This window comes from Erithacus rubecula, assembly GCF_903797595.1.
Source record: "Erithacus rubecula genome assembly, chromosome: 21".
Classification (NCBI taxonomy): domain Eukaryota; kingdom Metazoa; phylum Chordata; class Aves; order Passeriformes; family Muscicapidae; genus Erithacus; species Erithacus rubecula.
The window spans coordinates 10162249-10299356 of NC_136673.1; the positions used below are offsets into that span (position 1 = coordinate 10162249).

General features: G+C 56.4%; 9 protein-coding genes across 44 annotated transcripts in view; 4 read left to right on the forward strand and 5 right to left on the reverse strand.

Moving 5' to 3' along the window:
* The window catches only part of ZNF618 (zinc finger protein 618), a 152240-nt gene extending 129697 nt beyond the window's left edge, over positions 1-22543 (forward strand). For 14 of the 27 annotated variants that reach the window (XM_079324059.1, XM_079324039.1, XM_079324064.1 and 11 more), the window contains 4 exons: positions 2705-2749; positions 7370-7447; positions 12657-12758; positions 14117-22543. In XM_079324059.1, the coding sequence (XP_079180185.1) occupies positions 2705-2749; positions 7370-7447; positions 12657-12758; positions 14117-15630 (1739 nt within the window). In that variant the 3' untranslated portion in view covers positions 15631-22543. The remainder of the gene's footprint in view (positions 1-2704; positions 2750-7369; positions 7448-12656; positions 12759-14116) is intronic. The other 13 variants (XM_079324042.1, XM_079324043.1, XM_079324062.1 and 10 more) reach the window with 2 other exon arrangements.
* A 17979-nt stretch (positions 22544-40522) lies between these two features.
* On the forward strand, positions 40523-79735 carry GRIN1 (glutamate ionotropic receptor NMDA type subunit 1; the record flags this gene model as incomplete). Of its 8 annotated transcripts, none has more annotated exons than XM_079324031.1 (22): positions 40523-40780; positions 44739-44873; positions 52035-52211; positions 56537-56599; positions 57382-57482; positions 58083-58204; positions 58960-59134; positions 60505-60649; positions 60734-60817; positions 62063-62198; positions 63028-63155; positions 63336-63500; positions 63738-63856; positions 64604-64716; positions 65182-65330; positions 66067-66224; positions 66588-66749; positions 68358-68467; positions 69467-69612; positions 71229-71480; positions 72219-72329; positions 78191-78617. In XM_079324031.1, the coding sequence occupies 22 exons, from the start codon at positions 40523-40525 to the stop codon at positions 78257-78259; spliced, it is 3078 nt and encodes a 1025-aa protein (XP_079180157.1). In that variant the 3' UTR covers positions 78260-78617. The 8 variants fall into 8 exon arrangements, with proteins under 8 accessions (XP_079180157.1, XP_079180156.1, XP_079180158.1 ...); XM_079324030.1 differs by lacking the exon at positions 78191-78617 and adding an exon at positions 75124-75441; XM_079324032.1 differs by lacking the exon at positions 72219-72329 and having other exon boundaries at positions 78191-79735.
* A 2423-nt stretch (positions 79736-82158) lies between these two features.
* LRRC26 (leucine rich repeat containing 26) lies at positions 82159-83928 on the reverse strand (the record flags this gene model as incomplete). Its single annotated transcript, XM_079324572.1, has 2 exons — positions 82159-82418; positions 83385-83928. 2 exons carry the CDS (start codon positions 83926-83928, stop codon positions 82159-82161), a joined length of 804 nt encoding a protein of 267 aa, XP_079180698.1.
* Positions 83929-87694: 3766 nt separating this feature from the next.
* On the reverse strand, positions 87695-89033 carry RNF224 (ring finger protein 224; the record flags this gene model as incomplete). The annotated part of the gene is made up of 3 exons (XM_079324567.1): positions 88994-89033; positions 88839-88913; positions 87695-88217 (listed from the first exon to the last, which is right to left on the reverse strand). Exon 3 carries the CDS (start codon positions 88214-88216, stop codon positions 87695-87697), a length of 522 nt encoding a protein of 173 aa, XP_079180693.1. The 5' UTR covers position 88217; positions 88839-88913; positions 88994-89033.
* A 4971-nt stretch (positions 89034-94004) lies between these two features.
* Positions 94005-95262, reverse strand: LOC306810941 (uncharacterized protein). 2 transcript variants are annotated; one of them, XM_079324105.1, is made up of 2 exons: positions 94957-95262; positions 94005-94448 (listed from the first exon to the last, which is right to left on the reverse strand). In XM_079324105.1, the coding sequence occupies exon 2, from the start codon at positions 94418-94420 to the stop codon at positions 94016-94018; it is 405 nt and encodes a 134-aa protein (XP_079180231.1). In that variant the 5' UTR covers positions 94421-94448; positions 94957-95262; the 3' UTR covers positions 94005-94015. The 2 variants fall into 2 exon arrangements, with proteins under 2 accessions (XP_079180231.1, XP_079180230.1); XM_079324104.1 differs by having other exon boundaries at positions 94005-94427; positions 94953-95262.
* A 15204-nt stretch (positions 95263-110466) lies between these two features.
* Positions 110467-114288, forward strand: RNF208 (ring finger protein 208). The gene is given in 5 exon segments (XM_079324184.1): positions 110467-110524; positions 111507-112237; positions 112240-112315; positions 112318-112352; positions 112357-114288. Coding segments are annotated over 4 exon segments (789 nt in total). The 5' UTR covers positions 110467-110524; positions 111507-112195; the 3' UTR covers positions 112993-114288.
* Positions 114289-118964: 4676 nt separating this feature from the next.
* LOC306811154 (ring finger protein-like) lies at positions 118965-120114 on the reverse strand. The gene is given in 6 exon segments (XM_079324576.1): positions 118965-119490; positions 119494-119524; positions 119526-119553; positions 119556-119608; positions 119610-120042; positions 120087-120114. Coding segments are annotated over 5 exon segments (684 nt in total). The 5' UTR covers positions 119945-120042; positions 120087-120114; the 3' UTR covers positions 118965-119253.
* Positions 120115-122347: 2233 nt separating this feature from the next.
* The window catches only part of NDOR1 (NADPH dependent diflavin oxidoreductase 1), a 145681-nt gene continuing 130920 nt past the window's right edge, over positions 122348-137108 (reverse strand). The window contains exons 1-15 of one of the 2 annotated variants that reach the window (XM_079324087.1): positions 136330-136525; positions 135162-135296; positions 134477-134554; positions 134083-134180; positions 133275-133373; positions 132672-132773; positions 131973-132179; positions 131547-131668; positions 130402-130622; positions 129952-130059; positions 129171-129285; positions 128174-128320; positions 127586-127704; positions 125225-125319; positions 122348-122546 (exon numbers count right to left, since the gene is read on the reverse strand). In XM_079324087.1, coding sequence (XP_079180213.1) covers positions 122402-122546; positions 125225-125319; positions 127586-127704; positions 128174-128320; positions 129171-129285; positions 129952-130059; positions 130402-130622; positions 131547-131668; positions 131973-132179; positions 132672-132773; positions 133275-133373; positions 134083-134180; positions 134477-134554; positions 135162-135296 — 1791 coding nt within the window. In that variant the 5' untranslated portion in view covers positions 136330-136525 and the 3' untranslated portion in view covers positions 122348-122401. Of the gene's footprint in view, positions 122547-125224; positions 125320-127585; positions 127705-128173; positions 128321-129170; positions 129286-129951; positions 130060-130401; positions 130623-131546; positions 131669-131972; positions 132180-132671; positions 132774-133274; positions 133374-134082; positions 134181-134476; positions 134555-135161; positions 135297-136329; positions 136526-137108 lie in introns of those variants that run through there. The other variant, XM_079324088.1, reaches the window with a different exon arrangement.
* TMEM203 (transmembrane protein 203) lies at positions 136497-137077 on the forward strand. Its single transcript, XM_079324106.1, has 2 exons — positions 136497-136525; positions 136635-137077. The coding sequence occupies exon 2, from the start codon at positions 136658-136660 to the stop codon at positions 137066-137068; it is 411 nt and encodes a 136-aa protein (XP_079180232.1). The 5' UTR covers positions 136497-136525; positions 136635-136657; the 3' UTR covers positions 137069-137077.

Sequence of the window (137108 nt, forward strand, 5' to 3'; positions counted from 1 at the left end):
CCCCTATAGTGCAGCCATCACACAGCCCATCTCAGGGGGTTTCTGCTGGAAAGACTGCACTTTTAGGATAGCATTTTGGGTGGGTGAGTGCAGCTTTAGTGTTTGGGACATAATAATTCTTGATTACTGATTGCAGTGTGACATTAGCACAGCCAGCTCCCTGTGCCTCTGCCTCCTGAGGTGCACCCAGATGCCTCTCAGGATCTGTCAGCACAAGCACAACTTCCACTAACTTTCATCTGGTAATTCTCTTCCTCATCTGTGGTTGGTTTGGGACAGCTACAAGTCTCCATGGAGTTGGGAGAGCCAATGGCCAAATTTGAGGAGTGAGGGAAAGGGGAAGGGGAGTTGTTCTCTGAGCTCCCACTCTGTACACAGCACAGGGAGTGCTGATAATGGGGCAACACAATTGCACAAATACACTGAGCTGCATTTTCAAAGCAGCCTGAAGTGCTGTGCCCAGGAGGAAAGTAAGCAGCTGAGTGCAGTTCCCACCAGAGTCACACAGGGAGACATTCAGTTAAGAAAGTGTCACTTTACTTGGTTGCATAAATAAGTCACTGTGTCCACTGGGCATATGTGTGGAATTGAGGTTTCTAGGAATGAACTGTTTATTTCTGGTGCCATGTTAATTTAAGCTGTTCAACAGGCAGCTTGCAGACAGGAAGAAATATTTCTGGGTTAAAATAACCACTCAGCCTCCAGTCTCTGTGGGTGATGTCCTGCCAATTGCTCCAGAGCCTTGAGACACCAGGGAAGAATTGAGGCAATCCATATGAAAGCAGTGAGGCAAGGAGCACTCAGAAGAACTGGGGCATGCAGGGCTGAGGATTGCAGTCTGCAAGCACACATACTGGGCTGGGGCTGGCAGGGCATGGCCAGAAGAATCCCTGAGAGAACAAAGTGTGCAGAAAAACCTGAACTCTCATTTTGCCTGGAGAATCTGTGGAGGGGAGGATTACAAAGCCCCAGTGCAAGGTGATTTATCATTAACTATTCAAACTCTGGCATTTCTGTGATTGTTGCTTTAGCAGAAGTGACTGTGCAGTAACGGATGTGACAATGCATGGATAAAAACTTGTCCAGTTATAAATCTGAAGACCAGAAAAATCCTAAGAGTCTTCCTTCACATAAAGGAGTGTTGCACTGAGTACCTGAACTGCTGTTTCATACTGACAGTGGTTTCCATGTGAATAGCAAGCCAAGCATAACGAGGGCACTGTGTCAGCACTTCTGGCTGGAGAGCAGCCAGAGGTGATGCTGGGAATTCCTTGGATTGCTTTAAGTGTTCTGTGCCACTGCTGGGCTTTGTGCCTGCTCCAGATCAGATTCTCTTCTGGGGGGACAGTGAAGTTGGGGTTTGCCCCTCAAAAGCTGAGGGGCTGAGCTGCTACAAGAGCCCTGGAGTGCTTGGAGCCACAGATGGTGCCCTGGCCATCGTGTGTTTCCTGAGTGGGCACAGCACTGCCCACAGTGGGACCAGGCACACACAGAGAAGGGGCCTGGAGGAGCCTGCCCTGCTCAGCTGCTCAGCAGGGCCAGCTTAGGGACTTGTTTCAGTCAAGGTCTTGCCCCAGGTACAGAGCTCAGCAGCTGCAGGAGCATTTGGAGCACTGCTGCCTGATGACAATGTGTGAAGTGATCAGCAGCATTCTGTAGGAGCTGGTGTCTGCCATGCATCCCCTTTCCACAGCTCTGTCCAGTCATGTCTTTGCCAAGCATCATCCATGCCTTCATCTCCATTCCTTACAGGCTGGCCCTGCCATGTGGAGCCCTCTTCAGCAGCTCAGGTCCTCAGCACATTGGGATGTTTAGCAGGAAGGCTCACTGTGCTTGTCCCATGCAGTTCATGAGGGCAGTTTTCCTTCCAAGGAAACCAGGCCATGTCAGAGAGCCCTGAGAGCCTCAGTCATGGATGTGCCAGCTCACCTTGGACCAGGGACCCTTCTGGAAATGTTCTGAGTTCATGACTGAATATTTAGCATTAATAATTAATGATTTCTGCCCCTCTGCAGGATCTAACCCTAAAGGACTTCACCTGGGAACTGTAGGAAACCACACCTGTTCTGAGGTGCTGGGATCACTGCTCCTGCTCCAGGGCACTGGGGGCTGGATGCTGACAGCTCCTGGTTGCCCAAGGGGCAGCCAGCACCCAGTTTTCAGTCACACCTTACAGGAAGGCAACCTGCAAGGTGTGCTGCATAGGAAATGTGCATTCTCAGCCTGAAGTAACTGCTCTGCTTAGGAACTCTCCTTTGGCATCCAGGGAGAGTGAAATACCCTGGCTTTCCCTCCCAGCTTTAGTTTAAAGAAGCTGCATGGTGAAACTGGGAATTTGCATCTGGAGTAACAAAGAAAACTGTTGTAAAGGGTTTCTGCCCCGTGGCTTTTTTTTTTTTTGCTAGGCTTCTTTGATTTGCTTTTCTTGCCCCTTGTTTCCATTGCTGTAGCATTGGGTGTGTGTTAAAAATCTCTGTACATTTTAAAATGGACAGGAAAGAACTCTGGCCATAAGAAACTGAGCAAGAGAAAGAAAATGGACATGTTGGATTTTGTGGTAGATGGAGCTGCCATCCTGCCCTGCCTTGGATAACTCTAGAAGTGCAGAGGAGGGATAAGGAGCAGGGAGCAGATAGGCAGAGCTGTGTAGAATGCAGCAAGGTCTCTGCCAGTCTCAATATTTAAATCTCTTTCTTTTTTGCAGAAACCGCAAGTCCCCTGATTTCAAATCCTTTCCCGCTTTTCCAAAGTAAGTGTGATGGATGTCTGTGGTGCAAAAGGCAGGGACTGCCCTCCTGCAGCCCTGCTGCCCTGCCCTCTGAGCAATTTTCATCAATAAATGCTCTTTTATTACAAGTCCAGGTGTCAAACAATAAAATGCCTCATTTCTGTGGCTCTGGTGTCAGATTTAAATGCAACAGAAATCCTCCAGGGTGTTTCTGTGCAGTATGGGGCTGCCAAATCACTTCATATTCAGTCTTCAGGGAGTTTTTTGTGAGCATGTTCCGAGACCAAGATTTGAAAATGAACCTGTATTTAAGTTATATTTACACACAGGAAAACTTGTCCTCAGGGCTCAGCTGAGTGCACACCTGCACAGAGCCAGTTCCCTGTGCCTGGGAGCATGGACTGGAGACAGGGAGCTGGCAGGAGGGGAGAGAGCAGGACATGGCTCTCTGCTGGACATTCTGCCCTGTGGACTTGGTGCTTTCAGCAGGTGGAGCTTCTTCCTTTGCCTTGCAGTGTGTTTGGTTCCTGGCACTGGGATTTTGGGGTGATCCCATCTGTGCCAGCCTGCTGATGCAGGCCAGCCCTGAGCATGGCCATAGGGGCAGGACAGGTGTTCTTCCTCCTCCTACAAACCTGAGAGAGAAACAAGGGCTTTATTCAGAGCACGAGTTTATAGGGGAAGAGAAATCCAGTTAATGCCAAGACATTGACAAGGGTGGTGAATTTGGGACTCCTGTTTTCCAAACCTGCTCCAGAGCACCTTGTTACCTCTTGCAGTCTGACCTGGCTGGAAGTGACAGAAGTTTTCAAGAAACTTCCACTGCTTTTGGGGTATGCTGGTGTTTTTGTAGCTTCCTGCTGCTGGTTCTCCTGCCTTGTCTCGTGGGTTTGTGTCAAAGGGAAGGTGCAATTTAGTAAAGCTAAAGCCAGTGGAAACATTGGGTAGAAATACTGAGAACTTTTCCTCACAGTTGTTCTGCATTTGTTTTTCACCCAGATGTGGACAGAAGTGTTGAAATGTGGGTCTTTTCTGCAGAGGAAGGAGCAGCCTGGGGGCTGTTCCTGATGAGCCATGGTGACATCCTGCTGGTGTCTGTCACTGCACAGGCACCTCAGGGTGCTGACTGGTGAAACATTCTCTAAAGCTCTCAACTGTTGGCTTCAGACCAGGCTCTGCTACTTTCCCTGGCTTAGATGTGGCAATAAGAGTTAACATGGGAATTAGAGTGATTTATTTAACCTAAGCACAGGCAGTGGTTTTCCCTTGACTTGGCTCACACAGATGCTGCCTTGCTCTGGGGCCTTGCTCACTGGGTAAAGAACTAATAAAAGTGTCTAATTATAGCCTTGGGGAAAGATGCTTTAAATTGTGCAACCAGATGTGAGTGTTAGTTCTGTGTGGCTCAGGACACTGAAGAGGTTTCACCAGCTGCTGGTTGAAACCTGCTCTCAGAAAACTCCTTCATGAGCACAGGAGGCTCCTGAGGGCAGCACAGAAGGGTCCAGCTTCCCTTGTACCACCAGCAGCTGGGAGCAGAGAGCAAGAGGGGAGACCTGGGGCCCTTTGCTGAGTTCAGCCCACCTGAAGGAGAGCAGATCCCTGTGGATGCATAAACCTGAGCCTGAGTAAGGAAGAGCTGAAGTTCCCAGGGTGAAGGACAAGCAAAGGTTCTACAGTGGTGGGGGGCTGTGCTCCCAGGAAGGAGAATGGGGCACAGGTGTGGCTCAGGTGGGTGTGCAGAGCAGTTTTGACAACTTTTTCAGTTTAAATTGCAAGAGAAATCAAAGGGAGGAGGATTTACTGGATTCCAAGCCCAGGTGAACAGTTCTTGTCCAGCAGTGATTTTTCCCTGGTTTGGGATACAGATTGCCTCTTTCTTTTCTCCACCTTTCAGATCCCTCTTCCTCTTCTAGCCCTGGCACATCCCATCTTCCTTCCACTCAGCCTGATTGTTCCCAGCTCTGCACTCTGGAACATCAGGGGCTCAGGAGCTGAAAGCTCAGAAGGATGAGGGTTGAGAGAGCTCAGGGAAATGAATTGAGTTCATTCATTCCCATGAGGATTTCTGCACATCCTCCCAAGCATCCCTTCCTCTGGTTCTGGGACTGACTTTGGAATTGTTGGGTGAATTTAAATTTTTTGCTTATTTTACCACATTTTTATTTGTGGTAAACTTAGACTTTTGTATGTTCTTTGCCATTTTCAGAATGTGAGATTAGCTTTTGAAAGCAGGTGGTGATTTTGTTTCCAAAATTGGACATTTCTGGGATAGAACAGAAGGGGCATCTTTTGGAATTGAGATGAAAATCAACACAATTTTTTTCTGAGGGGAGAGCTAGAAAAATAGCACAGGTTTGTGCTGATAGAATAGCTGAGAATACAGCAGGAGGGAGATGAAGCAGCTCGGGGACACAAAGTGAGCTGAGAAGGAAATGTGAGTGAAACAGGAGAGCAAAGTGAGTGTGGGGAGTGTGCAGCTTGGAGAGTGCTGGCTGATGGGAGGGTTTGCTGCTGCTGGGGCTGTAGCTGAGCTGAGGGAAGGGCTGTGCTGGAAACCTGCTCCAGGGCAGCTGTGGGGCAGAGAAGGGGCTGGGACTGCAGTGCTGAGCAGGGTTCCCTCCCTGTCCTTCCTCTGCATGCAGGGAGGGGTGGCAGAAGGGAATGCAGCTGTCTGTCTGTCTGTCTGCTGAGGTGTGAGTGGCACAGGAGGGCTGCCAGTGTCCAGGGGACTGGGGGTGGCATCTGCAGCAGTGGGAGGTACAGCAGGGTCTGTTCTCTGGTGGAGGGGCAGGGCTCCAGCAGAGCAGAGGGGCAGAGAGAGGGGCTCACAGCTCCTCTGGGCTGCCAGGAGCCTGTCAGCAGCACTCAGGCTCTCAGAAGTGTGACTGCTGTCATTAGGTTCTTCACACGTTAATTTTGGTGCTTGAAGGGGCAGTCAGGCCCCCTCAGTTTGAGAGTTTCCATCAGAGCAGACTGCTCCATGAGCAGCAGAGCAGGGTGCATATGTAACACGGGCCATTGGCATTGAAAGGCAAGCCCAAGAGGGATGGTTTGCACCCACAGGAGCCTTCTCCTCTCTGACAATTAAAAATAAGTCTAAACAATTAGATTGCATTGTGGCATTGTACCATAACTTCCTCATTACTGATGATTTCAGCACACACAGCCCCTATTAATTCCCAAGGACTAAAATCCCTTTGTACCACTCAGCTGTCCAAGTCTTCTCTTTTTTCCACAAGCAGTTACTTAAGTGATTTTCTACTTTTAAGTACTCAAATTTCCAAACTTCTGTGCTGCAGCAGAGCCCTAGAGCAGACACTGAGTTAAAACATTGAGCACAACTCCAAACAGAGCTGTCTCCATAAATTCAGAGGCTGTAGGTTCTGTGGGAAAGGTTTAACCTCACAGCATAAAAGTACAGTTTATACAGAACTTGCTCATGCTCTCTTTTATGTTTTTCCTCAAGGATTCCAGTAGCCTTGATGTGGATTCTGGGGTTTGCTCCCTGAGACAGACTTCTCACAGAGTATAGGTAGCCTTGTGCTTCTCTGGGTTTTGGTTCTTCTATCCTGGGTGCTGGTGCTTCTGCTTATTCATTGGTACAGAATGTGTTTTTCCCTTTGAACTTAGATCTGGACATCTGAAATATTGTAGCAATAGACCCTGCTCCGTGTGTGTGCCAGGCATTTGTATCCAAAATTGCTCATATGCCAGATGTGTTTGTCCACTCTGCTGCTCCAGGAGCAAATGCCCCAGTGAGAGGTGGCAGTGCTGGTGTGGCTGCAGGGACAGAGGCAAACTGCAGAGTTCCAGATTTCAGCACTGTAGTTCGAGATCACATCTGTCAACCAGTGCACTCTGCTGATACTGTTTAAACAGTCAGCTGCAAACATTTGCTTTTAGGTTAATTCAGTGGAAGAAAATGCACTTTCAACACAGAACAGGGCTAAATGTATCTTTCAGCTCCCAAGGGAGCTCTGCACCCAGCTCTTTCCTCACTCCAGCTCATCCATATTGCTCTGGCACATGGCTCTCCTGCTCTGCTCTCAGCCTTCAGGCACAGCCCTGGTTCCTGTGCTTCCTGCCCTCCACCTCTGCTTCCCTGGCATCCTGCTGCCACCCAGCCCTGTGGCACTCACCAGTCCCTGGTTTCACTGCATTTGGTGACAGCCACAAGGCCCCAGCTGAGTTCCCCCATGGCACTGCTCCACCCCCAGCCTCCAGCTGCAGCATTTGTCACAAGCCAGTGCTCCTTGTCTCACTCAGGAAAGGCAGCAGACACTGCAGTGTGACAGAACTGGATGGAAGATGAATCCAGCAGGCTTTACTCACAGGCACAGCAATGGCAGGGATAGGCTCAAGGCAGGCTGCAGCAGCCTGGGCCAGCAGACCCTGGCCAGTGGGCAGCCTCCCAAAGAGACCCTTGTGCAGGTCCCTGAGATGCCCACACACTCCAGGACAGCAGGTGCTTCCCTTAGTGCTCTGCCTGTGCCCTGGCCATGAGGGCAGCAGGAGGAGGTGCCCAGCCCCAGCCCAGGAGGCAGAGCCCTGCCCACAGCTGGACACACTGAGGTATGCACCTGTGCTGCTTCCCTGCAGACTCTGTGTAATTCTTCTGAACTGATTTCTCCCAAACAGAGCCTTACACCTGTGGAGCTTGTGGAATCCAGTTCCAGTTTTATAACAATCTCCTGGAGCACATGCAGTCCCATGCAGGTAAGCTGGGCACTTCGACTCACTGCAAGCAGAGAATTAAATTCTGTGCTGCTGCCTGGTGCTGACCCCAATGTGTGTCCATGGGGTTCTCAGTGCTCCCCATTCCCACAGCCCCAGTCATTTCACCTGCAACAAACACACTCATCCCTCCAAGGCTGGAGCACACAGGCTTAGGGTGTACTGTAAATATTGCTCCTTTCCATAGACAGAGAAGGAATGTGCCATGCTGGCTCAGAGTCCATCACTGCTCATTGCCTTTATCTGGAGCTATTCAGAGAATCCTCATTGCATAAGCTCCTACAGCAGTTCAATTCCCCCCTTGTGCCAAAGGGGTGGCTCTCATGGAAGCAACCAAACCAAAAACATTTGCAGGGCAGCAGAGCCTTTGCCCACACAAGTCCTGTCTGTGGTTGTGTCTCCTGGAGTTCTGCAAAGGACTGAAAAGTGTTCTCAGAAGAAGAATTTGCCATTTCAGCAGCTATGTTCAGTTCCCTCTCAGCTACCTACAAAGGAGAACTCTTAGGAGTCTTTCCAGTGCTTTGTTTCTAAGTTACTGTTTTCATTTCCTGTCTTGATGCATAAGAGATGATTTTAAAATTTCAAAGCCAAATCTGTTTCAAAGACAGCATTCAATATATTCAGAAATGTACAAACAGAATTCATTTTATATTGGTAGATCTTTTTTTTCTTTTTTTTTCTTCCTCTTGAATAAATATTCAAGTGGACTAATACAGTTCTAAGAACAATTAAATCCCCTTTGATAGACATGTGTTCTCCAACAGACAGCTGCTCTGTTGAGATGCAGATGCAGTGCAGGCCCTAAGGAAAGTGGCACGGAGGACAAGAGGCTTGAAGAAAAGCATATTTTCCTTTCTGTAACAGTAATGTTAATCAAAGTACTTATCTTGCTTTCTATTTTAGTATTAGTCTTACTTATAATAGTGTCACTTGAGTTCTTCATCCATGAGGTTCCTCTATTCCATTTCAGTTCCTGCTGGCAAATCTTAGTGCAGGCTTTGTGTATTGTTCAGCAGCTACTTTACTGATTATCTGTGTAATGTTACAAAGAGACTGTGAGAGCACTTTGTTAGCAGAAGGTGTGAGTTTGTGTTTCTCTTGGAGCTCTGGGCTTCCTGTGGAGTAATGGGACTCTGTGTTGCCATGAGGGGCAGTGGAGCTCTGCTCAGGGCAGGGCTGCCCTCACTCCCTGGCCTTGGGTCTGTCCTTGCTGCTTGTCCATGGCCGTTTCTGCTGCCTCCACACCGTGTCCTGAGCATCCTGTTCTTGCTCTGGTACTGAAATGCAGCATTTTGAGTTACAGCTCTGGCTGACACAGCACAGGAGCTGAGGGGACAAGGGCAGCTCACTGGCAGGGTTGAGCTGTTTCAAGTTCTAAGCCAGTGCAACCTGCAGCTTCCTCCTTGGTTCTCTTTACAAATGACCCATGAAGGTGGTGCTGAGGGCTCCTTGTGAGGCTGGGGAGGCCCTGGCAGAGATGCCCAGAGCAGCTGTGGCTGCCCATCCCTGGAAGTGTTCCAGGCCAGGTTGGACAGGGCTTGGAGCAGCCTGGGACAGTGGAAGGTGTCCCTGCCCAAGGCAAGTGTGGGACTGGATGAGCCTTAAGGTCCCTTCCAGCCCAAACCAATCTGTGGTCCTGTGGTTGTTCACCTGGGTAACTTTGGTCACAGAACAGGGCTGGAGGGAGCAGTACCTGTGATTGGGTTCCTGTCACATCAGAACTCTGTGAATGAGTAAATCCCCTCTGCCCAGCTCAGGATGACTCTTGGTAAACTCTATTTTCTCATTGCTCCCTGCTCAGTTTGCCAGTCCCTTCCTCTGCCTGGCTGCCTCCTCCTGAAGTCTCACTGGTGCAGTGACAGCGAGGGTGTCAGTGTTTTCTTTAACTGTTTTCTGCTGCTGCACCAAGGCTGTGCCCTGTGAAAGCCACTGTCCCCTGCTGTGGCCTCTCTGGGTGTGGTGCTTGGCAGCCCTGTGCTCACAGCTCTCCCCTTCCCCACAGTGTGCAGCTGGGGCAGGTGGGCAGTGTTTGCTGCTGTGGGATGGGGCAAAACCAAAACAGAGGCAGGAAGACTGTGGCCAGCGTTGGGGGGTGCTCAGCTCTGGGTGTTCTGTGTCAGCAGACAGCACTGAAAGCACACAGGGCCTGCAGTTGCCCTGGCAGCTCTCTGGTGCATTCAGGCTGACAGGAGGTGGCAGTGAGCTGAGGGTCAGTCTCTCTTCCCAGGGAACAACTGACAAGGACAAGAGGAAATGGCTTCGGTTGTTCCAGGGGAGGTTTAGATTTGAAGGCTTCTCAAGCACCCTGAGCCCAGGGCAGGGTTGGAGTCACCATCCCTGGAAGTGCTCAAAGAAACACATGGATGTGGCACTTGGGGACATGGCTTAGTGGTGAATGTGGTGCTGGGCTGGGCTGATGGTTGGACTGGATGATATTACAGGTCTTTTCCAACCTAAACAAGTCTGCTATTCTGAGATTTCTATATCCAAGAAACAGCATTGCCCCAACATCTCTGAAGTCTAGGAGTGCAGGGACCTTGCAGTGGTCACAGAGCTGGTGGCAGAGGATGCACAGACTGGGGACAGGCAGGGCAGTGGCTTGTCCCTGGCCAGGGAATGTTTCATTATGGAGATGCAAAGAGCCTGTATGGTCAAATGCTCCCTCAGTTCATGTGTTCAGCAGCCCAGTTTGGTTTGTCCTGTCTAATGCAAAGGGCTGATCTCTTCCAGTGGCTGTGCTGCCTCCCCTGGACCCTTCTCACGAGGGACAGAAGCCAGGGAACATGCTGCTGGCCTCCAGAAGCAAAATCAGGGACATACTGGCTCTTGAGTCATTCAGAGTGCTGAGCCCCGAGGCTGGAAGGTAATAAGGAGAGATTATAGCTTCATAAAGCAGCTACACAGTGAGAAGAAGCAATTAGAATGTAAATTTGGTGCTGAAAGGCAGAACACCAGGCAGAGGAATTTGTTCTGTAATTACACTGAACAATATACAGCTTTGACTCCCTTTAGAGTACTTTGTTCAGGTCGAGTGCTACCATATAATGCCCTTCCTAGAATCTAGGCCTAAAAAAACAAAAGGAAAAGTAGGCTGAACCTGGATTAAAGGATTGAAGGCATGAAGAAAAATTAAGAACCATGATCTGTGTAGTTCACAGACTCTCTGATAAGGAAGATGAGGCTGAAATGTACAAATCTCATTAATGCCACACTGAATGCCAGCAGATATTTGTATATAATAAATCCCCTATTATCAGGAAAAAGATAAAAGAGTTATGGTGAGGAAATACAGAGAGTTTCTCCCCCTACTCATCCCTCATCAGGACAAGGAGGCCCTGAACCATAAGGAAAGTTAGTAGGTAACATCCAGCATTTTCCTTTGCCCACCCACAGATGTTTGGAGTTGGGGACACTGGTGACACTGGCTCAAGAGCAATTAGTCTGGCAGATGCCAGGGGAAAGGTGATGTGTCACACCTGGTCACTGATGCTCTTCACATCTCTGCACCCCTGCAAGGTCCAACCTGTGGCTGCAGCCTGAGTATGGCAGCACTCCCCAGCATGGCCAGGGGCTCCCAGGCACACACAGACCCCAGGCAGTGCCAGAGGCTCTCCTGGGTTGTGTCCTGTTGTGTCTTGGATTGCTCTGAGGTATTGCCCCAGCCTGTGCCAGTGCAGTGCCCACAGGTGACTGAGCAGCCTGTGCCTGTTGATGGGCAGGTCTGGAGTGCCAGCAGTAAAGGGCAGAGCTGCTCACACAGGAGAGGACTTGTAAGGAGGAGAGCACTGAAGCTCCACCACAGCCCTGCTGGTCTCCCATCTGCTGGCAGATGTGGAGGAGAGCAGCTCTGCCCTGCCCTGTGTGTCCTGCTGGCACCCCAGAGCAGCCTGGCAGAGCTGGGGGTGCCTCAAGGTACAGATCCAACTCGTGCTCCTCTGCCCAGAGCACAGGGCAGGGTCACTGCACTCTGTGCTGGTGTCTCTGGGCTGCAGGGGCTGCCACCTGAGCTGGCCAGCCTGCACTCCCTGTAAAATCACTGCAGAGTCTGTGTCTCCAGGTGGTTCTTACTGTAGGAGAGGGTCCAGTTCTGCCTGGGTGAATGAGTGGCACCCCTGAGTGTAAAAGGAGCTCTGACAGGCCACCTCAGAGGGGTGGCTGACAGCTGTCCAGGATTAGGTGTGATGAGTCCAGCTGTGATGAGCAAGTGGCCTGTTGTTTTCTTTGGTTTTATTTCCATCCTTCTGCTCAGCCTGGTCATCTGTCTCTCCATCTTTCTTCTTCCTCCTCCAGCCCATTTCATTGTGCACTGTTCCTTCACAGCCTGTTTCACAGCACCCTTTCATACTGAAGCATGCTAAGAACTGGAAAATTTACTTTGGAGGGAGGGGAGAAATTTTTGGGGCACAGGAGAGGAAAACATGGATACAATACAGACTTTATTGATTTCTTGCTTTTCCTTGTAAGATCCCATCAGACTGGCAGCCAAAATCTTTAGCCCAGTTACATAATGCAGAAATGGGAGCATGAACACAAAGACTTTGGGGGCACTTGGTGCTGCAGCCTCTGGGTGGATGGTCTTTGGTCCACACTCCAGCAATTTTGGCTTTGTGTTTGCAGTCTGAGGCATCAACCCCAGAGGAGATGGGCCCTTGCTGTTTACAGGGAAGAAACCAGACCTTGATTGCAATGAGACCTTTAGATCCAGAGGAGCTGAGCACAGCTTAAAAACCAAAGTGCTTCCTCGAGAGAGCAGAGCAGCCACCTGCAGTGCAGGAAGAGACAGGGAGGGACAGAAGGATCAGTGTCTGTTCCCCATCATTTCAGAAGCAAATGAATGGCCCAAGTCAGGGTGAGTTTCCATCCCTCCTGGTGTGCAGCTTCAGCTCCTCAGGAGATCCTCAGGGTGCACTGATGGCATCAACCTCCCGAGCACACAGAAAGACATGTGGCACATGTCAGCCACATTTTGGGAAGTGATAGGTTGTGGCTCCAAAGACAGTTTCAAGGTGCCCTGAGGGTGCTGTGCCAGCTCACTGAAAGCTGCCTAAAAGCCACACAGAGTGTGGTAGGTTGTTGTCCCCTTTGTTAAAGGAACCCTACATCAATGCTGACCTTTTGGGTAGTTTCCACTTCTTTGTGCTTTAAGCATTGTTTTGTGCTTTTAACCCCCTCCCTGTCTCTTGCCTCACAGCTGACAATGAGAACAACATTGCCTCCAGCCAGCCCAGGTCACCTCTCCCTGTGGTTGAAGAAAAGTGGAAACCACAGCTCCAAAGAAATAACGCCAACAACAGTACGTAGCAGCTTCTCACTTTGGCCCTGTCCAACAGGTGTCTCAGGGGTGCAGCAGTGATGGACACTGCACAAGGCACAAGGCCCTTGTCCTCACCAAACTGTGTCTGATTTCATCCTTCATTCATGTCCTACCTGGCAGAGCAGAGCACCCCTTCACACTACAGGAGTGCCACAAAGAGCCCTGGGGTGCTTGGAAAGGTTTGTGAGGAAGATGCATTTGGTAACTCCTGGAAAAAGGTAACTTCTGATCCAAAGTCTGACTTCCTGGGCTGGAGGAAAAAAACTAAGCCAGTTATTGTGGTGTGACATAGGCACAGAGTGCCCAGAGTAGCTGTAGCTGCCCCTGGGTCCCTGGCAGTGCCCAAGGCCAGGCTGGACACTGTGGCTGGAGCAGCCTGGGACAGTGGAAGGTGTCCCTGCCCATGGCAGTGATGGGATGGGCTTTAATGTCCCTTCCAACCCAAACCTGTCTGAGATTCTATGATTTGATGTCCATCTTTCCATCTGGGCTGAGTTGTTACTATCCCCCCAACAGAGACAAGATGCAGATCTGCTCCCTGCTGCTCTGAGCAAGGGCAGGGCCTGTCTCTGGAAGTTCCTCTGTCCAGAAACCTTGGGGGTACTAATCCAGGGTTGGAGTTGTCTCTTCCATCATCTGGGCATGTTCCACCTCTTCAAGAGTCTCAGAATTGTTTTGTGCCTTGCCCCCTGCTCTCTCTGATTTACTAAAGAGTATTGGTCCAATACTGATACGCAACTGTGATGGGCAAAAGACTCTCTAACAATTTAAAGTTAGAAAGTGTATGTTTATTCAGTGCTGGGCAGCAGCATGAGGTAATCCTCTAATACACACTGCAAAATCACAGATGATCACAGAGTCTATTTATTGACAAAGAATACAAACAAATACATGTTCATAATAACAGCTCCTCCCATCCTCCCCTTCCTATGGTAATTAGCTTGAATAGCTATTAAGCATGCGTGATTGACTTCTTAAATTAAATCTGGGGTTGTTTTTTGTGGGGAGGGGTCTTAAAAGGAGGAAGAAAGGCAAGTCTTCCTCACCCTGAACTCTCGACCTTTTGACAATACAAATTATTTCTGGGGACAGTCTAATCCGCTCACTAGTTTTGTCTTTTCCCATTGTAAGCACAGTTGAGCAAACATCAAATGACAGACAATCAATTATTTAAGTTTCAGCTAACTACCTCAAGCCCGGTTTTCTGGGCTTTTTACCTTCTAGCTTTTCATTATTTTCAGCAAGGTAGCTAAAATGCTAATTTCTAAGATGAGTGTTTCACCTGGTGCTGCGGTGATGCTGACCTGCTCCTTCTGTGCCCTTGTGTTTCCGTGCAGCGTCGGCGAGCGGCTCCCTGGGGAACAGCGCCATCCCCGAGAAGGAGCGGCAGAACATCGCCGAGCGGCTGCTGCGGGTCATGTGCACCGACCTGGGCGCGCTCAGCGTGGTCAGCAGCAAGGAGTTCATCAAGCTGGCGCAGACCCTGGTGGACAGCGGGGCGCGCTACGGCGCCTTCTCTGTCACCGAGATCCTGGGCAACTTCAACACGCTGGCCCTGAAGCACCTGCCTCGGATGTACAACCAGGTGAAGGTGAAAGTCACCTGCGCCCTGGGCAGCAACGCCTGCCTCGGCATCGGGGTCACCTGCCACTCGCAGAGCGTCGGCCCCGACTCCTGCTACATCCTCACCGCCTACCAGGTGGAGGGCAATCACATCAAGAGCTACGTCCTGGGCATTAAGGGCGTAGACATTCGAGACAGTGGTGATTTTATCCACCACTGGGTGCAGAACGTGCTGTCGGAGTTTGTGATGTCGGAGATCAGGACGGTGTACGTGACGGACTGCAAGGTCAACTCCTCGGCGTTCTCCAAGGCGGGCATGTGCCTGCGCTGCTCGGCCTGCGCCTTGAACTCAGTGGTGCAGAGCGTGCTCAACAAGAGAACGCTGCAGGCTCGCAACATGCACGAGGTGATCGAGCTCCTCAACGTCTGCGAAGACCTGGCAGGGTCCACGGGCCTCTCCAAGGAGACCTTTGGCTCCCTGGAAGAGACCTCCCCGCCGCCCTGCTGGAACTCGGTCACCGACTCCCTGCTGCTCGTCCACGAGCGCTATGAGCAGATCTGCGAGTTCTACAGCAGGGCCAAGAAGATGAACCTCATCCAAAACCTGAACAAACACCTGCTCAGCAACCTGGCGGCCATCCTGGCTCCGGTGAAACAGGCCGTGATTGAGCTGAGCAACGAGAGCCGGCCCACGCTGCAGCTGGTGCTGCCCACCTACGTCAAACTGGAGAAACTCTTCACTTCCAAAGCCAACGATGCTGGCGTGGTCAGCAAGCTCTGCCACCTCTTCTTGGAGGCGCTGAAGGAGAACTTCAAAGTTCACTCGGCACACAAGGTAGCCATGATTTTGGACCCTCAGCAGAAGCTGCGACCCGTCCCGCCCTACCAGCATGAAGAGATCATTGGCAAGGTCTGTGAGCTGATCAATGAGGTGAAAGAGTCCTGGGCAGAAGAAACAGAATTTGAACCTTCAACCAAGAAGCCTCGTGCAGCAGGGGAGGCCACAGCAGCTCAGGAAGAAGATTGGTTCGGGAAAAGTGAAGTCTATGATTATTTGCAAGAACCTCTCTTCCAGGCCACCCCTGACCTGTTTCAGTACTGGTCGTGTGTTACCCAAAAGCATATGAAACTAGCCAAGCTGGCCTTTTGGCTCTTAGCAGTGCCTGCTGTGGGTGCCAGGAGCGAATGTGTAAATATGTGTGAGCAGGCGCTCTTGATCAAAAGGAGGCGGCTACTCAGTCCAGAAGACATGAACAAACTCATGTTTTTGAAGTCCAACATGCTTTAAGACTGTCTTTTAATTAAAACTTTAAAACACTGTTCCAAACAAAGAAAAAGAAATTTAAGTTCTAAACACTGTGGACCTCATTATGAATGCCCCTGGAAACCAAGTGCTTTTTTATATATATATAAAAATATAAATATATATAAAATTAAGTTTGAAAGGAAAGCTGAGCACGGGAGAGAGACAGCCCTCTGCCAGGAACGTGCTCCTTTCCATAGATAGTGTGTGGACTTGACAGACTTTCTAATGTTTTCAAGTGGGCAGACGAATGGGAGGCTGATGTTCTAAAGTCTTCAGGCAGCTGAGATCTAAAGTGACTTGAAGTTTCTTTTGTTTCTCCTCCACCCCACCTTTCCTCTTGTCCCCTGGGCCATCTTGCCATGGATAATCAGACTCCATTGACCAGACCAGTTCTGCACTGGACTTTGCTCCTTTGAATAACTGTACACCTTGAGGGCACTTGGCTGCAGCCTTCTTGGCACAGTGCACAAATCAGAGCAGCTGTGTTCCACCAACACCCGTGTCTTTAGAAATCAGGAAGGGAGGCTTTAAGGTTTCTAATTGTTAATTTTATTTTTAAACCTTCCATATCCTTTTTTTTTCCAAAAACCAAAAGTTGCTTCTCTGTCTCTACTCTCAGTTTTGAGTTTAACATGGCATCGAGTGATTATAAGTTTGATTTCAAACTAAGAGAAATGGTTCATGGCAGAAACTGTCAGTAGTTGTTACATTTCTTGGCTTTACATTTTTTTACAGCAGAACTTCTTCTCTGAACTCCCGGTGTTAATTAGCTTTTCTGTGAATTGTGTACATCAGGTGTTCTCAAACTTGTTCTAGAGTAGCCCACTTGCAATTAAATCATATTCTTATGGGAACCATGGCAGTTGTTTATGTGGCAAAGCCTAGAAACCAGGAAAAGCAAATGGTGACAGCACAGGTGGCTGTGGGCCACCAGTGAGCTTGCCAGGTCTGCCAGAGAACCCTTGTACCTAAAGTTTTTTGTTGAGAAGTGTCTCAGTGGCACACAAACCACCCTTCCCAAGGCCAAGGACAAACCAAGGTGTATGATTTTTCAGGGGAACAAAGCTCACCTGTTTTGTCAAACTGGGGTTTGAAGGAAGCTTAGAGAAGTGCATGGGCTCAAAGATCCTTCTGAATGTAAGTGCTCCTGATTGAGTGCAAAGAATATCTTCCCATTTTTGTTTGGAATGGTTTCCTCTAGTGGCACGAATGTCTTTTTGATACCTACAGTGCATTACACTACTTGTTCTATTGCTGACCTGTTCTGGCCAGGAGGGCCAGGGCCCCAAAATGTTCACACAGAACTGGCTCACCCCAAATGCAATTAGAGATCCCCTTAACCCAAACCACCTCAGTCACTCTGCTGTCCCCAAGGCCAGAGCTCCTGCAGACACAGCTCCTGGGCTGCTGGACAGGCTCTGTCAGGTTTGGTGCCTCTTGGACAGTTCCCAACCTCTGGTGCCAAACTGAGCATTTTTCACTGCTGGAACTTGTCTCTCAGAGGAAAACTGAAGCAAGTTCTTGTTTTTTCAGCAGTCTCTCCTGCTTCCGGCAGCTCTGGAGCTGCAGTCCCAATGGCATGGGAGGGTCAGGAGGAGGGACTGGCCCTGCTGGAGCCCTCCAGCAGCACGGGGAGTTTGCTGCTGGCTGACAGTGCAGGGGGAGACTGGAGGCCCTCTCTGAAGTGCTGCTGTTGACCAGATGTTAAACCAGGATCCCACCTGCCCAGCTCTGGCTGTAAGAGAAGTTGCAAGCTCCAAGACATGAGAAATAGCAAACCCAATCTCTCAGGCTTTGTGTGCAGATGCCTTGAACCTCACGGGCACTCCCTGACACCTGCACTGCCACAGGACTCAGGGGCACAGTTTGCATGCTGGACCCTTCCCCATGCCAGGTTCACAAGGACAGACCTGGGCACCAGCTGTCTTGCCCTTTCCAGCCCTTTCAGCCTTCCATTGCCTTGAGGCTGGTATTTGGGTTGACCTCTCAGCACTGTTACTGCCATCAGGCCAAAACCATTGTCTCCCAAAATGTTAAGCTTTTGCCTAAAGCACACAGCCTGCCATGTGAACAGGAGCTGCCAAGGCAGAGGCTCTTGGATTCCTGATTTCCCTGGCCCTGGCTGATGGAGGTGTTGCCTGTAGAGCCAGCTTTCCTTCTTGCTGGTTTTGTTTTCTCCTGTACAAATCCTGCATGGCTGTGGTAGCACTGCAGTTTGCAGGTCAGGAAAAACCTGTGACAGACAAAAATGAGTGAGTGAGATGTGTGCTGGGCCCACTGGTACCTGATAGCACAAAAACTTGGCTGGTGCATGTTCCCCAGACAGAGGGGCACAGAGGGTACCACACAGCTCAGCTGATGGCACAGGGATCAGGATTGGCAGCTCCTTCTCCTAATGGCACATGACACCTTTCTGTGTGGTTCACCTGAGACCCTGAGAGCTCTCTGTGCTCAGGGGAGCATGCAAAGCCCTTGCATTCCTTTGGAAAGAGAGCTCCAACCCCCAGCCCTCCTTTGCTAAGGGACAGGTAGTTGATTTCTGTGGAATTTGCAAACTCAGGCTTGTGTTGTCTGTGTGAGGCATTGAGGGTGGGAAGTGGGCAAGACAGAGTGAGCACAGCTGTAAATGCCTGGAACTGAGCATGGGGCAGACTGCAGGGATTTGTGCCCAGCACTGAGCAGGACTGTGGTGTGGACTGAGGGCATGCAGGCAGGAAGGCCACAGCCACCTCTACCTCCCATCCCACCTCCCCTTTCCCTTCTCACACTGTGGGTTTGGCACCAGAGCTGGGCTTTAGTTGTGGTGCTGACCAAAGGGAGGGATGGACTGGCCCTCTCCCCATCCCAAAAACTGCCCCTCTCAGGCAGCTTCGCTTGTAGTTGCACCAATGGTGGGTGTTAAGCAGTGATGTTGGGTCGATGAGATTTTCCCAAAGACTTAAAAACTCAACAGCTGGAAAAGCAAGAGAAAAGCTGGACACCTGAAATGGAGCATTCTCAGAGGTGGTGAGGAGAAGGCAGCCCCTTCTCCAGAGACTCACTGGAGGAAGGTGCAGCTTTTCCTGACTCTTGCAGGGTGCTCTGCTCAGAGGAGCTGTTTGTGCTCCAGGCTCTCTCTGGGTCACTCAGGCCTCAGTAAAAGCAGAGAAGCACATCTGTAGCACATGCATTTACCTTAAATGTCAAGCTTTTGCTCCTCTTCCTACTTTCTTCTTCAAGGCTTGAATTCACATTCTAGGGAGCACAAATACTTTACCAAGGTCTGAAATTTGGAAGCTCTTGCTTGCCAGGTTGCTCCAAGCCAAGCTGCTCTGTTCCTGCTCTCTGGTGCCTCAGAGGTGTGGAGCAGCCAGGGTGCTGCAGGGAGCACTGCTGGCCCTGGGCTGGGAGAGGCACAGGAGAGGCTCTGAGTTTGGCCAGGGCTGTCGTGAGCTTCTGCTCCCTTGAGCTGAGAGAAGTCCTCAGAACTGGGATCATCCTCTGGTGGGTCATGTTGGGAATTTGCCTTCTGCTTCTCAGTTTCTTTTAATCTCCCATGTGAAATGTGTCAGGATGCAGGAATGGTGTGTGGCCTCCAGGCATCCACCTGTTCCTGCTGTTGACTGTGCCTGACCTTGCAGATTCTCTTCCTGGCTTCACAGTTTGCTTTAGGAGCATTCTGACCTTCAGGTGGGGAACAAGCTCCACCAGGAGAGCTCCAAGAGGGAGGGGCCTGTCTGAGCATCCTTGTTACTGCAGAGAGTGGGATAGAGGCAGAGCTCTCCAGGAGGTGGTTTCTGTGTGGTGCAGCAGCCAGAAGGTCAGGAGGGATTTGTCTCCTGTGGCTCTCAGTGGGCAGTGGTTGTGTTTGGCCTGCAGGATGGACTTGGTGTCTTGCAGCTGGGTTGAGTTGAGATGGGGGTGAGCTTCCCTTTCTGTCCTTCTCTGCTGTGCTAAGGAAACTGCTTTGGGTGGATTTGAACTGGTGCAATCTGCAAAACTTTCTGTGAAAGCCAACTGTGGGTTCAGGTTTTGTCTGACTCAGTTGTTCGCTCATTGCTGGTTAAGCCAGTTTAACTTTGAGCTGAACTGGTTTAAGCATCCACACAAACCACCTGCACTGGTTTATCTGTGCTTGCTGGGCAGACATGATGTCCAGCAGCAGCTCAGGGAGTCATGACCCTTATGTGAATTTTGCAAATTATTTTGCAGCAGATGCTCTCAAAACTTGGGAATGACTGAAACTAGAGGGAGACACTTCTGGAAAATGACTCGAGCTCTGAATGGTGGCATTGGAGTGTTCAGTGAGGTGGCTCAGGTGGGTTGGGTGGTTTTTCTCCAACTGCAATAACCCAGAAGGTTTGGCATGAATTACCAAAAATGTTTGTGTTGGTGGCTGAGTGTGCTCAGAGGGCCCAGTTCCACTCTGGCCATGGTGAGCACAGGACAGGAGACTGGAGCCTCCTGCTTGGTCCCACAGTGCCCTGGGCAATTCTAGGCAGCACCATATTACTGATGCATTAAAAGGCATTAAAAGAGCAGCCAGGAAGGTGCTCCATGGCTGGCAGTGCTGCTTTGTGCTGAAGAAAGGCTTGGATCTCTGCTGGCACTCTCAACTAAGGGAGAGGCAGGAGCTCCTGTGAGCATTCACACAGGAAGGGACAAGCTGTTCCCTATGGAGTAATTAGGAGTAATGGGACAAAAATAAAAAAGATACTAAAGGCAGATTCTGGGAAACCTCTTCAGGGGGGAGAACTCTGTTCCTCTGGGAGGAGTCTGTGAGGGGAGTCTGTTTTGAACCCTGTCATTGAGGACCCTGAGGACAAGGCTGCAGAGTGGAGTTCACTCCATGAGACACAAGGCCTGCCCTTGCCAAGAGAAAAGGAACTGGCTGTAGGGGTGGCAAGTGCCAGGTTCCTGCCCAGACCCCTCCAGGAGGGTTCACAGAGCCTTTTCCTGCCCATCCTCCCACTCATCACCAGCACCAAGCCCTTGCCAGCTCTCAGTACATCCATCAGCCAGGTTCCATCAAGGAGGAGGCAGCAGAGGGGAAGGCACCAGTCACAGAGTAAATGTCCTGTCCCAGTGATGTGGGGGAGAGTGTTCGATGTCCTGCTGCTCCTGCTGAGCTTTTTCTGTGCTACACAGTGCCCTGGGATGGATGAGATCCTGGGGAGTGCCCAAGGCCACTGGCTGAGCCCCCTGCCTGTGTCAGACCTGACTGTGGCTCTGTAGCAATAAGAACTCCGTGTTCCCGTGGGTGGGACCTGTCCCCTCATGGCTCTGTCACCTCCCTGGGGTTCTGGAAGTGTCCCTGAGCAAACCTGGGGCCAGCTGAGCTCCGTGTGGGACAGCCTGGGGACAGTCTGCTTACGCTAGGCCAGAAATGGTGAACCAATGACAGTGGGTTGCCCTGAAATTTAATTTTATCTAATGAATGTTTGTGGGATTTCTATTTAATTTCAGGTCTAGTTTGGCTGCTTAGTTGAGGTTTTTTTCCTGTTATGAGTCCTTTGTTTGTAACTCCACGGAGAGTTTTGCTCACAATAGGCAACAGTATATCCTTAGACCCTGAGGGGTTCCTCATCCACAGGCAGCTGAGGTGGAATTTTTGACTCCTGAAACAAGGAAAGATGACTGGCAGCATTTTGTGTAGCATCCCTGGCAGTGGGACCCAGATGAGCAGCTCAGCCTTAATGATGGGAATGTTGTAGGGTGGAGTTGGTGAGCACAGACACGTCCAACACTTGCTTTTTACAGCCAAAGTTCCTTACAAAGACACTTCAGCCTCACTGGCCTTGAATCCTGGTTCTCACCTCCTGGGGGTTCTCGTGGCATCTCTGCAGTGTCTGTGGATAGGCTGGGATGGTTTTTTAAGTGGGCTGGGGGGTGGGAGAAGGGATGACTTTTCCCCTTGCTGTGTAGAAGGACCTTCCCCCCTGAAGGAAGGTGACATGTTCTGGAAGGAGTGACAGTTTTAGGAGCTGTTTTCCATGGTCCCCTGTGCTGGTTTGGCACTAAAGACAACCTATGGAAGTGATTTTTTCTGAGAGGAGCAGCTAGTCTTCCTCTGTGTCTGGCAATTAGCCTTTTTCCACCTCTCCAGCCATCCCCACAGAGCATTAGCTACCATCCATGAATCAGTATAGAGACAGAGCTTTGGCCACTTCTCTCTTTCAGCCTTGGGCAGGGCCAGTACTGGTACTTTAATCCTCCTTTTTTGGGACTCTTTGAAGGCGAGCTGGTAGTGGATGACCTGCACAGTGGTGACAGTGACAGCCCAGGCTGTCAGGGGGGCAACACCCTGCCCAGGCTGTGAGGACTGTGGTCCCTGCTGTAGCCAGACAGTGCCATCAAAACACCAAACATCAGGAGATGCTTGTTTGCAGCCAGTCTGAAAGGAGAAGCTGCTCCTCGCTCGTTAGTTCCATTTCCCAAACCTCCTCCTGGGAGCTGAATTCTTGTTTCATCAAGCTAGGGATTTAATGTTCTCCTGGCCCTGCTGGCCCTCCCTGCCCTCAGTAACTCGTGTGCATTTCCTTCCTTTCTGTAGATGCAGATGTTCTAGGCAATACCACAGAGCACCCGCGCTGCGAGTGCAACCATGTCATCTTAAAAAATACAAAAAAAAAATACAAAAAATATACAAAAAATATCTTTTTTAGGCCAGAGTTTTCTACAGGTATTAATGAATATTTTTCTTAATCCTTATAAGTTTTATGTGTTTAATATTTCTTAATACCGGTAGCATTAATTTATACTTTTGTAGCAACACAATATTTTTATAAACCGCCACCGCTGGCTTTGTCTTCATAACGGGAAACGCGCGGGCAGCTGGCCCCGCGCTCTACCATGTACTGTATTTAAAAGGTTATCTAATGTCACACTTGCTGTGTTAATAAACAAAACAAAACCTGTTTGAAGTCTCATGTATTGTTGGTGTGGATCAAATGACTCACTAGAGAGCAATATTGCACGGGGTTGAGTTGCTGATTTTCATTGTGATATGCGAATGCTTGAGGCCAACTCAAGTTCTGAGGGTTTTTTTTTTTTCTTCTTAGGATTTTGTTTTGTTTTTGTTTTGTTTTGGGTTTTTTCAGCTGAATAAATTCAGTGCTGTTTGAAACTTAGACTGACGTCAAATGAAAAGGATTATTAAAGAGAAAAAAAAAAAAATCAAGGTGTTTAAATGTTGCTGTTTTTACAAGTCTGTTGCTGTCTGAATGGAAATATTCCACAAGAGAGGAGGAATAGTTCCACTTAGCTTCCAATGGGGCCGAGCACTCCAGGCCAGAGCTCGGTTATTTGGAAATACTTTAGAGACGTGTTTCTGCAACATTCTTTTCAGAATTGATGCCAAGGCAGAAGACAAACTGTAACTGTAAGAAAGCATCCGTTGCTTGAGGATTTTCATGTCAGTGTTGTATTTATGGTTTTACAATAAAACAACCGTTAGGGAAAAAAAGAGTGTCTGGGGTTTTCTGTATTTTCTGTGTTTCAAGCTTGTTTCTAGGACATCCCCAGGGCTGATGTGCTGTTGTGAGGAGGGGAAACATCCATGGACATCACCTGGATGCCAGCAGTGGTGTCTGATGGATCCCACAAAATCATGGAATGGTTTGGGTGGGAAGAGCCATCCAGTGTCACCCCTGCCATGGCAGGGACCCCTCCCACTGTCCCAGGTGCTCCAGCCCCAGTGTCCAGCCTGGCCTTGGGCACTGCCAGGGATCCAGGGGCAGCCACAGCTGCTCTGGGCACCCTGTGCCAGCCCTGCCCACCCTGCCAGGGAACAATTCCTGCCCAATATCCCATCCAGCCCTGCCCTCTGGCAGTTCACAGCCACATGAACTCAGCAGCAGGACTCCACATCCCATATCCCTGCAGCACTCAGAGCCCCCCAGAGCATTTCCCAGAGCATCCTGTGTCCCACACTCAGCTGCCAGGGCCATGAACTGCTCCTGTCTCTCTGGAGATCTTTTTGTGCAGCAAAAAGACCCTGAGCCCCTCAGTTTGGGGCAGTCCCTTGGGGTTGTGGTTTCCTCACCAGGTTCAGCCCAGCTCAGGGGTTTGTGCTGGGCAGCCTCAAGGTCGGTGCCAGGCTGTGCTCGGGGGCTCCTCCTGTAGCAGCAGGTCCAGCTGGGGGTGGTTTCCCAGGGGAACAGGGGATTTGGGGCTGGGGGGTGGCCTGGGCTCCTCCAAGCCTTTGGCAGCTGCTCCTGGTGAGTCCAAAGGGGCACTGAGAGCTGGGCTCAGGGCTGACTGCCCCAGGGCCAGGGAGCAGTGACAGCTGGCACAGGCACTGGCACTGCTGCTGCTTCCTGGAACCACAGGACCCTCCTCCAAACAAACCAGAGACCACCAGGAATTGCCCCAAGGGAAACAAGTGCAGAGACCAGGGTGCTCAGGATAAGGGCAGCCTTATGCTGGAAAATTCTTGTCCATCACCCTCCATGTATCCTTTTCTTTGACCTGCTTTGAGGTCCTTTGGGGTTTTCTGACCTTACACCCACCATTCACTCACCAAAAAACCAAGCAAAAAATCTTTGCTGGGGAATTAGTGAATTTGTGACTTGGCAAAAAGCAAAAGCCAAATACATGGAATGACAATAGATCTGGCCATTGGATTAACTCCTGGCTAGTGGTTAAGTGTGAAGATAAACCAAACTAATAAACACAGCTATCAGTATGTAGTGGTAAGAATGGCTGAGACTTTGCAGGAGATTTGCTGTAGAAGAGGCTTCAGTAAGCAGATCAGATGCCCTCAGGTGCTATCAGATAAGAGCTGGGATTTGGTTGAAAATCCAAATGTGTGAAGTGGATAATTCAAAGCCAACAGGCCCAGAAGCTCAGGGGATGGCATCTCTGGCATGCCAGCATCTCACTTGTGTCTTTTGCTGGATCAATTTAAAAGGATAAATAAGATTGCTAATGGGAATGGAAGAGGCTTAAACTAATCCTGTTGTGTTTCCCCGATTCTGATTTCTGCCCTAACTCCTTTAGCTTTAGCAATAAAGGAACTGGTAGCTCCAAATTCAGGTTCTGCTGAAGGTATCCAGAGTTTTCTCTCATCTCAGAGGGACTGATGTTTGCTCATCCCGAGTGGGGAGCAGCAGCCCCGGTGTGTGGCAAGGCTCCTGTGTGTGTTTGTGGGGTGAATTTGGGTAAGCAGTGCCCTGTGACCCCCCCCAGCAGGTAATAGCCCCGCCCTGGAGCTGCCTCTTGCTGTTTGTCCATCCCCCATAGCTGGCAGCCCTGCTGCTCCCTGGGGAATGTGCTGGGATGGGCAGGGCAGGCTCAACCAGGGCTCAGAACCCTGGGCAAGCTCCTGGAGATGGGCTGAGGTTCTGAGAGAATCAAGCTGCAGCCCAGAGCCCAGATTTGGAGAGGGTGCCCAGGGTCAGCTCAGTGGGGATGGGGCAGGGGGGTGAGCAGAGCCCAGAGCAGCACCCAGGGCAGGGCAGGGCAGAGGGGCCAGAGCTGAGCTGAAACGGGGCTGTGGGAGTGGGGGGTGCCCCAGGGGAGGCTGCCCAGGGCCATTCACCCCTGGCACAGTTCCCAGGTCCAGAGAGGCTCAGCTCTGGAGTTGGGCACTGCTCCTGCTCCCTCCTGAAGTTCCTCTCTGGAGGTTCCCCGTGGCTCCTGAGGCAGGACAGCATGGACCAGTTCCAGAGTCCCTTCTTCTGGCAAGAACACCCCACAAAACAGTGAAGAACAATCAGTGTACAAGATCAGCTTTTAAAGACATTTAATAGTGAAATACTAACAGTATGAACCAATGTGAAATGGTTTGCACTGGAAAACAGGAAACAAAAATTACTAACTCATCAATGCCCCGAATTCTCACAGCTCCTCTGCACACTGCCAGAGCTGCCTCTCCTATGCTTTTGTGTCTTTTAATGATTCCATTCCTCACTCTCCCCCTCTCCTCTGCTAGGATGCACTCAGGCAGGTGGAGCCTTTGGATTTGGATTGGATTTTTCAGGGAATTTTGCAACCAGAAGCTGCTCAGCACCAAGGACATACAGATCCCCAAAGAACCTCCAGGATCACCCACCCAACCTGCTGCTGCCTCCCATCACCCTCCTGCCTCCCCAGGGCCACTGCCACTGTCCCTCCTGTCTCATGCCACAAAACAGGTCCCAGATAAATTTCCAAGGAGGTGATGGAGGCAGCAGCTGCTCACTCTCCGTGGCACATTTGTCAGCCTGTGATGGTGATTATGAAGATTAACAGCAAAATAACTGCACGTTTCCACTTGGGTGATCGATGAGCTGAGTGCTGCAGTTCTCAGGGAATCTTTTTTTAAATTACACAGGTTGTAAGTCACAGAAAATTAACAGATTCTTTTTAAGTACCCAGAACATCTGTTCTCCACTCGAGGAGCTGATGCTCTGTGGTGGGGGAACAAGTGCTGTGGGCTCAGTGTTCACACAGGGAGAGTTCCTGGGTCAGAGCTGTGCCAGCAGCACTGAGGACACTGCCCTGGACTTGGTGAGCTGGGGGAAATGGCCCTGGATGGGTTAACTGGGGGAAATGGCCCTGGATGTGTTAACTGGGGGAAATGGCCCTGGGTGGGTTAACTGGGGAAAATGGCCCTGGATGGGTTAACTGGGGGAAATGGCCCTGAACTGGGCTGCAGGAGAGCACCCTGACATGGATGTGCCCCAGCAGGGAGGAAGCTCCTAATTTGCTCGTTCAGAGCACTGTTTGCCCACGGGACACCCACTCCTGGTGGCCTGGCACTGTCTGGGCACTGCCCATGTGGGGAGGAACCCACCCCCGTGCAGTGGGACCAGAGCAGAGCATCCTGTGCACCTGGACCCTGAGGGCAGGAGGGAGCTGGTTAAAAGAGGGAGCTGCAAGGCTGACACTGCTACAAAGAGTCACCTCACCTGAACCATCTTTGTGGGAGAGAATCCTGTGGCACTGACCTGTGGTGCCACTTTTCCAGTTTTCAGAGTGCTGCAGGACAGCAGCTACACAGGGCACAGCAGAGTGTGTGTTCCAATCAGATTTATTTCAATCAGTGTTCTGCATGAGTTTTGTGTGGTTTGGCTGCTCTGCTGCCTCTTTAGCCCTCAAACTGAACAGCTGCTGCATCAGGGGATCCTGCTCTATGTTTGATGAGCTGAAAGGAGCTGTTTTCAGTTCTAGAGCTATCACTGCCTCTCAAGTTCAAGTGATTCTCTGTTGTAACATTGTAGGATCATGTGTTGCTCATTCTTTCTAGAGAAATTAATTTTGGTGCTTGTATTTACCCAGTGTCAGAAAACGCAGCTCCTCCAAGATTGGAAGATTGTTGCCTTCATTCCATTTTTTTTTTTTTTTTTTTTCTGATGTGGAAAGGAGCAGCAAGGAGAGCCATTGGTTCTTGCTCAGCCTCAGGCTGACACGTGGAGGGTGGAAGAAGGGAGAAGTTTCTCCTTCAGTCAGTGAATATCAGAGGGGGCAGGAGGAGCCATCACTGCAATCCCTGACTGACAGAACCTGGACCTCAGGTGGGATGAATCTCACTGAATCTTAAAGATCCCTGTGCCCCCACACAGCCAGGGAGTGTCAGGATCACCCAGGCAGGAACAGACCTTTAATGCCATCAGTACAGCCAGCACTGCCAGGCCACACTGCCCCTGCCCCAGGTGCACATCTTCCTCACATTCCCCAGGGGACAGATCCACCCTGCCCTGGGCAGCTGGGCCAGGCCCTGAGACCCTCCCCGTGAAGAAATTTCCCCCCATGTCCACTCTGAGCCTCCCTGCCCACCCTGAGCCATTCCCTCTCCTCCTGTCCCTGTCCCTGTTCCCACAGCCCGACCCCCCCAGTGTCCCCTCAGTGTCCCCCAGTGTCAGGGAGTTGTGCAAAGCCACAAGGGCCCCCTGAGCCTCCTTTTCTCCAGCTGAGCCCCTTTCCAGCTCCCTCAGCCTCTCCTGGGGCTCCAGCCCCTTCCCCAGTGCCCCCCAGCCCCACTCTGGGCTCTGGGTCCCTGCAAACCCTGTGCTGGAGGTGCTGCTCATCCAAACTGCCCAAAAATCCCTCTCCAGCAAAGAGCATGGAGAGCTTTTAAATCACCCTGACCCCTTTGGGTGGGTGGGAGCAGGGCAGGTGGCTGCAGTTCCATTCTTTTAATACCTGTGGATAACAAGGACTCAACTCAGCCATTTCAGATGAAATCACGTCTTGGCAAGGCCTTGCATATGTCCAGAATATTCTCTCTCATTTTCTGGTGAAACACATCATTGCCCAGTGCTTGGAACCAAATTTTTTTTTAATGCAGCTCCTGACTATGGGGAAAAAATACAGTGATGATTTTTTTTCTGAAAATAACACAGAGAGAGAAAAAGAAATTGCTGTTTGGTGAGATCTATAAATTGGTTTTCTTACCCATAAAGATGGAATGTTACTTTCACTTTGGGAGAAATAGATTGTTCAGTACAAAGACTGACTTGTGCTGCCAATCAATGAATGTTTCATTGCTGTCCCATCCATCCAAATCCACTGAAGTTGAACTTCCCAGGACAATAACTAAGAAACACAAGCCAAAGCAAAACTCAAGGTAAATGGGTTGGTGATTTGAGCTGATTAGTGCAGCCAGATCAAGCAACTGCTGCGTGTGAACTGTAGAATGTTCTTCCTACACAATGCAAATCCTCTCTAAACAGTGGGGAGGTGTGAGGAGCTTTCCTGAATTCCAACCAGAAGTTCCCTTCCAGCCTTAAAAGGAGAATAAAATTCCCATTGAGGAACTGTTCAGTTCATGAGTCACATTTCAGCAGGGATGGTGTCAGCTGTCACTGCAGAACACAGAATCCTTTCTGGAGCCCAACAGCTCCTTGGGATGCAAAGGATGGCTCAGAGTTAAAAATCTGCTTTTGGAACCCTGCCTGCAGAGTGCAGGAGGTGTGGGACTGTCAGGATTGAGGGGAAATTAACACAATGGAACAGGTTCACAGCCGGAATTTTTTCCTCCTTTAAAGCTTGAAGGGAACTTTTGGTTGGGATTCAGGAAAGCTCCCCACATGCACCCCCTGTTTAGGTAACTACAGTCCCAGTTACCATCTGACACAGCAAAGGACATTGGAACCCTGGGGCCTGGACAACCCAGGAGGAAAATCAGGGTTCTGCATGAAACACGGGAGGGGCTGGAGGGGGAATTATTATAGGGCAACTTCCCCTTAATGAAGTCCTTTTACTGGGGACACATTTCTGGGGATGCTCTAGGTGGGTTTGAGGGATGTTCCCCTTTCCCAGTACATGAAGTGCTGCTGCACTTCCCTCCTCTGCTCGGAGCTGCCCTGGGAGTTGGGGCTGGCCCGGGGAGGGCAGGAGGGTCCAGCCCGGCCATGCAGGGAGCAAAACCCAGGGGATGCTCTGCTGTGGGAGCGGGAGGGGCTGGGGGTGTGAGAGCAGCACCCGGGGCAGGAGGGTCGGGAAGGGCTCAGTGTTCGCCCCTTTGAAAGGGCAGCACCGGGAAATCAGCTAAAAACCAGCCCGGGGGTTCCGCCCCTCTCCAGGGGAAGGACGGAGGCAGAGCTGGAATAGGGATGATCCGGAGGAGAGATTGAACCACGAGATGGCAGCAGGTACTGCCGGAGCCGGGCGGGGACAGCGGCGACAGAGGGGATGGCAGGGACAGGGGAGACAGAGGGGATGGCAGGGACAGGGGAGACAGCGGGGACAGAGAGGATGGCAGGGACAGAGGGGATGACAGGGACAGAGGGACAGAGGGACAGAGGGGATGGCAGGGACAGAAGGGACAGCGGAGACAGAAGGGCCAGCAGGGATGGCAGGGACAGCAGGGACTGCGGGGACGGGAAGGACAGAGGGGATAGCAGGGCCAGCAGGGACAGAGGGGATGGGAGGGACAGCAGGGACAGAGGGGATGGCAGGAGCAGGACGGACAGATGGCAGGCTGTGGGCAGGAGATGTTCACTGACTGTGATGCTTTGGTTTTTATCTTTCATATTTTTCAGAATCTCTGCTGCTTAGTGTGTAACTCTGAAACTTCATATTAGGTGTTAGTAAGTTCTCTTCACAGGGGAGTTGGACAAAATCCCTTTCTAGCTTGGGGATCAAGGACAACCTGTACCCAAAAAGCAGAAACAATGGTGAGGGAAAGGGGGCAAACCAGGGAGGCTGAGAATTCATAGCCTGGGGCTGTGGTTGGATAATTGACCCCAATGTGCAGATGAACCAAAACTTATAAAAGTGTAAAAATTCGTGACCAAAATCCATCTTGAATTGGATTTAAGTGCTCTTGCAGTGCCCAAGGTGGATCCTTTCCATAAATTCCTATTTTATCCCTTTTGCTCTGTCTGGTCTCTGTTACATCTCAGCCTTTCCAGGCAATAACTGCAGAAAGGAGACACGAAACCGGGCTGTGCTGGCCACCCAAGCAGCTTCAGAGCCATCCCGGAGCAGAGCCGAGTGACACAGCCCGTGTGTCACCTGCACAGCCCGTGTGTCACCTGCACAGCCCGAGGTGTCCCGCGGGGCTGCCGGGCACCAACACTCCCGTGCTGAGGGGCGGCACCTCCGGCCGGGCACGATTGCTCACGGTCACCTCCAACCATCACGGCTTTGATCTTCAGCTCCACTTTTTGATCTTCTGGATCCTGTTTCGGCTGCAGGACAAAAGGCACCTTCACAAAATGTTTAAAGGTTTAGGATGCTTCCCCTGCTTAGGAAGAGACTCGGAGAAGAGCATTTAGAGAAATGTCCATTGCTTTCCCCAACCCGGAGGGGCAGAGGAGAGCCACGGGCTCACATTCCAGGAATCCCTGAAGAAGCCCTTTCTCTCTTTGCCCCTGAGCCCCAAGATCTGCTCAGGCTGTGACCCAGCAGCAGATCCCAGCCTCGGGCAGGGCCAGAGCAGAGCAGGGACACTCTGGGCAAAAAGGAACTTTCTGGAGAGGTGAAGGGAGGCTCCAGCTCCTTGGATCTCTTTTCTCCATTTCTGGGCCCGATTCCTGGTGCTTCCTGGGGGAGTGTGAGGTTTGCCCCACTGGAGTCTGTCCCTGCTCTGTTCTGGATCCCCCTGCTCCTGCCCAGCCCCACGTTAGCTGAGCACTGACCTGGCAAAACAGGGACAGGCAGCACCTGGGCCACAGCAGAGCACAGCTCTGCTTCAGCCAGCTGTGCTCCTGCCACATCTGGATGGCTGCCACAGCCTTACCTCGATCCCTGCTCCTCCTGAGGTGCATCGCTGCACAGAAGCTCCTGGGGGCTGTTCACAGGTGTGGCCACTGACTCAAAGGCCAGGTAGTCCCTCCCCTGCTCCAGGTGATGCACATTTGCGTTCAGAGTTCATTCCTTGTGAGCTCTGGTTGCTACAATGGCTGCTGCCACTGGAATCTCGGGTAGTGACATTTTGGGGCCACCAGACTTTGGGGCCCCAGCTGAGAACACATTTTCCTGGCATCCACCCTGATGGCAAGTGACACAGTGTGAGCTCTCCCTCCCAAAACCACTTTCCTTGATTGGAGTGGTCTGAGCCAAGAAAAGGAGCCCCTGGAAACCTTCCCAGCCTTCAAGCCCAGGAAAGATTACTTCTGATGTCTGGCAGAAATGAGCCTGGAGATCCCTCCTTTCCCAGGCCTCTGGCAGTGGTGTCCCTCAGCCTTTCTGGAAGGCTCTCCCACGTCTGCTGGCAGCAGGGATCACCTTCCCCAGCCCCAGGTGACCAGGATTCACTCAGAAGCATCAGCATTTTCTGTCTCTGACCCACCTCTGCACCTGAGCTGAGTTCCAGGAACAGGAGGGGAAGGCAGGGAAAGTGTTCCTGCAGCAGCAGCAGTGTGGGAACAGAGAGCAGCCCTGGGCAGGTCAGCAGAGCTCTTGGAGCCCAGGGGGCCCAGCCCCAGGAGCAGCCCTGCCAGGTCAAGGTGATTTTACTGCAAGAGGGTCCCACCTCTAGAGCTGCTGTTCATAAAGGAGCTTGGAGCTCTTCTGTCTTGAAATTTGGTGTCCATGGCCAAACCCTTGCTGAGCCATCCAAAAAAACTCAACCCAGGGCTCCTGAGTGCTGCTTTTGCCTCCAGCCTTTGCACCCTGGAGCCACCAGAGGAGAGGCTGGTCTTTGCTCTGGCTTGTGCATCAAATCTGATGCCTCTCCACTTGGGAGGACATTATTCAGCCCTAGGGTATACTGAGAAATGTTGCAGGTGAGTATCAGAGCATTAACAGCCACAGATTTTTCTCATTTTAATTTTTATTTATAATTTTCCTATTTATTTAGTTTATTTCTTCTATGGAAAACAAATAGCAATGGTAGCAAGAATAGCACAGATGAGTTAAAGAACCCCAGGGCCACCAGGCAGTTCTGGGCACTTGCTGGGAGCACAGAGTCTGTGAACCCCTGCAGAAATTACCTTGCAAACCTCTCAGTGTCTGTCAGGCCCACAGCACATGGCACAGACCCACAGGAGAGCTTTGGCTCTTAATTGGTGCTTGGAAAGAGATCTAAGCCTTCCCCCACTTGCTCTGTGGCTGCATCTGCTCACTGTTCCACCACACAAATGCATGCTAGGAATAATTAGCATTAATGCTTTTGTAGGCATGATTTAAGGGGATAAAAAAAGAAAGGCCCATAGAGAACAATAATAATTTCTATTAGATGAGCTGATACAGATGGAAAAAATTGGATGAGCTTTCAGGTATAATAGCCCTCCTTCAAGAATAATTAGGAATGTAATTGGGAACAGCAGAAAAACACAGACTCATAAAACAGTTGGGGATGGGAAGGAATTTTAAAGCCCATCTAGGCCAACCCTCCTGCCATGAGCAGGAACATCTTCAGCTGGATCAGGTTACTCAGAGCCAGGTCCCCTCTGACCTGCACACCTGGTGACCCCTCACCCTGCAGGGAGCAGAGAGGGACACACAGGGCAGGGGGGCAGAACCCAGAAGTGGCACAAGCAGAGCAGACCTGAAGTGCTGACACTGAGGAGGTGACTTTAGCCATCCACTGCTGGTCACTAAACCAGCACCTGGCCAGGCTGTGCCTCAGTCTAACACTTTCCTTTCAAGCTCATACCTGACCCCTTTTCCAAATGTGAAGGAATTTCTGTGTGGGCAGAGCTCAGTCAGGCAGGAGGGAAGATACAAGGACTAATGGGAGACAAGGGGAGCCCTGAGATGTTGCTGCATAAACGCAGCAGAGCAGCAGCTTCCCTGGCATGGAGTCCAAGAATTGGTTGCCTGAGTCTTTATAAGCACTCACCCTCTTTGTACTGCCCTTGTCCCCAAGATACCTTCAACATCTTCCTCCTAGGATGTTTAAAGTATCTTGCACACTCTTGTACATTTGCAGGTGCAAGCAGGAGGGTCAGGGCATCCCCTGGTGAAGCACCCACCAGCACCAGGGAAGCATCAGAGCTTATTCAGGGCATGGCTGGTGGGGTCTGGGGACACCTCTGCTTCCCCAGAACTGGGCTGGGGCAGGGAACAGGACTGTCCTTTAAACTAGGACTTTAAACTGTCCTTTAAACTAGGGCATATGGTTAGCTTTTAGCTTAAACTAAAATGGAAAAGAAGTTAGAAAATCAGTATAGCATAAGAAGAACTTGATATTTTCTTTTAATGGTAAAGGTAAAACAATCTCTGGAAGTGATGTTTATAGTACTGACAATGTGAATTTTGACATAGTTAAAATGCCTGACTTTGTGATAGAACTTTTTGAAGAACCACCTCATCTTGCAGGTTTTTTTCTGTTGCAGGAGAGAAAATCTCAGGTATGGAAAAACTAATATTTTAATCTGATTACTCTCAGAAAGCAGATGATTCAAATAATGACAAAGCCCAAGCAATGGGAACAGAAGGTGGCAGGAGGGAATATTAAGGAAAATGAAGGCTGCCCAGAAGCCCTGGGTGTCCCAGGCACGGGTGGACATCACCAGGACAGGGTGGTGGTGACAGACATGCAGGGCTGTGTCCCTGCTCTGTGTCCCTGCTCTGTCCCTGCTCTGTCCCTGCTCTGTGTCCCTGCTCTGTGTCCCTGCTCTCTGTCCATGCTCTGTGTCCCTGCTCTGTCCCTGCTCTATGTCCCTTCTCTGTGTCCCTGCTCTGTCCCTGCTCTGTCCTTGCTCTCTGGGTGGCCCAAGGATGGGCAGTGCAGGAGTGAAGCTCATCCTATGCAAGTAGGGAAAATCAGGTGCAAAGCAGAGATTTCCTTCTCATTCCAAACTTCCCAGCAGTGCTGGCAGTGACCTGCAGGGGACTGTCCCAAGACAGCTGGGAAACAGCAAAGAGGAAGCTGGCACATAAATGTTGCTGTAAATTATGTAAACTGAGCATAACAAGGTGCTGGTAACTGTGGCTCCTGCAGGTGATTCTCTCTGTCTATTTTTGAGAGTCTTTAGGGCAGCACACATCCACCTCAGCACAAAAGCCTCTGTCTGGAGGTGGGAATTGTGCCTTTGGTCACACATGCCTTTCACCTTTCTCCAGGTACAAACCCTCAGTTACAAGAAGCTTCTGAGTCAGCAGAACGGAACACCTGAGGCTGAACTGCTCTCCCCTCAGGTCTAACACACAGGAGCTGTGGTCGTGGCAGAAAGGATTCACCTTCATTTCAGAATGTTAAAAACATTTTGAATCTATAGAAAAACAAATAAAGAAGAAATGTGTTTCTCTGATACTAGAAATCCTTGAAATGTCTGCGGTTTTCCTGCAAATCTCTGCAGTAGATCAGGGCTGGGCATTGACCTGGGGACTGAAATGGGAAGTGAGGAGCAATTCCCAGGATGGCAGGAGGAGGATGAAGCCTTGAAGAACTGAGTTGTTAGACACAATATGGAAAAGACATTAACCTAGAGAGAGCATCCAAAGGAGGGCCTTGAGAATGGGGAAGGGGCAGAAGGAGAAGCCAGATGAGGGAGAAGGGGAGACTGAGGTCAGACCTCACTGGGGTCTTCATCATCCTCACAAGGGGCAGCTCTGGGCTCTGCTCTGGAACAGGGACAGGAGACAGGGAATGGCTGGGGCTGGGCCAGGCTCAGGCTGGAGCTCAGGGCAAGGCTCTTCCCTCCCCCAGAGGTGCTGGCACTGCCCAGGCTCAGGCTGGAGCTCAGGGCAAGGCTCTTCCCTCCCCCAGAGGTGCTGGCACTGCCCAGGCTCCCCAGGGAATGGGCACGGCCCCGAGGCTGCCAGAGCTCCAGGAGCGTTTGGACACCAGGGATGGACAGGCTGGGATTGTTGGGGGGTCTGGCCAGGGACAGGGGCTGCACTGGCTGATCTTGGGGGGTCCCTCCAGCTCAGGGGATTCTGTGATTCCTTCACACCAAGCAGCCCCACCTGTGTGTTTGCCTTTCTAGGAAGCCCCCTGTGAGACTGTGCTTTCCACAAGTGCTGACTTAAAAGTTCATTGTAGGAACCTTCAGGGATGGAGATGAGATAAAAGCAGTGTTTTCTCCAAAACTGGTGCTGTCTCATCATGTTTTCACTTGGGGTTTTTTTTAGGCTAGTTTCATAATAGAACTTGTGTAATCAATCTTTCTCTCTGTCCTCAGCAACAAGATTTTGATCTGACATCAGTCACATGTGACAGGAGGGCACAGCTCTCAAGGACAGGCTTGTTACCACATTCCTGTTTTTGGGTGTTTCTGGCTGTTACCCACCAAGGGTCTGTTCTGGTGATGCTGGAGCCCAGCCAGGCTCCCCCCTCCAGCCTGCTGGGGTGAGGGCATCCAGTGCAGAACCCAGTGTGGTGCCACTCAGCTCCTGCCCCTGAATGCCACATGGTCACCACTGGGCCAGCCTGGGCTTTGTCTCTTGCTCAGCTCCTCCCAAGGCCATGCACACCTCATTTATCATGTTGATGTCTTTGAAAGCCTCATCTGGCAGGCTGGAAAGCCACTCTCAGTCTTCTGTCCTTCCAAATATTCACAGGGGAGCTGCACAGACTGGAGAGCCCCCGGAGCTCCTGAGGCTTTGCAAAGACATGAACATCTCCCAGCAGCAGGACGAGGTGCTGAGCACTGAGATGCCCCAGGCACCATCCCCTGCATGGGGAGAGATCCACGTCTGGCTGGAGCAGTGCAGGGCTGGCCACCAGGGATGCTCTGGGCACTGGTGGCTCCTGTGAGGGGACAGGAGGCTGGGGCACCCACCCACAGGAGATGTCTGCTGCCTCCTCCCAAAGGTGGGAACTCCTGCATGTTTCTGCACCCATCACTGTGAAAACAGTGTCCTGGTTTTGTCTCTGGGTTGCAAGTTCCAGAACACCTCATTTTTGTCATTGACCCCTTTTTCCTTTTCCTGTTCCAGTTCCATTGCAGCTCCAAGAGGCTGGAAATGCCCAGAGATCTCACTCTCCCCGGGCTGTGACAGGGCTGTGGCACCCCTGCCCAACAGCAGGGCCTGTCACCACCTGGGCTCTGCTGGGACAGGCAGACACCTGGAGAAGCTCCTGTGGTCCCTTTCCCGGGGAGTTTGGCCCCTTCTGCCCCTCCAGACAGTGGGATGGTTTCTGCTTGAGCCAGTGCTGCACAGGCAACAGCACTCCTTGCAGTGGACTGGATGGAGATTGTTGCTGTGTCCCAGGGTTCTCAGGGAGCCCCTGCAGGGTGAGGGTGACATTCCTGGTGTCAGCCCTGCTGTGGGAAGGCATTCCATCCCACTGGGGGGCTTTCCCAGGGACACCAAGGGCTGCAGGGGCTGATGTTTCCCCACGTGCTCCATCTCCATGACTCCATCACATCACCTGGCCCAGGCTCCAGCCTCCTCCGAGGGGGGGAAGGGCAGGAAATCCCCAAGCAGTGACCAGTCTCTCCGAGGTGCTTTCCAGCCCCTGCTGGGGGGCAGTCCCAGGGGACTGGGAGTCCCTGAGGACAAGCTGTCCGACCTCCTGGGACACAATGTGCAGGAAGCTGAAGCCCAGCTTCTGGCTGGTTTTCCAGAAGAAAATTGGAACTTCATCAAAATGTAATTTTCCCTACATGCATTTCAAACACCCAAATCCTGGTTTTCCCTTGGAAAATGTTCTCAGTTGAACTTCCCACCCCTCCTACTGCACATCTGACTGTGTTTCTGCACATTCAGTTCCCTCTGATTGCACAGGAGGTGGTTTGGGGTTTCTCACCAGCTTTGTCATTGATGTTCCAGGTCCCATCCTCTCACCACTGACCCCATCCCTCCCTGCCTGCTCAGCACCCTGGTGTCCAGGAGCCAGACTAACTGCTCACATCTTGTTTGAACTCCCCCATCCCTGTATGTGCCCAGCTCCCTGGGTGAAGGCAGACCTCTGGGAATTCTGCACATGGGTGATGCAGTAACCTGACAGTGCAGGGGGAGAGACACCTCCATTCTCACCACCTGCTGTAGGATGATGCTGCAGGTCCTTTCCCAGGCTGGGATTTGCTGCTGTTCCCTGTCCCTGTCCTGGAAGGCAGCATGCTCTGACTGCATCCACTCTCTCTCCAGCAGAGATGCTGGAGCAGCTCATGGAGAGTTTTTCCTCCAAATATTCTGAGGTATAGTTTCTCTGTTTTTTCAGCCTCTTTGTAAAGAATGTGACCCCCCAATCTGCAGGCAGCCTTTCTGTGCAGGGCTCCCCAGTGCTTCCTACAGTCATTGCCAGCTGCTGCTCTGACTCCTCAGGGTGAATTCAAGGACGACAATGTCACATTTTTGTTGGGAAATTCATGATCTCTGACCCCCAGGTCAGTGTTAGAGACCACATTTACAGTCAGTGTCTCCACTGGATCTGCAGTCCTGTCCAAAGAACAGAACCAACAATACTTGCTTCTGCTTTCATGGCTCTACACTGGCTGTCCTAAAATACATTCCAGTTCTGTGCTTATCAAAGAATCAAAGTGATTTGGCATCATTATTTGCTGTCTCACAGATTTTATCATCAGTGATTTCTTCCAGAGCAAAGGCAGGAATACTGAAGTGGGAACTGCACTGCAAATCCTTTCATCCCTGCAGGATCACCCACATCCCACGGCAGCTCTTCAGTACCAGGCCTTGGAGCCTTGCCATGGGCACTCAGAGTGTGCTTTGCTCCATTTTACACCTCAGACTAACCTTGCACTGCACACAGGAAGCATTTCCACAGCCTGTGTTGCAGTTACTGCTCTCAATTCCATTTCAGCTTTCTCAAAAGAATTGTTTGGTAGCTCCACAAGGAGTGGCACAAATTGAATATTCCTAATACTTTTGTCTTCTATGAAATTCCTTATTGCCTTTTCTTCCACTGGGAGTGCTGCCTTGCCCTGTGGCAGGTGAAGTTTCCAGCTGGGTTCAGTGCTGCTCCTCTGAGGTTTCCAGGTTTTACACTGAGTTACTGTGGCTGTGGGAGGAATTACAGCACTCACTGGCCAGGGGACACCTCACCAACAGCCCTGCCATGCTCGTGTCCAGCCCCCTGCATGCAGGAGTTGCCCCCTGAAGGGCAGGACCACTGCACCAGCTGCTAGCAGGCAGCCGAAGCCAGCTCTCCCCTCAGGCATGGCCATGGAGGTTGGCACCATGTGCCAGGAGGTAGGGGAAGCAGAGAGCATCCCTGGCTGCCAGGATCAGCTGGTGCATGTGGCTGTGCTCCCCTCGCCCTGGGAATGCGCTGCACACTCCCTCTGCCCTCGGAGGATCAAAGAGCCTGAGGACACAGCAAGGGGGACACTCGTGTGGTGACAACATCTGTGCTGGCTGAGCCTGGCTGTGGGGAGTTGTCATCCTGGTGCCAGCACAACATGGATGGGAGGGACATCATCTGAGAGGGAAGCAGGCATTTTTCAGATCTCCACAACTGTGCCAGAAACAAGAATCTCTGGGGATTAAAAAAATGAATGGAGGCACAGAGGGAAGAGCCTGCCTCCTAAGCATGGTCATCCTAGACTCCTGGGCAACCCAGGAGGGACTCAGTAGCTGCACTCCTCCCTGCAGGGAACTCCAGAGAATGAGAGGGAAAGAGCTCTAGCACTCCAAAGAACCTTTCAAAGCCTGCCTTTTTCCTTTGTCTTCTCTGCCAAGCCACCTGCTGTGGCCAGGTCTTGACTTTGTTATTCTACTGCCATCACCTCCACCAGGATCCAGGTTTGTACAGCCCACTCCAGAACAGCTTCTTCCCACACAGCCTACTGCAGGTGCACCTGGTAGGCAGAGGAAGGAATGAAGTCAGCTCTGTGCAGACTGGGGGTAGGAGATGCAACTCTCTTTGGCTTTCACCCTTTGTCCCCTCAAGACAAACCCACACCACATGAATCCAGCAGGACCCTCAGCTTCATGCCTGGAGGATGGGAATGACACAGTGACACTGAAAAGGGTTAAGCTTTCCTGGAAGTGTGTTCCAAGAGCACAGCAGGGTTGGTGTGGAGCTCCACGCCAAGCACTGCAAGAGTTAAGGCAAGGTGGGGCCATTTTCCTTCTCTCACAGAGCTGATCACGACCTCCATGGGTCTCATTGCTTCCCCAGCTGTGGTCTGCAGCCTCCTGGGAGGGTGGCACAGCTGGAGAGGCTGCACAGAGCGCTGGCACGCCGAGCCCTGCAGCGTTACACAACGGCCATTTTGCTCCTGCAGCTCCTTCCCGGTGCATGTGGGCAATGTGGGACACAGGCAAAATGGTTTCCATGGCAACTCGCACTTCAGAGATGCCAAGGAGAAAATTTGCGTTGGGGGAAAATATTCTGCTTCAACTCACGTTGCAAAGGAAGGAGAGGGGTGGGCTGCAGCAGCACCCCAGAAATGGCCCTGTAAAAATATCCCTGGTGGTTTTGGTTCTGCAGCGCTCGGTCTGCTCCCTGCCCAGGCTGGCTGTGGCTTTTGTCCCACAAAGTGACAAAGCAACACCCTCTCACTACCAGCAACACCACTGTTTTTCTCCAAAAAGGCCAAAGTGGCAGTTCTAGAGAGCCATGTGCTGCTCTGGCCACCTCACCCCTGTGGCTCTGGAACAGGACAGACACAGTCCAGGAGTGAAACTCAGTCTGCCATGGAGCTGGACTGCCCTCCAGATGCTGGCCACTGGCTGCTGTGCCTCCATTTCCTTAAGGGAAGCTAATGGTAACCCAACAACAGGTAGATTGTGAGAACCCCAAGAAATATCGTCAGCAGAGAAATCTTAAGGTCATACCCCAGAGTAATTTGGTGAATTTAATGGAGGGAAATGGCTGGTTGCCCTGTGAGCTAACGTCTGGAAGACTGGTGGCTCTGTCTGGAGGGACAGACCAAAGGCAAGGAACCAGGCTGAGCATCTGCTGAACATCTCTGCCCAGGAGCTGTCCTGGTCAAGGGAGAGTTCCCCAGCACTGGAGTCCACACAGACCATTACAGAGTCCATGTCACACACAGCTGTCCTCAGGCACAGCTGCAGAAGTGTGCTAATCAGAGCTGCTGCATAGCTGGGAACATTGGTGTGGAGAACAAACCCACAGACCGTGTTTTACCCCCAATCCCAGGTTTACTGAATGCCTGGTGTGTCTGCGCCCTTTGAGGCACAGGGAACGCCCGATCCCAAAAGGAGGTTGCAGGTGAAAAGGCAGAGCGGGACCCGGAGCAGCTGCGCACCCCCGCACCAGCGCCACTCGGGAGGTGCGGGGGGTGCCGCATCCCCGCGCGGGGACAGCGGGAGCGGCGCGCTGCAAGCGGTGCCACAGACCCCGCACAGACCCCGCACGGCCCCGCAGCCCCGCGGGAGGGGGGCTCTGCCGCAGCGCCGGGGCGGGCGGGGGTCCCGGGGGCGGGCGCGGGGCGGGCGCTGCGGCAGCGCGGGGCGGGCGGGGCGGGGCGCGGCGCGGCGGCGGCGCGGGCGCTTCAGCACCGGGGAGAGCGGCCGGCAGCGCCCGCAGCGAGCGCGCAGCGCCCCGGGCCGGGCCATGGGGCCGCGCTGAGCCGGGCGGGCGGCCCGCGGCGCGGGCGGGCGGGGGGCGCGGGGGGCCCGGCGGGCTCCGGGCCGCCCGTGGATGAGCACCATGCGGCTGCTGCTGCTCGCCCTCCTCTTCTCGTCGTCCTTCGCCCGCGCCGGCTGCGACCCTAAGATCGTCAATATTGGCGCGGTGCTGAGCACCAAGAAGCACGAGCAGATCTTCCGCGAGGCGGTGAACCAGGCCAACAAGAGGCACGGCACCTGGAAGCTCCAGCTCAACGCCACCTCCGTCACCCACAAGCCCAACGCCATCCAGATGGCCCTGTCCGTCTGCGAGGACCTCATCTCCAGCCAGGTACCCCGGGACGGCCGCCCCCTCCCCGCCCCGTCCCCGGCGGGACCCGACCCGCCCCCCCCGCGGCCACCCCGCGGTGCCCCCCGGCCGAGCCGCGGCTGCGGGGTCCTGCCCGGGCCCGGGGCGCTGCCCGCATTGCAGCCTTTATGTAAGCGCGGCCGGCTGCGCGCTCTGCGCACCCCCGGGCACGCACGGGCACCCGCACACAGCCCGGGCACGCACGGGCACCCACAGACACCCTGGGGCACACACGGGCACCCTCAGACACCCTGGGGCACACACGGGCACCCACACACACCCTGGGGCACGCACGGGCACCCTCAGACACCCTGGGGCACACACGGCACCCACACACACCCTGGGGCACGCACGGGCACCCTCAGACACCCTGGGGCACACACGGGCACCTGCACACAGCCTGGGCACGCACGGGCACCCACAGATACCCTGGGGCACGCACGGACACCCACACACACCCTGGGGCACACACGGGCACCTGCACAGCCCCCAGGCACATACAGGCTCACACACACCACCCAGGGCACGCACGGCCACCTGCAACCCCCACCTGGGTCACACATGGGCTCCCACACACACCTCAGAGCATACACAAGCTCACACATGCACATGAGGTGCACATGGGCATCCACACACCCACAGGGCACATTCGGGTTCACACCAGCACCCTGGGGCACACAGGGGCACCCACACAGCCCTGGGGTATCCACAGGCACACACACACACACACCCCTCAGGGCACACAGGGGATCATACACGAAGCCCAGGCAGTCACAGATTCACACACAAAGCCTGAGCACATATAAACTAACACAGACACAGCCCTTGAGCACACAGACTCACACATGAAGCTCAGGCACACACAGATTCACACACAGCCCCTGAGCGCACACAGACACACACGAAGCCCAGGCATGCACAGATTCACACATGCCAGGGCACACATGAGCTCACACACACACACAGGCTCCCATGCACTGAGTGGGCAAACATACATGTTCACCCAACGCTGTGCATGCACACAGCAACATGCAAGTACACCTACACCACACACAGACACACCACAGGCACACACAGAGCTGGGTGTGAGCACACATGGGCATCCCCAAACTGGAGGGAGATGTGGGCATGGGGAACACCGTGTGTGCACACAGACTGTGCACTCACACACGTGTGGGAATGCCCACGGGCTGCTCTTCATGTGCACACAGATTCCATGTGCACACACACACACACATTCCATGTGTGCCCACACATACAGATTCCATGTGCACACACACACACATACACTCCATGTGTGCCCACACATACAGATTCCATGTGTCCACACACACATCCTATGTGGACACACACACACATTCCATGTGCACACACACACTCCATGTGTTCACACACACACACACACATTCCATATGCACAAAAACTCCATGTGCATACACACACATGCCGTGTGCACTGCTGTGCAAACACAGGCTCACACACAACACGTCTGCACTTGTGCCAGCGTGCACAGCTGCTGTGACATATGGACACACACATCACACACATGCCCAGGACATGGGCGCATGAGGCCGGGGCAGGCTGTGCAGGCACAGTTACACAGACCACAGACACAGGGCACACCTGCACAGACACACAGACACACAAACACACACCTGCACAGACACACAGACACACAGAAACACAGGCACAGACCACAAACACACAGGCACACCTGAACAGACACACAGATGCACGGACACACGGCGCACACCTGCACAGACATACAGACACAGTGTGCACACACGCACAGACTCGCTGCGTGCTGTGTGTGACTGTGCACACGAGCACAGAACGCTGCTCTCTCCTGTGCCCGCGGGTCCCTCTCAGCGCACCTGAGGGCGCAGTCCGAACCCTCAGTGCTGGTGGGCGCAGCCGGGGGTGCCCCTGGCAGCCCGTGGCCTGGCCTCTCCACCTCCTGTGCGTGTGCTCTGGGTGCAGAGCCCGCCTAACCACCCCAGCCGTCAGTCGGGGCCATCGGGGGGCGGACAGGCAGGCACAGACCCACCCCGGTCTAGCACACCTCCGCACATGCCCAGGGTCCGCGTGGGCCCGTGCGCAGGAGCACAGGCGCACCCGAATTGCATGAGCGCCCCCAGGTCAGCCTCATCCAGCCCATGGCGCAGGGAAACGCTGTCCGCAGCCAGGCACACACAGCCAGCGAAGACAGGGGCTGCGGGGGCCGCGCGGAGCGGAGCTCAGCCTTTGTAGCTCAGCTTCCCGGTGTGGAGGTGGAGGATAGCTGGGGACAGCCCCGGGGTGGTGGCCAGGCCGGACACCCCCGCTGTCCCCTGGCAGCAAGGGAGGCTCAGCCGGGTCCCGCACTGAGCCGAGGCTCCATTCACCGGCTGCTGGTCGCCCGTGGCTTCGCCACCTGCAAGCCCGGTCCCGCGCAGAGCCCGCGGAGCGCCGGGCTGGTGCGGGCACAGCGTGCGGGAGCGGGCGGTGCGGGGCCGCGCAGGGGATGCGCTCCTGCGGGTGCCGGCTCGGGTGGCAGCTCTGTCCCACCACGCAGGGACTGTCCCGGCCTCTGTGCCCAGAGCAGGGGGTGCCTCGGTCCACGCTCGCTGGCGCCGTGCCCGAGCAGGGGGCTGCGAGGCAGAGGAGGGGCTGGCAGCCCGCGCACGCAAAATGGCTCCTGTCGGCGGCTGCAGTGTGCCACAGTACAGCCCGAGCCCGAACAGCCCGAGCCCCTACACCCTGCGCCCGCACAGCTCGAGCCCCGACAGCCCGAGCATAGAACAGCCCGAGCCCGAAAGCCCGAGCCCGAACAGCCCGAGCCCCGCACCGCCTGTTCCTGCCCCAGGACCCTGCCCCAGCCCCGCTGGGTGCAGGTCTTCACCCCCTGCATCAGCACCGGGCTCTGCCCAGGGCATCCCCTCCTCGTGCATTCCCAGGACCTTCCCCACCTCTTCTCTAGCAGTTTCTCCCTACTCCCACGTAGGGTCTCCAGCCCTGCCCCAGCTCCTCTGCGCCCTCAATATACTCCGTCCCAGTGCCAAGCAGGATCCTCCCTCTTCCCCCCAGACCCCAGAGCCCCTTCCCCAGGCAGGCTTCATCCTCCTCTCCTGTCCTGGCAATCTGTCCCTCCAGCCCAAGCGCTGAGCACATCCTGAGGCTTGGGCAGATGCTTGGAGAAGGAAGAGTTAGTTCCTCCATACATCGAAGTCCTTGCACTGATTTGCTCTAGCTGGACACCTGTCACCAGCTGGGGACATTCCTTGTGCTGTAATAAGGGATCCCCAGGGATTGCCCAGCTCCTTCCTCTCCCTTTGACACAAAGCAGGATCCTGCTACAGACCAAAATCCCAGCTCTGCCGTAACAGCAGAATTTTGCCGAGATCCTCCTTCCCCATGTTGGTATAGCCCGGATCCTGGGCTGCGGGCAGATCGCGGCTGCTGTCCCCGCCCTGCAGGCTCTGCTGTTCCCGTGTGCCCATAGCCAGATGGCTGCCTCGCTCCTGACTCGCTCCTGGCTCCGCGCTCCCGCCGCTGCCACAGTCCCTGCTGACCACTTTGCTCATAATAGTCCGCAGAGGGGAATTACAACTGAGAATTAAATGTGTGGTTAAAGAAATCGCATTACACTGTGTGACTGCAAGGGAGATGCTTCCCTTTAATCTGTAATCCATGGATCCATTAGTTTAGCAAGCAGAGCAGTTGGGCACAGCATTCCATTAGGACATAACCCTGGGCAGAGCCATCACCTCCAGCTGTGGCACAGCACCCCTGGCTCCCAGCACAGCCCTTCCTTCCCCATTCCCAGTCATTTCAGTGCCCTTATCACATTAACACGGGGCTGTTTAGCATTGCAGAAAAGAAAAGGGGAAAAAAGAAATCATGCTCTGTGGCCGATGTGCTCCCATGAAATAATGTTTGTGTCATGTATCCTGTCCTACAGGTCTATGCAATATTAGTTAGTCACCCTCCTGCTCCCAACGATCACCTAACACCAACACCTGTATCATACACAGCTGGCTTCTACAGGATCCCTGTCATTGGTCTGACAACACGCATGTCTATATATTCTGATAAGGTAACTGATGCATGCTTCTGGTCTGGTACTCATACATGTGCTGTAAATCAACAGTGCCCGTCAGGAGGGTTAATGACATCTACACTCTCTCTGTGCCTATCCGTCCACCCTCTCCAGCCCAGCCTGCAGCTCCCTCTCTCCTGCATTCCAGGGCACATAATTTTTTTGCAGCTGCCAGTGTTGACCTACATAGTGCCAGATGATTTCTGCAGCGCTGCTCTGCCAGGCTGCTGGGCTTGCTGCTCTCCAGCCACTGCCAAGGCAGGAGCTGGGTCCTGCCCTGCTCACTGCTGACAGCCAGGGGGTCCTGGGGGATCTGGGGGACTTGGGAGGGGCAGAGGATCCTGTTAGAGCCTGTACTTTGGGCAGGATCTCTCTGGGGTTTGGAGATTTTTTTGGTTGCATTCACCTCTCTGGGTCTGTGGGATATTGGTAGGGAAGATAACAGAATATCCTGAGGCTTCACGTGACATTGAGTCAGGTCAGTGCTCAGGACAGAGGTTCAGATTCCAGTGTCTCAGCTGTCCCTGTGGGAACAGGGAGACTTCCAGTTCTGCCATGTGCAGGCAGTGCCTGGGCAGTGAGGGGCTGCCCTGGCCCTCAGCTCACAGCCTGTTTGGCAAACACCTACAGCTTTAGTAAAGGCAAAAAGAGGAGCTGAGCAGAGCCAGGCCTTCCAAATACCATTGCAGGATTTCATCCAGGCACACGAGCTCAGTGGGTGAGATCGAGCCTGCTTCACAACACGAATCGGCCTTCGTTGGAAAATGTGAATATTCACAAATGCAAATGTTCAGTGCAAAAATAGTCACTCCACCTACACGCTAAATAAAATCAAATTTCAGGAGGAGGGGCAGAGGCTCCCAGAGAGGCACCAGCAGCTTGCTTGGCTGGAGCAGCAGCAGGTTTTGGCATCTCCCACCAGAGAATCCATGGCAGGGTGGTCAGCAAGCCAAGACCACAGCAGTGATGGAGGTGGTGGCTGGCTGGGCTGGGGACCTGCACACCCTGGCAGGGTCCCACCAGGCATGGTTAGAGAGAAAGGGATGGCATCAGAGCTGGCAGAGCAGGCAGGAAGTGTTCAGGGGGGATTTGCTTCTTGCTGCTCTAGGGAGGAGATAGATCTGCCAGAAATGTCACTGAGAGGGTCCTTGTCACAGCACCCACAGTCGCAGGGAGAAAGGACCATGCACTTCATCTCTGCTCCATCTCTGCAGGGCTGTGCCCAGCAAAGCCACTGCCCACAGCACCTGAGCCTGGAGTGCTCACCTGAGGGGCTGGCTCCATCCTCTGCTTCTGCCAGCCCATTCCTTTTTAAAACGTTTTCTGCAAAGCAGCCTCATAAAACCCCACCTGGCTCACTTCAGGGCTGGAGGAGAGGCCCATGGCCACAGTGCTGACCCAGTGACTCCTGGCAGGGAGATCCTCTCCGTGGAGTATTTGGGGTGTTGAACTGGTTCAGGGCTATGAGACACACTTGGCTGGCAGAGACTGGGCAGGGACTCCAGGCTGCCCACCCCAACACCCCTCAGAGCACTCCTGCCTGCCTGGCATCATGCTCAGCCTCCTGCCCACTCCAACACCCCTCAGAGCACTCCTGCCTGCCTGGCATCATGCTCAGCCTCCTGCCCACCAAGGCTGGGAGCTCTCTGAAGAACAGGGAGTTCCAGGCAGGAGATGGGGCAAAGGCAGGGACCAGGTAGAGGAGCAAAAGATGTTTGGACAGTGGAGGGGGTAGCAAAGGTGGGAGCAGAGTGGGGGACAGAGGAGTGTGGAGCTGTGGGATAGGACAGTGGAAGGTTCTGCACACCCCATGCAGGACAGGCTGGCACATGACACAGGGATATTCAGCTGTTCCCTTTTTGGTTTCCAGTGATCAGCTTGCCTTCTTTTCTGTTTTAATTCAGGAAATTGTATCTTTCAGCTTAGTTTCTATGGAAACAAGCTTGTAGGATCACTTTGTATGTACGCCCCTAGTTGGTTTTGGAGGCATCAGACAATTTAAGCTGAATTTCAGAGGGGGCTGAAGTTGGGTTAATGGTGGTCCTCTCAAGGCTACCAGGGGTAGGAAAGGTGTTGACCTCAGGATGGACAGGTTTGCCCAGTACCTTTTCATGCTCTCAGTACATCTCCAGTCAAGCAAGTGGTCCATGAGCTGTGGCCAGGCTTTCAGCAAAGATACTCAAGGGAAGTGAATTTTACTGCTCACTGTGTCCAACCAACTATTTGTCCTAGAAATAGTAATGCAGTTATCAGGCAGAGCATTCTGGCTTCACTGAGACCTTCACACCCCCTACCACAGTTATGCCTGTCTGGGGAGGGGTCTCTGCAACCCTGAATCACCCCTGAGTGAGGTCAGCAGGGAGCTGGAGGAGAGAGGGAGTCTCAAGGTAAAGGCAGCAGAGTGGTTCCCATCACTGTGGGGTCCCTTGCTATGGAGAGCACTCCAGGGACATCTCATGGATTGAGCAATACAAAAATCCCCTTCTGACTTTCCCATGGTGGGCCTCATAGTGCCCCTGTCCCCCACGGGTCATTGGGGTGTTTATATCTCCTCTGCATCTCAGCTGAAAAAAACGAGATGACATTGCCATCTTGGCACCATGAAAAATGGGAGATGGCACAGAGTGTGAGAGCAGAGCCTGGGTGAACCACAGCTCAGGAGCCAGGAAAGTCTGTGCTGTTCAACACACCATGTGGGACTGGCCTACATGTGGGGCTGCAGCAACACCCTGGTGCCCAGAGGTGCTGAGCACCTCAGCACCCCACAGCAGGTTATTGCAGCAGAGGATCAGGGAGATGAATTAATAAATTAAAGAAACCTGCTCTGCTGCTGGAAGGTTTGGAAAATGGAGTTTAGACATGCTGCAGCTGGAGAGCTTTTTCAGTTCCAGCACCAGCTGAAGTGAGGTCTCTCTCTCCAGTCAGGGGATGGCTTTTCCCTCTGGTTCCTGCTCTCAGTGCAGCCACTCCAGCTTGTTCACTGAAAAGGCTTTTCTTCTCTATTACTGCTCTCACTGGCAGTCGATGCTCAGCAGGAGCCCTGTTAGTCAGGGTGGGAAGGTGCAAGTGGGGAGAAAAGTGGCACTTGTTGTCCAAGGTCAGGGTCAGTACTCCTTCACTGGTACCCACAAGTGATGGCTGGAGAGGCTGCTTGGTGCAGCACAGAGATGTTTGCCCTGGGGGTGAGGAGCACAGCCCTGAGCAGGACAGGAAAACCCTCAGCAGGGCAGGAAAACCAGCAGGGCAGGACAGACCTCAGCAAGGCAGGAAAACCCTCAGCAGGGCAGGAAAACCAGCAGGGCAGGACAACCCTGAGCCAGCAGGACAGTTCTCAGCAAGGCAGGAAAACCCTCAGCAGGGCAGGACAGACCTCAGCAGGGTAGCCTGGAATGTGCAGGAACAGACCAGGGCAGTGGAGAGATGACCTGGTGGAGTTCCCCCCATCCCAGCAGATCCCCCAGGCCCTCAGATTGCAGCTGGGAGCAGGGCAGAGCAGCCTCAGTGCCCCACAGTGGCCCTGCCCCAGAAGCTGCCCCACGCCTCCATGGGAAGGGGAGTGTGTGCTCCAGGGGAAGGCAAAGTGTGTGCTTTACTGTGAGCTCCCCATCCCTCTGCCCCCCAATCCCTCCCTGCACTCCTCTGAGCTATCTCAGCATTATCTCAGCTCCCTCCCACATCTCCAGCTGTCCTGTGGGGCAGTGGGCAGGCTTCTTCCATGGACACACTGGCCAACATTTCTTTCTCATGCCCAGCTGGTGAATTTTACCAAATTTTCAGGAGCTGTACAGAATGGGAGTCTCTTTCAATCTTTTTTGAAATTTCCCAGGCAGCTCAGCTGGGGAGAGCATTGCTAGAAGAGGGACTGACCCCACTGCCAAAGGTAATGAAGCAAAAGCACTTTGCTCCCTTCAGCCTGTAGGAAAAATCACTCCCCCAGCCACAGGCTGTGAGCTGGGGTGAGCCCCTGGGCACACAGAGGTGAAGAAGGTAACCAACCCTCCACTCCTGGTGCTGTACAAGGCCCTGATGTGACACACAGGCACTGCCTGCTGGCTCCCAGCCATGCCCTTTCCCCTATGGATAAAACCTGCATGCAAAGGCACCCCCAGTGCTCTCCCCCAGGCATGGCACAGCCCTGTGCAGGCCGTGCACAGGATTCCTGCACCAGCACATTCCCTGCAGGGGTGGCTGCACTCCTGTGCTCCCTGCAGGTACAGGCTCACAGCTGTGCATGCACAGTCTGTGTTTTCACACACACACATGATCTACTATAACAGCTTCTCTTTGTATGGACTTGCATCACATATTTGCAGTTCTCAAGTGCTGACCCCACACAAAATCATCACACAATCCCAGACTGGCTTGGGCTGGAAGGGACCTTAAAGCCCATCCAGTGCCACCCCTGCCATGGCAGGGACCCCTCCCACTGTCCCAGGTGCTCCAGCCCCAGTGTCCAGCCTGGCCTTGGGCACTGCCAGGGATCCAGGGGCAGCCACAGCTGCTCTGGGCACCCTGTGCCAGCTCTGCCCACCCTGCCAGGAAATATCCCAGCCTCCCAACCATGTTCACTCTGGTGCTTTTTGGCACCAAGCCCCCTGAGTTCCTGCTGAATTTGGGCAACTGGATTTCACCCCAGCCTTCATTTGCTGCCCTTTTGCAGAACTAGTATGAAGTGAGGGAGCAGAGGGCTGGGCACTCAGGTGTGCTGGGCTGGAGGGAGGTTTGCACAGGCTGGGGTTGGTGTGAGCCATTGCCATGGTCCCACTCCAGCACTGTGACCAGCACCAGGCACACTCAGAGGAGAGCAAGGGCTGAGTATCCTACAGAGCATCCTGCAAGGCCAGTGTGGGTCTGTAATGAGGAGCAGTTTTTGCTGTGTGCCTGATCCGAGGGGAGGGAGTGACAGCCCTAGACAGCCCCCAAGCCTGCACCAGGTCACAGGGCCAGAGCTGCTGCAGCTGAGTGAGCCCACACCCTGTGCTGGTTGTCTCACAGAGGCTGTGCTAAAAATCACAAGTCTTTTTGAACAGTTATTTGCTAAAAATGGGCTAATTAGGGTGCACAAATCACTGCATCCTCCTCCTCTGCAGTGCAGCCTTGTGCCCATGCCCAGGAGAGCTCTGTGCTGGGTTTCAGAGGGGTGTGACAGGGACCTGTGGGATGTCACTGTGTCTGCTGGGATGGGGGTATCACATCACACCGAGCTGGATTCTCAACTGCCTCTGCACAGCACCAGCTGGACATGTGAACCTCTGGGGGACTCCATGTTGGTTTTTCTCCCAGTCTTTGGCCCTTACAGAGATGCTCAGGAGTCCCAGGTGCTCCAAAAAGACTGCGAGTGCTCCTCCTGAGATCCCAGCTCAGCACTTGACATGAACTGTTCTTCATTATCCTATTTGAAAACCACAGTTCAGGGATCCAGGAGCTTAGATACCACCAGAGTCTGTCCATGGCCCTTTTGGCACCACCTCAGGAAGCAAATTTGCCTGAACTGTTAAACCAAGTTTCCCCTAAGAACCTTGCAGTAATTTTTTCCTCTGAACTCAGAGATAAGTATTTACAATACTGAAGAAAGCCATGATGGATTTAAATACCATTTTTGCAAGCTGGTTGGGAATATGGAAAGTAATTTGGTGCAATAGATGGAAATTTCAAAGATTTTTTCGTTTCAAAAAGGGATTAAAATAACTTTTACAGAATTTTGATGTTTTAACCTGTGTTTTTTTTTAATATTGGCTTCTCTGGGGTTTTTTTCAGCTCTTTTGTCTCTTTTGATTTTTTTCCCACTTGCAGTTTCACTTCCCCTGCATTTCCTTGAAGCAATTAAAAATGCTCAGGGGTTAAAAATTAAAAACACTTAGACTCAGCCTCTGGCCCAGGCTGTGCATCTGGACCTGGAAATTTCTGGGCATCTCTGCTGACGACCAAGAGAACTTGAACACTATGCTAGTGTTGACACCATGGTTGTTTTTCCATTGTTTGTCCCTGTGGGGCTTTTCCCCATGTTTAAGTTTAGGACAAATTTGGGGAAAAAGAGCTCCAAAAAACAAAAACATTAACCAAACAACAACCAAACATTAACCCATAACACCCCAGTCCCATTGGTAGTGCTGGTTTTGTGGGGTGAGCTGCATTTCATCCTCTGGTTTGATATTATCACCATGTTGAGTGTGAGGAAGAGGATTTATTTGGTGTGTCTGTCCCTCCCATGTGTGTCCATGGGGGACATGATGCCTTTTCCTTTCCAGTGTGTATTACTGTGGCCCACTCAGGACATTTCTGACCCATTCTGGGTCTGGTCTCTGGATGGACAGGTCTGGACAAGCCATTTGGTCCAGACAACTACCATCTCAGCTTTAGAGAAAGAAATATTATGATGCTTTATTCTTGTCCTCTCCACTTCTGGCTCCTGCCTCCCTCCAGCACGTAGCTGGGCTGTCAAGTAGGGACCATGCTGAGCATGAGCACTTTCACTTCCTCATATTTGACTCTAGGGCTTTTTGGACAAGCTGCATTTGTTTGAAAGCTCTCTGTCAGCTCCAGCTTTTGGTCTGATTGCTCCCCTAAGAGCACTGTACTTAATTAGGCTGGAATTGCTATTGCACAATCACCCAACCAGAATGATGCTTTTAACTGAATCAGAGAGGTTTGCTGGGGCACAGGTCCAGAGCTGCCTCCTTCTGCCTGCTGCTGCAGAACAGGCTGACCTAGAAACAGCCAGGGACCATGTTATAAAACTGCCTTTCTGAACTTCTCCCATGGCAAATGACAAATACATAGCTGCCTGTACCTGCCTCTTGCCTTCTGAAGGGAATTCTTTTGCTTTTTGATGTCCATTTTCTGGTAATTATTTAAAAGGTCGAGAGGCAAGGCTATATTTGCACTGAACACTGCTGGTCATTCGTGGCTCGATAGGCTTTTCTTCTCTGTGCATTTATGGACCACAAAGCAGAAACCTCTCTCTGCCATGCTCTGGTTTAACCACAGAGAGCTACAAACTCATAGCCAGGGTTTGCTTCCCAGCCAGAAGGAAGGGTGCAGGTCCCAGAGGTTAGCCCAAGGTGTGCATCCCAGAATGGCTTTGTGATGCCAGCCCTGTCCCTGTAGGCGTGGCTGACAGCCCCAGAGCCTGTGCTGATCTCCTGTTCTTCCTTGCAGAGCATCCACCTGTCCTTTTTGCGCACGGTCCCACCTTACTCTCACCAGGCCAACGTCTGGTTCGAGATGATGAGAGTCTTCAACTGGAACCACGTCATTCTGATAGTCAGCGACGACCACGAGGGTCGTGCTGCACAAAAGAAGCTGGAGACCCTCCTGGAGGAGAAAGAGTCCAAGGTCAGTTCCTGAACATTGTCTTGTAGCTTTGTTTAAGCAACAACAAAACTAGAAGTCTTGGGCTGTTGTATGTATGTAGATTTCTGTATGTAAAACACCTTTTCTTTCCATTGTAACATGGCTAACATGCTTAAAGCATCAACAGTGTCTGACTAGTACCTGACAGAACTTTGTACTTTATTCATTTCACTTGCTTTGCCATGGTCAAAATCTCCTACATGTAAATCGACTACAAAATGAAGGGAAGGATAACCTGGAGCTCTGCAAATGCCTTGCCCAAGTTTCCCACCCAAGGAGAGGACCAGTTTCTCAGCTTAGGGAAGTACCTGCCCCACTGCAGCCCCCCTGGGGCCAGGCAGACCCAGAAGTGCCAGCCCCACCCCGAAAAGCAGCTTCTGAATTGGCTCTTGGGGGCTCAGCTTAGTGCTTAGGAGGGGCAGGGCTGTAATGACCTTCTGGTAGAGCTGTCAGCCCCTTCCCATCTCCATCCAAGTACATGCCAAATGCTGCTTTCCTGACACCCCATGCTGTCACAGGGGTGGGTGTGTGGCCTTGCACCTGCTCTCAGGGCCAGAGAGCAGAGAGGGAGGCAGGGGAGGGCCCCAAGGTGTGGGAGGACAAAGCACAGACCTGTGGCATGGAGGGAAAGGACTGAATGAATGGTCAAGACAAGCTGAGAAGGAAAACGAAGCTGTTTGGCTACAATCTGGAAGGCAAGGAACCACTACCTGTCCTACAGGGTGGAGTCCCAGCATATTCTCTCTCCTGGGGCAGGGTGAGGTCCCTTCAGATGGGAAGAATCTGAGTTCATCCATGTCTCCAGCAGCATCAGAGCATGCACCATTTGGGGATGTTCCCTCCTGGGTCACAGGCAGGGACCCCAGCCTGCTCTTTCCAGCCCCACCTGCAGCTGCTGGACATTTGGCAGTCTCTCAGCTGTTGAGGAGATGTGGCCGTAAACACTGCTTGTGGTTGGAGTTGGTGGCTGAGCTGAGATGAGCCCCTGGGACTGCTCTTCGTCATGTCTCTGGAGGAAAAACTGGTGCAGGGGTGCCGGCTGGCACAAGCCACACTGACCAACAGACTCCTGATTTTGGTAGTGATTTTCATGAAGTTTCATCCTTGCTGCATCCCAGGCTGTCACAAGGCACTGATGTTCCAGCCACAGAGGGATCCTCCTGCCTCCAAAGGCAGCTTCCCACTGGGTGACAGCAGGACAATGTTTTTCTCCAAAGCCTCTTCCCAGCACAATGCCCTTCATACAGGGAGAGCCATTGTCAGTCTCTCATCCCTCCTCTTGTATCTTTTGAATTCCACTTTCTGTTTCCCTGTAGTTACCATGCATCCCATTTTGCTGTTCCCTCTCATGTCTCCACTCCTGTTTGCCCCATGGGGTGTTCCCAGGCACAGGGTGTATTTCTTCTTCAGCCTGTCCACCCCACGGGAAAGCCTTTGAGAGCTTGAAAGATGGGGAGGGAGGGTCTGTCCTCAGACCTTCCCCATATTTGCACTGCATTTACCTCATGTCTTGGTGTCCTCTGGCAGCCCCTGGACTGCTGTAGATGCTCGGGCCACTCTCCAGGCTGGGGCACCTGCTGTGCCCCAGCAGGTCACCTTGTCTTCTCTTTGGGGTGTGCCACTGCATCTCGTTTCTTTATCCTTTGAGAAAAGGTCAGACAGACTGGTCTGACTGGTCTGGCAGGTGGCACTGTTGGGAAAGCCCCTGTTGGGGCTTTCCTGCCTTCCTCCACCTCTTCTCTCTGATCTCTCTTCTGATGCCTGATGTGCTGATGCTTTTCATGCCATGAGGTTGTACATGGGCCCCTCCCCAGCCTCTCCAAGGGTAGCCTGGGCTCTGGGGAGGGAGCAGGTGGAATACCTCATCTCAGCCTCTTCAAGGCTTAGGTCACAGCCCCTGAGGACATGGAGGACCTGCTCAGGGTCAGAGACTGACCTGCCCATCCAAGCTCTTGGTTTGGGTCACAGCCAGCCCTGTGTGCCAGGCAGGCACCACTGTGTGGGTCTGCACCTCCAGCAGCACCCTGAGCCCAGCTCTCAGTCCGTGCTGGCCAGCCCTGGAGTGTCCCATGTGCTGGACTTGTCCTGGGCCTGTCTGCAGCCACTCTCAGCCTGGAGCTGCTGCTCCACCCAGCACAGCTCTGCTTGTCCATGGGCCTGCTGGTGCTCTGCAGGGAGTGCTGGACTCTGTGAAACCAGGGCTTCTCTGAGTCAGAGGTGACAGGTTCTTGCTCTGTGCCTGCCTTTCTCTGGGACAATGGTGTTCATGAAAGTGGCAATTCTGTGAGCGAATGCAGGACCACATGGTGGAAAGGGAACTTCTGATTTTTTGGTCCCTGTGTGAAACATGGAGATCAGAGAAGGGCTGCAGGACCACACAGAAAAATGGGAGAAAGAGGACTGCTAGTGTAGTTCTGGAAACAGGGCTAGTGACAAGGAGTGGTGATCAGGGGCCAGCCTTGTTGCTCCCAAGACTCTGGTGACCAGCCTGGGCTGAGGTGCCAGCAAATCCCAGGAATTTCTGGTTGGAGGCTGCAGCATGGATGTCCAAGTTTTTGGCTATGTTGACAGTGCCTGGGGTGAAGTGACCAGTGTTGCCTGAATGGAGAACATTCCTGCTGTCCTGCTGCATCTCTGGTCTCCTTGTAGCAGACATTTCTCCAGGGCACACTGCAGGCCCAGCAGGGGCCACTAAGAAGCCACTGCAGAAATCCTCACGGTGGGAGTCATCAGAAATGAAGACAGACCTGGGGTCCAAACAGATTTTGCCTCTTTAGATACTTTTCCTTACCAGGACCCAATGTCTTTGAGCAATGAAAAACCTTTTGGGCTGCATCCAAGCGGAAGAAAGGAAAGATCCTACAGCTGCATGGAAAGGAGACCCGACAAGATGTTCTGCTAAAGACTGGCCTGGGTGCTCAAGAAAAGGCCAGCTAATTAGTTTGGAAAGTAAGATGAAGATAAATCCATTGGTCTGAACAACAACCTGAGAACATGGACCCCTGTGCACCAGGATCAGGTTCCTGGCAGGGATCCATTGCCATCAGGCTCTGGAAAAACAGAGATGAAAGTAAAGCTGTGTCCCACACCCCATGTACACAGATCAGGGATGCTCAGCTGGGTCAAGGAGCTCTATGTCCCACCAAAATCTGCCAAGCCCTCTCCTGAAGGCACCATTGGGTTGCTGTTATTGGCCTGGCTTCAGGAGCTGCTCCCAGCAAGGTCCTGGGCTCTGTACAGCTGCTGCAGGGTCAGGGCTCTGAGCAGGGGCTGGGGGCCCTCAGCACAAGAGGAAACTCCAGCAATAGTGCCCTGCCCCAGCTCCTCTGGGGCCAGCAGCACCAGTGGCTGAGGGAGCAGAGCAGGGGAGGAGCAGGATCTGTGCTCCAGTCCAATCTCTTCAGGAAAGGAGCAGGATTTGTGCTCCAGTCCAATCTCTTCAGGAAAGGAGCAGGATTTGTGCTCCAGTCCAATGTCTCTGGGGTCAGTGCATGCCCCAAGCCCCACTGGCCTGCTCCACTCAGCAGCATGGAGACCACCAGGCAGTAAGCCCCACTAGCCACGCTTAGGGCCAGGTTACTGGCACCCTGGTCTTGGGTAGCTGCACCTCCCAGGGCCACCGCCGTGCTGCAGAGCCATGAAGTGCCCTGGGCCCTCCCCTGGGACCAGGTAAAAGCTGCAATGTCATCCCATGTTCACCATTGCTTCATATCACCATGCTTTGAGCCAACACGGGATGTAGAGAACTTTATCTTTCTCTTTTGGATGTCAACAGAGCTCAAAAAGCTGCTCCCTCCTCTCAGGGGGTGAGAGGTTCAGCTGAGACACCTCACTTTGTGTGGACTCTCTAAGGGTGGACAGTTCTGTAATGCTGATAGTGATGCTAGTAATGCTAGTACTCTTGCTGTAACAGTTTGCCTTTATCCAGCACTTTCAGTACACAACATTTTGTCCTTTACTTCCACAGTAATTCCATGGAAACCCCACCACTTAGGCCCTTAGATTGTTTCTGAGCTTAAGATAAAATTCCTTGCTGAAGAATTCCCCAGTCCCTCAAGGGAAAATGCAACTGCATCGCACCAGCTGTGACTCTCAGGCCTTGCTCTCAGATTGCTCCGTGACACTCCGTGAGAGCTGAGGCACAGTCTCTCCTGATAGTGGTTTTTGCGAGCTCCAGCGTTATAGAGACCCTTTAGCAAACAGTGGAGGAGGAGGTGGATGTTGGATTGCTTTACTACACGTCATTTTCAACTGTTTATAATATTCTTCTGTGTCTACATATTTTCTCTGTGCACATTATTCATCAGAGTAAAAAAAGGAACTATGAAAACCTCGACCAACTTTCCTATGACAACAAGCGAGGACCCAAGGTATATATGCATGGAAATGCACGCCGCCCACCAACCTAACTAGCAAATGAAAAATAGCCACAGCCAACAGAAAAATAAAAAAGAAAAAAAAAAAAAAAAAAAAAAAAAGAGAGAAAGAGAAAAAAAGAAAAGAAAAGAAAGAAAAAAAATCCATGACCATGTTTCTTGGTAGCACGTTTTTATGTTGAGATAGTTTGGTTTGGACTTGAGAATGGAAACTTAGCCAGCTGACCCTGGAAGCATTTCTTTTTGAAACATGCATGTGAACCAGTAATTAACTTGCAAGTTCTTTTTTTTTTTTGAAAAGTTGAACCAACCCCCTTTCCTCCCCAAAGGAAGCGGTTCCTTGGTGTAAGTTGCTCACTTTGACTCCCAAAGGTTAACCCTGTGCAATATGTTTTTTTCATTTCCCATATTTTTGAAAAACAACTCTCGTTTGAGTTTTCAATTGCATTTCAAAGCCTTTTTCTCTTTCCTGTACAATGCACGCCTCTTTTTGGGTCTTGATTGACTTCAGTTTGCATGCACAGTGCAAAAAAACAAAATAAAAATTAAAAAAAAAAAATACAATCAAAAAGCCAAAACCTTAAAAGAGAAAGGAAGGAAGGAAAGAAAGAAAAGAAAGAAAGAAAAGAAAAAGAAAAAATCAAACTATAACCAATCTTATTTAGCAGACTTTTGTGCAGTTTAATGAATTCTCTTGACCCTTTTCTAGATAGCATGGCTCTCACCACCAGTCCTGGGGCTCACTCACTAACCAGCTTTGCTCACACTAATCACAGGCTGAGAAAGTGCTTCAGTTTGACCCCGGGACCAAAAATGTGACATCGCTGCTGCTGGAGGCGAAGGAGCTGGAGGCCAGGGTCATCATCCTCTCTGCCAGGTGAGGAGACCGTGCTGCTCCTTCCCCTCCCTGCTCTGTCCCATCACTGCCCAGCGCTGCAGTCACTGTGCATTTGGGGTCTCACAACCTTCCAAGGAGCCTGAGAGACCCCAGGCACAGCCCCCTGTCCCAGGTGGGGGGTGTGAGGGTGCTGTATTTCTTAGTTCAGACCAATGTTTATAACAGGTGCATGGAACAAGCCATTTTTAAGTGTTTTTCTGCAACTTGTTAAAACCCTTCAAAGCCACTGAAACATAAATTGTGCTAAATACAAAAAAAAAAAAAAAAAGAAACTAAAAAACAAAATACCAAAATTAAAAAACCCAAAATAAAATTAAGCAGTAAAGTTCTAAACAGCCACCAATCATCGTGCCTAAAAAGCTCTTACAAAGCACGTAAACAACATGAAAGCACCAATCAAAAAATCAACTTCTACATAATCATGTTAATTAACTGTCCAAAAGTCCCGTTTCTCCCACACCTGGCACCCAGGATTTAGCCATTCCCAGGAGAAGCAGCAGCCGGAGTGCCCTGGGGTGCTGTCCCAGCCTGGGGTCTGACAGCGGCAGCCACAGGGCCGTTCCCTTCCTGTCGTTGCAGCGAGGATGACGCGGCCACGGTGTACAGATCAGCGGCCATGCTCAACATGACGGGCTCGGGCTACGTGTGGCTGGTGGGCGAGCGGGAGATCTCGGGCAATGCCCTGCGCTACGCCCCAGACGGTAGGAGCTCCGGAGCCTGAGGGAGCTGCCATGAGCGGCCCCTGCCCTCGCGGGACCCCCGGGCTGGGGGACACTGGGCTGCCCTGGTGGTCCCGAATGGAGGCCCCGCACTCTGCTCTGCTCCCTTTGCCCACGGGGGGACTCAGCCTTGAGGCCTGAATCCATGAGGCCCAAATCTGTGAGACCCAAATCCGTGAGGCCCAAATCCGTGAGGCCCAAATCCGTGTCACTGCGGCTTTGCGAGCTGCCTGTCACCCAGGGGAGGCTTGGGCAGGGCTGTGGCAACAGAGCTCAGGGTGTCAGTGCTGCCCAGAGCCACACTGGGTGCCATCCCACCTGCACTGGGTACCAGCCCTGCCACACTGGGTGCCATCCCACACGCACTGGGTGCCATCCCAGCCACACTGGGTGCCAACCCATCCACACTGGGTGCCATCCCAGCCACACTGGGTGCCAGCCTGGCCACGCTGGGTGCCATCCCAGCCACACTGGGTGCCAACCCAGCCACGCTGCCCCTGCCATCCCAGCCACACTGGGTGCCATCCCAACCACACTGGGTGCCAGCCCAGCCACACTGGGTGCCAACCCAGCCACGCTGCCCCTGCCTACTCCTGCCTGAAGCTCAGGCAGCTTCCCACGGCACCCAAGGGATCCTCAGCCTGTAGCCTTGTGCTCGCTGTCCCAAGAGCTGGGGGTGGCAGTAACGCTGGAGTGACCCCAGGAATGCTGACCCCACTCCCCTCTGCCCATGGCAGGAGTGATCGGGTTGCAGCTCATCAATGGCAAGAACGAGTCAGCTCACATCAGTGATGCTGTGGCCGTGGTGGCCCAGGCTGTGCACGACTTGTTTGAGAAGGAGAATATCACAGACCCACCGCGGGGCTGTGTGGGCAACACCAACATCTGGAAGACAGGACCCCTTTTTAAGAGGTATTGGGGAAAGGGTCCTGCTGGAGGGAGCAGAGGACCTGGTGGGGGAGAGCTGTAAAAGGTGGGAGCATGTGGAAAAGGTGCAGAAGGACATGGTGGCTTTGTTCAGGCTATCTGTTATTAAAGCTTTGGAGCATGTGGCACGGGGCTGCCTGGACTCGCCTGCATGATTTGGGTGTGAGGGCTACATCTCTCCTAGAAAACTCTTCCAGACAGTCTCAGGCAATGGCACCTGGTTTTTCCAGGCTGTTTAGGCATCATTCTGGTGCCTGGCACCAATTTAGTCCATGTCAACCCATGCTATCCTGGGCAATGCTTAGACAGCTGGGATGTGTGGGCAGGTAAGGACTCTAAGAGGAAAAGATTGGGGACCATGGTCTCCTCCAGTCTGGAGCTTAATTCCATGGGTGGGAGTGGGAGAGAGGGAGGCTCTTGCCAAATCAAGGTAGAGGGATATTTCTGTCCTATTTTATCTCCATGCTGCAGCCATTTCCTGCTGGATATTCCAAGGGCTGTGGCATGGGTCCAGTGCTGCAAGCAGGGCTTGGTGGCAAGAGATGCCATGCATGGGACAGGTTGCCCTGGGCTGTAGCAAACCCTGGTGCTGTGGATTTGGAGGCTGGGGTGTCACAGATGGGAGCATGTGCCTGTGGGGTCCTGCTTCCAGAGCAGGGGGATTGGCAGGTCCTGCATGTGCTTCCAGACCCCAAACCCTGAACACTGCAGGTGCTGGAGCCACAGGGGCTGAGCCTTGGTGGAGCAGCCACTTCCTGCAGACCTGAGTTCTGTTGAGCATGAGACCTGCAAAACCTGGAGATTGTTTTAGAGGCATGTGTGGCATCCCCTGCAGTGACAGTCTTTGGCATGAGTGAGTCAAAGCTGCTCTTCACAAGTGGCTCAGGCAATCTTTGCTCATCTCCACTATCACCTTTCCAGGGTTTGGGAGCTGGTTCTCTCATTGGTCATGTTTGTGTGTGCCTGGGCCACTAGCCAGGCTGTGATGGGCATGTGCCAGGCACAGCACCAAAGCTGTAGCATAGGCACACCTCCCAGAGAGCCCCCAGAGGAAAGTGTCCTTGGGTGCTGTGGGACAGATCATTGCAGAAGGGAGTGGGACTGATCTGGTGGAGAACAAGGGGCAATGACAGAAGATACGGTAGAGAACATTTGGGAAACTGATTCCATCCACCAGGAGGGGGTGACCACAGGTCTATTAATAGAACATAGGTAGCCTTGGCTGGACTTCTACCAGGCAGTAGTAGCCTTATGGCTAGTAACTGAGAGGAAGCATTTGCCTTTCTGATGCCTTATGAGGTGTCTCAATAGCACAGCAGGTCTTCTAGTTGCCCCAGCTGTGTTTCTCCCCATAGGGTGTTGATGTCCTCCAAGTACTCAGAGGGTGTCACTGGCCGGGTAGAGTTCAACGAGGACGGGGACAGGAAGTTTGCCAACTACAGCATCATGAACCTGCAGAACCGGAAACTGGTCCAGGTTGGGATTTACAACGGCAGCAATGTACGTGCAGACCTGGCCTGGGGTGGGAGGGCTTGGGCACTGGGGTGTCCACCTTGGCCTCATGTCCAGCTGCTTCCATGGCAGGTCCTGACCAATGACAGGAAGATCATCTGGCCAGGGGGGGAAACTGAGAAACCTCAAGGATATCAGATGTCAACCAAGCTGAAGGTAGGAGTAAATGGCTTTAGGGGCAGTGCTTCTCAGCTCTCTGCATGCCTGGCAGTGATTTCATCTGCCTTCCACCTCCACAGCTGCTCTGCAGCTGGCAGCAGCATTTGCAAGGCCAGGAAAGGATATGGGAGAGAAATAGAGAAGGTAGTGAAGGGTGTTCAGAGCACAACTTTCAGCTGGAATCAATCTAGATAGGGTGGTAGGCATCCTTGGGTTTGGAAAGAGACAGGTGGGAAGTGGATATTAGAATAAACAGCACAGAAAGGATGGAGGGACAAGATGTTCTCATGGGAGCCAGAGGACACCTGTCATAGATTTGCAAGAAGTACAAGGATGGGTTCCTTTAGCCAAGGTATGTTCAGCTCTGATAGTGCAGAGATCAGATGGAAACATTCAAAAGGAGATTAAACCTTCTGGTACAGGGTGAGTGGATTGGTGGCTGCAAGGCTGAACTGGGGAAATCCTTGAGGAGCTGATGGCTAAAAGATGGAGGTAGCACTGGCAGAAGGTCCCTCCAGTCTTGCTTTGTTTCTCATGCTCTTCCTTCAAGTGTCAGTCAGCAGCCCCTTTAGTGACAGTATTCCCCTTTAGTGACTCCATCCCACTTTAGTGACTGGATCCCACTTCAGTGACTGGATTCCCCTTTAGTGACTGGATCCTGGCCAGGCAGATCTTACCAGTATGGCCATTCATTTGTCCTGCTGTTCATTTGTCCAGCAAGGGAAATCCCATTCCCACTGGCAGTGAGCCCTTGTCCCCACAGAGGTGCTATGGGTACGTTGCAATTGCTGCTTCACTGAAAGGTCCAAGGCAGGACTGAAACACCTACATTAACCTGGGGCAGTGTGACAGTGTCTAGAGCCCTTTCCAGGCACTAGTTCTGGCTGTGTGGTGTCTCCCATCAGTCTCCTGTTAGGGAAAGAGATTTTGAGGCTCAGGTGAAAGTGCCACATGAAGGAGGACACTCCTCACCTTAGGTGCAGAGAAAGCAAATGTTCCTAGTGCTCTTCTTGGCAGTACTGTGTTAACAGCTGGATTTCATGGTCTTAAAGGTCTTTTCCAGCTTAAAGGATTCTCTGATTCCCAAATCCTGTGATGCCAAAGTCAGGTCCTGCTGCTGGTCTGAGATGGCATCTGGGGAGGGCATATGGCTCGTGTGGGGAGGGCAGCCCAGTTCCTGCCACAGGAATGTAGCTCTGGAGGGAAACACATACCAGAGGATGTTTGTGCTTCCCCTCACAGATTGTGACAATCCACCAAGAGCCCTTTGTGTATGTGAAGCCCACTCAGGCAGATGGGACCTGCAGGGAGGAATTCACCATTAATGGAGATCCTGTTAAAAAGGTCTTCTGCACTGGACCCAATGAGACCATCCCAGGTAACTCAGTCTGGTGGGACTGCCACTCCAAGGGGTGCCAGAGAGGGTGCTGAGTCACACAGGAGGCCCAGAGGATGAGGCACAGAGCTGGTCCCCAGACACACCCCCATCAGCTCAGCCTCACAGCAGTGCTGTGCAGCAGTTGGGCCCTGGGATCCAGGGGTTTGAGCCCAACAGATTCTTTTCCACTGTCTCTCTTCTGGATGGGCACCAGGGCTGCTTTGAGGGATTGCTTCCCAGGTTTCTGTCTCCTGGCATGTTCCAATTCTCTCTGCCTTGATCTCTAGTAGCTGCAAGGACCACGAGGCATGTTAGCATATGCTGCACTGACACAGCACCAGTTCCAAATTGTCACAGAAATCAGGATCAGGATCAGGATCAGGATCAGGAGTGAGCACCTGGTGTGGGGTGGGAGCTGCTCAGCAATGCCAGGCTTGCCCAGATCCACCTGAAGGGCATCCCCTTGGCTCATGACACCTTCCTGTGCACAACATCCCCCAGAGTGGTGTCCTGGGCTGTGTTCAGCATGCTGGGCTCATGTCAGGACTCCTCTAGCACATGCACCAAGCCCTGCAGCAGGTGGATAGCACCCCCTCTCAGCCCACCTCACTGGGACATGGCAAAGGAACCCCTTTGTCCCCAGCCTGCCAACACCCACAGGTGATGGAGGCAGTGAGAGAGAGTGCTCAGATGGCCCTGAAGGAAAAAGTGGTTACATCCCACATGGAGCCAGAGCCATGGGTGGCTGCTCTCCCTGGGGACAGGCACGGGCCCTGTGGGGGTCCCTGGCCAAGGGCTGCCCCTCATGCCCGTTCTGTGCCTCCCCCAGGCCGCCCCACCGTGGCACTGTGCTGCTACGGCTTCTGCATCGACCTGCTCATCCGCCTGGCTGGGGTGATGAACTTCACCTATGAGGTTCACCTGGTGGCTGATGGTAAATTTGGTACCCAAGAGAGGGTGAGTTTGTGCAGCCTGTGATCTTTCTTTGCTTGTACTGTGTGTTGCAATACCCCCACACCCTTCTCCTGAGCAGGGTGGGGTGGAAGGGCAATGCAGGATTCTTGAAAAGTGTAGGGTCCTGGCTGGTGGGGGATGTGTATCAGGGCAGGAGTCTGACCTGGCTTTGGCTCCTGGCAGGTGAACAACAGCAACAAGAAGGAGTGGAATGGGATGATGGGGGAGCTGCTGAGTGGACAGGCAGACATGATTGTGGCTCCCCTCACCATCAACAACGAGCGGGCTCAGTACATCGAGTTCTCCAAGCCCTTCAAGTATCAGGGCCTCACCATCCTCGTGAAGAAGGTACAGTCTGGGTGGGATGTTTGTAGAACACAGGCAGTGCCCATTCCCCAGATTGCACCAGTGCAGCCCCTGCAAATCCCAGGCTCCAGGCTGCTGGTTTCAATGCAGAATCTTGTCTGACCCTTCCTGAGTAGCAGCAGGAGCTTGGGGCAGGGCAGGGCTCCTCTGGGTCCCTCCAGGCAGGCAGGGTGCAGGTGTGGGGGGTGCCAGCACTGGTCCCATCTCTCCTTTGTGCAGGAAATCCCCCGCAGCACCCTGGATTCGTTCATGCAGCCCTTCCAGAGCACACTCTGGCTGCTGGTGGGGCTGTCTGTGCATGTGGTGGCAGTGATGTTGTACCTCCTGGACCGATTCAGGTGAGTGCACTTTGGGCCACTCAAGATCTGCAGGGGACAGGGAGGGTGCTCCTGGGAACTGTCCCCTGGGTCCCTTGCTTGGGCACAGTCTTGCAGCCCTTTGGGAGCTCTCACAGGGACTTAACCCATCTGCTCTGCCCCACCAGCCCTGGGCTGAGGTCCCTGGCCCCTCTGGCTGCCTAAGCTAAGGGATATGGATATGTGGGGCACCCAGCACGTGGAGATGGGGAAACACACCTGTCAGACCAGGTGCTGTACAGATACCTGACTAAGGGGACTGTCAGCTTCTGGGCTCTGAGAGAATTTCCTCTCAGCCTTCTTTGGGCCTGTGGTAGCTCCTCTGAGAGCAGGAGAACCTGTGCTCAGAGCCTTTGATAGCTAATCTGCAGGGAGGTCTCTATGCTGCAGTGGGAGAGGCTTCAGCTGGCCAGGGTCAGATGATCTTTCTGGTCTGGAGAGTGTGTGATGGGACCAGTACCTGTGTGAGCCAGACAGGGCTGCAGGTCAGCACAGGGGATGTGCCAGGCAGTGGGACAGAACAGGGCAGAGGTGCTTTGGACAAGGCACAGTCTGATGGAATGAGTGACACAGGACTGCACTAGAACATGTAGGGCACAGTGGGGAGCCCTGGGAATCAGGGTGAGGGGAATGAGAAGGGAGCCCTGGGAATCAGGGTGAGGGGAATGAGAAGGGAGCCCTGGGAATCAGGGTGAGGAGAATGAAAAGGATTCTTCTCTTGTTTTCCAGCCCATTTGGCCGGTTCAAAGTAAACAGTGAGGAGGAGGAGGAAGATGCTCTGACTCTCTCCTCAGCCATGTGGTTCTCCTGGGGAGTCCTGCTGAACTCTGGCATTGGAGAAGGTGAGTCACAGCTTATAGCAGGACTGCTCTGCCCTGCAGCCCAGACCCTGAGCTGGGCAGGCTGGGGGGAAGCCCCTGCCCTCTTCCATAGCCTGCCACTCTCACATGGTCCCTGTGGGACCTCATTCCCTGAACCCTCCCTGGAGCAGGCTGATAGGAGATTTGGTGATGCTGATTTGTGGCATTGTTGGGGCTGTCCTGCCACCCCCAGCATCAGGGATGGGAAACAGGGCAGGGAAGCTTGGGCTGGATCCCCTGCCCAGGGCTACCCACCCTCTCAGGGTGGCACACAGTATGACCTGGAAGGAGCTGGAGGGTTTTTTGGTTTAGGCAGTGCAGAAGTTCCTTGCACAGCTGCTGGCAGAGCAGATAGATACTGCACATCTGCTGGTGTGGATTGACACAGCTTTGGCAAACAAGCCAAGCCCTCGTGGTGCCACTGTGATCTCTCCTCTCTCCCTGCAGGTGCTCCCCGGAGTTTCTCTGCCCGTATCCTTGGCATGGTGTGGGCTGGCTTTGCTATGATCATTGTGGCTTCATACACTGCCAACCTGGCAGCCTTCCTGGTGTTAGACCGACCTGAGGAGAGGATCACAGGCATTAATGACCCCCGGGTAATGACCCCTCGCTTGCTTTCCCCTTCCCTGGGGCATATGACATGGCTTGTGGTTCCCAGAGCCCTGATTCACCACGGCTGTGATCTGGGCTGGGGGGGCCATACCCAGGGACTCTGTCTGGGCTGGTGCTGATGAGTCTGAGCCCCTACCCTGGGTGGGAATGGACAGATGTGGGCAGGGATCAGCAGGAAAAAAGCCTGTCCAGAAATAGCCTGTCTGCAGTCGAAGTGCCTGCCAGTTCCTGGAGAGCCTCCTCTCATCAACGAGGAAACAATTCATTATGGATGAGTTATAACTAATGAAATCGTCCCTGCGGTGCAGTCAATACTCTCCACATGCCTCAAATCCATTTCCTGCTCTGGCAAGGACACAGCCACAGCTCATCAGCCCAGGCACGCAGGAGTGTGCCCTGCAGCAGCACTGACCCACAGGATCCCACACCCTGCTGTGTGTCCTGCCCATGGCACTGCCAGCCCCATGGCATCCCCAAGCCTCCTGCACCCTCAGTGCCACCATGTCCCTGTCCCATGGCATCCCCTGCTGAGGGGGGATGCATCCAGCACCAGGGCCCCAGAGAATTCACTGTCCCGTGGCATCCTCTGAGGAGATCAAGGTATTCTCTAGGGAACAGGTCCCTGAAGGAGATGGGAAATGGGAGAGGAAATGGCTTTGGGGTGAGAAAGTTTTGCTGGTGAAGGACAGAAAAAATAGGAACCCCACCATTGCCTTTCAGCTGCGCAACCCCTCAGATAAGTTCATCTACGCCACGGTGAAGCAGAGCTCTGTGGACATCTACTTCCGACGGCAGGTGGAGCTGAGCACCATGTACAGGCACATGGAGAAGCACAACTATGAGAGCGCTGCCGAAGCCATCCAGGCAGTGAGAGACAAGTGAGTGGGGCCAGCACCTTGCCTGGCCACGCTGGGATGGGCTTCAGGGAGCTGCAGTGGGGGCAGCAAGCAGGGCAAAGCTGGAGAGAGCTCAGTCAAAGCATGGTTTGATGGGACCTCCCAGCTGGGGCTGGGTGGGATCTGTCCAGTCCTGGTTCATCCCAGGTCTCTGGGTAGGGAGCACCACATCTGTCTGGGGGATGGCCCAGTGAGAGCCCTGGCCATGGCCTCCTTTCTGGCCTCTCCTTTCACCGAAGCTGGGTGGCTTCAGTGTTTAAATCAGGGAGCACCCTTGCTGCTCCCACAGAGGCTGCAGACAAGCTGGGCTGCCCAGCCTGACCCCCATCCTCCCTCTGTGTGCAGCAAGCTCCACGCCTTCATCTGGGACTCAGCAGTGCTGGAGTTCGAGGCCTCCCAGAAGTGTGACCTGGTGACCACGGGGGAGCTGTTCTTCCGCTCCGGCTTTGGCATCGGGATGCGCAAGGACAGCCCCTGGAAGCAGAACGTCTCCCTCGCCATCCTCAAGTCCGTACACGGCTCTTGGCGGGGGGGCCGAATGCTGCATGTGTTGGCACGCAAGTAGCCTCGTGCCAGGCCCTGCCAGCCACCCTCCAGCCACTGCAGGGACAGGGGTGCTGGGGGCTGCCCTTCCATCCTGACAAAGGGGACATGGAGTGACTGGGGTGGGCACCCAGCCTCAGCTCTGGCTCGCAGGGCTGGGGAAGCAGCAGGGGACTGGAGGGAGGGCAGAGCAGGGCAGGGAGCAGAGTCATAGTTAGCCAGGGGTGTAGGCAAAGCTGGCAGAGAGCAGCCATCCATCACAGGTTTCTGTGTGCAGGGTGTGGGTGCTGCCATCTCCCCATTCCTCCCACAGGGCTCCACCTGTCCAACAGCATTGCACTGCCCTGTCTTGGTCATCCAGGGCTTTTTTCTTTCAACTCAGGGACATGTCAGGACCCTCTCTGAGTCCAAGGCTTTTACACCTACATTGTGGTCTTTCACAAGTCAGGCTGATATAGTGTGTGAAAAGTGATTTCCTTGTATTAATTTGGAAATGCCACACTCGTTGCAGGCAGAGAAATGTCGCAATGGAGAACAGGCAGATGGGAAGCAGCAAGTGAAGGGAGGGAGCCCTGGGAGATTGATTTTAGGAGAGACACCACCAGAGTTCTGCCCAAGATGCAGAGGTGAAAGGCCTGAGAGACAATGGGCAGGATGTGTAGGAAGATGGGCAAGACCCAGGGTAGGGAGCCATGGACCCCATCTGTGGGAGGGTCTTAACATGGTGATGGGTGGCAGAAGAGCAGATGGGACTGGGACAAGCACGTAAGAAGCCTGACAAGGCCACAGTACTCAGTGTACTCCTGGGAGAGGATGAGGAAGCCCAGGGCTACAGATGGCCCAGGAAGGTGGTGGGGGTGTATCAGGAACAAGAGGGAGGAAAGTGCAGAGAGCCTGTGGTGGGATGTGTGCTCTGTGCCCACTCCATCAACCTGCTCAGGCAGAAATGGGTGCTGTGACAGCAGCTTGTGTCCTCCCAAGCTGTGACACCAAGCTGCTGGTGTGTCCCAGCCCTCACTGTGCACCAGAGGGAGCTGCCAGGCAGCAGTGCCCTGACCTAGAGGGTGCTGGGGTTCACCAGAAAGGACTGGGGTCCATCATGGCTTGAGCTCCAAGTGGCCCTGGCAGGTAGAGGAACTGTGCAGGAGGGAACTGAGAGATGTGATTCATGTCCACTCCCTGCAGCCTTCTCAAAGAGCTCTCAGAGCACTGCCAGTTCCATCCTGCCTTGGGAACACACCTTCCCCATGGCTTACATGTGGCAGCTGTTGCCCCAGAGCCACCACAGGGGCAGTGGCAGGGGGAGCTGTGGGTGCCTACTTGCAGCACTACACTGTACTTGTCTGTGTGTGTGTGACCAGCAGTGCTGGCAGCCCCTGCAGACAGCCCACACTCACTCTGTGCAAGGGCCACACGTGCACAGGTGTGCACACACAGCCAGCACATCCTTGGCTGCTGTGCTAGCAGGCTGCAGGCAGTGCAGAGTCCTAGGACAGAGGCACAGAGCGTGTGCCCCAGCTACCTGTGGCTGGTCCCCAGTGACTAGCCTGTCCTGTCTCCTTGTGCTTCCAGGTCCCACGAGAATGGCTTCATGGAGGATTTGGACAAGACTTGGGTGAGGTATCAAGAGTGTGATTCCCGTAGCAATGCCCCAGCAACACTCACCTTTGAAAATATGGCAGGTTTGTTCTGCAAACCTCTTTCTCCCCCTTCACTGGGTAGCCTGCTTTTGCTCAAGACATTCTTCTCTCTGGGGCTCTCCTCTCAGGCCAAATCTCTGCTGCTTCTGGATTTGTGCTTTCCTAGTGCTGGGAAGCTGCTGAGATGGGCTCCATTCCCACCTTGTTCAGAACAGTTCCACAAAGTTTCCCCCACCTTCTCTGGTGGTAGGGCTGGTAGGGCTGCTGTGATGTGAGCATGGCTCCCCTCCCTCTGCCCTGGCCAAATTGTGGCTGTCACAGGGCAGTCAGAGCTGTCACCAATGCAGAGAGGAGAACAGCATCTTGGGGGAGGCGAGGGAGACCCCTGCTGCAGGAAGAGGCTCCCTCCCAGTCCTGAGGAGCCCTGGGCAGGGCCAGGACAAGGATAATTGAACAGAGGGGTTTTCATCTTGCAAATATGTGAGAACCCCAAGATAGGCTCCCTTTGCACTGAGGTGGTACTGCTGGTCCTACAGCCAGACAGTGCAGTGATGAGGGATGAGGGGTGTCAGATGGGACCCCATCCTCACCAGCACTGCTCCCCAGGTTACAGGCTATGGAGAAAGGGGTATTTTGCTCCATCTCCTCAGACACTGCTCCAGAAATGTCAGCCTGGAGGGCTGCAGGCATCCAAGGACAACACAGCTCTGTGTATGGCTGTGCTTCCTGATGAGACAAACTGGGGCACCAGGACTGGGTTCTGGTGCAAACAGCCCCACAGTCCTGGGGGTGGGGTCTGCCCTGGAGCTTGCTGTGCCTGTCCCCAGCATTGCTGCAACTCAGTGTCCTGTGCCCCCCAGACTGGCACTGACACCCCTCAGGTGCCCAGGCTGTGTTCCCCTTCTGGCCCTCCAGGACTACGGGAAGAAGGTGGGGGGACCCTGGGTTGGCAGATGCTCCCATCACTGAGCATGATGCAGAAGAAATGAGGGGTCATGTTGCAATTTCCACTGCCCCCTGTAACTTTCCTGCTTATTTCAGGTGTGTTTATGCTGGTGGCTGGAGGTATTGTTGCCGGGATATTTTTAATATTCATAGAGATAGCTTACAAAAGACATAAGGACGCACGGAGGAAGCAGATGCAGCTGGCGTTTGCAGCCGTTAATGTGTGGAGGAAAAACCTGCAGGTAGGACAAACCGTTTTTAGAGCAAATCTCCACCAGGTGCGTTTTCCATTCCTTCACCGAATCAGTGAATGCAGAGCTGTGGATTAGCATGGGGCCCTCTGTCCCTCACCCCACCCTCACTAGCTCCAGCTGGGCATTACTGGGTACCTGATAAGCCTTAGGGTAGTGTCCCTGCCTTTTCCCTGCGAGCTGCCCCTCCCTGATGCTGTCTCTCCCAGCAAAGCTGCAACAGGGCAGAGGCCTGGCCCAAACACCCCCAGTGGAGCTTGAGATGGGGACTTTGTTCTGCTGGGGACCATGTGCCAGAGCCACACCTTGCCCTGGCTGAGCAGGCAGTGTCAGCATGGCTCCTTTGCGGGTTCTGCCCTGCTGCCTGGCTCCGGCCACGCTCACCAGCAGATGGGAGGGTCAGCCCACTGCCACTGACCATCCCTGCCCGGTGCTCAGGTGGAGGAATGCTCCAGGGATCGTTTCCATCACCTCCCCTTCCCTGCCTGCTCCGCAGCAGTGTGGTAGCTCTTGCCATACCCAGGACTGACTCCAAAAAGAGGTGGTGCGTGCTCTTGTCCTTTGGAGAAAAGGACATTTCCCCACACAGGAGCCAGCAGTGCTGGTCCCTGGCAGTGCCAAGGCTCCCTTGGTCTCCTTTCATGGGGCTGTTGCTCTCCCAGGCTCCTCCCTCTCCTGGACCATCTCTCTGCTGCTCAGGCAGGGAAGCCCAGGAAAGTCAGAGGTGCCTGGAAGGTGACACTGAGCCATGGGCACGTCCGTGGGCCACCATCCTCACATTTCCCTTCCCCTGCTGCTTTTGGGGCTGAGCCCCACTGTGCCCCTGACCCCAGTGTAGGGCAGCTGCAGGCTCTGAGTTATGCGGGCTGGTTTTTCCCTCGGGGAAGCACAGCGGCGTTCCAAGAGCAAGAGTCCCTTTAGGTGACTAAAGGACACTGCCGCTGGGAGCAGAGCAGCAAACAAAGAGAGAGGAGGAGGCTGGGACCCCACGAGGAGCCCGCCAGGCCCGGGGAGCAGCGCTGGCTGGGGCTGTGGGGGGGCTGCCCGGGTGGAAGCGGCTGCCCGAGAGCAGCGAGGGGAGCACGAGGCCGGGCTGCTGCATCCGGAGAGCTCGCTGGGTTCAGTTCACCGGAAAGAGTCTCGGAAAAGCCATTTCTCAATTTTTTTTCTCCTTTTTTTCCTTTTTTTTCCTTTGCTTCCAAAAAGCAGCAGCACCGAGGGGGTTAAGGCTGCTGGGACAGAGCACACTAGTCGCACTGCCATTTTTCACTTGCCAACCTTCTAGAAAATACTGCACTGGGTCCTTGGGCAGAGTCTGTGGGACTGTGAGCAAAGCATGCTGCCCTGTGGGGGTAAACAGCCTCATGGTAAAGAGCCGTTTGACATTGTAAGACTTTTCCACAGGAGGAAACGTCAGAGCACTAGTATCTGGTACATTGCTAGAAGGTAGGCAAGTGGAAAGATTTATTTGTTAAAACAAACAAACAAAAATAATGGTTTTTGGGATCACAGTTTTGCCATGGCTATTTCCTGAGATGCCATGGAAGAAAAAGACATTTCATTCCATTCATCTTGCTTTCCTTTCCGTTTGTGCATGTCCGCAAAAGAGAGAACTGAGAAGGAGGAGCAAATGTATCCCCGAGCATGCTCTACGCACCAGCGGGATACATTTTGGTTACCCCCGTGCGGTAGCAGAGCCAGACCTGGTCTCTCCGTCCCCCGTCGGAAAGGTCACACTCATTGGCACGAAAGCAATTGGGGAGGACTCGCTGCCAGCGCCCGGCGCCGAGCGCGGCTGGGCCCCCCGGCCCGCGGCCCCCGCACCATGGCGGCTGGTGCTCCCAGCCTGCGCTAACCAGGTCCGACTCGCTAACTCCAACGCCTACATTTTTCAGTTCTGTTTCTCTTTGAGTTCATCCCGACCCGACGACATCATGGCACTAACGCTTTGCTTCCTCCCTTTCTTTTCCTTTGTATTTTCTTTTTTTACTTTTCTTTTTCTTCCAGTTTCCTTTTTGTTTTTTAGCCTGTTTTACTTTGGAAAACAAACCAAACCACCACCAACAACCACGTTCGGCTTTGCACAACTGCATCATTTGAATTTTTGAACACATTTTTTTTACAGAATATTCATACAATGACTTCTCTTTCAATGCAGTCCTCTCTCTCTCTTGTGGCACTAGGATTCAGCCTCAGAAAAGGCCCTGAGCACTTTTTTTTTTTAGTGGTAGGTGCAGCATCTCACATCTCGGTCCTGCCAGGCTAGCGGTAGAAGCGAGGGGCAGGGCCCCAGGCAGAGCATCCCCAGGAAACGAGGTCAGCTGTGCCGGCCTGGCTGCAGACACCAGGAGAGCAGGGCTACTCCCCAGAGGGGTTCCCAGCGCTCCAGATGCGAGGCCGGCCCCCCGTAGCCGTAGCAGTGTGGTGGCTGTGCCGTAGCCGTGGGTCACGGAGGCCCTTGGAGGACTGGGAGTGGCAGAACACCTCCAGTAGCTTTCTCACCTATATGAAGGCCATGACATGGGGCAGTATTCAAATAGATTTAGAATTTCCAACAACACACTAGAGATCTAATTACTTATACATATTCATTTTAGGATAGAAAAAGTGGTAGAGCAGAACCTGACCCTAAAAAGAAAGCCACTTTTAGGTCCATCACCTCCACCCTGGCCTCCAGCTTCAAGAGACGTAGGTCCTCCAAGGATACGGTAAGAGGAAGAAGAACAATTCTGCCCTCTCTCTTTCTCTCTCTTTCTCTCTTCTGCCATCCCATTGACTGCCACACACCCATCCCGAAGCTGCCAGTGTACATGCATAGCTCATGTTCGTCACCAGTCAGTCAGTCAGTCAGTCAGTCATCCCGTGTACCTGAAAGGATGCTGGGATCCTGGAGGGCAGGCAGGAGGTGGCTTGGAGTCCTGTGATGAGTTGGGAGATGAAAACGAGTTTTTGTTTTGTTTTTTTGTTTTCTTTTTGCCTGGATGATTTCTGATGTTCCTCTCTGTGCTTCGCTCACCTTACCGGTGCTGACCTCTTGAAACTGATGACATTTTTTCTTTTTTTTTTTCTTTTTTTTTTTTTTTTTCTGTTCCTAAATGTTCCTGTACCTGTTTGTCATTGTATGCCTAAAAACAATCACCCCGATTTAATTTGGGCACCGTGTCACCTCACCAAGAGCCATGCGTGTCACACTCTCTACATGTGATTTTTGTTTGTGACAATTAGCATTCGGAATAGTCTTCGCACAGGAGTGACAGCTGTCTCTGGTTATCGTCAGCAGTAATGCAGCTCTAGAAAGGAGATGAAAAGGCTCCAAGGAAGAGGTTGTTAAAGACCCAGCCTTGGTTCAAACTTGAGTTTTCTGCTGCTTTCACATAACCAGAGAATATTTCCAAATTGCTGCCTCTAAAGCCAGCTGTTTCCAAATGTGCAAATGTGTCTGCTCGTGCTGGAGCTTCAGACACTTCAGCGTCAGGTTGGGCTGTTGGTCTGTCGGACTGAGCCGTGTCCCTCTGCATGTCGCCGTCTGTTGTATGACACTCTGCACTGTGGCTACTCTGTTGTCTCGTGTGGCAGCACCTGCTGCGTTTTGCTGCCCGACCTCCTGGCGCGATGGGCTTGCCAAAACCCCCTCCCCGGGGCGACCGGCGGGTTTGTGCCGGGGTTGCTCAGAGCAGGTCCCCGCAGGCTGCCCTGGTGCAGCGGGGACGGGGGGACGGTGGCAGCGCGGGGGAGATGTGGCCCCCGTGGTGGGGTGGCCCATCCCCACCGCAGGCCTGGGCGCCTCGGGGACAGCATGTGGTATCACAGGGGGTCTCGGGGCCACGGCTCTGTATGAGAAATGGAGGAGGCTGCCTTTGACACCAGCGCAGGCTCCATACCAAGAAGCTCCTGGAGCACCCCTGGAATGGGGCCCTGGGGACAGCTGAGCCCTCGGCCGGGCTCTACTGCCACCATCTCACACAAAGTGCTCCTCTCACTGTCACCTCGAAGTCTGGAAGTCATGGGGGAACACCCACGCTCTTCCCACTCATCCTCTGTACCCCACAGGGAGGATGGGCATCCCTGTCATTTCCTGTGCTGCTTCTGTGCTCTCTGGGTGACATCTTGCCCCAGGAATGCCCCCATGTCTGGGGCCCCCTCTCCCCACTGCTGCATCTCCTGAGCAGCTCTGCAGGGAGGTCACAGGATGTGTCTTTGTATCCTGAGCCGTGACTGGGGCAGAGGAGACAGAGATGGGGTGGGTGGTGCAAGAGTGCAAGACTGAGGAGGAGGGACAAGTGGAATGCACAGAAAAAAGAGGGGAGAAAAATTGGCAGAAAGATCTGCATGGGCTGAGTAGACCCCCATGTTCTGTTGTGTTTGAACTACTCCACGATTAGGAAACCAAGGAGTCCTGTCCTGGGAGAGCAGCATCATGATGGTGCCCTGGGCACCTGGGGGAACCAGTGCCACCAGTGAGCAGAGGAGAGGGGGAGAATCCAAGAAAAACAGGGCAGCTGGTGCGTGGCACCCCTGATACCTCCCACATTGCTCCTTCTTCAAGGAAGCATCCTGGTCCTGATCCTGCTCCATGGTGTGGGATCCATCCTAGACCAACCAGCCCACAGCCCTCTCTGCCCCATGCCAGGAGCACCCCAATGCTGACCAGGTCCAGGGCCCACCTGCGCCACAGGCCCTATGGATGGACAATGGAGCTGTTCTCTCCCTGTCTCACACCTGCTGGGGTCCAGCACAGGGCTCCCCACGTTTGGGTCCCAGTCATGCTCTTCCCGGCACATTGCTCATGGGCAAATTGTGGAGGCAGGATGACCCCACTCATCCCAGAAGATGGTCCCCACTTTGGGGGCAGCTGCACGGTCAATTATTCCCCACTGCTCAGAAGCCTGTCACGGTGCTCTGCCTGCCATGGGGTGCTGTGGCTAGGGTCCCAGGACACATTCCCCAGGGAACTGGGCTAGCTGGGTCAAGAACAGGCCAATGAAAAATGGGTTCACCAATAGGGTGAACATCCAAGCCAACGTGGCCAGCCTGGGGACTAGCAGCTATTGCAGGAGGTCCGTGGTGGAGCGAGCTTTGTGGTGATGTCGGGCAGACCTGCTGTTGCTCTGCAGGGTGAGCAGCCAGTGGGAACGGGGTGCTGCCACCAGCTCATGTCACAGCCTGTGCTTGGTGACCTCCACTTGTGTGCAGCAGCCCTGGCTCAGAGACCCCAATGCCCTCCTGCTGGAAGGCCCCATGAGTCCGTAGCATGCTGGGGCACGTTGCCTGGGGTCCTTGTAAAGACGAGAAAGCAGCGAGGAGCTCTGTTTCATGACGCTCAGCAGAGCTGCGGGCCCACACCAGGTCTTAGATGGGCAAGGCTGGAGAGCCTGTGGGGGAAGGCCAGGCTGACCCAGCCCCACGGGCTCTCCTGGCTAGTGAGCGAAAGACGCAGACCTGGCGGCCTTGCTTCTTTCCTTTCCGTTGTCGGGAGTTTTAAAAATGGATTCTGCTCTGCAGCCCTGCAGAATGGTCCCTCAGGAGTGCCAGAGAGACAGGCTGGCACCATGGAGCCAAGACAGCCCTGGGAAGCTTCCACCCCACTCTGAACGTCCTAGCGCCCACCATCACCCGAGCTGCACAGCCTCTCCGCGGCACATCATCCCCACCGCCCCAGGAGGAGATGCATGTGTTCCCCATAGGCAGCTCCTGCAACTCGAGTAGCACTGGCAGAGCTGACGTTGCCATCCATCGCAGCCACCCACGATACTGCAACCCCACAGACGCCATGTGAGACGCATAGACCACACAGACACCTCCGAGCCGGCACATTGCGTTCAGACACGTATCGAGGTGCACAGGTCCCTTAGCCCCCCGCATCGCAGAGCCACACTGCCCGCCCCAGGCACAGCTGACACACGTCCCCTGGCACCGCCCTGCCGCGGGCATGGTGCCAGGGCTGGGCGAGAACCTGGAAAAAGGTCACCTTTTCAGTGAAGGATCATCTGTCCCAAAGCCAAACGCTTCTTGGCTGAGAAAGAGCCTAGTTTTTGGCCCAAAAGAACCAAAAGCAGGTCAAAGACAACTTTTTTTTTTTTTTTTTTTCCCCTAAAGGGAAGTTGATATTTTCTACAGCAAGATCGCATTTAGCTGGAATCCTAATTTTTAATTGAAAAAAAACCACAACAACAAACCAAAATTCTTCCAGAAAATCTTCCACCAGCCAGGGACTACCATTTGAGCCCAGTTAGGTTGAAGTCATTTTTAAAGACATTAAGTTCTTGTCTATATTTTCTTCCTGGTTGTCATTTAAAGTTTTTGGTGCCTTCACTTCACTTCCATACCTTAACATGTTTGAGTCTCTTCTACGGTTAATATTGATTAATTTCTTAGCTTTATAATGTTTTGTTTGGGGATTATTGCACCATCCCTGTAACATAATTTACCCTAAATTACTGATATGTGCTTCTAGCATTACTCCTACTTTATCATAGTTTTGATATGACCGTTTTCTTGCTTTTTTTTTCCTTTTCCTTTTTTATTTTAATTTTAATTTTTATTATTAAAAATTGCATGCATGAACTTTACACAAAAAAAAAAGTAAATGAGAATGTTACCCTGTGATAACTCTGTGATTGGAGGAGATATGCTTTCAAATCAAAAGCCATGCTCTTGTATTTTAATTTTTCTGGCCAGATTGCCCATTTCGCTTGGTTGTTTTAGTGTTTCCCACCCCCAGAGCTGTGCAGAGAGGCCAGAAGGCCCCAGCCTGCCCTGCTTCACCACCACAGCAGCACACGCACACGTGCACCGAGGCACACACACTCACACAGGCACACTCTGCTTCTCCCACTCCCCTCACATCAGGCAGGATGTTTAACAAAGGACCTTTCTTCTACCCATTCATTTTTGTATCTCCAGTTCCTCCTTCTCCTCCATCAGTGAGTCACCAGCCTCTCCCCTTTCCCAGTCACCTCTCCTCCCTGCGGGAGTCAGGCCCCATCCCCTCACACCTCCTGGCAGCTCTGCCATGGAAACACTGCATCGAGCTGGAATCCAAACTTTTGGAGGAGGGGGTGGCTACATCCGATTTTGGGAGAGAGGGGTGTTTTTTGCTGGGCTGATGAATAGCCACAAAAAGCTCCCCCAGGGTGGCAGTGTGACATCAGGATGGCCTCGGCCACTCTCTGTGCCCACAGGTGATGGCCAAGCTGTTGCCCCTTAGCAAGGCAAGCCCATGGTCAGGAATTGCCAGGGGCTCCATTGGGATCTTAGCCAGTGCCTGAGTGGCAGGGTGATCCCGTGACAGGCTCCCTGGGTGTCAGCACATCCCAGCACGGCATTGGAGAGACGGGAGCACACTGGCTCCTGGTCCTGCCCCAGCAGCTCCTACCAAGGGGTCCCGGGAAGCACAAAGCTGGGCTGGGCAGGGCAGCCCCAAGGACCCTGTGCAATGCTCAGGGAGTGGCAGGAGGCAGGAGGAGGAGGCAGGGCGTGCAGCACACAGGGTAGCCACAGTGCCAGACCTGCCGGCAGCGCCGCGAAGGCCACGGCCACCATCGACCAAATCTGTCACCGAGGAGCCCCCCTGGAGCCCCTCAAAACATCAGCCCTCCTGGGCAGGGTGGTGCAAGGGCTGGGAAATGTCACTGGAGATGGTCTGTGCTGCAGTACATGAGACCCACAGAGACCCTTTCCTGCCCTGGCACCGGATTAGGAGCCCAGAGAGCAGCACAGGATGCTCTGGGCCACCCGCTCCCACAGCAGGGCTGGACAGAGCTTCCAGGTCAGGGTTTGTAGTTAGGAAAATGGAGCTGGGAGAGGAAGGGAGTATGGAAGGAGGAAGAGAGGAAATAACTGCCCAGCTGTAAATTCCTGCCTGGGGAGGAAGGACCTTTTTTTCTTGCCCATTGATGGATATTTCTGCTCTCCCCCCTACTTGTTGATGGGTCTGCAGCAGGGGATGGCTCTCCCATGGCCTTTCCCATGCCAAGCCCTCCCATCTGCAAGGAGCTCAGAACCCCAAATCCAGGCCACATCCCCAACATAGGCTGTATTTTCACATTAGCAATCAATGTCACACTATCACAATTCAACCACACCACACATCTCACCTGCATGAAAGGATACTCACGGGCAGGGTCATTCAAGCAAGGAGGTGAAATGCCCTGGCCTCAAAGCACAGCTTGATCTGGCACCAGAGAGGTGCCAAAACCCAGTCAGACCCTCCAAACACAGGTTCAGGCGTGGGCTGGGCTGATGAGTCACAGGCTTTGTTTTGTAGCCCTCCCAGAGCAGAGGGCCTGGCTCAGCGGGTGACGTGGCAGCCACGCTCTGCAGAAGCTGCACCGTGCTCCTGGGTGTCCCCTCTGCCCAGCTCCAGGGTGCTTAGAGAGCGTCTGCAACGACCTCTGCACAAGCATGGATGGTGCTGGAAAGGGGACCTCAGCCAGCAGCAGCTCTCAGGGCGTTGCTTCACCCCCAAGAGATATCCTGTAGGGACACATGGGATGGAAGTCGCAGCGGGGACAAGTGCCAGAACTGCCTAACACTTCTTTCTCCTTGTCTGTCTATTTGTGTGTTGCAGCAGTATCACCCCACCGACATAACTGGCCAGCTCAACCTCTCCGACCCCTCAGTCAGCACTGTGGTGTGACCTTCTCCCCGAGGGCCATCAGTCCTTGCCCAACACAGTAGGAAGGCACAGCCAGGACTGCCTTTCAAGGGACACTGATGGGTTCTTCCGGGTGAGATGGGAGGAAAGCATCCTTCATCCATACACAGTGACTCCATTGTATATCTCCCTCCCTTCCTAGGCCTGCTGCCATGCTCGTGCCCCTGGAAGCACGGCAGGACCAGGACAAGGTTTGGACTTCACTGTACAGAGACAATTGCTTTCAAACAGTGCCACGATAATCAGAATTGCCACTGACTGGCTCCGTGCAAGGGGAAAGGACTGCAGAAGGCACACGGTGCCTGCTCTCCCATGGTAGCAGGGAAGAGCTGGTTCCACGCCACAAACGTGCTCAACAGGCTGCAGCCTTCTGAGCACACACGGATGTGTGCTCCACGTCTCCCACCGCCTGGAGGGTCCCAGCAGGCAGCTCCTGGTGCGGCAGGCTGGGCACACGTTCCTGCCGCAGGGGCTGGAAGATGTGCACTATGCTCCTCGCAGGAAATGGAACCTCTTCCCCTCCCTGCCATCGGCCCGTGGCTTGGCTCGGTTCCTGTCCGTGGTCCGGCTGCAGCAGCAGAGCTCCCGCCTGCAGCCCACACCCCTGTGCTCATCGCGGTACTCCGGAGCCCACCGAGGGCTGCCAGCCAAGACCCCGGCTCCCACCTCTCCTGCACAGAACACATCCCCAGGACCTGGCCACGGCCAGCATGTAGCACTCACACAGCAGCTCTCCTGGCCAGGAATTCTCCACGGGAAATGGCTCTGGATGGTTGCACTGACCTCTACCCCAGCTCCACACTGCCTCAGCACCAGCAATGCAAGGAGAGATGCTACTGGCTGGTCACGGCTCGCTGCGGTGCCGCAGCGGTCAAGCCAGCCTGTCTGCACTGTCGGGACACCACGGGCGGCACCGGCGGCTCCCCTGACACCCCCACCTGCAGTTCAAGCTTGCCAGCAGCTCCCGCCGCAGCCCTGAAGTCCCAGCTCACGGCGGTGTCCATCCGCCTGAACCTGGAGATGTGGAAAGCAGATCCCAGTTCGGGAGAAGGAAACCGAACGACCCATCCCTCTGCTGCCCTCCTCCCCCCGAGCCCACCCTGTGCACCCTCCCCTGGGCCGGCAGTGGGGGGAGGCAGCGGCCCCGAGGGTGAGCAGCGCACGGGCAGCATCACATCCCGTCTCCTGCCCGCACGGAAAACTCACCCGCAGCGTGGCACCCAGCCCCGGCGGCACGAACTGCCTTCCCCTGGCCCAGGCTGCCCCCGCGGGCAGGATTTTCACATGGCAGCTGAGGTCTGTGAGCATCGTCCCACTGACTGCTGTGGCTCCATCAAGTTCATCTAGCTCCAGCTGAGAAATCGGACCCATTCTACTTTATACGTCAATGTTACATTAATACCACGTTTTTGCAAGAGCTCAGTAAAGTCTAGACTGGATCATGAAGTGGTTTATTCCAGAGTTGTGTGCCTCTTTCTGTCTCTGACTTCTGGCAAAGCTGGCAGGGAGTGAATCAGAGCCAAGCCTGTGGCAGGGTCTGCAGGCAGTGGAGGGAGAGGAGGGGATGGAGAAAGCAGCAGGGAGAAAGGCCAGGGACTATAGAGGAGACTGGGAGGGAAAGGGCATCCCCATTCTGGGATACTCAGATGACAGAAAGCCTGGACAGCCAGGATGGGGCACAGGCCTTGCAGGGAGAGGATGGGGACAGTCTGGAGCTGTCCAAACACCAGAACCATGGCAGCTGGCCTGTCCCACCTCCATCCTAGGGAAAACAGTCCCCTGCCACTGCTGGGCTCCCCATCTCCTGGGAGCCAGTGTGGGGCCTGGCCAGTGAGGCCAGCCTTGGCAAGAGGGGATGGACTGCAGTGATGAAGGCATTGAGGAAGTCCCCACACATCAGCCCATCCATAGTGAGATCCATCAAGTGATCTCCAAAATAGGAAGGTCTCCCAAGGATGAAGGAGCATCACCCATCCACAGCACCTTCCCCATGTGCTGAGACCTCCAGTCCAGTCTCCATGGGCTCAGGATGGTCTGAGGGAAGGAGCAGGGCTCAGGTGGCCATGCAGAATGACAAACAAGGTCCTAGCTCCAAATGGGAAGCCCAGGCCTTCTTGGGAACAACTGAACACTCTCTAGAGAGGGTCTGGGAGAACTGGGATTGCTCCTGGAAAAGGCAAGACAACGATGCTGGCAGAGCTCCTGCAGCCCTCCCAGGTGCAGGGCTGGCAGCACTGGAGCAGATGCTGCCTTCAGCAGCTCCCTGCAGACCCTCCCCTCAACAGAGGAGGAAGTAGGAATCTGGCCATGTGGCAGCACATGGGGCTAGTTTCTCCCTTAAAAATAAAAATGGAAGCAACCCACCACTGAGGTGACATTCACTTTATTTCTGTGTGATTTACTGAACCCTTGCCAAGAGCCCACCAAATGATGCACTGACTCCTGCCACATCCCTGCAGGTCCCAGCTCTTAGATGGGCAGGAGATGGTGTGAACAAGGCTGGTGGTCACAGCATCACATTGTGGTTCTGATCATCTTGCAGTGGGTAAGGGACCAGGCCAAAAAGGGCTGATCTTTCTCCTTGAAAGTTGTTTTTGTCACCCCAGCTTGTGGCTTTCTCCTGGAGCACAGCTCCAGATCCTTCCAGGCCATCTCCCAGCACACTCACTCAGCATTTCCAGCAGCATTTCCACAGGAAAGGGAAGGAGGCAGCAGGGCAGGGAGGTGCAAGGGCAGCCCCAGCCCTGATTTGTGGGTGATGGGAAGTGAAGCAGCAGCCAGGGCTGCTATAAAGGGCCCCTCTAAAGGGCTGTTTGTCCCCACTCTCAACACTGAGCTAGCCCTATATCTTGGCTTGAGATGAGCTGTAGCCTAGGGAAAAGCTACTGAGGGAAAAACCACTGTAGCCTCACCCATCCTTTGGCAGCTCCTCTGCCAAACCACATCAGTGGCAGCTCAAAGCTCTCCCTGGCCCTCACCCTGAACTTCAGCCTCACCCTAGGCCTTAGTTGCTGGCTGAGCCTTCTCAGCACCAACATTCCCAACTCAATGGAAAAAAACTATCAAAAGGAGCTTTTTGCAACCAGTCCTGTCCTTGGGCAGCACACTAAAAGGCCTGGGATGGTCTGGCAGCCCCATGAAGGCTTTGGAATGCTCCAAACCACCCAGAGATCTTCAGGGCCACCAAAAGGCACACAGAGAGCTCAGGGGTACACTAAAAGAAAAACAATGCCTGCCAGGACACAGAAGCCAAACATGGCATTTGGGTAAAGGAAACACCAAGCCAAGGAGTTCTGAGGGCAGAGAAAAAAGCACTGAGGCTGCTGGGGTCACTGAAGGCAGTCAGAAGGTGCAGGGGGCACCAAAAGGCCCAAGGAGCAAACTGAAAGGCACACAGAGGCTCCTGGGCTGCACCTGAAGGCAAATGGTGACTCCTGAGGCGGCCAGAAAGGCACCAAGAGGAATGTGATGTGTCCTGGGATGCACACAGGGACTCCCAGGCTGCACCTAAAGGCACAGTGAGGCATGAGGGGCATCCTAAATGCACACTGAGGGGACTGGGCAGCACAGGGGGCAGGACAAGGGATGAAGGATCACCTGGATGCCCCAGGAGGGGGATATGCAGATCTAAAGGTGGCTTTGGGGAACCTCCCAAAACTGAGAGCATTTGTGGTCAGGCTGCAGGGAGCTGAGCTGGAGGCTGCTCCCCCCTGCAGAGGCAGCTTGGCACCATCCTGGGGGATTCTGAGGAAACCCAAGGCGATTCCAGGAACAGAACCTCATCTGGTCCCCAGGGACGAGTCTGCAGCAGGTGGGTGCAGGCAGCTGGAGAGGGCATGGATGGGCACAGCCTGGGCAGGGCAGAGCTGGGCTGAGCCCCCTCAGTGCACCCTGCAGACACGGGGTCTCCTCCAGCAGTGGGACTCCCGGCGCAGGCTGTGCCACAACACCACCAGCGAGCCCAGGAAGGTGCAGAAGAAGATGCTGGCGATGAAGGAGAAGGGTCCAATGATGAAGAAGGAGATGTAGTGCTCGGGGGACATCAAGGTGTCCTGGCACTGCCTGAAGGACTCATCACCAAAGGCCATGATGGGATACTGGTTCAGCTGCTCCGGAATTCTGCAGAGGAGCAAACTCTTCTCTGGAAGAGAAAAGCAGTGCTGGAGGGCACACTGGGCAGCTGGGAAAGGCAGAGGCCAGACAGGGAGGATGGCAGGTCTGCATGGGACAGGTGGCACCAGGGCAGGAGGACAGGGGCCAGAGTCACCAACATCACCTGTGTCAAGCTACGAAGAGGAGGAAAGGTGAGGTTCAGGACTCACCTGTGTGGGATGGGATGGGATGGGATGGGATGGGATGGGATGGGATGGGATGGGATGGGATGGGATGGGATGGGATGGGATGGGATGTGGGCACAGTTCTGGAGGGAGCACAGGAAGATGGGTTTGGGACAGAATGGCAGGTAGGCCAGACAAGGGGGAGGGACTAGCTCCCAGAAGACAAATGTGGGGAGAAGTGAGCATCCAGCCTGGAGACACCACAGAGGATTCCACCCAGCACAAGTGCAGTCACACCTCTGAGCTGGAAGCAAGCAGGAGACAGCAGCAATGGTGAGAGAGACTTTGCTGGCAGAGCTGTCTTTCAATGGGGCTCGTGGGGGAAGAAATGCAGGATCAGAATTGGGTTCATGAAGGCTTTGGGGAAGGGGCTGAAGGCACTGAATCCTGGATGGGCCAGCAGTGATGTGCACCCTGACACACAGGCTCCACTTGCCCCCTCAGGTGCCATGTGGCAGGACTGGTGCCACTGCTGGGGACAGTGCTGGGCACCTGTCACTGGGACACTGCCCAGCCCTCCTTTTCAGGCAATCCCTGCTGGTGACCAGAACCCAAATGTGGGCACCAGCTGAGACCCAGGGGTGTATCCACCCAAGCAGACACAGCAGCTGGCATGACCTCAGGCCGGGTTCTGGGCAACGCCACCCCAAGGGCACTGACCACCCAAGCCCTGAGCCAGCCAGCAGCCCGGGTGCTGGGCCCTGCCTCAGCCCTGGCAGCCAGCACGGAATGGGCAGGGGGCGTGGGGACGCGTCCCTCTGGGCACTCACCTCGTACTTTGTCCCTGTTGCGGCTGAGCCAGCGCCAGAGGGGCAGGATGCTGCAGCTGCACACCCAGGGGTTGTCCTGCAGGAGAAGTGCCTGGAGCTGGGGCAAGGCGCCCGGCACCCCTGGCTCCAGCTCCCCCAGCCTGTTGCTGCCCAGGTTGAGCTTGGCCAGGCTGGAGAGGGGCAGGAAGGTCTCGGGGGTCAGCACGGTGAGGTGGTTGTGGCTGAGGTCCAGCTCCCGCAGCGCCCCGAGCCCCAGCAGCGCCCGGCTGTGGATCAGCTCCAGGCGGTTGTGCACCAGGCTGAGCAGCCGCAGCCCCGGCAGCGGAGGGAAGGAGCGCGGCCCCAGCACGGTGATGAAGTTGTAGCCGAGCCACAGGCTGCTGGTGTTGGCCCAGAGGCTCCAGGGCACCTCCCGGAGGCCCCGCTCGCTGCAGTCCGCCTCTCCCGGCAAGCAGCGGCAGGCGGCCGGGCAGGCCGGCGAGGGCGGGGGGCACAGCAGCAGCAGCAGCGCCAGCACGGGGCCGGGCAGCCTGCAGCGCCCCATGGTTGCCCCCCGAGGCACAGAGGGTGCCGGGCTGCCCCCACGGACAGGCTCCCCGGAGCTGCCCGCCGCGCCCAGCCCCTGCCCGCTGCCCTCGGCCGAGCCCCGCGCTGCTGCCTGGAGGAGCCGGGCAGCGCTCGTCTCCCTGCAGCCGCTCGCATTCATTCCGCTGCTCACCCAGCTGCAAACCTGCTCGAGGCTCCGCTCCCGGACCCGGTTTTCCTCGGGGTGGAGCTGCCCTTTTCTCAGTAAATATTTTTGCAGTGATGCTTGCCCTGCAAGGTGTGGAACCATGCCCACGTCCCTCCCTCTGCCAGGCACCGCTCCAGCCAGGTAAGAGCCAGCTCTGCACGGCCTGAGATTAACTGCTTGTGTGTGCTGCAGGCTGGAGAGCTGGAAAGGAGCAAATCCAGATCCATTGCTAAACCTGCATCCTCCCGTGGGCATGCTGCCCCAACAGCCAGGTACAGAGGGGTGTATAGGCCAAGGACCCCCAAAAGTGGCTGGGTTACTGTGAAAAAATGTAACTGGGACAAAATCATGTCATTTGCAGGTCTTGCTCCATCTTACTGCTGTCCCACCATGCCCAGGGATTCTCAGTGGAGAGCTGTGCTGGGAACCACAGCCTACCCTGGTAAGCCTAGCCCCTGTCCAAGCCCTGTCTGTCCCTGGCAGGAGACCCAGCCATGCCAGAATGAGGTGGGATTAGATCCCATGGGCCACCTTCCTCCTTCCCAGAAGGGGGACATGTCTGTGTGCTCATGGAGGATGATGCAGGAACCCCCTGATGAGAAGCATGGCAAAGGTGAGCTCGATGGGCTGCAGCCACCCCAAACTGGTTTGCCCTTCCTTTGGCATGGCAGTGCCAGTTCCATAGGGCTCAAAGTCTGCCTCCACCCTGTTTACACCCACTCTGCTTCAAAGCCACCCAAAGCCCAGCTGCTGAAAGCTGGGGAGGAGAGGTGTCACCTCCCAGTGCCACTGCCCCTGGCAGAGCTCAGTGGGGACTGGGGCACAAGGGGACACAGCTGGCAGCACCTCATCCCACTTACAGCCAGAGTGAGGGCCCAGAGCAGGGACACTGTCCCCACTCAAATCCATCAGGGCCCCAGTGGTCATGGTCCCAAAGCAATCCCTGTCCCTCTGCCCCATGGCAGAGGGGCTGGATGGGCAGCAAGGCAGGGCACAGTTGCACCCCAGGCCAAGGCTAGGATGTTCTCAAATCTGGGACAGAAGCAGCAGGCAGAGGGTTTATTAATAGCATCCAGAGGAGCTTTGGTTTGTTGATCTATCCTGCAGCAAACTCGCTTTGCTGCATTAATCCCCATCTGGAAATAATTCAGAGGAATCCTCCAGCCCAGCCCAGCCCCAGGGCAAGGGCACAAACCCACTGCCATGTGGAGCTGCAGCCCCAGCTCATCCCGCCCACAGCCACAGGCTACATGGAGACCTGGATTTTGAGAGAGTCCAAAATGCTCTTCCTCCCCAGGACCTGCATTGCCCACTGCCTGCATCCATCTGAAATCAGGTGAGAAGTGCAACATTCATGCCAACAACCCAAACCACGATTAAAAGCAAGGTTATTTCCAGTTTTTGTGCACAAAGAGCCCAGGAGGCTGAAAAGCCTGCAAACTCAGCTCCTCTGGCAGCCCCTGGCTGTCACCCTGATGGCACATGGCAGGAGAGGTGTCCCTGACAGGGACATGGCCAGACACCAGCCCATGCTCCTGCCTGGCCCCACTCCTGTTCTCCATCCACATTGCACCTGCTGTAGTGGCAGGCTGGGGACACGTGGGGTCCTGTACCCCAGCACTGTGACCACTGCCCTTTTCCTCATGCTGCCAGTGCTTGGGTCCTCCACTGCCCCTTCTCTGGAGCATGGGGACCCAGAACCCATGCAGGAGGAGCCCAGGTCCCTGTCCCCAGCCAGAGCACCACCCACCCATTTCCTGCTCCCTCTCCAAGATGCCTCTTCCTGAGTTCTGGGCTCCACATGGAACAGGACAGGACAGGCTGCTCTGAGCAGCTGCTCTGCCAGGACAGCTCGGGTGGCTTGTGCCAGCAGAGGAGCCCCCCAGGGCACAGGCCTCAGCACTGGCTCTGCTCTGCCCAAGGTGCCCAAAGGGGGTGCAGCCAGCATGCCAAAAGCATTCCTAGAGTGATGGAAGGGATGATCCCAGTGACTGGCTGGGAGCAGGAGGACATCCACAGAGGAATGAAGGAAGGGTCAAGCCCCCAGAGTGGTTCTGGCGCTGGGGACATGGAATGTGGGACAGAATGCCATGGGTTGAGTCACCCTGCTCTGTGGGAAAGCTGGGACCCAAAGGTGCTGGGCTGAGCACAGAGCTGCACTCTTCACCCACTGTTGAGTCTTTGGGGAGAAATTGAGCAATAGAGGGGAGGGTGCATTGGGACTCAGGGATAGCTCTTACCCATTCCTTGAAGGCTTTAATTTCTTGCATGTTCCCAGGTAATTAAAGGTCCAAGGCAGGACTCACATGGGATTTCTGAACCATACCATACCTCTGTCTGCCCTGGGGCACTCCAGGTTTATTCTTCTGGCAACATCTCAGCTGGGACTTTTTTATGGCAGATGACACCAAGTGGCAGAATTGTGCATGAGCCCTGTGCAGGAGTAGGTGCTGTCCATGGCTGATGGAATCCTCTGGCTGCAGCCCTGGCCCCCAGCACAGGGAACATCCAAGCACCAGGACTGCCCAGGAGACACAAGGTCCCTGCCAGCTCCAGGGAGGCACAGGCTGGGGTCCCCTGCTGAGCCTTGAGGGGGGGTCCTGGTGCTGGAGTATTGCAGAATCTCATAAACCACATGGAAAACAGATGCCCTGAGGAAGAACCACGGGAGTTGTTCCAGGCATCATCAAGCCCTGCCCAAGAGCTGTTCAAGTATCACCGTGTGTGCCTCCAGTAGTTCCAGTTTGGCCCCTGTTAACCCAGACCAGCTGTCTGGGCTCTTGTCCTTGCACCCTGGTGTGGAGTCAGGCAGGGAAAGCAGGAAAAGCCATGCAGGCAGCAGGACACAACTTGAAAAACAGTGGCAGGGTTTGTGTGTGCTGTGTGTGAGGAAAGGGTCAGGCAGGACAAGCCAAACCTGGCATGAGCCACAGAGCTCGAGGCCAAGCAGGAGCTTCTTGAGCTCAGCTCTCCTTCCACACCAGAGCAATGTGCACAAACACTGGAGGCTTCCTAACAACTCTTGTTGTCCTCCATTTCAACCATCCTGCTATCCCAATGCCAAAATTTCTCATGCAAATGGCACAGCAATCCATCGGGGGAGGTCACTTCTCCCCCACCTGCCACAGGCAGGGCCTGCCCCGGCCAGGATTGCCAACGAACATGACCAGGATGTGCAGCTCAGCAGGACCAAAAGTGTCTTGAGCAGACGTAGAGCTCCTGAGGCGCTGGATGTGCCCCACGGCATCGCTGTGCCAGGCCCTGCCCCTGCCTGGGGGCTGCTCAGCACCACTGTCCTTCCTGCAGAGCCACGTGCACAGGGAAACGTGCTCAGGGACCAGGGAACCTCTGTGATGGCTGGACCAGGTTTCTGAGACATCAGCAGGGCAGATGGGCAGGACTAGGGGGTGGTAGCATTCCCCACTGCCGCACCCCAAATCCCGACAGGATGGACAGGAAAGCCCTGCCCAGGCTGAAGCCCTTCAAGGCTGCCAGCACAGCCCCAGTTCCGCAGCCCACACGCGGGTCTGAAGCACGGCACAGGTGCCCGCAGCAGTGCCAGGGCCCGGCTGCCCGCTCAGCTCTCGAAGGCCGCGGTGACGCCGCAGCACAGGCACAGGCGGCAGCAGCCGCGCCGGGGCAGCAGCGCGGGCGGCAGCGGCTCGGGGCGCAGCGGCTCCGGCCGCGGCCCCGCCGGCTGCTCGGTCACCGCCGGCTCCTTGCCCGGGCCCTTGGCGGGCAGGGCGGGCGGGGCCCTGCCGGCCACCCGCGGCTGCTCCTTGTCAGCCTTGACGGCCAGGAAGGTGGCCAGGTCGAGGTCGAGCATGGTGACCCCGCCGCGCGGCGTGGGCGTGTTCTGGCGGCACTGCGGGCACGGGATCCAGCGCTGCTCGTTGCTGACGGCGTCCAGGCGCTTCAGGCACGCCTGGCAGAAGGTGTGGCCGCAGTAGAGGCGCCGCGGCAGCCGCACGCCCAGGTCGTAGGAGGAGTAGCAGACGATGCACTCGACGCGCTGGCTGCCCCGGCTCGGGGTGCGCGAGTGCGCCCCGGCACGCGGCCCCAAATCCTCGGCCCGGGGGCTGCCGCCGGCCTGGGACATGCTGGGGAGGGGTGAGAGGAGGTGTGAGCCATGGCTGGGGACGGGGCACAGGGCTGGGTGCACCCATGTGGGACCGGTCCGTGTGCTGGGTTCCCCGAAGCAGCGGGATCCCTGCCCAGCATCCCTGCCCAGCATCCCTGCCCGCCCCGTGAGCAGCTCTGCCTGAAGAGCAGGATGCTGCCGCTGCACTGCGGTGTCCCTGCATCCATGGGGGATGTGTTTGTCCCAGTGCCACGCTGGGAGCTCTGCAGGGAACAGGGACTGACTAGATCTCAGCAGCCTGCTCAGGGTGCGGCCTGGGACTGGGGTGAGCATGGGGTGAGCAGGAGTGAGGTGGCTGTGTGGGCTGGAGAACACTTGGAGACCAGGCACAGCCCCACTCCTGCCGAGCCCCGGGCTGTGCTGGCACAGCTGTAGGCAGCAGGGGGGTGGGCACGAAGGCTCGAGGGGAGGGGTCTGAGGGGGCCCAGCCTCATCTCAGGTGGAGTCTGGTCCCCTCCAGTGTATTTGCAAACTCCTCCTGGAAGCCGCCAAGACTCCGTTTCCTCTCATTAGGTAACTTAAAGTGTTTGGGTGCACAGATACCCCTCTCCTCCCCTCCTCCCAATCCCCCCATCCCTACCTGTCCTGAGATGCTTCCCAGGGCCTCAGGGTTGGTGGCAGAAGGGCTGTGCTGTCCCGGGAGGCTGTGGCAGTCCTGTGGGGAGCATCGGGGGCCTGAGCTGCCAGCCAGGTCCCTGTGGCTGCCAGCGGCCGTGGTAGTGGGCATGGGCTCACCTTTCAGGGACAGGTGCTATTGGATCTGCTGCAGGGAAGTCAAGCCCAGGAGATTGGGTTTCAAGCACCTGAACAACAAAGACTTCTGAAATCTAAGCCCAGGAATGGCTCTGGGCTCCACCGTGGGCAGAGGGCTTGGATGTTGTCTGCACCTGGGCAGCAGCAGCAGGGTCTTCCACGTCCTGGGCCACCCTTCAGAGCCAAGAAGATCCGGGCAGATATCCGCCAGAGGACACCCCGTGGCACTCCAGCCCACGCATCCCCAGGTGGTGTGGGCTATGGGGACAGCTGTGACAGGGGTGGGAGGGCACGCTGGGGTGGCAGGGCTGGGACTGGTGCAGGCTGGCTGTGCCCACGTGTGGGCTGGTGCTCCCACCCGGAGCCTGGGGATAGTGTGTCCGTGATCTGCTCGTGCCCTTCCCTGTGGGGCTGCAGGCTCTGCTGCTGGAGGCTGAGTTACCAATGCTCAGCATCAGGCTGGGGACACCCCAGCACCCCACAGGGATACCTGCAAGGTGCATGACCCAGGGGAGGTGACAACGCTGGGGAAGTGCCAGACTCTGTCCCCACAGCTGCCTGTGGTCCAGCAGCATTGTCCCACCTTTGGCATGGAGGGTGCTACAGACTGAGGAGGGGAGCGTAGTGGGGGGACAGATCCTGGGCCCAAGGTCCTGGAGGAGAAAAGCCCATCCTGGAGGCAGGGCAGGACAGCCAGGACACCTGGCAGTGTTCCTATGTGGAACAGGAGCAGGGAGCAGCTCCCACTGCAGGCAGGAGCAGGCAGGGAGGCAGGCAGTGCTCTCCCATGCTGCCTCCTCACCAGCAGCCCTCAGGCCATGTTTCCAGCACCCCTCAGGGAAGGAATTGGGGGTTTTGGAAAGGAAGATCCCCACGGGATCACTGGGCTCTGCAGAAGGGCTCACCCCCTGGCACTGGTGCCTGCGAGCGAGGAAGCAGCTCCAGCAGCACAGCACCTCTGGGGCACATATCCCGACATATCCTGATCCAGCCCTGCCACACGCTTCCTGAGACAGTGTACACAGGCTGTGTGTGCCCCTGGGTCCCCAGGCACGGGGGTGGCCCCCCCATGGCAGAGTTCTGCCCTCTCATTGCCAGACTGGTGGCAAGCACAGGCTGGTGGGGCCAGTCTGGGGCAGGGTTATGCCAGGGACATTGGTTTTGGTCAAACCCATTGGCCCAGGTGGAGCAAGGGCCATGTGCCCTGTGTAGATCAGGATCCAGCTGTGTGGGACTCCAGCTGTGCCTGGCATGCTGGGGCAGCATTGTGCCTGCCTGTGCTGGGGTGCAGCCCCTGGGTGCTGGCAGCCAGGGCAGAGCTGGCTCCTGGCAGGCTCAGCGTGCTCCCTCCAGGGCCATGTGCCCAGGGCTGTGCAGGCAGCTGGGGCTGGGGCTGTCCCAAAGCTGCCAAGCTCTCCTTCCACCCAACACAGTGCTGGCACACTCACCTGCCACAGGGACAGGAATAGTGCAGTCCCATAGGGAGCTCTGCCAAAAATCTTATATGGGTGAGAGGAGTGGGCTTGGCTCTGTGCACAGCTGGTGGTACCCCTGGCACTGCTCAGAGGCAATGACCTCTCTGCCTGCCTCTCCTGCTCAACACACACATACACACACACACACACACACACACACACACACCCCCATCCTGCCTGTCCTCCTGCCCCTGCCCAGCCCCCGCCCAGCCCCTGCCCATCAGCCCTCATGTCCCTCCCTGAGGCCAGCAGAGCTGTGTCCCATTGAGGGGCTTGCCCAGCTGCCCTTGGCCACTTCTGCCCATTGCTGGGCACCCCAGCTCAGCATAGGCAGGGCTTGGGGCAGGGGGCCCTTGGTGACAGGGGCTGTGTCCCTGCCATGCTGACACAGAGGACACTACGAGCCCTGCCAAAAGCCCACCTGGATCCAAGAACAGGGAACCATAGAATAGTTAAAGTTGGAAAATATATTTAAAATCATTGAGTCCAATGTCAACTCAGCACCACCACCATGTTCATCACTAACCCATGTCCCCAAGTGCCACATCCACATATTTTTTTAAAGCTTCCAGGGATGGTTACTCCTCCACGGCCTTGGACAGTCTGTGCCAGGGCTTTAGAACCTTTTCAGTGGAAAGTTTTTTACTAATATCCAGCCTATCTCCTGGCACAACCTAAGACCGTTTCCTCTTGTGCTGTCACTTGTTGCTTGGGGAAAGCGACCAACTTTCACCTCATTAGAGCTCCTTTCAGGAAGTTGTGTGGAGCAATAAGGTCCGCCCTCAGGGAGGCAGATCTGCAATCAGCAGCGACACACATGGATGGAAAACGTGTTTTTCTGTTCCCAGGACTCATCCCCGGACACTGCAGGGACCTTCGGCACCACGGGACAGGGAGTGGCACCCCCAGGGAGAGCAAAGGTCTGCTCGGGATGAGCCGGAGCCCTGCACCGCCAGGCACGCTCCGGTGGGAGGAGGCGGCGGGCACCCAGTACAGCACAGACCTCTGCACCCCCGGGCACCTGGGAAAGGTGAACCCAGCCGGGGAGCACCCAGAGGACTCGGCACGGAGCTGCCCGGGTCATCACAGCCCTGGCGAGGTCTGGAGCCCAGCCTGCACCCTCCCCTGCTCACCCCCCCTTTCCTGCTTCTCCAGCTTAATCATTGCCCGGCTGTCTGGCAGGCAGTGCCGGCCGCTCCCGCCGTGTTTGCCACCGCCTCGGGGCTGGGCACGGCGAGGGGCAGCGGTGACACACGGCTGATGTGGCAGAGCGAGGGGCAGCGGTGACACACGGCTGATGTGGCACGGCAAGGGGCAGCGGTGACACCCGCAGATGCGGGGATCCCGTCCCTGCCCTGCCCGTCCCTGCCCGTCCCTGCCCTGCCCGTCCCTGCCCGTCCCGTCCCTGCCCGTCCCGTCCCGTCCCTGCCCGTCCCTGCCCTGCCCGAGCCCCCGGCCGCCCCTGGCACCGGCCGCTGTCGCCCTGCGCTGTGCCCGAGGCACCGCACACCCTTGGGGACAGTTTTCCGTCCCCCAGCCGAGCGCGTCCCGCAGAGCCCCGGGGCTCCCCCGCCCTGCGGCTCCGGCGGTGACGTGTCCGTGCCCTGCGCAGGGCAGGGCTGGCAGCGGGGACACCAAAGCAAACAAGGAGTGGATCTGCCCGTCCCCACTGCCGCGGTCAGGGCAGGGAGAACAAGAGAGCTCTTTGTGCACGGCGGACACCGTGGGGCTGTGTCCCTGCCAGCCTCCCCTGCCACCGCACACCCCCGGCCACCCACCGCGGGACCTGGGCCGGGGGGGCCACACTGACAGGGCCAAACCTCTGCCAAGCCACAGGCGCCCCAGCCCAGTATATCCTAGGGGGGTGGGATTTCATGAGTGATGGGCTTCCAGGCAGTGGTGGGCTCTCAGCAATGGTGGGCTCCCATTGCCGATGGACTCCTGAGGAGTCACAGACAGCCCGGGCGGTGCCCCAGAGCCCACCCAGCTGGCCAGCCAGGAACTTCCCTTTGCCAGGCCCTTCCTCAGCCTCTCCCAAAGACTCACGAAGTCTTTCCAGACAGAACAGTCATCCAGCTTGGCAGTGCTGGGCTGAGAACCAGCCAGTGTCCCCAGACAGCAGGAGCAGCCTGTACTGGGAACGCCTGGGTGCTGCTGGATGCAGCCTGGCACTGTTGGACCCAGGCTGGCAGCGGGGCACCAGGCACCAGCCAAAGAGCTCAGCCTGCCATGAGTCAGGGCAACAGTTAAGCCTGGTTTGGAGGCTTTAGCACTGCCCTTATACACCCACCAGGGAAAGCAAGGAGTAACACAGAAATCCCAGAAAAGCCTGGGTGGAGGGAAGAGGCACACCTTGGCAGGGCAGGAGAGGACTGTAATTTTATTTGCAGCACCCTGAAGTCATCTGCAAACACAGGCACTCCTCCCAAGCCCCGGCTCCCGCAGAACAGGCAGCTCTGCAGCAGCCACGGAGCAGCTGCTGCCTGGCACAGCAGCCACCCCTGGGACGCCAGCACCACGGAGGGACATCAGCACAACAGCGGGCTTGTTCCAGGTCGATGGCAGCAGCCCCAGCCGAAAACCCAGCCTGGAGGCGCCCCTGCACACTGGGAAGAGCCAGCAGGCTCCTCCCGCATTCCTCCGAGTCCAGGCAGCTGCAAAAGGTGAATGCTGGGCCTCTGCGTGCCCAGCAAGGTGCCCAACTGCTGCCCCACTGCTGGAGCTGGGCCAGCCCTCTGCACTTGTCCCAGATGGGAAAAGAGGTTGTGTCCAGCACCCCACAAACCTGGCAGGAGGAACAGAATGGGCTGGGGGTTTCCTGGCGCTGGCATGTAAATGCCCACATCCATGCTGTGCCATCGGGTGCTGCTCTGGAGCACAGCCCAGCACTCAGCCATGCTTTGGCTGTTTCTCTTTCCCGTCTCCATCCCTCTATCCCATGGGCAATATGGTGAGGAGGAGCAGGACCCAGATGGAGTTTGATGCCGGGTGCCAGCAGCGTCCCCATGATGCTGTGGGAGGGGGGATGACTCACTTCTGGGGAGGTGGGTCCTTGTGCCAGCTGGAGGCTTGTCCCTGGCTCCTCTCCACTGCCATGGATGATGATGATGATGTCCTCCTCTGCCACACACACAGGGCTGCCAGCATCCAAACCTACCCACAGCAGGCAGACACTGCCCACACCTTCCCAGAGTGGAGGTTTCCCAGCGTGGGGAGACTGGCAGGGGCTCTGTGCTGGATTGCAGGCTCACAGTGCTGCCCTGTCTCCGGTGTAGTCACTTCATGGTGACATCTGTCCTGACACACATTATCCTCAAGGTTCCCAGACCCCATGGCCCACCTGGAAGGTGCCCATCACCAGCACATTTTGCTGCAGAATTCACTGGTAAAAAGCAATGTCAGTCCAGGCAGTGCCAGCTCTGCCAGTGCCAGGACAGCTTCCCAGCGTGCCCAAGCCCCACGTGTCCCTGTGGGGTCACCGGGTGCCATCCCATGGTCAGCACATCCCACATGTGTGCAGGGAGGGCCCTTAGGAGATGACACAGCAGCACTTTGGACACCAGGAGCAGCACCTGCAGCAGCCACATCGCTGGCCATCCCCCTGCTCCTGGCCCTTGGGTGGCTTGTCCAGGCTCACAGTGTAGAAGGAGGCAGATGAGTCCCCATTGGGCAACCTCAGGCTGGCATAGGGGTTGTAGGGACGGGACCAGGACTTGTCTGTGGCGATGGTGGGGCTGCTCCAGCCATTTGTAAGGTCTGTCTGCTCCTCTGTGCCGTAGGAGGGCACAGCTGCGGGGTTGCTGATGATGGTGGGCTCATCTCTCAGGTAGCGAGTGATGAAGCTTTGCTGGAACTGTTCCCGCGGGATGTTGACACTGGCGTAGGGGTTCTCCACAGTGACTCCACGATCCATCTCACGGCCCCTTGTCAGCATGTGTGGCCTGTCTGGCTTTGCTCTCCCCCTGCGGGACAGAGCCCGTGTTACCGCGGCGTCTACGGGGTGCCAGTGCTGGGGCTGTTCTCAGCAACAACACCCGGCACACCCCACTGGTTTGGGTGCAGAGTGCAGAGCTGTGCTCTCCACTCCCTGCCCAAGGGACCCACACACTGTACACGTGGACCCACCGGAGCCGGGGGGGAGGCAGAACAGGGGTGCAGGGGGTGAGTAGGGCACTGCGGGACAGGAAGGGGCGCTGAGTGGGACACAGAGTGCGGGTAGGGCAGTGGGGTGGAGATTTCTAGGGGGACACGGAGCAGGAGGGAAAGAAGTGGGGAGAGGAGCGGAGGAAAGGGGTTGCGGGGGAGTGGAGAGGCAGAGGGAAGAGGGGATAGGACAGGGCAGTTGGGGGAGGGATAGAGAGCAGGGCAGGCGGTGGGAGATGGGGAATCGGGACGGGGGGCGCAGAGGAAAAAGCGGGGCGGGCAGGGGAAGGGGCGCAGGGGGGAGGCAGCGATCCTCCCGGTACTCACCGAGCGCGGCTCCGGCCGCTGCGGGGCCGCTCTGCCCCGGCTGCGCTTCCTCCTGCACGGACCGCCCCGAGCGGCGCCGCCCCGAGCGACCGACAGACAGACAGAGGGCACCGGCCGACCCACAGACGGACAGACCGGCCCGAGAGACCGGGACAAGAACTCCCCAGAGCCGGCAGCCAGCCACCGCCCAGCCCCAGCGCCAAGCGCAGCCCAGCCCACTGGACATTGCCCCAGGGCAGAGGCCACAAGGAACGGGGCACCAATGCCAGGCACTGGACAACGGGCACCTGGCACTGGGCGCTTGGCAGTGGACAGGGGCACGGGTCAGGGGGCACTGGGACCAACAGGGACACTTGGCACTGGGCAGGGGAAGGGGCAAATGGGAGGTGGGTACTGGACAGAGGCATTGGGCAACAGGCAAGGCCAAAATACCAAGGCACCAAATCAGCACCAGCCACTGGTACCAGGAATTGGGCACCAGCAGTGGATACCAGCACCAGCATGGGCACTGGCACCAGCACCACCCAGTGCACAGTGAACACCACGCAGTAGGCAGTGCCACCAAGCACTGTCACCACTGCAAGACTGGGCACTGACACCAGCACAGCCACCAGTACCATCCACAGTACCAGCACCAGCACTGTGTGCCATGCACTGGGCTCTGAACTCTGGACACTGGCACCAGCACTGGCACCACGCTGGTTCTGGGCAGCAGGCAGGGACTGGGAGGGGAGCAATGCATTCCACAGTGGGGACCAGCAAATCCCGTGCACCAGGCACTGGTCAGAGGGCACAGAGCACCATGCACATGTCCTGAGCACTGGGCAGGGGATACTAGGTCTGTATCCCCTGCCAGTCCCCAGGCCCCCTGCCATGTTTTCCCTGCCCCCATGGGCCCTCAGGTCTCTGCAGCCCAGGGTCCCACACCCCTGCCTGGCTGTGTTTGACCTGTCCAGCCCTGAGACCCCAGGGCTCTGCTGGGGTCCTCATCCCTGCAGCACAGCTTGGCTGTGGTGTTGCCTTGTGCCCCCAACAGGACCTGTCCCAGGCTGGGTCTGGGGGGTTTCCAGGGCACTGCTGGTTGGTGACACATGTGAGGCTGGATGGAGTGAGGACATGGCTGTGCCAGGGCAAGGAGAAGGATGCTGGCACCCATGCCAGTCCCTGGCACCAGAAGTGCTGCAGCAGAAAAGATACATTCAGCAACCTCCACCCTGCTCGATCCATGTCCCTGCCATGTGATCCTGCTGGGATGTCCTCAGCCACTGTCACTCTTCCCATCCCCAAGGCCCCCAAATTGGCTTGTGCAGAGCCCCAACACCTTCCCACAAGCAGTTCCCTGCAGAACCTGTTCCTCCCCTGAGCCTCAGGGATGATGGGACAGCATCCTCCTGGACAGGCTGGGGACAAATACCTCAAATTGCAGCTGAATCCTCCTGGGAGTGAATTACATTTCCCACACACTTTCAAAAGGAAAAAGCCACTTCCTTCTGACAACAGAAAATATTTCTCACCTGTCCTGAGGAGCAGAGGCTGCCCAGGCCAGCCCCTTGGCACTCATGGAACAAGCAGGAGAGCTCCAGAGGGCGATGGGAGCCTGCCTGCCCCTGCCAGCACTGTCCCTGGGATGAGGTTGCCAGCAGCTGCTGCAAATCCTCAGCCCTCCTGCCTTTGCTCTGTGACTGATCCCTCAGTCCTCAAGCCTGCTGGGCTATCAGCTCCCAGAGTGTGGGTTCCCTGCAAGGAGACCCAGCGACTCACCACCTCCCAGGTGGTGGAGGGAAAGGAAGAGGGAGGCCTGGGATCATCTAGGGGAGAAGCTGACTCTCCTCTGAGCAGTTCTAGCATCAAAAGAAGGGCCTTATGCACTCCTCAGTTTTCCCTCCGAGGACTAGGGGGGGGGCAGCAGAGCATGTGTTGTGGCAAATCAGCATCACAGCACCCAGCTCTCAGATTTGAAAGCTCAAAGTTTTGCAAAACTCCCACACAGACCCCTCAGGGCTTTTCTGCCACTTCAGAGTCACCTGGAGGAAAGCCACCAGCAGCCCCTGTCCCTTTACTGGGCCTCGCTGCTGCCCAGTTTTCCCATCTTGAACTGTTTCCCCAGAGGAAAACTCATCTATTTGCCAAAGCAAGAATAGAAAAAGAGGCATCCTCGGCCGAGGTGTGCTGCGGTAAGCCCAGCCCGCCCGCGCCCGGCGTGTCCCTGCCTGCACAGGGGATGTCGCTGTGGCTCTGCAGCACTTTCCCCGCAGAGCCTCGGGAGGCTGCGTTTGTCTGTTGGCAGCGATTCCCATGCGCAGCCCTGCTCCTGAGCAGCTCTGCTCGCCAGGCACAGCCGGCTCTGGGGGACCCGAGACGCTGCAACCCCCGTGTCCTGAGCGGCTCCCACAGGAAGGTCAGCGCACAGAATCTGTTTTCGGGTGGGGACATCCCACACGCTGCTGCCCGGGGCTGCAGACCCCTCCCCAGCCGCTCGGAGCAGTGTCAGCCGGGACCCGAGGTGCCTCCATGCTGGACATGTCTCTTGGCTCTCTCAGCACCCACTCGTGGCAGCTCCCACCTCGCAGCCCCTCCTGGACACACTCATTCCCTGCGTGGCAGATCTGTGGCAGCCCCAGATGAGGAGAGGTCTCACCAACCAGGAGCAGCAACCCCTAATCTGGAGCCTGAAGTTCCAAAATTTTATTTCTTGACAAGAAATGCTCCAAATCTAGCTCCAAGGGCCACATCCAGAAATCATGTGTCAATCCTGGGAGAGTTTACAGACGATGGAGTATCCTCAGGTGGAAAAGGCGCTGTGCCAAAGCTCAAGCTGCTTGTTTGGAGTTGTCTCCTGTGGGATTCCCCAGTCTGGGAGCTTGGTGCTGCAGAGCTGTGCCCTCCTTGAGTAAATGGAGGAGCTGAACTAATGGGAGGCTCTTCGTGGCTGAAAACCAGCCTAATTTCCTGCAATTGTTTGCACGGGGGAAAATAAATAAACAGGAAAACCAACCAAAAGCTCAGTGCCCACCCTGGAAATGTTCTGGGAACTGATGGAGAGGGAGTTTCTTAGAGATGCCACACTACTTCCAGAGTAGCGGTTTGAGGAGGAGCCTGGGAAAACCAGGAGAAAGGGGGGGGGGGGGGGAAGCCAACCTTCATTTGCTTTTTTTTTGTTTTGTTTTTTTTGGGGTTTTTTTTTGTTTGTTTGGTTTTGGGGTTTTTTTTTGTTTTTTTTTTTCTGGCTCATGATCTTGCTGGAAGCTTGAAAATGAGGAGGCAGGGCTCCCAGCATGGGCTGCAGGTGCTGCAGAGACAGGAGCATCCCCAGCCGTAGGACATCAGCCAGGAGGAAAGTGCAGGTTCAGGAATTCCTCAATCCCAGTCCATGAGTTCTGGTCTCCTCCCAGCTGTACCCACAGCACGAGCTGTTGGGAGATTTTGCAGGATATCAATAACTGCAGAGATCCCCTGGAATGCCTCAGCTCACTGATGCTTCACACACAGCAAAAGGCATTTTGTTTAAAAAAACAAACAAACCAAAAAAAAAAAAAAAAAAAAAAGAAGAGCCACAGGCTCCCTCCTGTGTCTGAGCCTCTTTCTGCTGGGACAGGTATTTGCGTGGCATCCCAGCGGTGGAGCTTTCCCAGTTCCAGCTCCTCCCAGGGCTCTGCCAGGCAGCAGGAATGAAAAACTCCTGAAGCCATTCCGTTCGCAAGCATTTCCCCGGCGCTGTCCAGGCGCTGCAGTGCCTGGCGCAGGCACAGGAGGGTGGTGATGCTCTTTGCAGCCCATCAGTGCCGGAGGAGAATGAAGGCGGAGCTCCCCAGAAGGGTTTTACATCCGCGGAGGGGCAGCTCGGTGAGCCCCCAGTGCAAATGATGGCGCTCAGCAAACCTTGCGGGGGCTGAAGCTCAGGAGAGTCCGTGGGTGGCCGGTGGGAAGAAAGGACACGGGGAAAGGTTGGGCCAGTGTGGGGATGGGAGGGCAACTCCCAAATTCAGGCTGTGTGAAACACACGTAGGATGATTCCCTTGGTGACATCTCAAGTGTCCCGCCATGGAGAGCAGCTGTGAGAGGTTTCCTTCAAGGTTTTACCTGAATTAACAGCTGCCTCCTCATTAAAATCAGAGTGAGGCCCGGCGTATGAAAGGAGAGTTCACAGGGATCGGGGGGCACCAGTGGGGTGAACATCCCATAAGGGGAACCCCATGGATCAGTGTCACCAGCACCAGGGCTCAGCTGTCACCCGGTGAGGGGGGCTGTGGGTATGAGGGTGCCGTGGTGCAGGTCTGAGGGGCAATATAGGGAGCACAGATCAGGACCCAGGGATAAAGCTGCCCCCCCCCAGGGGCTTGGGGGCTGATGGAAGCTGCAGGATTTGGTTCTCTGTGCCCTTGAGCATCACAGCCCCTCACTAACACCCTGGGGTGGGAAACTCCAGTACAAAAACCAGCCTGTGTCCCCAGGCCTGTGCTCAGCATGCCATGTGCAAAGCCCCTTCCCCGCTGGTCTCCACATCTGCCCAGGGCATGCAGGGAGTTTCCACAGCTCTTGGTTCCCTCTCAGGGAAGGTAATGTGTCCCAAAGGATGGCAGCAGCATTTAAAGCCCAGTAGAGCCTGGAAGTGACCTGCCTAAGCTGCTGGGTGGGCGGGATTTCCTGTGGGGCCGGAATGTGTCCCGTCCCTGGGTCAGCACCCGGGTGGACACCTGGCTGTACTGGCCCCGGCACCCACCCTCCATCAGGCCGGGTCCTGCTCCCCGTGCCAGCTCCGAGCAGTCAGCTGTGTGCGGAGGGGCAGCACGGCTCCTCTGCTGCTCACCCTGCAGCACAGCCCGGCCCCCGAAGGGCTGACGGCTCCTCAGACCCCGCAGCGTCCTTTGCCGGCGCCGGGGCGCTCACGCTGCGCTCTCCCGATGCGACACCCCAGCCGCCCTGCAGGCTCACGGAGGGGACAGGGATGCACAGCGGGGACACGCTTGGTGTGCCCGCCCAGCGCTGCCGGTGCCTGCGGGGACAGCGACGCTGCAGAGGCGCGCCCAGGTGCCCGGTGAGCCTGCGCTCCTGTCAGGCACCTGTGCGGGGATGCTGAGCTGCAGAGCCCAAAGCCTCTCCAGCTTAATCCCAGGCTCTTCCCTTGGCAGGGGGATGCTGCGTTCCTCAGGGCTGACGGGCTGGATCTAACACATAACCCAGTGTCCAGGCTGGCACGGCCGCACCGACATCACAGGAGTGTTCGGCGCCTGGCCCGCCGCCGGCCTCTCCCCGGGCTGCAGGAACCTGAGAGGAGCCGGTTTCCTTATCGCCCGCCCGCAGCCCCCTCCGTCCCTCTCCCCTGCGGCTCCCGGCCCGGCCGCCCCCGGGTCACGCCGGGGCTTGGCAGCGGCGTGGGGGAAGCGAGCATTGTGGCTGCCCACTGCGGCCCGGCTGGAGGAGAAAGCAAGGATTTCCTGGCCTGGAGCAAATCCTTCCCGTCTCCTCCCAGCTGCCGAGAGCCTTGGGGCTGGGGGTGGGCTGTTCCCAACGGGCTTTGGACCAGGAGCCAGGGGCTTCCCCTGCATGGAGCTGCTGCTGAATGTGCAAGGAAGCAGAAGGCAGCACGGATCTGAGCACTTCTGTTGGCAGTGCCAAAATCTCCCCCTCTGCTCCATCCTACATATAAACAAAATCCCTGCTCAGGCAGAGCCTTTGGCCAGCACAGAGATGTTCCCCTTGGTGCTGGTGCATTTTCACCCACAATGTGCCACGGGGACAGTGGCAGCCAATGGCCTTGTGCTATGGCACCTGGACTTTAGGAAGGGCAATTCGCACATGGCCAAGCTCAGCCCAGCCCCATGACAGGTCGATGCTGTGGAAATCTGTGTCCAGGGGCCATAACCTGCAGTTCCCTGTGCAGAACCAGGCAGCAGCAAACAGCCTGGCATGCCTTCCAAGGCTAAACCCTCACACTGACACCTGGAAAAGGGGCTGTAAGAGCCCCAGCTGCGACATAGGACAGCTCACATACACAGCCAGGCTTCTACCTGCTCAAATGTCAGGTCTCCTTCCTGCGGATGGAGCAGCCAAGGCAGGGGCAGCTTCTGCTCCCACCCTCGCAGGCTCCTTAGCAGCCTCGTGGGCGATGCCGCAGCTTCCGCTGTGCCACGAGCCTGTGCAGTGACTGCACCTGCCGATGGTTTTTTTTTAGGACAAGGGCTGGTTTCCTGCTATGTTTCCGGGATTGACAGTTTCCAGTCCTGGGGACGGCTGTGGCAGAAGGGCTGTCACTCATCTCCTGGCCTGGAGTATCCTCAGCACTTTGCCATCCTCTCCTTTGGCCCCTGCCCCGGGGATGGATTAGGGATGGCACCATCCTGCCCCGGTGAATGCTTGGCCGTGGCCACCTGGGGCTGCTCTCCACACGGGGACAGGGAGAGGCTGTGCAGCACCCAGCTCCCAGCTAAGCCCTTGGCTCCGGCTCTCTCCCAGCGGAGGTCTGGTTTCTGTCCTGCCGTCTGCTTGTCCTCCCTCGCTCCAAACAGTCCCCGTTTGTTTGGCTCTCGCTGTCGGCTGGAGCCGGGGCCGCGTGCCTGGGCCGCCTGTGCACAACGGCTCCTTGTTCACCACCTCCCTCCCCGCTCGCTCCTCGCCTGCTTTAGCAATTATCCCAATTAGCGGTGCCCTCTCCTTGCTCTCCAGCTGCACCGCGGACCCTCGTCCGCCCTGCTCCGCACCGGTGGCGGCAGTGCTGTTGTCCGGAAGGGGCCAGAGGGGTGTGAGCACCGGGGCGATGGCTGCCACCTTCCTGGGTGGGAAACAGGGGGGATGTGAAGAATCCGGGTGGTTGTGTTCCCAGATCTCTCCAATCCTATTTGGCCCTTGAGGAGGGTGAGGAAGCTGCGCCGAAGCTGCAGCTCCCGGGGTGCCACTGGCATCTGCCTCTGCTCCTTCACATCGTCTGGTGGGTGCTGCCCGTCCTGCCCCAGCCGCGCGGGGTGCCCCCCCTGCCTCGCTCCCCGGGCGTGGGGGTGCAGCCACATGATTTCCAGCAAGCCACAGCCCTTGTGCCACCGCGGCTGCACCATCCTCACTCATCCTCCCACTGCCGCCAGCTCAGCCGGGGGCGGGGGCGAACGGAGAAGGTTGAGGTTTCCACCCGCTGACGAAGGCTGGGGCACTGGAGGGGCCTTTCCACAGCAGTTTCCGGCTGTGCCGTGTTCCAGAGCCACCTTCTCCTCTGCCCCCTGAGCCCACGGAGAGGCCGGAGTGCAGTCCCTGGGGAGGTGCTGGGCACAAGAGCATCTCTGCCAGCAGAGCCCGGCGAATGAAGCAGGACCAGTTATTCCTGCGTGCTGACAGTACCCCGTGCATCTCCCAGCCTGGAAAGTCAGGGCAGGCAAAGCCCCGGATCCTCTGGCCGTGGCCACGCCAGCCCCTGCAATGGTCCCAGCAGCCCCCCGCCAGCATGCCCATGCTGCAGCCGTGCGGGGACACAGCGCTTTGGCAGGAGCATCACCAGGCAAGACCCTGGGATCCACTCCCGGGATGGCTCCGAGCGCCCAGCCCGCGCTGACAGCAGCCCCGGGCTCCCGGGGTTTGATCTTTACCGCTCGAGCCGGGCTGTCTGCTCCCATTTGCGTCTGCCGAAGGAATGATGCGAGCGCCGGGGTGGCGCGGGCTGGCAGCTCCGCGCTGGCACGCAGGCAGCCGCCGGGCAGGCAGCCCCTGCGCTGCTGCACAGCCTCCTTCCTCCGCAGCCCTGCCAAGCCCAAACCCCGTGTGCACATCAGGGCCCTGCAGAAGCCATGGGTGGGTGAGCCCGGGCAGGTGAGGGGCTGCCAGGGATCCTGTGTGCCTTGCTGGGAGACAGTCCTCAGCCTTGAGCCTGCACCTTCAAAGCAAAACCCTTGAGCCTGCAGCCTCAGAACTGCCCTTTCTTCCCCATCCATGGGACCAGGATGGCTCCAGAGCACCTGGGAGGGAGTTGTGGATGCTCAGTGCCCTGCAGAGCTTCCCTTCCCCCCCCAAACACACACGTGTCCCCAGCAGACAGGGACATGGCTCGTGGTGGTCCAGGTCTCCCTGGTAACCCCTGTCCTGTTCTGGGGACACAGCACAGTTCCGGTGGCACCTGACAGCTCCTCCTGCAGTCTGGATGTGCTGGGTCCTCCTCCCCAGCTGGAGCTCTGGTTTCTCTTACATGGAGTGGCCTCACCTCCCCATGTCACCCTGGCTCCAGTGCTCCACTTGCTTCCCCACAGCCTGCACAGGAGCACCAGGCTGCTGCAGCCCCCTTGTGCCCAAGGGTCTCCCTTCAGCCAAAGCACTGGGCAAGGAGTCCTCTCTGGAGGGAGCAGAGGGGAACGACAGACCTTGAGGTCCCAGCAACATCTCAGCATCCTGGCACCAGACATATTTGCCCTAGTTCTTGGGGGACTGGAGAAATCAGGATGATGAAAACCCCAAGGCCAGATGATGCTGTCAGCCCCAGGGGACACCCCCAAGAGCTGGTCCACCCCCTCACACCTGCCTCGTGGGGTGCAGCCCCTCCCAAGGATCCTCTGCCTCAGATCCATGGCAATGCTGGGAGTTCACCAGCTCCAGCAACTCCTCATGTCTGACCCACTGCCTCTTCCAACCTCCCATCCCCAGGCCTGTGAGCCACCCCACTGCAGCTCTTCCATCACATACTCAGACCAAGCATTGGCTCAACTCCCTGGGCCCCAAGAGCAGCAGCAGCTCCTGCTCTGGCAGCCCCCTGGGCCCCTCAGCCTCTTCCAGAGCAGGAGCTGTGCCCAGAGCCAGCTCCCAGCTGTGCACCCACACAAGCCCTCAGGAGGGTGACAGGCACTCAGAGAAAACAGAACCCTCAGTTCTACGCTCAGATTCACCCAGCTGACCCAGAAATGCAGCCGTGGTGCTCCTCACAAGGGCATGGACTGCCCAAGCTGGGCAGAAGGGCCAGCAGGAGACCTGGGGATGCTGTCAGCTGCTGAGAGCAGGGATGGGGGAGTGCATTGTGCCCTCAGGTCCTGCTGGGAGCCCCAGGACAGTCATGCTGGGACTGTGGATCCCACCACCTGCGAGCACAGCCACAGCCTCAAGCAAGGGGGGCAGCAGCCTGGAGCCAGGCAGGACTCGCTGGGTCCCATCCGCTGCCTTCAGGGAAGTTTTCCTGCAAAAGCTGAAATTCTGCTGCTAAAACAAACCGCTGCTTTGGTCCGGGCTGCTGTGCGGAGCTGTGTCCCAGCTGAGGCAGCACCAGGAAGGAGGAGCAGGACTCTGGGCACCGCGGCCCCTGCCAGGAGCAGCGTGTCCCTGCGGGCTCCTCGAGGGCCGCCGCTGCTCCTCCTCCCTGCCCCACTTTGTGCCCGGCCCGGCAGCCGGCGAGCGGCGCTGGCAGGGTACGAGCCGGGTTCTCGCGGGGAGCAGCTGCAAAAGCTGAATGTTTCCACAATTACAGGGCGCCTGCCGCAGCCCCAGCGTCGGCACCCGACTGCTCCAGCAGCCCCGCACCCGCCCGGCCCTGACCCAGGGCTGGGACAGCGGCTGCATCCCAGCCCGGCACTCGCTCCGGTTTCTTCTTTCCCTCGGGCTCTGTTAAACCCGGCATCAGCTGGGCTGCACGAAGGCTTCTGCAGAGCTGCCGTTTCTATTTCTGGGCCATCCCTGTCCTGTTTTCCTTGGACACAAGGTGTTTTCTAAGGGAAATGGATCTTCCTTGCACCCTCTCATCCCTGAAATGCAGCTCTAGGTGTTTGTGGCCATCCCTGCCTGGGTCAGCAGTCCCTGGGGAGCGGCAGATCCCCCCTCCCGTCATTCTTCAGTAGCACTGCAGGACTGGGCAGGAGTTTCTGACATGGCTGTGCTGCTGTGGGGTCACCAACCACACGTGAACTTCTCCAGGGAGTCCACGGGATTGTGCCTACCTGGGGCTGGGGAAGAGGCAGCCTCAGATGAAAAAGGGGGCTCTGATGGGAGCAGGGATCCCACTTACTCCACAGGGCCTGTGGCTCAGAATGTGGCCAGTTTGTCACTCTGGACCTCATGCAGGGCAGCTTTGAATATATCCCACCACCTCTCTGTGCCCTGTTTGACCCACAAAGAGAAAAAAAGATTTTTCCCTCTGTAGATATAGGGAAATACATCTGGAATTTCCCATGTCCTTGCTTGGCTATGGAGCCCCATCCTCTCTCCCTCCTCTCAGGAGATAACTGTCCTCAGTTATCTGTGAACTGTTAACTGCCAGTTAACTGAGCAGTACATCTTCCATGAGTGTTCTTTTCTGGCAGATGAGCAACCCCAGGTCTGCAGGCAGGGAATTGGTGGGGAGGGGAATGAAGGTCATCACATCTGAGGAGATACGATGTGGACCCTCTGGTCCTGGCCCCTTGACCTCCCCTCAGCCCATGTGCAACCCCCCTACTCCTATTCCTTCCTCCTGCTTAGTGCAGGACCAGCAAGGTCAGCCCCCTCTTCACACCAAGGATTCATAGAAGTGGCCACAATATTAATCACTAATAGTAAAAATAATTATTAAACCCCTTAGAATCTGTTGGGGCTTTAGGAACATCCGTATAACCTTCAAGCTGATCAGAGTACCACATGTGCTCCTCAAGGTTTGTGTGTGGCTTTGGACACTCTGAGCTCTCATGGCTTGGTCTCTGTAGACAGTGCAAGCCTAGAAACCAGCCCATGAAAGCCCCCACCATGGTATTGGGATTGTACTGCAAGAGCATCAGTGGTCAGGTCCTGACCACCAGCAACCAACTCATGTGCTGCTTTAAACAGAAACCAGGGAACAGCTCTGCAGCAGCTGGGGCATCCCTCAGCTACCAGCTGGCAACAAGAAACTCTGCTGCTTTCTTGGCAGATATTTCAGTAGCATCCCTCCGAAATGGTGTTTGCTCTGCCTGGGCAAGCTGCACAGACAGCTCCTCTGGTGGTTTTGTGGAGCTTTGTGGCTGATGAGAGCTGTCCTGCTTTTCTCTTCTGCTGGAGTCTCTGCTGGGCTGTTGTGGCCACCTCAGCCAGGTCTGGAGGGTCTCAGCTGGGACAGTGCTGATTGTGGCACTCGGGGTCCCTTCTCCTGGTGCTCTATCCTGGGAAAGAGAGGCAGTCCTGAGGGGACGGAGCCCAGAGGATGAAAACAGTGTGTGGGTGCAACATCCATCCCTCCCAGCCAGGCCAGACCAGGCTGTCCCTGCTGCCCCGAGCAGCTGGGCAGGGACAGACCTGAGGAAAACTGCTCTCTGCAAAGCTGGGGATGAGCTCATGTTTTTGTGGGTGAATTATCTGTATGATGAGTGATTCACCAGAGCAAAACAAGATTGGTGTGAGAAAACAGATGGGATTTTGGAAAGAGCTTTGGATGTTCGCAGGACCTGAACAAGTGATCTTGGTGACAAGAGCAGCAAGGAGCAAGGAAAGGTGGCCTGAGATGCTGCCACCAAGAGCAAGGACAGTATGGATGGGGGTTTGGCAAAAAAACAAGAAAGTTTGGCACACACAGAGCTGTCAACTTGCCCAGGTTGGGTGGAAAGAAAAGCCTCAGACCTCCATCACAGCACAAGGCTGGCACCAAGTGAGAGCTGGGCCATCCTCTCACTACAGGTCCTTCCCACAGTACCAGAAATCCAGAAGGGCAATGAAATCCTGAGCAAACTCCTGAATAGCTGAGCAGGTGATGGCTGATGATGAGAGAAATTTAGGGCAGAATTATCTTCTTGCTTCACTGTTCATCTCAACAAAGTCTGGCCAGCAGTGTTACAGCTCCCAACATATTTACAGAGCAAAGGTTTTTGTCAAGACACCGGACAGGATGAGTTTTGCAGAATAAAGCTGTGGCTTCACACAAGGCCAACACCAGCTGAATCACAAAAAATAACCTCCTGATTATAAATAGCAAAACCCTGTTCATCTGGGACAGATTAAGGGAATACACTGGCAAAGCTGTTCCTGCATGTCTGTCCAAGGAGAGCTGGACCCCAGGACAGCAGATACAACTGAGCTGAGAAGCAATCTCTGAACCCACAGGTGTGCTTGGCCTGCTGGCAAGGTCTCTGAAAATGATAAAATATGTCAGTGATGCTTGTAAAACCCAGGGGACCACACATAAGCACCGTTCAGAAGGCATTCTGGGGATATCCACATGCAGCCAAAATATGTACATTTATGATAACACCCAATGCAATAGGTCTTTATAAAAGATTATGCAACATATATGCTTGCATGCCACAGTTAGGTGTTAAACCAGGAGTTTTAAACCTCAAAGGCAGAGGTGGTCATGTGAAGTTTGGTAGGGTCATCACTCAAGTCTGAGCCACACAGGCCCAGACAGAGATGGAAGGTCTGGGTTTTGAAGGATGAGATTATTTCAGTTTGGGTAGAAAGCAGAGATCTTGGTGGACAAACTCAGCAGAAGAAAGGAAAAACTCTGCATGCGAAGCAGAGGCAGAGCCATCAGGGCAACAGGAAGATCCCAGCACCTTGGCACAACACACTCTTATTCAGCAGAAAATATGCCCATGCAATTTATGATTATTTTAAATAGAGCTGTTGCTTAACTCACAGAATAGCAGCATAATAAACACTGTGTAGCTGGGGTCAGCATGAGGATGCCATATGAATTAATAACAGAAAATAGCTCATGCTCGCTCACTTCCTGCAATTTCCTCTGCTCAGTGAGCTCAGGCGTGAGATCTCAGCTCTTTGCTATCTGCACCCAGGCACTTAGCGGGAAGGCAGGAGCACCTGACACAGGGAGGATGGGAAGATTAAGGGAATCCCTGTTAGCAGTGTTAGAGTGGCAGGCAGCAGCAGCCTCACACTGATTTCAGCAGGTGAGCAGATCAAAGAATGGTACTTAGTGGGACTAGAGGCATTCAAAAGTCCCTTATCTGGTGAGAGAAACTCAAAGATTAAAAGCTCAGCCATTGTCAAGAAGAAAGTATGGATTTCCAGGTGGAGGTGATGCTGCAGGTCCCCAGGGAGAACCACACTCAAGGGTCAGTCTGGCCTGGGAATGGAGCAGATCTGAGCCCTTGGGGTGCCAGGGCATCCTTCTGTCTGGGTGGCTTTGGTCATCTCTTCCAGGTCAGGCAATGATGCACCTGGGTCTTATTTTTACCATCATTGCCTGAAGCGTGGGTGAGAAGATAATCTATGGGCTGCGTGAGGCCTGACAGAGCTGTGGAATATGTAGCCTCCAGCTCCTGTATCTGTCCCACTGATAGTGGGGACAGTGATGATGTGGGGACAGTGTGGCTGTGTGACATAGCTCCAGGACCATGCAGACCCCTTGTTACAGGGGCTGGATCTGTGCTGCATCAGGACTGGAGGGTCAGCAAGCAGGGCTGGTCAGGATAATCTTTATGGAGGGAGTAAAAGTCCAGGCAAAATCCTGGAGGAATATAAAAAACTAAAAAACAGCAATGGGTGGCATGAGCAGGGAAACCCCAGCAGCACCCAAAGGAGCCTGGTGAGCTCCCAGCAGCATCCTGCTCCAAGCAGGGCTGGATGGAGTGCTGGAGTGGGTTTGGATTGGAGTGTGGACATGCCTGGGTCACTCTTCCTGGGACTGGGGCATGGGAGCTGGAGGGCTCTGTGTGGGGCTGCCTGCTCATTTCGGCCATTTGCCTGTGGGGTCCCCATTCTGGAGGCACCCACAGCAGGGGGAGAAGGCAGCCTGGCCTCTAACATCCTCCAGAGGACATCCATACCTCCTTCACATCTGCAGGAGCCAGGAAGTATGGACCAGGAGTCATCTGCTCAGGGCACCTTGTGGTGTGTCCCCAGCCTGTGGGGTGCTGTCTGCCCGTGCCATTATGGAGGTCACACCAGCTAGCCCATGGCCGTGAGTTCCCCAGGGCTCTGCAGGGACGTCAGCATTGCTGGGACCCAGCAGTGGCGTGATCCCCCACCCACCATGCTGAGCCCACCGTGTGCCCAGGGACCAGCGAGTCCCTGTGCCCCGGGGCTCAGCAGGGACTGGGAGCTGTCAGGGGACCCGCTCTGCTCCCCCGGCAGCCGGTGGCCATGGATCCCCGGGGACAGTGCGATGCATGGCTGATTTGAAGTGGGAGAAAGCAGTGGTGGGGGAATTCCTGGCTGCCCAACCTCCTCCTAGCGCCGGGGGCTGCAGGGCTGCTGGCAGGGCCCCGCTCCCGATGCTGCCCGAGCCGCTCGCAGCGCTGGATGCTGAGTCACCGCCGGCCCCTCGGAACGACCCCGGGGGCCCGGCCGGCGGCGGAGTGAGAGGGGCCGCAGGAGGGATCGGGAGCGGCTACGGGGAGAGGGGGTGTGGGCCAAGAGGGGCCGTGGGGTGCGGAAGCGGGATGTGCGGGACAAGGAGGAATGTGCGGGCAGGGGGCTGTGCGGGGCGGATGAAGGGGTGCGGGGAGGGCGCGGGGCAAGGGGGGTGCGGGGCGGGGGCGTGCAGGGAGGTGGGGGTGCGGGGGGGAGGGGGTGTGCTGGGCGTCAGGCGCTGCGGCCGGCGGCCCCCGGCGCTGCTGAGCGAGAGAAATGTGAGGCGGCTGCACCACTGCGGCGGCACTGCGGGCGGCGCGGGGGAGCGCGCAGCAGCGCGCGCCGCGCCGGGCCCCGCGAACGGCGGGCACGGAGCCGCCGCTGCCTGCCCGCTGCTGCCCGCCGCTGCCTGCACCTGCCGAGGGGCACAGCGGGGCCCGGCATCGGTCCCCCGCAGCGTGTGCTGCCGGCCCGGGGTGTTGCATCAGCCCCGCGCCGAGCCGGGGTCCGCGGCCGGGGGCGGCGGGGGGAGCCGGGGAGGGCACGAAGGAGCCTCCCGCAGCGGCAGCGGCACTACCTGCCGGCTCCCCCGGCCGCCGGTCGCCGCCGAGCATCCGGAGCAGCCCGGCTCCGCCAGCCCCGGCCTCTGTGCCCGGTCCCCTCCCCGCGCCGCCGCCGCCGCGGCCGGAGTGGGCGGTGGGGCCGGGGGAGCGGGGCCGGGGGCGGCCCGGCCGGCCGGGACCATCCCCGCGGAGCCGCGCCTCGGAGCCGCCAGCATCCCCGGGGAGCCGCGCCTGGCCGGGGCAGCGCCGCATCCCTCTGCCTTTCAGATAACCTCCGCCGCTCGGGCCTGCGGAGCCGCACCGGGCACGGAGGGGGCTGGCGACTGAACCGGGACCCTGCCCGGGGCCAGCGCAGGTAACGGCGGGCGGGCGGGGAGTCACCCTGCGGGCGTGCGGGACTGCACGTGTGTGTGCGGGGAGCGCTTGTGTGTGCACAGGCGTGTGCTCCGCGGGGCTGCGAGCGTGCGGCAGGACGTGTGGGGCTGGGGATTGCGGTGGGAGGATGGGAAGGGGAGAGTGCTGGGGAGGACTGTGTCACCCCCAAAGTGATGGGAATGCGGGGTACAGTGGGGGCTGTGTCACCCCCGATGTGATGGGGATGCGGGGTACGGCGGGGGCTGTGTCACCCCCGAAGTGATGGGGATGGCAGGGGGCTGTGTCTCCCCAGGAGCGGTGGGGGTGCGGGGTGCTGCGCCAGGCTGTGCGTGAAGGGTGTGACAGAACGAGCGTGGGAACGCGGTGACAGTGCGTGGCACTGCTGACCACCCGGATCGCCGTGCTCGTGGGCGCTGCGGGTGAGTGTCTGTGCGAGAGCTGCAGGCACAGCCCCCGGGGCTGCTGCTGGTGGGGAGGGGGGAATATATGCTGCTTGCGGGGCGCGGGGTGCAGGATGTGGGGTGCAGGATGTGGGCCCGTGATGGGAAATGAAAGTGGCGAGGCCTGCCTACGCAGGTCAGGATGCTTTCGGGACCCTAGTGCTGTCAGGGCATGGCTCCCGGGACACCCCGACTGGGGCTGGGATCCAGCCCACCCTCTCAGCCCTCAGGCACTCGGGGTTGAACCCCCACGGCCTCTCTCCATCCCCAAAGGCTGCTGCTACTGAAGCAGATGGCCCCCTCGGGCCCCCTCCGCCAGGCCTGGCAGCGCCCGGCGGGAGCAGGCATCTCTCTAACAGGATTTGCAGCGTGATGGAGGAGAGCGCCTTCGCCCTTCTCGGAGGAGAGCTGGGCTGGCGCAGGGGCTGCTGAGGGAGAAAATGGCCTCGAGCTGGATACCTGCCCCCCATCTCCTGCCCCCAAACGTGGCCTGGCCTCTCCACCAGCCCCGGGACAAGGGCAGGGAACTGGGAAGGGGGGAGAGGAAGCTGGAGGGAGGGATAATAGGGACAGATCAGGAGCAAGCGATGGAGGTAAAAATAGATCCACTGAGCAGAGGAGGGGCTAAACGTGAGAGAAAACCCTGAGCAGAGGCAGGTCGGTGGAGGAACCCCTTCGGGAGGGGCCCTGCAGCCCAACGGGGTTCTGGGGGACCTGCCCTCCCACCCTCAGGGCAGAAGGGTGTCCCTGGACCCCACGCTCGCGGCCGCCGAGGGGATGCCTGGGGGGAAATACCTGCCTGCTCGCACTTCCGCAGCCAAGCACGCGGGCGGATGGACAGGACCTGCAGGGCTCGATTGCCAAATTGCCGGGATGCAGGCAGGCATCCCGAGGGAGCGCTGGCAGCTGGTAAATCCCTGAAGAGCCTTGGATCCAACCCCCTCTCACTTTTCATTTTCAGCAAGCACGAAGCTGAGCTGGGGACAGAGGTACCAGGGACCGAGGGTCAAGGTGTGTGTGTGTCCTGGCCGCAGCCAAGGTGAACTGCCCTCCGGCCTGGGATGTGCCCTGAGCCCCTGCCCTGTGGGAGCTGCCAGTGACGGCAAGTGGGAGAGCCGGGAAGTCAGAGCAAAGGAATTTGCAAACACATTCTTCAGCGCCACGAGGATCCCACTGCATGTAAACAGGAATAGAGGTCGGACTGGGAGGAAGTGACAGCTGCCTCCAGTTCTGCAAGACCCTCCCTGGACTCACCTGCCCTGGGCAGTGCCCAGTGCCACCATCCCCAAATTACTGTTCCCGACTGCAGCAGATCTACTGTGGGAAGTGGCAGCGAAGGCGAAGAGCTGGGCTGCTGAGTGGCTGCCAGTGTCACGTTAACATCCCGGCGAGGCTGCAGGGAGCCGGCGCTTTGATCATCCGCCCAAGAGCATCTCGAGTCAGGCAGGATGCCACTGTGAGCCCTGCCTTCTGCCGTCCCAGCCTCTCCTGGCTCCCTCGGGGCTGGCTGCAGAAGAGGGGCGCGGGGCCCGCTGGCGCTGCCCCGTCCCCCCAGGATGTTCTCCCGCACCAGCTGCTGCTCCCTGTGCTCCTGCTCCGCGGCCAGACCAAGGTTGAAAGCTCAACAGGCTGCCGGCATGTTTTAGCCTCATGCAGGCGTCCCTCAGAGACCCCAGAGCAGTGGACAGTAATGTGTGAAAACGATACTCATGTCGTGTCTGAAAGGGCAACAGGTCATCATTAAAATGGAGGCGATGAAGATCATCCACCCGAGAAGTTCTCGGAGCTGCAGGCATCGCAGCCGCGCTACGCCCGCCCCGCGCCGCGAGCCGCCCCTCGTGGCCAAGCGCGCGTGGCCCTCCGAGTCCGAGATCATCGTCAACCAGGCGTGCGGGGACATCCCTGCCTTGGATGCCACCCCCGGGCCGCTGCCGCTGCCCCGGACTCCCCGCTGCCGCGGCGCGGAGCGCGGCTACCAGGGCCAGCGCAAGGGCAGCTCCGAGGTCTGCTACCACCGGCAGCCGCCGTCAGATGAGGTGATCGTCAACCAGTACGTGCTGCACCCCTCGACGCCCTGCGAACCCTTGGAGTGCCCCACCTGCGGCCACATGTACAACTTCACCAACAAGCGGCCCCGCATCCTCTCCTGCCTGCACTCGGTCTGCGAGGAGTGCCTGCAGATCCTCTACGAGTCCTGCCCCAAGTACAAGTTCATCTCCTGCCCCACCTGCAAGCGGGAGACTGTCCTCTTCACTGACTACGGGCTGGCGGCGCTGGCCGTCAACACCAGTATCCTGAACAGACTGCCGGCCGAGGCGCTGGCTGCCAACCCCGTCCAGTGGAGCAGCGACACCGACCGCAGCTGCTACCAGACCTTCCGCCAGTACTGCGGGGCCGCCTGCACCTGCCACATCCGGAACCCGCTGTCCTCCTGCACCATCATGTGAGCCCCGCGCCCCCCGCTCCTCCGCAGCGAGGCTCGGCGGGCGGACCAGCGGCTCAGCCGGTCCCCTGGCCCCTCCCTGCCAGTGGCACAGCCAGTGAATGCTCTGATACTCACCACGGCCGAGGATGTGGGACCGGTGTCCTTGCCAGCCCCGCGGGGGGCAGTGGGGGTGCTGGGACCTGGCAGCAGCCCCCTACTACTAGGGTGCCCGGGGAGAGGGACGCTGGCGTGGGGAGCATGTCTACCAGCGCATCCAGGCTCTGCAACTCCCCTGGCCCTGCGGCGAGCGCTCCCGAGGTGCATCGAGCATCTCACCGTGCTCCTTCCCCGGGCGCCTCTCCCTCCTCTCTCCCCGGCTCTCCCAGGAGCGGACGCTGGGTTCTGCCCGGAGTGACACCCTCCTCATCGCCCCACGGCCGGCAGCAGCAGCACAAGGAGCCCTGGAGATGCATGGTGCCACACTGAGCCACCCTCCCAGCACAGGAAGTGAGGACAGGTCCCCAGCTGCCCGCCCCCGCGCCACCCCCCTCCCCCCCCGTAAGTTATTTGCCAAAGCTTTCATCTCAGTGGCCACGCTGCCATGTGCCCGAGTCTCAGTAGCCACACCAAGCCACCACACCGGCCCCTCGGATGCCAGCAGACATGCGGCCCATGTCCTCCGCAGGCCCTTGAGGAAAGCTCCACTTTGTCCTCGTTTTGGAGGATTCTTGTTTTTGTCTCCATCCCTCCCCGACCACCCCATCCAGGGCCACTATGTGTTCACCAAGGCATTGAGCTGTGCCCGTTCTCTGCCCCTCCGCTCGTGACCCACACCAATGCCCCATGGGACAGCTCAGGAGGGTGGCACGGGGTCCAGTACCCCAAACTGCTGACTCCAGCAAGGGGATTTGACTGGGCAGGAGGAACGAGGTCTGGCTCCTGCCCACAGTCCCCTCCCCTGAGCAGTATCTCTACTCTGACCCCTGTGCAGTGGGGCTGGAAGGGCAGCAGTCCTCTGTGCAGAGTCTTGCTTTCTCCAGAGCACCTGGAGAGGTAAGTTTGCTGCCAAAAAAGCAAAAAAAAAAAAACAAAAAAAAAAAAAAAAGAAAAAGCCATAATTTTGGGTGCTCCCATGGGGCTGAGCACCACAACCCGGCATGGCCAGGGGCACACACTGCCCAGTCCCAAGGCGCTGGGGCTGGGTGAGCCAGAGGGGTCCCAGAACCTGCATCCTGGAGGAAACAGCAGCCCCTGGCACTGGCCAAAGCCCAGCATCCAGCCAGGGAGAGGGGCCAGCCCGTGCCCTGCCCCGTCCCGAGGGAGCGGGTGATGCTGCTGGCGCAGCCCAGGGTTGTTCTCCCTGGTGGAGAACGGCGTCGGTACCGTCTCTTCTGTGTTGCTCTGCCAATGCCTCCCGCTGCTGGTTGTGACCATGATCATGTTTTATACCCAGCCTTGTTCTGACCCCCATCAGTCTCCCCAATAAAGATTATATTGGAACGAAGGCCGAGCCTAGAGTCTGTGTGCAGGAGGGGGTGACACACCAGGATGTGCCCTGGCCCTGCTCCATCTGTGGGGCAGGCTGGGGGACAATACTCAGCTTACAGCTTTCCCCTGGGCTGGCACCTCCTCCTCCAACCTGGCTTTCAGCTCTGATGGAGTTGTGTCACCTCCCTGCTCAGCCCTCGCATGTGGCTGGGCACCTTGGGGGAGCATGCCCAGCTTGGCAAAGGGTTCCCAGTTACACCAAGAGCCCTCAAACACCCACTGGATGTCCCTTTCTCCCCAGGAGATGTGGGATACTGGTGGGAGAATGTACCATTTGGTGTCACTTGCTGTTGAAGGGAGCTGGGCAGGGACATGGGGAGTGCTGGGCTCTCCTTGCCCTGCTCTGGTGAGGCAGATGCACCCATGGGCCCCTCTCTGCACCACCCCCACAGCATGCAAGAGCTGCCCTGGGGCTGGAGTACACCTGGCAGCACAAGCACATGACATACACAGGGTCACTGGGATGGGAGCTCCACAGCTGGAAGAGCAAGGAATCTGCAGCAGAAGCAGCTGGGATGATGATCCCAGGACGATGCAGCTCCTCAGGGCAGGCTGGTGTGAGCCCCCAAATTTCCCTTCTCCAGGAGCAGTAACTGTCTCTGCCCTCTGCTCTGGGCAAGGTGGAGCATCTGCTTCCAAAGCAGCAGCACATCCAGGAGGGTGCAAGAGTGGCTGCAGACCCCTTTTCCTTGTGAGCTGGTTCCCATCCCAGGGGGGTTTCTATGCCTGGAAAACAGAACCACCTCTCAGTCCATAGATGCTGAATTACAGCACCAATAACACAGCCAGTGCCACTCTGTCCCTGAGAATGCTGAAGCCATGTCCACGGTGTCCTTACCAACATCCCTACCCTGCACCCACATTCCACCATCCTTCATGCAGTATTGGCACAATGTGGGGGTCTCCTGGTTGTCACAGCAGCCCCACATTGAGACAAATGATGCAGCTGCTTGGGGGGTTGAGTCCAGGATGTGCACCTCCATCACCCAAAGGCTCATGCCAAATCTAGGATAAAGAGCTCTGACACCCCAAAAGCTCATATTAAAACCAGGCTGAGCTTTTCTTTCCCCAAAGACACCTAAGCTGCAAGCCAGCCAGAGCAGAGGTGGGCAGCAATTTTGCCCTCAGTAGGAATTTACCCTTTTATTACATAAGGATGAAGGGTACAACGTGTTCTCCCCTACCCTCATGGCACCTCTTGGGCACACAGTAAATTTAAAACTGCTAATTTGGTTTTGAGTTGCAATTAAGGAAGAAAATAGGGCCTTTCAGGAGCAAGTACTGGGTGAGAGCCCATTTCTCCTGCCCTATTAACCTCGAACAAGCACTTGCTGGAAGAGGGGCTGGGTTTGCTGCAGAGGACAGGAACGTGGGGTGATGTCAGCCCTTGTGTCACAGATGCAGGTGAATTAAAAGTCTTTCGCATCCCCTGAAATGCTCCCATGGCCATTCTCAGCTTTGTGCTTCCACGCTAAGTTTTTAAAGATCTCTAAGTCCTACAAGCTGCTTAAGCATGGTCAGGACATTGCTGCAGGAGCAGGTTTGGACACATGAGAGCAGAGATGCTCCCAGATGTTCCCAGGTGATCTGGTTGTAAAATCTTCTCATTGTTGTAACATCTGTCCCAGGCTAGGATGCAGCTCTGGGCTCTCCCAGTGTCCAGTTTGGGCCATGATAGGAGAGGGGACATTGGGAGTTAAATTGCTCCTGGGCATAACCCTTTTCCAGAAAGTCCTTCCCACCTCATTTTAGGGGGAAGCACCAGGATCAGGCTGGTTTGGGCTCAGCCTTTAACACGGGTTCGGGGCATGGTGTTAGCCAGTCATTCTCCCCAGAGTTAAGAAGCAATTGGACAACGCTCTCAGGCACAGGGTGAGGTGTTGGGGGTGTCTGTGCACGGCCAGGAGTTGGACTGGATGATCCTGATGGGTTCTTTCCAACCCAGTGCGCCCAGTGATTCCGTGAAAAGCAGCTTCTGCAGCCCAGCCCCTTGGCGCCTGGAGCTCAGGGCTGGGGCTGCTGCTCCTGCAGTGGACGGTGGCAGCGCTGGGCAGTGCCCAGGCTTGTCTGTCCCCCTTGTGTGGCCCCACCAGCCGCCTCCTGCCCCGGAGGGTGCACGACGGGACCAGTTCCCCATGGGGGAGCGCCGTGCCCGGCTGCAGGGAGGGTGAGCACCGGGACTGTGCCCTCCTTGGGGACACACAGCCTGACAACTCGCTCACAAACCCAAACGGCTGTTTCAGAGGAGAGGAAGCTCTTGCGACCTGCCAGCGCCCGCTTGCACAACGGCGAGAGCCCGCGGTAATGGGCGGTGGCACCGAGCCCGAGGCACTGTGACAGGTCCCCGCGGCCAGGGAGGGACTGCTGAGCTCGGGAGCTTTCTTGGGGTCAAACACAGGAGAGGGCTGGCAGCAGGCACAGGCTCCTGCTCACTGCCCAGCTCCACGTCCCCTCCCCGTGCTGGCCCCGTGGCTGCTGGCCCTCTGGCCAGCAATGGGCACGGGGTGAGACACGTCCCAGGGTGGGGGTGAGGAGGAGGGAAGGTGCTGCTGGTTGTGGTGCAGTTGGAATGGGGATGCCTCTGGGCAGGGCAGGACCCAGGTGGGACACGCCGGGCTGCAGTGCGACAAGCCAGGAGAGAGTGGGCAGGTCCCTGCAGGGATAGGGACAGCCAAGTCACTGCTCTGGGGACACCACTTCACCTGCTGCCAGCAGCTGGGGGATGCGATGAAGCGTTTGGGGTGGTGCAATGAGGTGTCAGGGGCTTGGGAGAGGGGAGGAGGCATCAAGTGGGGAGGTTGGGTGGATTTGGGGGCTGTGCTGGAAGCTGTGGCTGCAGCAGGAGCCCTGCATCAGCCCTAGGTCAGTCCTGGGTCAGCCCTGACAGACCCCAGCCCTGCTCACCATTATCTCAGGGTGCTAATATAACCCAGCCCTGGACTGGACACTGCAGCCAGGCTCCACATCGCTCACAGGGTCCATCCCACACCACAGCCCCCAGGGACCCCCTTCTCGGTGGGATGGACGTGCCCTTCAGCTTTCAGCACCCAGAGGTGCCAACAGCTGGCTCAGGGAGCACGAGAGTGCTGGGGGAGTCCCGTGAGGGCAGCTCTGGTTCACCCAAACACAGCAGGGGCATGAGACTCCCACATGGTGACAGGCCCCCCCCAGATGTCTGAGCTTCCCCCTCCCCTCCCGTCCATGGAGACAAAAACGCCCCAGCCAGGGCTGAACTGGTGCTTCTCCTGATGGAGCTGCTCCACTTGGTATAAATAAATATTCCTTGGATCCACCAGGGTTGGGGGACCTACCTGCTTCTGCCTGCTGACCTGACCTGTTTTGGGGTGCCCTGCTCCTACCCTGTGCCTCAGCACTTGGCCAGAGCAGGCCAGAGCAGCCCATGGCAGTGCTGATGCTGAGTGACATCAGTGTCCTGGCAAAGCCCACAGCCCCAATCTCTGCCCCACTGGGCACAAGGACACAGGTTTTCTGGGGGGCTGTGTGGGCACAGCAGTGCTCACTGGCTTCCCAGCCCCCCAGCTTCTGGGCAGGAGGAAGGGGAAGGGGGTGGGGGAGCTGGCACCCTGCGGTCTGTCACCCACAGCCAAAGCCCTGGGGAGGTGCCCACGGGGTGTTTCTGGGGGAGAAGGGCAAAGCCAGGACAGGGGGATGGTTGCACCAGCCCAGCACAGCCAGTCAGGAGGACAGGGCACAGCAGTGTCACCCGCCCCTCAGCAGGACTGGGCTGAGGGGGACTGAGAGGGGTGACAGCATGGGGGGGCATCAGCATGGGGTCAGCACAGAGCCTTGGCAGGACACCCAGAGGCCAGCAGTGACAAACAAACTGCTGCACATTCCAGCTGGTGGAGGCGGATGTCAGCATCCCCAAATGGAATCCTGGGAGGACCTCGAGGGTCAGATAAGCCCCTGCCACCCACCACCAGCCCAAAGGTGGCTGAAAGCCTGGAAGGATCCCATACATGGCCTCTTGGGGTACAGGTTTCCCCAAGGAACGTGGAGGAACAAGGGTGCAGAGCAGCCACACTGTGACCCAGGCATGACCTGGCTGGCACGTGGCCCCCATGAGAGGCTGGCAATCAAAAGCAGAGCCCAGACCTGCTCAGCCCTGGGACACTCCTGCTCCATGGCAGGTCCTATGTGGGCACAGCCCCAGTGCCACTCACCACAGACTCCTCCACCCGTGTATGGCGGGGACTGAGCCATGTTTGCTCACTTATCTCCCTGAAGGGCACGGTCTGAGCACGGGCTGGCACGGCTCACCAGGGGCTGGGAGGGGCTGGGAGGAGCACACACCCCTTGCAGGGTGGTGGGGTCCACTGGCTGTGCCCATCTCCTCCTTGTCACTGCTATGTCCCAAGGGGACATGCTCAGACCAGGTACTGAACTCAGCTGGACACAGCTGTGGTAGAAGCACAGGTTGTATTTTCAGTCCATGCTGGGGGATTCCAGCTCATCTGTCCTGGGAGCAGGTGGCACAGTCCTTGGCACAGTCCTTGGCACAGTCTTTGGCACAGCCCTGCTCTGCCCGCAGAGCCTCTCTGGTCCCCAGCCCCCAAGCCAGGGATGTGGCCCAACGCAGGAAGGACTCCCACTCCATGTGTCCCTTGGCTATGGCATGTGTCACCTGGTGCCCCCGGGCAGGTGCTGCCCAGCTCCAGGGTCGCCTCCCTCTGCAGCTTGCTCCTGCTCCGCTGCTGCCTCACCCGCTCTGGGCTCACTGGCAGTGCCAGGCGTCCCAGGCACCGCGGTCACAGGCGTGCTCCCGGCTGGCACCACAGCCGCGGTCAGCCGCTGGGCTCCCCTCCCCAGCACGCTCAGCCTGAGGGCACACAGCCATGGCTATTTGTCGAGGATGAGGAAGAGTATCACCATGAGGACGATGGGGAGAATGAAGAGCACTGAGCATCTCTGCCGCCAGCAGCAGTGCCAGCAGCAGGAGATAGCAGCAGCGTCAGCGCCGCTCCAGCCGGGCCAAGCGCGGATCAGCAGGGCGGGTACCGCACGCAGGGCAGGCACCGAACATGCGGCTGGTGTGGAAGCGCACCTGGAAGCGATGCTCGAGGGCGCCGGCCCGGGCGTCGGGGCGGCAGGGCAGGGGCCGGAGGTGCCCAGGGCACCGGGGAGCCGGGCTGGGTGTGCAGCAGGAGCAGCTCCTCTTGCAGCTTGCAGATCTCCCACTCCAGCATAGGCGTCTTCTGGCGGCAGATGGGGCAGCGCACGCGGCCGAGCTCGGCGCCGCTGGCCGTGGCCATGATTGCCCGCAGGCAGGCGCGGCACAGCCCGTGGCTGCAGTTCAGCACGGCCGGCTTGTGCCGCCGCTCGTCGTAGGGCTCCGTGCAGATGGGCACTCGTCCTCGCTGCCCGCCAGCATGGGGCACGGCTCCGCTGCCACCGCCCACCCCCATCGCTCGATGCCTCCCGTGCCTCGCCGAAGAGGCTCAGGATGGAGCCGGAGATGCTCTCGGAGCTGGGCCGTGGGCTCTCCCCGCTAGGCGGGACGGGCCTGGGGTGTCGGCGGCGGGAGGTCCTGCCCCGCAGGCGGGGAACCCGCGGGCAGGCGGCTCCTCGTGCCCGGCAGCAGCGGCTCGCTGGCATCCTGCTCCGGCGGCAGCTCCCAGCACCCCCAGCAGCATCCCAGCCGCCTCTCCACAGCGTCGCGGCGGCTCCCCGGGTCCCCCGAGCCCACAGTCTGGCTCTCGTCCCGTTGCCCGTACAGCCTTCCCCACCGGCCGCCAGCACCTGCGGCGGGCCAGGCTCTGCCTCCTCGCCCGCCGCCGGCTCCATCAGGTGGCCAGAGCAGCCACCGCGCTAGCCCCCCGCGCACGGGGCCCCTCGGGCTGGATGGGTGTGGGTGCTGCTCCAGGGCAGGAGACTTCTTCAGCAAGGCTGCCTGAAGGGTTTGAAGGCAGTGTCCGTACAGAGTCCCAACATCCCTCCGAGGCGGGTTGGGGCGCCCTCCCGACCAGTGGGTCAGGAGCCTCTGAGGCGGGTGCAGCCCCATCATCCTCACCGAGAGGCCACCCCAAGACGGGCAGCACCGTGAGCATACAACAGCCTTATCGTTCTCCTCCTCCTCCTCCTCCTCCTCTTCCTCCTCCCCAGTACCCCGCAGTACTGACCCGCCACGGTCCAGCGGAGAGGGCACCGCGCTGAGCGCTGCCGGCGCTGCCCGCCGTGCCAGAAGGGCACAGGCGTGCCGGGCACTCGCACAGGCAGCTGCCTCCCGCCGTGGGCCCGGCAGGGCTGGGCCGAGCCTGCCTGTAACCAGTCTGGTTTGTCAGCTTCTGGAAGCGGCTCAAATGCAGGAGCCCGGGCAGGCAGCCATGCCCGCGCCAATCAGCTCCCGCCGGAGCTGGGGAGAGCTGGGCCACGGCCGCCTCTTCTCCTTGCCCAGCACAAGTGGAGTCACCCACACCACTGTCCCCAGGGCACGGCAGTATGGCCCTGTGCTCCACCAGTATGGCCCCCCAGAAAGAACCGTGCACTACTCCAGTACAGCCCCCAGAAAGGACCCTGCACTATCCCAATACAGCCCCCCAAAAAGAACCCTGCACTACCCCAGTACACCCCCAAGAAAGAGCCCTGCACTACCTCAGTACAGCTCCCCAGAAAGAACCCTGCACCACCCCAGTACAGCCCCCCAGAAAGAACCCTGCACTATCCAGTTCCCTGGCCCTGTGCTCCCCAAGTCCAACTCCCTGTCCCCCAGGTTTGTCCCTGCTGGTGCCCTTGCTGGCTCACCTCTCATTGGCATGTCCCACAAGCAACTTGCACGGCCTGAAGTTTTCTTCCAGGTTTCCTGTCTGGTCAGTGCCCCAAATGGGGGGCTGGTGGCACCAGGGGGATGACTGCCATGCAGCAGCTCTGCACTGGCCCCACTGTCCCTGGCACATGGGGACACTTAGCCCAGCCAGGGTCTGTAAGTGCGAGAGCTGTTCAGAGCAAAGCAGTGGGTGGGGAGTCCCCAGATCCCTGTTCCCCCTCACTGTGGTGCCACAGTTTGAGCAATGCCCCGGGCACTGCTCGCCCCTGCAGGACTCCATGACTTGGCCATGGGAGGGTGGCTGGGTCACAGGTGTGGCATGGCACTGCTGTCCCTTCCTGTCCCAGCCTGCTCCCAGGGAATGTCCCTGCTGACTCATGCCCTGGGTCCTAATTGCTATTTACACAGTGGCACCCAGTTGCTGAACTGGGGGAGGAAGGTGGTGGCGCTGGTCCCACTGGGGCACGGGCAGGGCCAGGAGGGTGCACAGCCTCGAGGCTGCAGGGAAAGGACTGGAAGCAACGCCCAGGATGGGGTGGAGGAGAGATGCAGATGGAACTTGGAGCTCAGAGCTCAGCAGGCTCAGGATGATGAACTGGCAGCAGAGGCTTCCTCCTGTGCCTGCCCCTGCTGGCCTTGGCCACTGGAGACAAGGGGAACAGGTCTGTCCAGGCAGCCTCTTCCTGCAGCACACGCTGCTGAGTAATGCTGGGGTGGAGAGACTCCCATGCAACACTTCCCCTTCCCCTGGCCTTGCCACAAACAGCGGCCACTGCCACTGCCAGGGCTCCAGCAATGCCCTGGGTGCCACCCACCCCACACAGGGACCCCTGGGGCAGATCAGTCCCATGCCAAAGCCAACCAGCACACCTCCAAGAGCTCCAGACCCTGCTCTGGTGGGGTGTGGGCACAGGGAACCAAACCCCCCAGGAGAAAGGGTTCCCCCCACTGCTATGCCCTGCTGCTGTCAGGGAGGGGATGGTTGGGTAAACCCAGCCCCATCCTGGATGGGATAATCCCAGCCCAAAAAGACACCAGATCCCTTTGCTAGGTCCTTTATTGAGGCTGTCTGTGGGGAGGGGGAGGCAGGGAGCCAGGCTCACGACCAGGTTTCAGACTGGAAGCGCTGGCACCGTTCCAGGGCTGTTAAATGCTCCTCTGCTTCCAAGGGGGACAGGCCACCCTCCAGCTGCAACACTGACTGCAGGGCCTTGGCCACTGCTGCTGGCATCTCCTTGGCATTCCTGGGAGAGAGCAGGACACAATGGAGGGCGAGCAGGGATATGGGGGGCAGAGCAGCAGCCCCAGTGCTCGGATCAGGAATCAGCAGTCCCGTGCCCAAGCCCACCACAGGGCAGTGGGAACCTCATCTTGCCACAGGCTGCCTGGCACAGGGTAAATGACAGGTTTGAGAGGCATTTCGTACCACTCCCTCTCCAGAGAGAGCAGGGCTGTTATCCACAGGGCTTCTCAGCACGGGCACGTGCAGGCAAAAACACAGCCATGGGCCACAGACCCCGGGGAAGGAGCACCCCAGGTCAGGAGCCCAAACACCAGCCCCACACAGCTCCATTTGCCAGCATCCTCATTAGAGAGACACAGACAACATGCCAGGGTTGGAATTTATCAGCAGGAGGACAGGAACCTGTCCTTTCATCTCCTGCAATCACTCAATGTCAAACATGTCTGATCCTCAGTTGGGCAGGAGCAGCTGCTCCCATGCTGCTGCTGCCTGCTCTCAAGAAATCCAGAATGATTAGTTTGATGGTGACATTTGGAACCAAAGCCAGTTCAAACCTCAAAATCAGAGAAATGCTGGAAAAACATTGAGCCCCTGCATAGAAAATACCCAAATAGAACTCAGCACTTTCAAGCACCATTATTTCTTAGGGGAAATCAGAAATTCAGACTTTTTTTCCTGGAGAGAATTTCATTTGATGAACTGCCTGTGCGACAAAAAAAAAAAAAAATCTAATAAAAATTTCCCAGCCTGCTCCAATTGGCACGAGCAGCTGGCAACGTCCTTGCTGTTTCCCAAGAACAAGGCAGAATTCTGACTTGTGTTTGAAGCTGATTAACATCCCAAAATACCCAGAAAGGAGGTCTTCTTTTTTTGGAAGAGTCTGCATTGTTTCTGTGTCAGGCACTGATATGCCTGTACAAGATAATGGAGCTGGGCTTATGATGGAAAACATGTCAAGTAGCTATATTTTTTTCTAAAAAAGAGACATTTTCAACCTTTTTGCCCGTGAGTGAGAAGCCAGGAACGATGATAGAGCAGATGCAGCCCTGGCTGCCAGAGCCACCTGGCCTGAGAAGGGAAGGCAGGAACAAGTGTCCTATGGCCCAGGGCTGCTGCTCAGGGTCACACAGCTCAGACTCACTCCTTCGTAGCTTTCTCGCCCAGTCTGGATGAAACTGAATTTGGGGGAAAACAGGATCGACCCACTGCACTTTCCTGCCTGGTACCTCACTGACAGCTCAGTCTGTGGGTCAGGGAGGGGCATGGTGATCTTGGGAGCCTTCTAGCAGGGTTGTGGCTGTTCATGAAAGCGAGGAACAGTGTACCTCTGCAATCAGCACAGTGTCACTTGTACAGGGAGGATGAGACTTCTCAGATCCCACCTATCTAATGGGGGCTCAGGGTACACCCTACACCACAGACAAAGCCACCAACTAGAGGAGTCTCAGAGCAACCCTGATGTCCAAAATACCATCCTCATGGCCACCACAATCTGCCATAGCGACAGCTGTGCCCTGCTCTTACAGGACACTGATTCTCTTTGGGAATCTCCATCAGAACCAAAAAGTAGGAACAGAATTTAAGAAGAATAAAGCCATGACCAAACAGCTCAGCAGTCTCAGCATCTGGGCTGTGGATGGAGGCACAACAGCCAAGTCCCAAGTGTTCCAAACCCCAGACCCAAGGGCAGGAATGCCCCAATTGAGGTGAGGCCCCAGGAAGCCCGTGTTGCAGCAGTGAAGGACAGAGAGGGATGGCCTAGCCTCCACTGCCTGGGCAGTAAACACAGATTTCCTTCTCCCAGGAATGCAAGTGAGGCCAGTCTCACCCTGCAAGGCGCCAGGGGAGTTCCTGATCTCAATGAAGGACAGGCAGCAAAAAACCTCCTGCAAATCGCTGCTTGTGGGGGGACGGCGAGCCCAGGCTGCACTCCCCAGGTCACAGGGTGCACAGGCACCATGGGCAGGCTCTGCCCAGCTCCAGCAGCCCAGGGCATTGCCAGGCCTCACCTGGGCACAGGGAGCAGCCTCTCCCCGCAGGGCAGGCAGGTCCAGGGCTCTGCCCAGGACACGGGCACAGAGCTCAGAGCAGAGCTGCCAACACTCCAACCCCAAAGGCCAAAACCCTACCTTCTGGCCAGCAGCTCCAGATGTGCAACCAGCCCCAAACAAGCACCTGGTGAGGGACTGTGCTGCCCAGACTGGCTGTGGCACAACAGGGCTTGTCCCTTCCCCAGGAGGCAGCTTTGTGCAAAGAGCCTGACAGAATGTGCCCAGGCTCACAAACCTGCTCCTGAGCCCTGGCACCACTGGGGATCCTGCCCACACTAGAGGCCAGAGGTGCCACACAGGCCTTTTCTCCAGTTTCATCCACTGCTGGAGGAGAGGGCTGTGCAGGAGCCAGGCCTCTCCTGGGTGTGGATGTGCTGTGGGTCAGAGGATGGGAAGGGCATTGGCTGAAGAAGCTTTACCAGTTCCAGTTGTGCCCCTCCTAATGGGAGCATGGGGTATGGGAGCATCCCTCTCAGCTCAGGGCTCCTGGAGCAGGACATACAGACAGCAGGAATGGGCTGCCCCTCTACAACACAGAGCTGAGCCCAGGAAATGCCTCCAGGTAGGTGAAGAAGCAGAAATGTGCAGCCCTGCTCCCCCAAGCCCTGCACAGAGGGCTCTTACTCACCCAGCCAGGTAGACATGAGCATTCCCACTGCTCAGCAGCTCCCACACCAGCCTCCCATTCTCCTGGATGCGGTGCTGGACATAAACCTTCTCCTCCTGCAGGGAAACAAGGCACTGAGCCCACCAGCTCTGCAGTAGTCCCAGCTCCTGCTCTCAGGACTGTTCTCAGGGGCTGTCTGCAGGAGCTCAAGGCAGCACAGCCCCCTGGAACTGGAAGAAGCAGCTGGATCGATGACCAATGAGGGGAAGAGGAGTCCCACACCCGATGTCTGCACTGGGATGGGCTGGTGGGAGATGGGTGCAGCAGCAGGAGCTTCAATGGGGAACACTGGGACCCAAGCAGCCCCCCAAATCTTTTGGGGCGTCCACTGGTCAGGGCCATGACCTAAGGAGGCCCTGTGAGGGCTTCCCTCCTGCCCTCTTCTCCCAGCAGAGGCAGAGGAGGGTCTGTGGCAGACTGGGCCAAGTCTGCTATAGGACAGAGACCCTTCCCTGCACCCTTGACTGCTGGAGACCTGGAAGGACAGAAAGCTTGGAGGGACAGGCTCAGTCCCAGTCCCTGCCCCTCCACTGTGCTTAGGGACTGGATGGGGACTGGCTTTGGGCACAGTACAGCCCAGTACAGGAGAGTTCCTAAAGGGTTAATTCACAAGACTTCGAGCATCCAAGCAACTGCCTACAGCACTGGCTCCTTCCCAAGGCAACACCACTGCCAACATGCCTGAACTCACTGCTTGCCCAGAGGGCTCCCTGACAAAGGTGACACTGTGGTGAAGGCCATGCCCAATCCTGCACAGTGCTGAGCTGAGCACAGCCTCCTTCCCACGCCCCTCTCTCCCAAAGGCAGCACAGCTCTCGCTGTGGCTCAGCTCCTGCAGGCCCTGTGTGGGAACAGGAGCTGCTCACTGTGGGTCCCACAGCTCCACTGGTGATGGCCCTGGAGTGCCAGCTCAGCCTGGGCACACTCTGGGCACTGCCCTCAGCAGCAGCAGCACAGCTGGCCTCAGCTTCATTAACAGTAATGAGCACGGTGCTGCCAGAGGCCCTGCCAGCCAGGCTGGGCTCCAAGGCATCATCTGGAAACCAGAGCACCCGTGACAAACTGGAGTCACCGTGTCTCAGGGCACCCACATTTGGCTCGGAGCAGCCTGCACTGTGGGGGGATGTGCTGGGACAGGAGGTCACTGCAAAAGCAGAGAAAAACCTTTCTCAGCTATGGAGCATCCCAGCCCTCACCTGGTCTTTGACAACAAACTCTTTGATGAGTTAAAGGCTGTGGTATCTCCTGAAGCCAAAAGCACAACAGCCCAGTGTGGCTCATCCCACCTGGCTGTGCTCACACTCTGCCTTGGGAGCAGAGGACTCTGGTGACAAACTGCTTTGGCCAGTGCAGGAGGAGAGAGGGGATACTCCAATGGAAGTCCCATCCCTTCACAGTCAGTAAGAGCAGAAGGGTCTGGCTGCTCTCCAGATTCAGAGAGCAGCATGTGTCCCTTCACTGGTCATTCAAAAACCCTCTGCAGTGCTGCACCAGTTCATCACAACCTTGGACAGCCTTCACAGAAGCACCCAGCTCCTGCCTTACAAGTGAGTGCATAAAATTCACTGATAAAATTCAGTGAATTCACATCAACACATGCACACAGCCAGGACAAAGGGCTGGGGCTGGTGCAGCTGAGCTACTGAGAGATCCCCATTCCCTTTTTATCACATCTGTGTTCGAACCAAAGCCAGGCTGACTTTTCAGTGCCATCAAGGGACAGTGAAACAGAAGCCAGTGAATAAATCCACAGCTCAGAGAGCCTCTCTAGCAGCACTGCAGCCCCAAGGGGAGATGAGGGCTGCCCACCAGAGACATTGCCTGGGAAAGCAGGAAGCAAAGTGAGGGGCTGAGTTGTGGGTGTGCTCATACCTATGGGGCTCTTTCCTTTGTATATTTGGGACTCAGAGAGAGCTGGAACAGAGGCCAAGCTCCTCAGCTTCAGCCAGGGCTCAGAGGAACACCATGAGGAGGGTGGTACATAACCAAGAAGTTATTGCCTAGTGACCCTCCAAGAGGCCTGGGAGCCTTTCATCACTCACGTGGTCCAGCCAAACAAGGCTGGTTAATGCCTTATCTGCTCTGCTGCTCTCCAGCCTTGTCCCAGCAACCTTTCCAGCTCAACTTAGCTAGACACATCCCTGCAGGGCAAGAGATCTTGACTAGCATGGAGGTGTGTGGGGGAGTGAGGTGCCCACTGTTCCACCTCACCAGACCCTTCACAGGTCATGCCAACAGGTACAGGGGACAGACACACTAGCAGAGTTCCAGCAGTGCTGCCTGAGATGCTCTTGCACTAACCCTCCTCCTCTGGGCACTAACCTGGTCCCTGGAGAAGGCTGTGAAGAGTTTCAGGAGGCCTTTTGTCACCAGCTCTTCCCACTCTGTCTGGCAGTAGAAGTCCTTTGCTCTGTGTCGGCAGCCGAAGAAGAGGAAGTTCCCTGCAGGAGCAGAGCAGCAGGGCTGTGCTGGGAACACCCAGTGCCAGGCACTGCTGGTGCCACCTGGCTGACAGCCCCAGCCTGCAGAGCCATGTAAGCATGAAGTCAAGTGACCTGTGGCAACCAGAAGCCCCTGGTTGCTGAAAAAGGAGGAGGGGAGGAAGTGTTCCCCAGGAAGTGTTCCCTGAGTCAAGGGAATGAGAATGGGACAAGCTGCAGCAGCAGCTGAGCTCAGTAACCCACGTTCACTCTCAGAGAGCCAAGTAAGAGCCTCTGCAGAGCCTGACCCAACCCAAGGAGCTGCCCTGCAGAACAGCCTGTGAATAACTGAGCTCAGCCTGCTTCTGCTCAACACAGCAAAGTCTGACCTGGTGGAACCCTCCTGAGCCCCGAGTCCATGCTTCCATGTGCTGACACAGACCTGACTGAGCAAGAGGCATCCTGAGTGCCTGCCAGGACCATCCCTCACCTCTATGTCCCAGTGCCACCCGCTCCTGTATCGCTGCTCGGAAAGGAGCCACCCCTGTGCCAGGGCCAATCATGATCACAGGGGTGGCAGGGTCAGCTGGGAACTTCATTCCTCCTTTCTTCACCCAAAGAGGCACCCGGACATCACCTGTCAAACAGAGAGACTGACAAGCATGACCCCACCCCCAGCACCCTGTGCCTGCAGAGGGTCAGTGGGCACCCAGCTCTTCCAGGGTTCTCCAAAGACACAGACAGACCTGCCTCATCACCCCTGGCACCAAGGGCACACTCTGTGTGTGTGTGAAAAGCACTCTCAGCACTCCCTCTGCAAGAACTCTGCAAGAGTGAAGCCCAAAGCAAGGCAAGAGCCCCCAGCACACGGGCTGTGGGGCTGTGGGGCTGTGGGCTCTCCTCACATAGCCTATGCCAGGGAACACAGCGGTGGAGGCAAGCTGGAGATCCCAACCTGGCTGGATGTAAGAGAGGCCCCAAGGCTGCCAGAGCTCCAGGAATATTTGGACAAGGCTCTCAGGGATGCAGAGAGTGGGACTGTTGGGGTGACTGTGCAGAGCCAGGGTTTGGACTTGATAATCCTTATGGATCCCTTCCAAGTCAGCTTTTTCTATGATTCTGTGAAAGAAGGGAACAGCCTTCCCAGAGCTGTGGTTATGGGACTGGAGGTGCCCAGCAGCCAGAGTGCTACCAGCTCCAGGACACCAGGAGCAACCCACAGTGGGATAGCAAGGTAAAGCAGCTAGGAGAAATCCAGGAGTTCAGGGTAAGCTGCAGAGGAACACTGTGCTCTGACGAGGATGGGGGGCAGTGAGGAAGGACAGCAGGACCACCCTGCTAAGCTAGTGTGCTTCCCATGGAGCTGGTGCTCCAGCCAGGCAGTTCTGCACATGGTCTGCACCCACACAGCTCCATCGTGGGCCTGAGGGATGAGCATTGGGTGATGTGGGAAGCACTCAGGCTTTTCCCAAAGTCCAAGCACTTACCCTGCTCTGGGTTGAGGGAAGCTAGCCAGGTGGAGCAGAGCCCACGGCGGGGTTTGCTGAGCCGTGTCTTGTACCGCACCACAGCCACGAGGATCTGCATCCGCTCAGGGTGGGCCTGTGTCACACAGTCATGAGCACACACCCAGCACAGCTCCTCACAGAGAGCCCAGCACCTCCTCCAGGGACAGAGCCTGTGCCCAGCTCCCACCAGGAGCTGCCTGGACACCCATCCTTGTCTGGCACAGCCACTTACAACGGAGCACACCCTTGCTCAAAACCTTCCCAATGGGGAAGGGGGTTTTCCTGGAAAATACAGGAATACTCTGCACAGCTGGCAACACCAGTGGTGACTGTCCAATCCAAGAGGCTCCCATGGAGGACAAATCCAGTCATGCATGGGCTGAGTCTGCAGGCAGCCAGGCCGGTCCCACTGCCACCTCTCGGCAGGAGCAGGGAGCAGCACTCCCCCTTACCCAGCTCCCGGGACACTCCGGTGGCACCACATCTCACTGCTCCCAGGGACAGAAACACCAGACCTCTGAGATGTACTGGGGCAGTCCTGGCACTTGCAGGGCTGCAGGAGAGCAAGTCTCCTAGTCCAAAGGCTGGCACAGCCCTGAAGTTTGCATCCAGCACATCAGGCTGCTGCAGGATCAGCACAGAGCAGGGAATTGGCTGGACTGTGGAGGCTCCAGGAGACATCTGTACCCACAGTCAGCAGAGGCCCTGCCAGACCCTCTGTTCATAGTCTGAAAGGAGGCCAGAAGGGCTGAGCTCTTACCAGCAAGGAGGAGGCGATGGAGAAGGCGCGGGGTCTGATGCGAGGGATGAGGTCCAGCAGGTAATCGGCTGGGATGGCACACGTGGTGTGAGGGAAATCCCACAGGGCCTGCAAAGCCAAGAGGGTGAGGCCTGGTGACCCCCAGAAGGCATCCTGCCTGCTCTCAGGGTGCCAGAGGCTGTCCCACACAGCTGCACCACACTGACCTTGGCCGAAGGCACCACACAGGGCACCAGTGAGCACCAGCCACCCTGTTCACTGCCCTCTGCCCCCACCCAAGAGCCCACGAGGATCTAGAGCTGGTCTTAACTGCTGATGAAAATCCATGGGCACTTCAGAAAGTGGGTGAAGTAGATTCATCTCCTAAGCCAAGAAATTATGGCTAACTGTCCTGTGTGCTTTGAGCCCAGCACAGCCCTCCCAGGCAGGTGTGCCCTGTGGCAGCCCCACCTCCAGCGTGGTCCTGCGGGGCCGGTTGCAGTAGCTGTGCAGCTCCTCCTGGCCCTGTGCTGAGCTGAACTCCTGCAGCTTCTCCCGCTCCAGCTCATCCGTGGAGAAGAAGGCCAGCAGCTCAAAGAAGGAGCGCCGTGGCACACAGGAGATGTCCAGGTAGTGTGTGACCAGGTACTGGATGGTGCAGGGCTGTGGCAGGAGAGGAGGAAGGGGTGTGCCTGCAAGGCAAGACAGAGTGGATGGACAGCTCAGGGCCAGCACCTGCATGCCTGCTGTCCCCAGACCAGGGCACCCCTGCTGCCTGCAGCACCACCCATGTGTTACTGGAGCTAACTCCACCCATCCCTGCTCCCACCATGGGCCTTCACTCACCCTGCTCTCCCCAGTTTGCTTTTCAAGCCCACAAGTTTGCAAAAGAGGAAGTCAGTGGTGTTCAACTGCCCCTTACTTTTGGTAGGGGTTTTGGGATAATGCTTTATCCACATGGCTCCCGCTCAGCCTGCGCACGAGGCAGCGGACATAACCAGCAGTGTCATGTGCCAGGCCTGTCCCTGTCTCCCACATCTCTCCCAAAGGTGTGACAAGCAACCTGAATTTCTCTTGGGTTTGCTTGCCAGGCAGAAATTCCACCATGGACAGACACAGGGAAGTTGGAGGTGGAATGGGCACTTAGGGGCCAGGAAAAAAACTCTCCCAGTTCCACAAATGCACCAAGAGCTCTGGGGGGCCTCCAAGGCGTTCCTCTGGTTGCTTGTGCTAGCTTGTGGCTGCAGGATCCCCTCAGGAAGTCCCTGGGGTACAGGCAGAGGGGGGGGGGCTTGCACACCCCATGCAAGGAAGCACAGGATTCCCAGTGTGGGCCTGGGGCTGATAAGGCTGCAGGATCCTCCCCACTCTGTGCTGGGGCTGCCAAGGCACAAGGCCCACGTGGAACCTGGCACTGCTGTATTCCTCCAGCCACACTGGCCCTGAACAGGATCCACACACAGAGTACTGGAGGGAAGGACAGGCAGGTGCCCTGCATCCACCCAACACTCCCAACCAGGTCTGCAGCAAAGGAAGAGGAGAGCTCCAGGCTGGGCCAGAGCTTAGGGGATGCCCTGTCTCAGCAGGAAGGAGAAGGAGAAGCAGGCAGGACCTACCAGGCTCTGTGGGCTCCAGCACAAAATGTCTGTGTGGCTCCAGGCGCAGGAGCTGGCAGAACTGCTGCACATCTTCAGGGCAGTTCTGGGGCTGGATCATCACCACATCCCCTGCACTGAACCTGGGGAAGCAGGAGGAGCTGCCAAGCACAGCCACAGGGCAGACACACAGGCACAACATCACCACCCTGGCCAGCACCCACACCAGGGGAGGCAAATTCCCAGTGCCACCAACTGCTCTACAGGCAAAGGGAGCTGGTCCATGGGCAGGATCCCCCACTCCATGGATGGGCACTCGCAACAGGGACCATGACCACAAGACTGCAGCCTCAGGTACCAGAGAGGAAGGGCAGCAGAGGAGGAGGGCAGGCTCCAAGACATCTGGTCCCACACAGCAGAGCTCGGGGGAGTCAGGAAAATGCTCACGTGATCCCTGAGGCCGCGATGTCAAACTCGATGAGCCGTACATCCTGAAAGTGGGACTGAGCAGTGACCCTCTGGTTGGACAGCACGCGGGCAGAGAAGGGATGCAGCTCACTGGGTGCAGCCTGGGGGGCTGCCAGCTGCAGCACGTCACTCCTGGGCTGTGGGCACTCCTCAGGCAGGTAGTGCAGGGTGTACTTGGGTGGCAGGCTGTGGGGAGGAGAGCAATGCAGCAGGGTTACCACCATGCCACACTCCTCTGCTGCTGCAAGACCAGAGGCAGGGAGAGGCCTGGAGTGTCCCACTGTATCTACCAGCCATTGTCCCTGTCCCCTGGAGCTGATCTGTGTCAATGGGAATGCAATGGAGACTGCCAGGAGGAGATCCCAAAGGCTCCAGAGCAGGCAGGGGGAGGCTGGCTGGGCACACACACTCTGCCAGGGCCAGAGGCACATCAGGACAGTAAGATGGGCAGAACCTGGCTGGAGCAGTTGTCACAGCCCCCAGGGGACAAAGGAACACCCATCTAGAGAGAAATGGGCCACCCGTGGCCAAAGCACAAGGGACATCGGGGACACCAGAAGCTGTGTGGGGAGTGTTCCGGCTCCAAGCAGAGCACATCTCCACTCTGGAGAACAGCCAGGGAAGCAGAGCCTTTCACCCCAGCAGCCCCAGCAGTGCCTGCTCACCCTCTGCACTCACCGCACGTCGGGACTGATGATCTCAAGGCCAGGAGGGAGAGGATACAAGGCAAGGACCTTGTCCCATAAGGCCACGAGCCAGGGATCAACCACTGCATCCGGCCTGCAAGTGAGAAATTCAGGCTGCAGCAACATCATCCCTTCTGGGTCAAGCCCTGCTACCCTGCACATGCCCAACAACCATCCCTACAGTCACCCCACACTATTCCCTTCCAACTTCAGGTCTGGGAAGAACCATGTCTCAGCCATTCCAAGCACTCATTCACTCTCCAGCCACTGAAGAGGATCTCCAGTCCCTGAGCACCTGTGAGTGCCTGAGCCATCCACAGCCTTTGGCCCATGCCAGGTGAGCACAGCTGAGGCTGCTGCAATGCCTGCAGGCACAGGGCTGTGTGACACAGCCATACCCTGTTCTGAACAGGTCTGGGGGTCATGGGACACCCTGGAGAAGCAGGTGGCCCAGGTCTTGGCACAGAGGGCTATGAGCAGGTATCAGCACATTCCCAGAGAGCTGCAGCAGCAGCACACAGCCCTGCCATCACCCCTAGGACAGAGCTGCAGGGCACCTGGGGAGCCCCCTGCCACTCCTCCTCTGGGCTCTTACCCCAGGTCATGCTGGTCATCTCCCAAGGCCACTGGCAGCAGCGGGTTGCCCCCTAGCTGGAGCAGCCGTTTGTGCAGCTTCTTTGCAACGAAATTAAACCTGAGCAGAGAATAAGAGAGGGTAGGGCTGCTCCAGCAGCACAGTAGGCACTGCCACAGCACCAGCACAGGCTGCCAGGGCCACCAGAGCAGTATACCCGCAGAGCCAGCACTGTGAGCTGGCCCATGTCCTGCCCAGCCTGTGCTCCAGCCTGTGCCAGTTCACAGAACCAGCTGGGTGCCACTTGCTGGCCCTCACAGGCTGTGCCCAGCCCAGAGATGGGACAAGGAGAGGTCCAGCTTCCTTTCAGGTCAGCTTGTGCCCTAGGGCATAGAACATTTCTTTCCCTCCAGCCCCTCACTGCCCCACGGAGCTCAGGCACACCCATCCCTCCCACTACAGCTCTTTGAGGCACACAGGAACAATCTTCTGGGAGACACCCTGGGACCAACAGGGCTGGCTGGCTGCCACCTCTGTTTATGTCTCCTGATGCCTTGGCCCATAGCTGTGGTAAAAGACTGACACATGAAGTCTGACCCACTGCAGCAAAGCATCCTTGGTGAGGTTGGGAGGAAGGAAAAGGGCAGAAACCTAATTCCTGGGGGCTAGGAGGAACACCGTGGGGCAAGGATTTTTAAGGCTGGTGGGAATTACATTTTGTCTGAGCTGCTGCTTCAGAATCAGACTCTGTCTCCCCTTACCCCCTTTGCTGTCCAGCCACTGTCAGAGCAGTGAGGAGCAGCTGCCCAGGAGCTGCAGAGGTGCTTACTTGGGGTAAGAGGAGTCCCCAAGGCCCAGCACAGCGTAGTCCAGCTGGCACAGGGAGCCAGCAGGGAGGTTCTTCCGGAACAGGAACCGCCAGAACATCTACAAGGGACACAGCCAGCCAGTCCTGCTGCTGCCATGGCACCTTCCTGCCTGCTTGTCCCTGCACCCCTGCTCACCCAACCACTGGGGCCTCCTGAATCCTAGCAGAGTGGGGAGCATGGCTTTCTGCAGAAGTGCCCCCTGCAATCACCTCAGCAGCTCCCTGCTCATGTTCCCTGGGATCTGACTGGTGCTGCTGTGAAGTTCCCCAACAAAAACAACCCCTGCTCGAGCTGCCTCAGGATAGAAAGCTCTGCAGCAGGAACATAAAAGAACAGGGCAGGAGCACATCCTACCTTCATGTTGTCAGGTGGGTCTCCCTGGCCAGTGGTTGCACACACAAACACCACCAAAGACTCATGGATGAGGTTGGCCTGTGGATATAAACACGGCACAGTCAAGTCAGCAGCCTCCAAACTGCTCTGGAGCCACCCTGGGACAGCTGGGGGTATTCAGTCTGGGGAAGAGAAGGCTCCAGGGAGACCTCAGAGCCCCTCCCAGTGCCTAAGGGGGATCCAAGAGAGCTGGAGAGGGACATTGGACAAGGGATGGAGGGACAGGATGAGGGGGAATGTCCATAAGCTGAAGGAGGGCAGGTTTAGGTCAGATATTAGGAAGAAATTCTTCCCTGTGAGGGTGATGAGGTTCTGGCATAGGTTGTCCAGACAAGCTGTGGCTGCCCCATCCCTATCCCTGGAAGTGTCCAAGGCCAGGTTGGACAGGCTTGGAGCAACCAGCACCAAGCCTGTCTGAGCTCAACAGTGTTCAGACAACACTCTCAGGGACATGGTGGGATTGCTGGGGTGTCCTGTGCAGGGCCAGGAGTTGACTCAATGATCCAGATGGGCTCCTTCCAACTCAGCTTGTTCCATGACCCCACAGTCCCATGGGAGGTGTCCCTGCCTGTGGGGCTGCTGGGGATGGAGCAGGAGCAGCAGTGCCCAGAGCAGCAGTGCCCAGAGCAGCCCCGTGTCCCCTCACCACGTCACAGCTGTCCAGGGCCTCCACTCGGCAGTGCAGGTGCCGCCGCTTGGCTTCCCTGCCGACCCGCTCGGCCGTGTCCTGAGCTGTCCCAGTCTGGCTGCCAAAAAGCACAAGGAGTCTCCGTTCTGCCATCTGCAAGACAACAGCAGCAAAGTCACCAGAACGAAGGGAGAGGAGGCAGGCAGAGTTGGGGCTCTCCTGGGCCAAGCAGCACTGACCCCCAGGGGCTGACACAGCACCCAGCCAGCACAGGGGTGGTGAATAGCTGGCACTCAGCAGTGCAATTCAAGGCTCTCTTCCCAGCCCTGTGCAGCACTGAGCAGATGATCCCATGTCCTAGCCAAGAGGATAAGCAGGGACACTACTGTACTCCTTGTCCCCCCAAGCCAGGACAGGAGAGGGACTAAAATCCACATCCTGCCCCACTGAACTGTGCCCTCATCAGCCCAGATTGAGTGCAGCCCTAGGACTGGCTGTTCCCCAATTCTGGTGAAACCTTCCTGTGCACCCTGGGAATCCTCCCTCACCTGAGGGGGCTGGGGTAGAGCCTGGAGGCTCAGGGACAGACAGAGGTGCGACCACACACGGAGCTCTCAGCCAGGCTCTGACAGAGCAAGGGCCCAGCCTGGAGGGAATCCAGCCCTGGAAGCTGTCTGAGCTGCAAACAGCTGCCATCACCATGTGCCCACAGAATGATAAGAAATCAAATAAATATTAGTAAAATCCATATTAATACAAAATTGCAGGATCCCAGACTTAGGTCTGACCCAGTTTGGATCAGAAGAGACCTTAAAGTCCTTCCCATCCCATCCCTGCCATGGCAGAGACCCCTCCCACTGTCCCAGGTGCTCCAGCCCCAGTGTCCAGCCTGGCCTTGGGCACTGCCAGGGACCCAGGGACAGCCACAGCTGCTCTGGGCACCCTGTGCCAGCCCTGCCCACCCTGCCAGGGAACAATTCCTGCCCAATATCCCATCCAGCCCTGCCCTCTGGCACTGGGAGCCATTCCCTGTGCCCTGTTCCTCCATCCCTTGTCCCCAGCCCCTCTGCAGCTCTCCTGGAGCCCCTTCAGGCCCTGGCAGGGTCTCCCCGGGGATTCTCTGCCGGTGAGCATCCCCAGTCCCGGGACCAGGCCCGGCCGGGCTCGGCCGCTCCGCGGGACTCACCACGGACCGGCCCCATGCCGCCACTGACGTTACCACTGTGCGACATCCCCGCTGACGTAATCATCCAGGCCGAGGCGCCGGCACTGCCTGAGCACCGATCCCCCGCATGATGACGTCACCTCTCGTCGCGTCTCCCCGTGACGCCATCGCCCCGCGCCGCCGGGCCGGGCCGGGCCGGGCCTGGTGCCGGTGCCGGGTCAGGGGCTGCTGTTGGTGCCCGTGCCGGGGCCGGGGCCGGGACCTGGCCGGGCCGGGCCGGGCCGGTTGGGGACTTGTGCCGGTGCCGGTATCGGTAGCGGTGTCAGTGCCGGTGCCGTAGCCCCGGACGATGCTGTTCTCGCTGCGCGAGCTCGTGCAGTGGCTCGGCTTCGCCACCTTCGAGATCTTCCTGCACGGGCTGGCGCTGCTCGCCTTCTCCGTGCTGCTTGTTCTCAAGGTGGACGGCGCGGCCGCCGCGCTCTCCTGGTGGATCGTGTTCGTGCCCTTCTTCGCCGCCGACGGGCTCAGCACCTACTTCACCACCATCGTGTCCGTGCGGCTGTTCCAGGACGGCGAGAAGCGCCTGGCGGTGCTGCGGCTCTTCTGGATCCTCACCATCCTCAGCCTCAAGTTCGTGTTCGAGATGCTGCTGTGCCAGAAGCTGGTGGAGCACACGCGGGAGCTCTGGTACGGGCTCATCATGTCGCCCGTCTTCATCCTGCTGCAGCTGCTCATGATCCGGGCGTGCCGCGTGAACTGAGCCCGGCCCGGGGGCTCTCCCTGCCCTGGGGCGCTCCCGG

What these genes read in the sequence shown, in the direction of transcription:
- TMEM203 (XM_079324106.1), top strand. Translation starts at nt 136,658, where the DNA reads ATGCTGTTCTCGCTGCGCGAGCTCGTGCAGTGGCTCGGCTTCGCCACC.
- LOC306810941 (XM_079324104.1), bottom strand. Translation starts at nt 95,182, where the DNA reads ATGTCCAGTGGGCTGGGCTGCGCTTGGCGCTGGGGCTGGGCGGTGGCT. An exon ending in GCCGGAGCCGCGCTCGGTGA is followed by an intron (nt 94,428 to 94,952) that starts GTACCGGGAGGA and finishes AAAGCCAGACAG; the next exon opens with GCCACACATGCTGACAAGGG.